General features: G+C 47.1%; 1 protein-coding gene across 1 annotated transcript; it reads left to right on the top strand.

The window, feature by feature from the left end:
• Positions 1–73,502: 73,502 nt before the first annotated feature.
• Positions 73,503–127,382, top strand: LOC147659355 (putative trypsin-6; the record flags this gene model as incomplete). Its single annotated transcript, XM_086951806.1, has 4 exons — positions 73,503–73,571; positions 84,934–85,096; positions 111,628–111,887; positions 127,246–127,382. Coding segments are annotated over exons 1-4 (600 nt in total), but the record flags the coding sequence as incomplete, so codon positions are not given.
• Between the last annotated feature and the right edge of the window lie 10,475 nt (positions 127,383–137,857).

Here is a 137,857-nt window from a genome sequence, read left to right as displayed (position 1 = left end):
ATTGATTATCAACATCAAGTGCTTTAACATCAGAAACAAACACAAGAGCATTGCTCATGTCATAGGCAATTGTTTCAAAGAAAGGAATTCCTTATGATGCCACAAAAGAAAGAGATGCAATACCACCTTTACATCCCACAAAGATGAATATTTTGGATTTAGGGTAATCTTGAGTCTGATTGAATTTAAAGCTCTACAAACTAAACAAGGTTCACCGACCGGTTCTCATTTCACAAGGACGAGCTCCGCAGAAATATCTGAGCGGTAAGATTGAAAAGGGTGACAAGGAAATTGACAAGGTCCAGAGGAGATGCAGATATGGGATTAATCTCTCTCTCCACACACCAGATCACCCAGGAAGCCCAGGCGTGATTATAACTGGATTGAGTGGAAGGAGCCAGGAATCGTTGATAACTGACAATGCGTCTGACCATAAGTCCTGAGACATCCCCGGATGACCTGAAATCTTCCAGGTCACCAGATGCAAATGTCCTTTGATGATCAAATCGTGACGATGACCCTGAGGATTCAAGAGTAACTTTGGAAACGTGGGAATTATTCTTGCAAAGTCCACTGAGAGTTCTCGAAGTTGAGAACCGCGCTAGTGAGGGCCAGAAGGGCGATACTATTATTATTGTGGCCCCGTCCCTTCGACATGAATGAAAGTTTAAAGAATCATCGAAAAAGAAAGAAAGGCGTATGCTTGGAGAGAGTGCCCACTGCTCTTGCCGCTGACGCTGGTCTCCAGCTGAAGAATCGAGGAAGCTCATGGTTGAGGTAGGATGCAAATACATCTGCTTGTAGGGGGCCCCAAAGACAGAGAATCTTGTGGAAAACCTGAGCATGAGGGTGCGAATCGCTGTCTGCTAGGGATCTAGGGGCCCGATTCACAGAAGGAATTTAAGATTCAATCCTAAACTTACTACTACTTTTGGTATTCACAGAAGTTAGGATTTTGTCTTAACTTTGTTTAAAGTCTGTCTTAAGTCTGTCTTAAGTCTGTCTTAAGTTTGTCTTAAGTCTGTCTTAAGTCTGTCTTAAGTCTGTCTTAAGTTTGTCTTAAGTTCGTCTTAAGTTTGTCTTAAGTTTGTCTTAAGGATTGAGTCTTAAATTCATTCTGTGAATCGGGCCCTAGATTGCCAATCTGCCACTGAATTGGAAAGTCCTGGAATGTATCCTGCTTTGAGGGAAACTCCCTTTTCTAGGCAATAGTGCCAACAATCTTTGGCAAGATCTGCCAGGCCCTTGGACTTTACTCCGCCCAGTTTGTTTATATAACGTACCGCGGAGACATTATCCATCCGCAGAAAAATATAACAATTTACTTTTGACAGACCTAGGGGTCATACTAACAAGGGCCGGCAATAAACAACGCAAAGCGCGCTTAGCGCTTGCATGTTTATCGCCGGCTATCGCTGAGGCGATAAAAATTCCTGAGATAGTGTGGATATCGCCATTTACCATGGTGGAAAACGTTGATATCCTAGATGATAGGGTGTGTGGTTTTAGCCACAGAATCCACCCCCTGTGTTAAGTGTGCCTTAGTCAGGAATTTACCAGACGTTAAATTCCTGCGTTAAGGCATACTTAATGTGATTTAAATAATCACTACCCTTCATTGTTAATATCGCAAAGCTGCCTTCGCGATATTTTCCCTGGTTGGTTTCACAGCCACGCCTACTTTGCATCTCATTAGCGATGCAAAGTTATGCATGCTGGAAACAGGCGCTAAGTCATCAAAACATGCGATAGCATGTCTTTGCTGATAAGGCGATAATTTTATAGCGCTGCCTTGTTAATATGCCCCCTAGTCTTTTTACAGCAAAGGAACCCGAAAGCAGCTGTAAGCAATTTATGTGATATTGCATTTCCTCCTGTTACAACATTTTCGCATCGTGTCTCCAGCCTGATCTGCTGGCGTCGGATTCTAACCTGATATCTGGTGCCTGGTCAAAAATGGATCTTGCATTCCAGGCCTCCATCTGGGCAAGCCGCCACTCCCGCTCCCCCTGAGCCTCTGCGGAAAGGGAAGCTAATGCTGAGTATTGATGATACCCCAAAGCCAGCAGGTATTCGAGCGCTCGATGATGAAGAGGAGCAGGAAACATTGCTTGAATGGATGTCCAAAGAAGGCCCACCATTCTCGCCAGTCTGCGGAGTAAAGCTGGTTTACTTTTAGAACAGAACAAATCTTTCTCTTGACTACTTTGATCTTCTTTAGAGGAGGAAAGAGGGCTGGGTTCTTGGAATCTATTAAGAAACCTAAGAACTGAATTGTCTGAGGCAAAAGTAGAACAGATTTCTTTTGATGTATTACAAACCCAAGATTCTGGGGAAGAGATCCTGCCCGCAGAGTCCATGCAAGTAGTCAGTTCCCGGACTTGGCCATTCCTCATATATTATCCAGATATATAAATACTCTTACTCCATGAAGACGAAACAAAGCTACCACTGGCTTCAGGAGTTTGGAGAGACGGTTGGGGGCTGAAGGCGGGCCGAAAGGTAAAGAAAGGAAATGGAACTTGCAGCCTTGCCACATGAATTGTAGGTAACGAGAATGTAAAGGATGGATGTGAATGGATAGATCAGCATTCTTGAGATCTGTTTGGATCAACCAACCGTTCTGCTGAAGAGGGTCTCTTAGGTAATGGATCCCCCTCAATTTGAAATGCCTGTAAAAACATAACCATTCAGGAAGAGACTGCTGAGGAGTCTCTGGGAGAGGCCTGGACTTCTCGAATTGCTTTCTTGGATAACAAATCTAGAAACTTGTGAGATATTAGATCGGTTTCTGGGAACTGATTTTCATTGGACGAGGAGGAACCAGTTGGATTGGAGTGGAAAAACATTCTATCTGATACCCCTGAACTGTTTGTTAAACCCACTGATCTGAAGTCATTTGTCTTCAGTTGCTGAGAAAGCGCGCGAGTCCGCCGCCAGCTTTCTCAGGGAATCTGCAGGGATCTTCCTCTTTCCCGTTGGAAACGTCCGCTGTAGTAGATCCCTTTTGGCAGATAGTAAGGAGTATATCCTTGTTTTCCTCAGAATCCAGGTGTTTGGCCACCTCTGGGTGCATAAAGGATGGTGTGTGTGAGCTCTGTTGAGAGTCACCGGAGCAGCGAGCTCTCCCACGCCTGACACTGAGACGAGGGGATACATATACTTGAAACTGTTCACTGATTGGTGGAACGCACATGAGGGAACAGCTGGTCTAGACTGCTGACACCTTCATACTTTTGCTCATAATTTTACTTCCATGTTATGTTTGTTTCACTTTGCTACAAGAGCTACGAGGAAAGAAGCTTAAGACATCATCACGCATCTGGGGCATATTACCTACAAACAGCGATATTTATCGCTAAGTAGGGTTAGCGGCAAAATTATTATCGCCGCGCTTCACCGATTTTTATCGCTGAGATAACTTGCTATTAGCAAGGTTTATCTCAAAAGCGATAAAAATCAGGCAAATTGCGTGAATATCGCTGCGAATACAGCGATATTCACGCATTAGCGACAAAATGCTCTTAGCCATGTTATCCACCTCCCATTGGATAACATGGCTAAGAAATGGTATTTGCAGACGTTAGCTTTTTGAGATATTCGCGCTTAGCGCGAATATTTCCATTGCTTTGCCTTTGTAGGTAATAGGCAATAGCGATGTTAGCGACTGTTTTCAATCGCTAACATTTTGGCACGCCCACTCTGCATGTCATTAGCGATAATTATCGTTGACATGCAAAGCGGGCCCCAAATTGCTCGCTATCGCCTACAAGCTGTCGCTAACTGGTGTTAGAGACAGCTTGGTAATTGGGCGATGACATTTTCGCCGCTTTAGCTGGAAAAAGTCCTGCTAAAGCGGCGAAAAGGCTCTTGGTAATATGCCCCCTGGTCTTGTAATAGAGTGATAGGCTAGGGCCAATCTGCGACATTCATTCCTGCATTCAGATCCAGATAACTCAGTCAGACAACGGTCCTCGGTCAACCTCCGCGCATGCTCACACGCACACTCACAAGGGGTCAGTTACCCCCACTGCACAGAAGCTGGCCTTATTGTAAACGGTGGGCACTGGAGGTCACAGCTCAGAGCCATCTTGAGACAGCACAGGGTGTGAGTCCATCAGACTAGTCTGCACCCACAGAAGAGGCCCAAAAAAGATATCCACAAATGAAAACAAGGGTGAAAATTGTGTTAAATATCTGTCACACACCCCTGCTCAGGAGAGACCGGCTTTGCCCCAGCATCGGGTGTCTGAAATGAATTAATGAAATGAAAAGACCATTTATAAAGTGCTGTAGCTACCCTCAGGCATCCTAGCACTGCAGACATAGCGCTTATGGGTGTACAGTTGAAAGCTATTCTGGTTTGTTAAAAAGCGGGGTTTTTAGGTGTTTGCGGAAGGAAAGTAGTTTGGGCTCTGATATCAGTTGGAGGGGGAGGGAATTCCAGAGCTGAGCCGAGTTGTGGGAGAACGAGCAGCCCCCACATCTGGCTCTCTTGATCCTGGGTACCACAGCGAGGAAAGAAGATGCAGATCTGAGCTGTCTGTTTGGGTGGTAGGTGGTTATCAGAGGTTGGTTGATGATAGCGCCTGCTCCCCAAAAAGCTTAATGGGCGATGCACATTGCCTTAAATTCGACTCTTTCCCTCATTAGGAGCCAGTGGAGGTCCTTCAGCCTGGGTTTGACTGGGAGTCGGCGGGGAATCTGAAGGAGGTTTCTAGCTGCACAATTTTGAATGATCTGGAGTTTGTTCAGGGTGGCCTGGGGTGCCCTAAGTAAAGGGCGTTCCCAAAATCCAGATGAGATAGAATTAGACCCTGGACCATTATCTGTCTTGCATAAAAGGGCAGCAGGGGAAGAATTTTATGCAGAAGCCTTAGTAGGCCTCAGTTAGACAGCAGAACCAACAGGGGCTGGACGAGAGAGTCTGCTGCCTCCACCGAGACCGCAGTTTAACAGACAACAACGGTGCCTGTGGACATTCAGCAAATGATACCTAATATATATTAGCTCCCCCGTTCCGATCCGAGGCCACCGAAGTCATCTGCGGCGTACCACAAGGATCATCGCTCAGCCCCACGCTGTTCAACATCTACATGAGCCCCCTCGCGGCCATCGCACGCCAACACAACCTCAACATCATCTCCTACGCCGACGACACCCAGCTGATCCTCTCCCTCACCAACGACCCCGCCACCGCCAGGACCAACCTACACGAAGGGATGAAAGACGTAGCCGAGTGGATGATGAACAGCCGCCTAAAACTGAACTCAGATAAGACGGAATTCCTCATCCTGGGATCATCACCCTCCGCCTGGGACGACTCCTGGTGGCCTCCGGCCCTGGGCAGCGCACCCAAACCAACGGACCATGTACGCAACCTGGGCTTCATCCTGGACTCCTCCCTCTCCATGACCAGACAAGTCAACGCCGTCTCCTCGTCATGCTTCAACATCCTACGCATGCTACGTAAGATCTTCCGGTGGATCCCCACCGAAACCAGGAAGACGGTCACCCAGGCCCTCGTCACCAGCCGACTGGACTACGGTAACTCCCTCTACGCCGGAACCACAGCCAAACTTCAGAAAAGACTGCAGCGCATTCAGAACGCCTCAGCACGACTCATCCTGGACATCCCCCGACACAGCCACATCTCCGGACACCTGAGAGACCTGCACTGGCTCCCCGTCAGCAAGAGAATCATGTTCCGACTCCTCACCCACGCACACAAAGCTCTCCACAACCAAGGCCCCAGATACCTCAACGACCGCCTGACGTTCTACACTCCCACCCGCCAGCTACGATCGACCAGCCACGCCCTCGCCGCCGGTCCCCGCATCCAAAGAGCCACAACGGGAGGAAGATCCTTCTCCTACCTGGCTGCCAAGACGTGGAACTCCCTCCCCATCCACCGGCCTGACCCAAGACCACCTCACCTTCAGGAAGCAGCTCAAGACCTGGCTGTTCGAGCAGTAGCGGACCCCCCTCCCCCAAGCGCCTTGAGACCCTCCGGGTGAGTAGCGCGCTATACAAATGCTGTGATTGATTGATTGATAGCTCAATCACAATAATCAAAGGCAAAGAGACGTCTGAAAGAGAGAAGGCATATAACACAAATTTTGTACGGAAATACATTCTTTTATATAATGTGGTCACATTATTTTAAATCCAGTGCATGGTGTCCCAAGTGATTGTGAACCCTATATTTCAAGGTTGTGACTCTTTGTGACATAAAAACAAGGTTTCATCAAAAATGTATAAAAGCCACCGCAGCCTACTTATACACTAATAGTGGCTGACAAATGGTTTGCTTCACTTAGTCGACAACGTTTCGATCCACTAGACAATGTGGGGTCTCATCAGGACCTAGCAATGAAGGGACACCCAAAAAAATTATAACCATAGTATCAGTAATGGGTTGGTGGAGAAAAATAAGAGAAAAGCATCAAAAAGGTAGATGTTCAGTTGCTATTCATACAAGGGGATTGACTGTCAAAAAATGTGGTGTGCACTGTGTTAGGGTGAAAAGGAAGAAGATTACTCACATAGGCCCCGCCAGGCACTGTGGGGACCACAACCACCAATAACACCACCAATAACACCACCAATACCACCACCACCATCATTACTAATGCCACCACCAATACCACCACCAATACCACCACCACCATTACCAATCCCACCACCAATCCCACCACCACCAATACCACCACCACCAATACTACCACCAATACCATCACCACCAATACCACCACCACCACCATTACCAATGCCACCACCACCACCAATACCACAACCACCAATACCACCACCACCAATACCACCATCAATACCACCACCACCACCAATACCACCATCACCAATATCACCACCACCACCAATGCCACCACCACCAATACCACTACCAATCCCATCACCAATACCACCACCACCACCAATGCCACTACCACCACCATTGCCACCGCCACCAATACCGCCACCAATGCTACCACCACCACCACCAATACCACCACCACCAATACCACCACCACCTCCACCACCAATGCCACCACCACCACCAATACCACCACCATCACCAATACCACCAACAATACCATCACCATCACCATTACTACCACCACCACTAATGCTACCACCACCACCACCACCACCACCACCAATAACACCACCAATGCCATCACCACCATCAATACTACCACCACCAATGCCACTTCCAATACCACCACCACTTCCAATGCCACCACCACCACCACCACCAATACCACAACCACCAATGCCACTACCAATACCACCACCACCAATACCACCACCACCAATACCACCACCACCACCAATAACACCACCACCAATACCACCACCACCAATACCAACGCAATCAATAACACCACCAATACCACCACCACCAATACCACCAAAACCACCAATACCTCCAAAACCACCAATAGCACCACCACCAATACCACCAAAACCACCAATACCTCCAAAACCACCAATAACACCACCATCACCAATGCCACCACCACCAATACCACCACAACCACCAATACCACCACCAATGCCACCACCACCACCACCACCACCACCAATACAACCACCACCAACACCATCAATACCACCACCACCAATACCACCACCACTACCAATAACACCACCACCAATACCACCACCACCAATACCACCACCACCACCACCCCCACCAATACTACCACCACCACCAATACCACCACCAATGCCACCACCTCCAATACCATCACCAACACCACCACCACCAATGCCACCACCATCACCAATACCACCACCACCACCAATACAACCACCCCCAATACCACTGCCACCACCAATACCACCGCTACCACCATTACCACCACCACCAATCCAACACCACCACCACTACTACCACCAATACCAATACCACCACCACCAATGCCACCACCACCAATACTACCACCACAAATGCCACGACCAATACCACGACCAATACCACCACCACCAATACCACCAATGCCACGACCATCACCAATACCACTAAATGTTCCCCTTTGTATGCCAACCTCTTCATGGGGTGGGTAGAACACACACATGCATGGTCAGCAGCGGCCTCGGACTAGACTAGGCACATCCAGTTCTGGGGCTGTTACATAGACAACATCATCATCATCATTTGGACAGGGACTGGGCCAGAACCACGGTAGTACTTGGGCTTTCTGAATGACAATACACCCAATGTCTCCTTCACACTTGAGATGTACGCAATCTACGCACCACCACATTGGGCCTGAATACTGATAATGAGATGCTTTCTTTTTTGTGATTACCTTGTGCAATGCACCATACGTCACCAGAATCCCTTCAGAGTAAAGGGCCCGTTGGACAGCTCAGATTCTTGTGCGACAGATTTGAGTAAACAACCACCAATGATGCCACACCCCTGGGGTACTGTAACCTCACTGCCATGGTGTATACAACGTAAGGACCTATGTCACAATCTTAACCTGTTTTTCTGTATGTTTACATTCAGGTTAGATGCATAGACGGGTGCATCATAGTCCTCTTACTCTTCCGTCTTCTTTACTTGTGACTTCTGCCACACGCTCCTTTTTTGACAGTAGTTGTTAACTGAAATTTTGTATAGAATCATTTTTGAACAATTGCTTTTTATGAAAAAATAATGTATATATTGCTCTTACCTCTCCACACTCTTGTTTTTGCGTCTTTGGATCAAACCGTATGTCGCATACTTTAGCGGCAACCCTCATCCGCCTCTCCTTACCTCACATCCCTCAATTTTACAAAATTTACAAAAATCAGACTGATACAGCATTAGGGATGTTTTACTCTGCTAAAGCTCCGCAGCGTAATTTTTGTAACTTTTCACACAAATGCCACACTCTCTGGGGCATATTCTCAAGGATTTATTGCCGGATTATCTGCACTTTATCACAGCCAAAGTGGCGATAAATTTATCGCCCCATTCATAATCTGGTGCTAAAAGCCCATATCACCAGTTTACCTGCGATAGCAGCCGCAAAAAACATCTCCACAGATGAACCCAGCAACTATAAGAAATGAGATGCAGAGTAGGCGTTCCCGTGCAAAAAGCTGCAACAACACCACTCTGCAACATTCTCAACAACCAGCCAGATCAGCGATACGACCACAAAACATGCGATAAGGTACATTGGCAGCAGGGATTTAACACCGGCTCTTACCTGGTGTAAAGTCGGAGTACAACCTGCACCAGAAAAGGGAGCCCAGCCCAGAGCCACACCTGAAGAAAAACAGATACCATGGAGCCAACTATCATGCAGCTCGAAGCCCCAAGAGGGCCACAACACCCTCCCTCACCACCCCAAGAACCCCCCCCCACCCCGGTCACCCTCCACCCCACCCCACCCCAGACAAAGATATGATACATCAACTTCACGAAATCATGGAGAAAACAATGCGCCTGATGTCGAACAATTACAACAAGTAACATGCATGTGTGTTGAGAAAAAGGAGAATCACTCATTCATCTTTGAATTACCAAACATAACATTTTATTCAAATAAACTAAAACAACTAATTTGAAGAGTCATGGCAGGTCTCCTCAGCACAATATGTAGGTCACGACCAGCAAGACAAAATTCGAGATAAGAAGTTGCGTCATGCGCTCTTCAAAGGACAGAGAGAGAGAGAGAAAGAGAGAAAGAGAGGGGGAGAGAGCGAAAGAGGGAAAGCAATAGAGAGAGAAAGAGAGGGAGAGAGAAAGCAAGAAAGAGAGTAAGAGGGAGAGAGAGAGAGAGAGAGAGAGAGAGAAAGAGAGAAAGAGAGGGAGAGAGAGAAAGAGGGAACGCGAGAGAGAGTGAAAGAGAGGGAGAGAGAGAGAGTGGGAGACAGAGCAACAGTGAAAAGGAGAGAGGGAAAGGGAGAGAGAGTATCTCCACCTCGGACCCAGGCCTCACTGCTTACCTGCGCTGCCACCGGTGTGTCTCCAACCACATGCCAGTATACACTGCAGTCCACCAAGTTGCTTATCTGAAACAGAGTCCAGATTTACGGATGGAAGAGTTTATATCATTTCACACGCCATCATTGCTTGCCCGCCCCTGCGCACACATGTTGCTGCACCCCAGCCCCTCCCGCCGCCCAGCGGTGACTGCCCGCCCCTGTGCACCCAGGCCTCACCGCTCACCTTCCGCCACCGGCGTGTCTCCAAGAGGGCTCACCACGTGCCGGTGCAAGCTTGGCGCCCGCCAACACAGCACCCTATGCATCATGCAGCCCCGCACCGCGGGCCACCAGGTCGCACCCTTGACCCTGGGTCTTTTTTTTGCCATGGCAGAGATCATATCAGTGCACACGGCATCATTCTAGGCTGCACACCCGCTCAGCCCGATAGATGCCACTAACTCTGTGACCCGTGAGGCCACGCCTACAATAATAATAATAATAATAATAGGCCAGCACTACCCGCTGGCTCAGGCCTACACTGCGGTCCAGTGAGGCTCACAACAATCGTCACCAGTCCCGACTGCCAGGACGGGGCATCATCACAGGTTGCACACCCGCTCAGCACTTAAGGTGCCCCTACCACAGTGAACCAAAAGTCCCCATCCCGTGGCGGTGTGCCTGTGCCAGACGCAGTATATCTGGTGCCACCAAGTCTGTGCCCCGCAAGTCATGGACCCTCTATGATTGGGTATCGTGGTGTGGGCACCAGCAGGTCACCTCCAGCCCTGGGGAATGTGATGTTGCGGGCCCTAGGTCCTCATGCATGACTAATAACTACGCGGATACGCCCAGATAGAGAGTGGAAATGACGTCCAGCACGTGCGCCTGGCCCTTTATATTCATTAGTTATAATGGGGTTACCCAGTGACCCTCAGAACCTGGGTATTACGTAGTATGCAAAAAGTGGTTCTGTCGGATTGTATACAATTTCTTTTGATTCAACAATTACTTATGGCATAGGTTTACTCATATGCATGTTTTCATGAAAAACCATTGAAAGGAAAACGCAAAAAGCACACACCAAACAATATTTTTATGGTTCACAAAGTTGTAATTATTCAATCACTTTGCAGAACACTTGTTTTCTTTTAGTATTTTAAAAGGCGGTTGTCCATATACAATGAGAACGTGAAATAAATAAGTGCAGCAGTGAATAATTGTGATCTGTGACTTGTGGTGACTATTATGGTGATATAGTTTCGTGACAGATGCAATTTATATACACTGGTCCAACAATAACTTCAATTCACTCAAACAGTATTGCAAATCATATTTTTTCTGTTGAGACGTAGTGAGGACCAATTGGTGGATTAGCGTCGATGTTTCGACCCAGTGGTATGGTGCCAGTTTATTTGCAACTGTATCGGGTCTTCATCAGGACAAGAGGGGGACAACCTCGAGAGCGGGAGAGAGATACAGACGTTTGCTGTCATACTCCTCAAGTGATCGCGGCTGCGGCACTTCAAACCCGAATTCGTCACCGGACGGTGATAAATTCATTTCCAGAGATACCAAGATCCAATAGAAGAACAAACATCGTATAGAGGTTAAGAATAAGACACCTCCTTCTTTCAGGTTGTCCCCCTCTTGTCCTGATGAAGACCCGATACGGGTGCAAATAAACTGGCACCATACCACTGGGTCGAAACGTCGACGCTAATCCACCACTTGGTCCTCACTACGTCTCAAAAGAAAAAATATGATTTGCAATACTGTTTGAGTGAATTGAAGTTATTGTTGGACCAGTGTATATAAATTGCATCTGTCACGAAACTATATCACCATAATAGTCACCACAAGTCACAGATGTTATGTTATATGTTATGTTATGTTATAGGGGGGTTTTGTATAGCGCTCAGCTACTCCAAAGGAGTGTCCCGGCGCTTTCAGACCAACAGGTCAGCAGCTAACACATAACACAACAGGAAAAAGGACCGGCAAAAAAAGAAAACAGAAACAGATCACAATTATTCACTGCTGCACTTATTTATTTCACGTTCTCATTGTATATGGACAACCGCCTTTTAAAATACTAAAAGAAAACAAGTGTTCTGCAAAGTGATTGAATAATTACAACTTTGTGAACCAGAAAAATATTGTTTGGTGTGTGCTTTTTCCGTTTTCCTTTCAATGGTTTTTCATGAAAACATGCATATGAGTAAACCTATGCCATAAGTAATTGTTGAATCAAAAGAAATTGTATACAATCCGACAGAACCACTGGCCCTTTATATTGGCAGGGTCACATGTACTGTGACGCCTGTGCTGGATGGGTGTGGTGTGGGTGTAAACTAGCCGTGAGGGAGTGGCTGTGGCATGTTGACAACTAGTCCTGTGATCAGCAGATCACACCAGGGAAGACCTGGGACATGTAGCCTTGTCGTCCCCCTGTGAACGTAAGCGGAGTGGGCTGGCCTGGTTTATGCCAGTCCAGCTTAGGGGTGTGAACAATGACCATGGGGCTCTGGGCGTGGTATCGCGTTGGGCTGGACAAGGAAGTAACTAATGTGTGTGTCCCTGTTGTAGTGTCGGAGCCACCCGGACCGCAATCAGTAATGTGGCACCCTTTGACTCAAGTCCCATAAGATGAGCAACATGGACGTAAGGGGGAATCACTGACCCTACATTCATCCAGACCTCCACACATGAAAGACCATAGACACAACACATCTGTCTGCATTTGAATGTTTAATGCACATTCAGTGAAGTGTTGTAGCTGGAGGAGTACAAGGCTATGCAAACCCCACTTCAGATTGTTAGCCCGTGGAGGGCCAGCCAGAGTCCTTCTGGGAATGACAAGTTCATCGGAAGAGGAAGAGTTCAGTCCGCAGTCTGATTGCTGTGCCATTGGTGACCAGACAGAATATGGCAGTCCATGTCGAGGTCCAAGATGAGTGTCGCAGAGTGTATTGGGGACAGCAGTGGAAGGTGATTATGCAGAGGGCAGAACCAAGCAGAAACCGGCCATATGGCAGAGATGCATGCTATTGCGTCCTTTGAACAACGAAGGCAGATTCATCTGCATGTACGTCCTCTACTGTTTCATGTGCCTCACGTGTGGTTGGTGGTGTTCAGTTTCCAGCATGTGTGGCAGTGACACCTCAAGGGCCGAAGGTGGAATGTCTGCCTCACTCTGTAGCGCTGACACTTCAGTGGGCGGAGATGTGGATGGAGTGGTAGCAGCAGCATTCAGCAGCACCAGGCCTTGTGGCAGCAATGCCATGAGGATGGTTTGAGGTCATTGACCAACCCAGCTACCTCTCACTGGTGTGCAACCATGGCAGCAACTCTTTCCGCCTGCGTCCGCTCCATGGTCTCCATTGACCTCCTCATGTGTCCCAACTCCTGGGTGACATCGCTGGAGCCACTCTGACTAGACAGCGATGTCAGCCATGGTTCGTTAAAGAGCATGGAGTGGACTGTAGGTGTCCTTTAGGGACTGTGAGTGGTCCCTGATGGGACTTAGACACCCACGTATGGCATCTAGTTTGGCTACAATGCGGTCAAACGCCTCCCGCACTTGTTCATCTAGCTGCTCCTGGCACCCCAACACACGGCGTTGGAAGGCCCTGTGGTCTTTGTGGGAGTCCTGGTAATCAGCCGTGGTGGTGGGTGCTGCATGCTGTGTGGTCTGTGCAGGGGTTGGGTCTCCTCATAGCTGCTGGGCTGCCCTGCTCCTGGAGGTGTGTCGCGGAGGCTGTCCACGAGCAGTTGGAGGGCATCGGGGTTGAAGGTGCGGTGGTCCTCTTCGTCATCAGAGAAGAGAGGATTGGCCTGCTCTGCAAGAGGTGTTGGATTTCCCTCTGCAATGTGAAGGGGAGATGCAGTGTAACATTGTGTTCACATGTGTGTTGTCGCATTGTACATGTTTACATACAGACAGCATGACTGTGTACATCGTGGTTGTTTGGGAGGAGCTGCCTATTTGATGGGGGACAGTGGACATTTCGGCAACAGACGTGTGTGTGTTTGTACTTCTACATTATCAACTCACATTTCCCTGCAATGCCACTTGTGATTGGCCAGTGTTTACATCCAGTCAGCATCAGTTGTGTCCTGTGTTCTGTTGTGGGCGTGTTGCGGTTTGTACCATATTGTTGTCATTGTTGATGTGCTCTGCATGTTATGTGTGGGTGCTGCATTTTGGGGGAGTGGCCCCTTCAACTCTGATTTTGCTGCCACTTCTCCGTTTCATGCAGCGTGTCTTTGACTTCTGTGCTTGTACGGTGCTGAGTTGTTGCATGCTTGGGTACATTGGTCTCTTGGTGGGAGTTGGGGGTCCGGGGTATGCTTTGTCTGCAGGTGTGTTCTACTTAATTGTGCATGTGTGCCATTGTGCCCATCTCCCCTGCCCCCCCATTCCCCGGTCATTACTCACCCTGTTGCTGTTGTGTCCAGTCATGTTGAGCAGTGTCCGGTCCCCCTACTAGTGCCACCGTCTCCCCACTGATAACTGTGGACACCATTTCTTCCATCTCGTCCAGCTCCTCCCGTGGCCCTGGACTCCCACCTCCAGTCTGCATTGCTGCTTTCCAGTTGTTGGCGAGTTTCAGCTTGGTTTCACGCTTCACATCATTCCAGCGGCTCTTGACCTCTTCCATTGTCCTCTTCAGCACTCCGACTGCATTCACCTTGTCCATGATGGTCTGCCATATTCCATTTTCTGTTGCCAATGGCACAGTGGAGGTGACGAACAGTAGTTGATGCTGTTCTACCACCTCTGTTATCAGGATCCTGTTTTCCTGCGGACTGAACCGCGTCTTCCTCTTCTTCTTGTCCTTTCTCTTCCCTGACCCCAAGGTCCCAGACTGGTCCTCCGGGGGCTTGTGGGGGTCTGGTTGTCCTCTGTACTTGCTCCGGCTACCTTCATTGTGCTTCGCTGTTGTTTGGCTTTTGTTTGTATGTTTTTTTTCTACATTTATAGTGATTTTTCCCACCTGACGTGTGTGAAATGCAGGCCTGGGGAAGATTATCACTGATTTTTTTAGAGCGGTTGGGCCCATCGCAACTTTTTTAGAATTGGGGTTTACTTTTTATCGCCATGCCAGTGACTTTATCGCGGACATTTGATGCGTTATAGTGTGACTATCGCATGGTACCACCGTGTTGTGAATACAACGTTAACACGCCGTTATTTTCCCACGATAGACTGTGATGCGCAGAGTTGCATTAGCAATAATTATCACACATTCTTGAGACATGATGGAGGATCAGCCGAGAATCCACTATTCAAGCGCAACCCTATTAGAACTGGGTAAGACCCCTAATAAATCCTGTAGGCACTCCGTTGACCCTAACAAGCTCCCGCCACACTGTAATATATGTAATCACTCATTTGCCACTGTTCCGAACTGCAATGCCCCCGTGCCTAATCTAAAATGATGTTGTTAAATTGTAGATCCATGGTAAAACATAAATTGGAATTACGAGAACTACTGCAGAGACGAGACTTCGATGTGCTGTTTCTTACTGAAACATGGTTAGAGGAATCCTCATCCCCCGATATATTAGATACAGTACCTTTGAATTACAGCCTACTAAGAATCGACAGACCCAAACAACGCGGTGGTGGACTTGCACTGATTTTCAAAGAGGAATTGGAATGCACCATCACTAATAAAGCCATCATTAATAGTGAATGCGGAACATTTTCTATAAAACTGACTCCGTCGATAACCATCACTGGTCTCCTTATTTATCGCCCCCCTGGCAATGCAACCCCTTTTTGCAACCAGCTCATAGAAACAGCTACTCAATTAGCTATAAAACATAACAACTTTATGATTTTAGGTGACCTGAATCTTCACTTCGAAGACATTAATGCTAAAGAAGCTCAATTACTCAAGACAGCTTTACATGCGCTGGGAATAACATTGCTCTCGACCTTCCCCACACATCAACATGGTCACCTTCTCGACCCTGTTTTTGCCACCTGGGAAGGAATCGAAATGCCTCCCCCAGTCCCAATAATCTGGTCTGACCACCACATAATTACTTTCAACATACCTACTAATAAGACTAAGACTGTTGTTAACAAACCTCTGTATACTAAGCGTCGTAATTGGAAAAATTACACCCCTGAACGCTTGATCAGCGAATTAAAGAAACACCCTCCGCCCATAGGACAGTCCTTACAAGACACTTGGAAGAATTATGAACTATGGTTGAGTAAGGCATTAGACAAAATCGCCCGTGGACCTCCAAGCCCCCAGTCAGGAGAACAAAATCTGAACCTTGGTGCTCAGAAAAACTAAAAATTGCTAAGGCTCGCTGCAAAGCGATAGAACGCAAGTGGAGAAAAAACTGTTCTACTGAACTTAAGGAAACCTATAAACTGGAACTAAAATCATACCAGAAAATGATAAGAGAGGAAAAAAGTTCCTTCTATCAGATCAGAATTGAAGAAGCAACCAATCCTACGAAAGAACTATTCCGTATCTATAAGGAACTTACAGATACTACAAGTTTAGATACCCAAGACACATATTCAAACGACATATGCGAACAAATAGCTGATTTCTTTGTCGAAAAAGTTGAGAAAATTCACGCTACTTTTCCCAACCCCTCTACATCAGGAAAGGAAACGTTCCCCACTCAAAAAACCACCTTCACACAATTTACCATACCCGACAAAGAAAACCTGACCAGCATTATTAACAGTATCCACTCAGGTTCCCCTAATGATGTGTGTCCTCTAGTAAAAAGTAAAGACATCATGGAATATGCTCTTATGGATCAAATAAGACATATGATAACCCTCTCTTTTAAAGAATGCTATGTTCCAGAGGCTTGGAAAATAGCAAAAGTCATCCCTCTCAAAAAAAAAACCAACATTCCGGTCACCCAATTTCAAAACCTCAGGCCTATCTCCCTCTTGCCACAATGTGCCAAGATAATAGAAAAAATAGTCAACAAACAACTTATGGCTTTTTTAGAAACAGAAAACGTACTTCACCCCACACAATCAGGTTTTAGACCTAATTATTCCACGGAATCAGCTGTTCTATATTCCACGGAATGCATCCGCAAGAGGGTGGACGAAGGTGAGACAGCAGCGTTGGTCATGCTAGACTTAAGCGCAGCTTTTGATACTGTGCTACATGCCACGCTGCTGTCCCGACTTTCAGATATTGGAGTGAAGGACCATGCACTGGCGTGGTTCAAGTCTTTTCTCACCAAAAGATCATTCCAGATACATTGCCCACCCTTTAAATCATCTTCTCGTGACGTGAGCTATGGGGTTCCACAGGGCTCTAGTTTGAGCCCCACATTGTTCAATATCTATATGGAGCCCCTGGCTCAAGTCGTAGAGAACTTTGGGGTGGGCATTGTTAGCTACGCTGACGACACCCAGCTCATGTTTAAGCTCACTCCAGATAGCGAGAAATCTGCCTCCAATTTCTCTGACTGCATGACTGCTGTCGCCACGTGGATGGATAACAACTGCCTCCGTTTAAATGGAGATAAAACAGAGGTGTTGGTGGTAGGGAATAAAACCTCAATATGGTCCCAGGCTTGGTGGCCTACAACACTGGGCGATTTCCCTCGCCCTGTAGAAAAGGTCAAAAATCTAGGGATTATGATTGACTCAGATCTTTCAGGAAAATCCCAAGTCAACAAAATAATAGGCAAATGCATCGGCACGCTAAAAACTCTACGAAAAATCATCGATCTCATCCCTACTAAAGCCAGAAAAACCATTGTACATGCGCTCATAACACCCCATTTGGACTACGGAAATGTTCTCCTATTAGGTTTGAACCAAAAACAGTTGCACCAGCTTCAATGCATTCAAAATGCTGCCGCTCGCATGGTACTGGGTCTTCCTAGAAGAACATCTTCCAAAGCGGCCTTGTCCAAATTGCATTGGCTCCCTGTTAGGGAAAGAATCAGATTTAAAATCCTTTGCTACGCCCACAAGATTGCCCATAACAAAGGACCCACCTATCTAAGAAATCTTCTGACTATCCATCGCCCGACCAGAGACCTTAGATCCTCGGGAATGACACAATTCAAACTTCCCCGTGTCCACAGAGCGAAAATAGGCGGCCGCTCTTTTCGCTACCTTGGAGTAAAACACTGGAATGCCCTCCCTGTTCATTTAAGAATGGAACCTACGGAGACTCTTTTTAGAGCCAAACTAAAAACCCACCTCTTCCCCAAATAATTCTTGCTGATCTTTTACCGTTCTTTTTCCGCTGTGAGTTTTGTTGGCAGTCAGCGCGGGGATACACAGTTGTGCAGCCATGCGCTTTATAAATGTTCTATTATTATTATTATTATTATCCCCCTCTGTTTTCTACTTAGTGGGTTTACCACCACTCTCCTCTTAATTCCCAAATGATTTTACTGTAATGGGTAATGCTTGGTGAGGGAGTCCCCTTTAACATTACTAAAAGTTTCCATGTCACCTGTATTTTGCATTTCTCTGCACCTTTCTGCGAATATATTTAACGCTGTGACACCCCTTTTTCTGAACGTTTGTACGTAACTATACTCTGCCATTCAGATGCTTTAATTGTGATCTCATTAGTGCCTGATTCTCACTTTATTGGAGTAAGTTTCATTAGCGAATAATACTGGTGACTTTTACACCGCTGGGGTGAGTTCTGTTAGTTTGTTATCTCCACACTGCCTGAGAGGTCCTCTGAGCTGGGGCTCGCCCCCTGATTCAGTGGCTAGCCCCTCATCGCACTAGCTACCTTTAGGGAATTTAATTTGGCAAATTGACTCTACGGCATCGCTCAGAGATATTCTTTTCAAATTTATGAATTCTTCCCTACTGCACAGTCTGCATGGGATAATGGCTCTTGGCTGGGCAGGACACTGCATATTTACCTGGTTTGAGCTTCTCTAAATGAAAACATAGAGGCGTTTTGGCTTCCATTAGGGCTAGCACGTTTCTTTTCCTACTGCATAGTTTGCCTGCGTTAATGGCATTTGACAAGTTAATACTCATATACTTTTTTTTGTAATGTAATGTGATGTAATGTAAACAGAATTTCTAAAACGCACCATCACCCCATGGGTATCCTGGCACTGACTGACAGTGATTCCTCTACATGCACTTATTTACCGGCTGGCTGAAAAGAACCCACCCTACCTCCTAGGGAAAAGAAAAGTTTTAAGTTTGTTCCTGAACTGAAAGTATTCTTCTACCTGTCTGATATCGGGCGGGGGATTATTCCAGAGGTGGGCAGTCGCCCAGCTGAAGGCTCTCCCCCCGAACCTGGAGGGTCTTATTCTGGTGGTACCAAGCAGGTGAGCCGTGGAAGAGCGAAGATTAAGTGATGGAGCGTGCCAGGAAAACTTTTCCGGCAATGGCAGAGGGCCTGATCCGTGTAGGGCCTTAAAAACAATACACAGTGATTTAAACTGGATTCTCTGAGCTAGAGGGAGCCCGTGCAGATCAATACGGGCCGCAGATGCAGAGTCGCCTCAGGTCGTCTTTAATGCCAGCTGGCAGCGATAGTCTGTATTCTTTGTAATTTCAGAATAAGGAAATAGGAAGTTGGCTGAACCGAGGAGCAGGGCGTTGCAGTAATCCAACGGCTTAAATAAAACTTCTGACAACAAGTCCTTAGCTGACAAAGGAACCTTTGCGACTAGATTCCTTCTTCACTGATCTCGGCGGTCATACAATTAGTTTCACATTATCCTCCTTGGAACGAGTAATATTGTTTTATTAGTCATATATTTCTTTTACTCTGCCTTTAAGTACTTGCCTGATTACACTGGAGGCTTAACGATTCCTTTAAGACCTCTCTCTTCGCCATCGTAGACGACGTCCATTCTGATTGGACTGAGTACACTTGGGTTCTCATCAGTGATTTTAGGTTTGCTCTACTTATTTTTCTCATCCACAATGTGGGTGACGTTGGATATGGTTTATTACCCCTCTCAGCCTGTACCACATATTTGATTCTTGGGACCACATTCTTTTTTAATGAGGTCAGCAGTGTGGATATTAGTTCTTGATAAACAACATTCTCTTTTTGTATCTAGGCCTCGTGTGGAAACAACATCCACTAAACTGGGACATTCGCAATAACATCTACTGATGATTGTACAATCGGATACATGACTCTGGCCACCTTACCTTTGGTAAGCGGTTGTCCTTGAGTCTTCTCATTCCCCTTTTTTTCACTTAAGGTGTTTACACAAGTTTGGGGGTCCACGTTTACAGATTCTTTAGGCTCGGTCTTTCCTAATTCTCTCCGACGCGAAGGTCACTTATTGGTTTTTAACTTGCTTGCTTTTACTTCATGACCTTTTGTTGACTTTCGGGAATCACAATCACAATGGTCGCTGTCTTGACCTTTGCTCCCTGCTTTTGGATTTTGTCTGTCCGGACCTACCATTCTTCTTCTTTTTTCTCAAAGGAATTTGTCTTTTTTACTAAACAGACTATCTTATTAGGTAGTGGTTCTAAATATTTCCTATATTGTATGATTTCACAGCCCTGAAGAAGCCCTTGTGTAGGGTGAAATGCGTTGGCTGTTTACTACATGTGTACAAAGGACTATCTGAAAATAAACATTTACAACTAAACTCACAACGTCTGCGGAATGAACTTTGGTTTGGGTGCACTGTAACTTACTGATTGTATGTGTTGCCTCTCATTAATCCTTCTCACCACCATTAACCCTATCACCAATACCACAATCATTTCCACCACCAATACCACCGATACCACAATCATTTCCACCACCAATACTACCAATACCACAATCATTTCCACCACCAATACCACCGATACCACAATCATTTCCACCACCAATACCACCAATAACACAATCATTTCCACCACCAATACCACCAATACCACAATCATTTCCACCACCAATACAACCAATACCACAATCATTTCCACGACAAATACCACCAATATCACAATCATTTCCACCACCAATACCACAATCATTTCAAACACCAATACCACAATCATTTCCGCCACCAATACCACAACCATTTCCTCCACTAATACAACCAATACCACAATCATTTCCACCACCAATACTACCAATACAACAATCATTTCCACCACCAATACAACCAATACCACAATCATTTCCACCACCAATACCACCACTACCACAATCATTTCCACCACCAATACTGCCAATACCACAATCATTTCCACGACAAATACCACCAATATCACAATCATTTCCACCACCAATACCACAATCATTTCCACCACCAATACCACAATCATTTCCGCCACCAATACCACAACCATTTCCTCCACTAATACAACCAATACCACAATCATTTCCACCACCAATACTGCCAATACAACAATCATTTCCACCACCAATACAACCAATACCACAATCATTTCCACCACCAATACTACCAATACAACAATCATTTCCACCGCCAATACTACCAATACAACAAACATTTCCACCACCAATACAACCAATACCACAATCATTTCCACCACCAATACCACCAGTACCACAATAATTTCCACCACCAATACTGCCAATACCACAATCATTTCCACCACCAATACTACCAATACAACAATCATTTCCACCACCAATACAACTAATACCACAATCATTCCCACCACCAATACCACCACTACCACAATCATTTCCACCACCAATACTGCCAATACCACAATCATTTCCACCACAAATACCACCAATATCACAATCATTTCCACCACCAATACTACCAATCCCACAATCATTTCCACCACCGATACCACCAGTACCACAATCATTTCCACCACCAATACCACCAATACCACAATCATTTCCACCACCAATACCACCGATACCACAATCATTTCCACCACCAATACCACCAATAACACAATCATTTCCACCACCAATACCACCAATACCACAATCATTTCCACCACCAATACCACAATCATTTCCGCCACCAATACCACAACCATTTCCACCACTAATACAACCAATACCACAATCATTTCCACCACCAATACTACCAATACAACAATCATTTCCACCACCAATACAACCAATACCACAATCATTTCCACCACCAATACCACCACTACCACAATCATTTCCACCACCAATACCGCCAATTCCACAATCATTTCCACCACAAATACCACCAATATCACAATCATTTCCACCACCAATACCACCAATACCACAATCATTTCTACCACCAATACCACAATCATTTCCACCACCAATACCACCATCACCAATACCACCAATACCACAATAATTTCCACCACCACCAATACCACCAATACCACAATAATTTCCACCACCAATACCACCCAACACCACAATCATTTCCACCACCAAATCCACCACCATCACCAATACCACCACCACGAAACACCACCACCCCAATACCAATGTCATTACCGATCCCACTACCACCACCATTCCTAAATATATAATCATTTAAAGAGCATGTTGTTTTGACACTGTGTCAGGTCCCAAACTAAAGGGTCTACTAACAAGAAGAAATTCCAACAATATCAAACAGCAATGGTGGTTGCCGTATTGTCCAGGTTGATAAAGCAGCCTGGAGTACGGAATCGGATCCAACATGGCGGCGGAGGATTCCATAAGAATAAACGAGTCAGCGCTCTAGTCAAAGCGGCAGCGCTGATTGAAGCAGGTGGAACGCACAGAGAACTGCGCACTTCACCTGAACCATGAGAGGAGCCGGAGGTGTTTCCAAGCGTCGCGTTAGTTTAGGGCCAAGAACTTACGCGTCGCGAGTTCGGAGGAGAAGTACCCGAGTCCGGAGTTCATAGCAAAACCAGTAAGACCGTTCCTTGTTATTTGTTTTGAAATAGAGTTTCCGTGATATAGCTCTGCGCATGCTCGCTGAAAACACTTATTCAGAGCGTGTGCGCAGTGCCTCAGACAACCGTTTAAACTAGAGCCAGCACAAGTAATTAATGAAAATTCCGAATGCAGTTGAAGTAAGCACTACAGCGTCTAATGTGTTCAAGTCACTAAAAACAATTACACGGCAGTGAAGTAACTGTAGGGTAATTAGCTCCCAGTTCCAGAATAAAATAAAAGACAACAGTGAAGTAACTGTAAAACCAACGAGAAGATTTCAGGTGAAGAAGAAGATTCATATTTACTGAGGCTTCAGTTTTCTATTTCTGTAAGTGGGTAACAATAAGAAAAACATAGATAAAATCTTAAGTAGAGAAGGAATAGTTGGTAATATAAATTCCTTACATTCCAGTGCATCTGTAATGATTGAAAGCAGCGCAAGAATCGCATGCGCCACTAACCTTAATGCAATGCCCAGCAGGAACGATGTGATGACTGTCCTTGCCACCTCCCACTGCACGTCACCCAACAATGGGACAGACACCGCTGTTAGAGCACGCACAGCCGGAGGCCGCAAGGGGAAAATGACAAGGTGGAGGAATGTGGGAGTCTCTGGTCTCTTCAGTTCAATTTCTAGGGTCAGCGGCTTTACTGGGAAGACCTCCCTGGAGGTGGGTGAGAAGAGAGAGAGAGAGAATAATGTGACTCTGTCCTGCTTGAACCACCCCACTTCCCCTGTGTTCCGGGACTTACCACTGGTAAGAATGGATACTCCGTGGATGAAGGCTACCGCTTCTACGGAAGTCTTTGTAGCTGTCAACAGGTTGCGAAGAGTTAACTCACTCTCCGCTCCAGAATCACTCACGGAAAAGACTTTCCCCAATAATATTCTTGACAAGGTGCTGCTAGAAGGACCCCAAAATACTCCTTTTGGGTGATAGTCTCGCAGCAACAGCTCTGCAGTCGCAATGCTGCCTGATATCCAAGGACTCCAACGTTACAACAAAAAAGAACGATGCAATCTGCAATCTTCCACTAGGGTTAAACAGATAACTAGAAGAAAACACAAAGGTAACGGAAGAGAGCGAGCCCGCTCTCCTCGATCTGTACAACAAGCGCGGTTCTGTTAAACTCACAGGGATGCGCTGGGTCTCCGTCGATCTGACCTCGCTGGCACTTCGTCGTCGCGGCGGGTGTTTGATCACTGGCCTCGCTGGCACTTCGTCGTCGCGGCGGGTGTTGACACAAAGAAAGAAATGGCTTGAACATGAATCTCTACGGTAGAACTCTAGATGTACTAACAAACAGGGAACGAACCAGGAACAGGATTGACAAGCCCCGTTCTGCTCAAGGGGTGGAGCTTAAATAAGGTCTTCCCATTTTGCCTGATCCCGGCGTCGCTTGGCCTTCTGAGACTGGTAGTTTTTCCTGAGATGACTTACATGACGCTGTCTGCAGCAACCTGCCGTTCTGCCTAGGGTGATCGCTACAGAACCCCCTCTCGAGGACTGCCGTCCCGGCGGTCATCCTGGCTTCCCAGGGTAACGTTCGTGAAAAAGGGCCACCAAATCGGGACAATGTAAGTGATCTGTAGGTTCCCAGGAGCGATCTTCGGGCCGTAGCCTTTCCATTCGACTAGATACTGAACCCGACCCCGTACTAAACGGGAGTCCAGGATGGCTCCTACTTCATACTCCTCTTGCCCTTCCACTTCCACAGGGCCAGGGCGCTCTGGCAACCGGACACTAGGTAGACAAGGCCGTAGAAGTGATACATGGAAGACTGGATGTATGGACCAAGACACAGGCAAAGAGAGTTTCATGGCCACAGTGTTGATCACCTCACAGATACCATACGGACCGACATATTTGGGTTTCAATTTGTTCGCACCTTTCAAGTGCAGGTTACAAGTAGAGAGCCAAACCTTGTCGCCCACCTTATACTCGGGCTCCTGAGACCTTCGTTTGTCTGCGAATGTTTTCTGGGCATTCTGAGCCGTTCTCTAACTGGTCCTGGCCTCTATCAAGATCGCTCGAAGATGAGCATGGTGTTCCTGAATTGCGGGTACGAGGGAATGAACCGGCCATTCAAAGGGAAGCATGTTCGGATGGTATCCGTGCAGACAGAAGAAAGGAGAACATCCCAAGGTGGAGTGGACTGCATTATTGTATGCGAATTCCGCCAACCATAGAAGAGTGGTCCAATCAGTGGTATTTTGTAGGGTGAAACAGCGAAGATATTGTTCTAGGGTTTGGTTCAACCGCTCCGTCTTACCATCCGTTTGCGGATGATAACTGGAAGATAGGCGTGCGTCTATCTGCAGGGTGTTACAAAGAGCTTTCCAGAAATGTGAGGTGAATTGTGTACCGCGATCTGTTATCACTACACTTGGTAGTCCATGTAAACGTACAATGTTCTGCAAGAATACCTTCGCTAACTCTCCGGAGGTAGGCAAACCGGGTAGGGAGATGAAGTGTCCCATTTTTGTGAGATGATCGACCACCACTAAAATGACGGTTTGTTTCTCACAGGGAGGCATTTCTACTATAAAATCCATGGACAAAGTATGCCAGGGTTTGGGCAGAATAGGTAAGGGGTGTAACAATCCTACTGGTTTAGCATGGCTAGATTTTCCTTGCGCACAAACCGCACAGTTCTTTACATAATCCTTCACATCCTTTCGGAGACTGGGCCACCAAAAGGAGCGTTCCACGTTAGCGATCATTTTGTACTCACCCATGTGTCCTCCCAATACTGAGTCATGGGCCCATTCCATCACTGTCTTTTGCAACTCAAGTCGAGGAACGAATAATGCATGGTGATGATACGCCAATTGTTCCTTTTCACAACGATGATCGGGCTCTTCAAGGACCCATGTGGGGATGTCAAGATCAGTGAGGGCTATTTTGACGTCCTCCAAAAAGTCATCAGAGGTGATCAAAGCAATGGATGCCTCGGCGTTCTCAATGCCTTGGAGGATGGAAGGGGTTTCCACGGGTCGCACGGTCTCTTCCTCCCCCAATCGGGAGAGAGCATCTGCCTTGCCATTCCGCGTTCCAGGTCTATAACGGATGACAAAGTCGAAGTCAGAAAAGAAAAGGGTACACCTCAACTGCCGAGGTGTCAAGGCCTTTGCTGTTTTTAAGAACACGGCCCCCAGGAGGTAATGTCTCCACTCCTCACAAGCTCTTTTAATGGCCAGGAGCTCCTTATCAGTGATGGTATAGTTTATTTCACAAGGTGTGAGTTTCGTTGAATAGAACGCCACTGGATGAAGCTGCCCGGTGGTAGGGTGGCGTTGTGACAGTATTCCACCTAGTGCATATTGGGAGGCATCCGTTTCGAGAATGAAAGGCAGCTGTGGGTCAGGATGCCGAAGGATAGGAGCTTGCGTGAACTTCTCCTTGAGGGTTTGAAAAGCCTTGTCCGCTTCTTCCCCCCATTGGAACAAAACGTTTTTCCGCAACAAGGATGTGATCGGATGTATGATTTTGGAAAAATCCTGAACAAAGCGCCGGTAATAATTGGCAAAGCCAAGAAAGCTCTGTACGGATTTGACATTCTGTGGTGTTTTCCAAGTGAGAATAGCCTCAACCTTTTTCATGTCCATCTGAAATCCTTGAGCATCAATCACATAGCCCAGAAACGCCACTTGTCGGACATGGAAAAGGCATTTCTCTAGCTTTGCATATAAAGAATTGCGTTGCAGCCTCTCCAATACTTCCTTGACATGGGTGATGTGCTCTGGGAGAGTGGCAGAGTAAACCAGAATGTCATCGATGTAGACTATGCAAAAGGTTTCCAAACACCCCCGCAACACCTCATCCATAAAAAATTGGAAGGCGGCAGGGGCGTTGCATAGTCCAAACGGCATCACCCTATATTCATATAGGCCGAATTTGGTTCTAAATGCCGTGTTCCACTCATCCCCGGTTTTTACTCGCACTAGATGGTAGGCACCCCGAAGGTCAAGTTTGGTGAAGTACTGAGCTCCCTTAAGCTGGTCCATTAAAACGGGAATCAAGGGCAAAGGATAACGATTTTTAATTGTCACCCTGTTGATAGCTCGATAATCGATACATGGACGCAACTCTTCGCAATCCTTCTTGGGAATAAAAAACATAGGAGAGGACACGGGGGAAGTGGAATGTCTGATGAACCCAGTGGCCAAGTTGTCGTCGATATAGGTTTTTAGGTATTGCGTCTCCTTTTCGGTTAAGGCATATACTCTGCTGCAGGGGAGATCTGCCCCTGGAACAAGGTCCACACGGCAATCATATGCCCTATGTGGAGGCAAATGAGTAGCTTTTTTCTTGTCAAACAAGGAAGCGAATTCTTGGTACTCAGATGGTAAGGTCGTGGCACAGCAAAACTTGTCAACGGAGCAGGCCCCAGCTATGTAAGAAGCCGGCGAGGGTTCGAAGGAACTGAGGAGAAGGTCCGGGTTTTGACAATGTTCGTGACAGTATGTGGACGTCATCCTTACCGTACGAGTCGACCAGCATACTGAGGGGTCATGTAGGGTAAGCCAAGGCATACCTAGAATGAGCCGGAATTGAGGTGCGTCAATCAGGTCGAATTGGATGTATTCGTAATGGTTGGCTCCGTATTCCATTAGCAATGCCAGGGTATGCTGAGTTACAGGTCCTGATGACAGGACTGATCCGTCTACTGCCTTGACCGTCTCGGGCGTTGTTTTCATCTCGCAGGGGATACCCATTTGCAATGCATAGGCTTGATCAATATAGTTCCCTGTGGCCCCCGAATCCAACAAGGCATCGACCTGAAAAGGTTTCCGATTTATCACCCGTAAAGACACATTGATATTCATGTGCGCAACCGCAGGGTGAAGGGTGTTCGCTACATAAGGAGAGACCGGAGGGGACGGGAGTCTTGGATAAGTGGTCTCCATCTGATCCAAGACCATCAGTTTTCCGACGGCTCTTCCATCCTCGCGGTGGCCTGGACTCTAGGAAAGGTGGTCTTACCGGATGTAGAAGCCCGAGCTCGACATTCATTAATAAAGTGTCCGCTTTTGCCACAGTACATACATAATTTAAGTCGTCTTCTCCGGTCCTTCTCTTCCTTTGTAAGGGGGCCCAGAATCCCTCCAATCTGCATGGGTTCTGGTCCTTCTTGTGGCTTGGTTTTTTCTTCACCCGTTTGTCGAGGTCTGAACAGAGGATATGAATACCGAGCGTCCCCTCTGCTCCGATCCCCTCTCCGTTCCAACAAACGGTGGTCCAGTTGTACGGTTAAATCAATAAGCTCTTCACATGTCGTCGGTAGCTGCACCACCTGTGCTAACACATCCTTCAATTCCCCCCGAAGGCCCTGATAGAACAGGGAGATACGTTTCTGTGCTGGCCAGTCTGTCTCTACTATGAGACGATTAAAGGTGGTGATGTAGGATAGGAGATCCTGTGATCCTTGGCGTAAGGTCATTAACTCCCGATCTAATGACAGCATGTGGGACTTTCTGTCAAACAGTTTTCGTAATTCAAGACAGAAGTCGGCAAAATTGTGTAACACGGGATCATTTCTCTCTAATAAGGGAATAGTCCAGCTGGAAGCGTTTCCTCCCATGTAGGACATTACGAAGGCGGTCTTGGATGATTCATCTTGAAAGATTTGGGGTTTACAGAGGAAATGCAGACGACATTGGTTTAGGAAGGTCTCGAACTTACGGGGGTCTCCGAAAAACCTTTCAGGAGGAGCGAGAGGAATGCCATGGGTCTGTAAGATGTGCACCGTGGGTGCGGCATCTGTGGGTGTGGAAGGGGCTGCAAATGCTCCTCCAGGTTGAAAGGACGGAGGTGGGGGCAGGGTTGCAGGCCGAAGCAAAGGTTTAGGGCTCGACTCCTTCTGGGCGAGATCTGACACATCTCTGCGCAAGTCTGACACTTCCTTATACAATGCTTGATTCTCGGCACGAGATGTTTGGACCTCGTTTTGTAACTCCGTGAAACTCTCCAACAAAGAGGTAAGGACGGCATTGGTATCCATCGTCCGGGCTGGTTAGCGTTCTTAAGCTTGTCAATCTGTAATGATTAAAAGCAGCGCAAGAATCGCATGCTCCACTAACCTTAATGCAATGCCCAGCAGGAACGATGGGATGACTGTCCTTGCCACCTCCCACTGCACGTCACCCAACAATGGGACAGACACCGCTGTTAGAGCACGCACAGCCGGAGGCCGCAAGGGGAAAATGACAAGGTGGAGGAATGTGGGAGTCTCTGGTCTCTTCAGTTCAATTTCTAGGGTCAGCGGCTTTACTGGGAAGACCTCCCTGGAGGTGGGTGAGAAGAGAGAGAGAGAGAATAATGTGACTCTGTCCTGCTTGAACCACCCCACTTCCCCTGTGTTCCGGGACTTACCACTGGTAAGAATGGATACTCCGTGGATGAAGGCTACCGCTTCTACGGAAGTCTTTGTAGCTGTCAACAGGTTGCGAAGAGTTAACTCACTCTCCGCTCCAGAATCACTCACGGAAAAGACTTTCCCCAATAATATTCTTGACAAGGTGCTGCTAGAAGGACCCCAAAATACTCATTTTGGGTGATAGTCTCGCAGCAACAGCTCTGCAGTCGCAATGCTGCCTGATATCCAAGGACTCCAACGTTACAACAAAAAAGAACGATGCAATCTGCAATCTTCCACTAGGGTTAAACGGATAACTAGAAGAAAACACAAAGGTAACGGAAGAGAGCGAGCCCGCTCTCCTCGATCTGTACAACAAGCGCGGTTCTGTTAAACTCACAGGGATGCGCTGGGTCTCCGTCGATCTGACCTCGCTGGCACTTCGTCGTCGCGGCGGGTGTTTGATCACTGGCCTCGCTGGCACTTCGTTGTCGCGGCGGGTGTTGACACAAAGAAAGAAATGGCTTGAACATGAATCTCCACGGTAGAACTCTAGATGTACTAACAAACAGGGAACGAACCAGGAACAGGATTGACAAGCCCCGTTCTGCTCAAGGGGTGGAGCTTAAATAAGGTCTTCCCATTTTGCCTGATCCCGGCGTCGCTTGGCCTTCTGGGACTGGTAGTTTTTCCTGAGATGACTTACATGACGCTGTCTGCAGCAACCTGCCGTTCTGCCTAGGGTGATCGCTACAGCATCATTTTAAAAGAGTAGAAGAACCTGAAGCATAAGAAGAGAAAGTAAAGGCGCACAGCTACTGAGTAAGTTTAGAGTATTATATGAAAGTATAGTGCAACTGAGTAGAGAGTTAAGAGAGAGTTATATGCATGTACTTATTTGTTTCAGCACGTCACAACAGTAGCACAGAAGAAAAAGAAGCTCGTTAAGAAGCTGAAGAAAAAGCAGATTACATTGTGTGCATTCTCTTCTCTGTCCAATTCCCCTTTCTCTGTTGGGTCTCTGCTGGCTACGCATTGTATATATATATTGTGCGTGACCGGGGGAGTTCTAGCGAGGAATTGGGAGCTTGCGTCGTTCTGCTCCTGTGTCATTTAGCCAGCGAGAGAGAAGAGCTGGTTCTGACAGAGTGAAGTGCCCAAGAGATATTGGCACCCGAGCAGAATGGCGGAAGGTTTGGATTTAAAGAGATTGGGAGACATTTTAGACGAGATACAAAGAGAATTGATTACAGTTAGAGATGAAAATAGAGAACTAAAGAAGGACACCACAGAATTGGCGCAAAAAATAGGAAGTTTGGTTTCTGGGGAGGGTTTTAAGATATCATCTCCAGTTTTGAGTTCCTTGGGGGATTCCGCTTCATCTCAGTCAAAAGTAAACACACAAGTGATACATTCCTTATCCCCAGTTATTCCCCTAGCACCTCCCGAGCGATTTAGTGGTGATCCACAGAAGGCTCAACAACCAACCAACGCACACCATGACCGAACAACCACCCCCCACCACCACCCTCCACGCCTGGACCCCGATCAGCACCGAAGACACCATCCGCACGATGAACTCCATCCACTCCGGATCACCGACCGACCCCTGCCCTCACCACGTCTTCAACAAGGCCGACGCTGTCATCGCATCCCACCTGCGAGACATCATCAACACATCCTTCGACACCGCCACCTTCCCTGAGAGCTGGAAGCACGCCGAACTCAGCGCTCTACTCAAGAAACCAACAGCGGACCCCACCGAGCTCAAGAACTACCGCCCCATCTCGCTCCTCCCGTTTCCAGCCAAAGTCATCGAGAAGACCGTCAACAAGCAGATGGCCGCCTTCCTCGAGACGAATGGATCCCTCGACCCCTCACAGTCCGGCTTCCGAGCCAATCACAGCACCGAGACCGCCCTCATCGCCGCCACCGATGACATCCGAGCCCTGATGGACAACGGAGAAACAGCGGCCCTCATCCTCCTAGACCTCTCCGCGGCATTCGACACTGTCTGCCACCGTACCCTAGTACAGCGCCTCAGCAACGTCAGAATCCAGGACAAGGCGCTGGAATGGATCATCTCCTTCCTCGACGGAAGAACACAGAGAGTCCGCCTACCACCGTACAAGTCAGAGGCCTCCGAAGTCATCTGCGGCGTCCCTCAAGGATCCTCTCTGAGCCCCACCCTCTTCAACGTCTACATGAGCCCCCTCGCGGCCATCGCACGCCAACACAACCTCAGCATAATCTCCTACGCTGACGACACCCAGCTGATCCTCTCCCTGACCAACGACCCCGCCACTGCCAGAGCCAAACTGCACGAAGGGATGAAAGAGGTAGCCGAGTGGATGACGACCAGCCGCCTGAAACTGAACTCTGACAAGACGGAGGTCCTCATCCTGGGCTCTTCACCCTCCGCCTGGGACGACTCCTGGTGGCCTCCCGCCCTGGGCACCGCACCCAAACCGACAGACCATGCACGCAACCTGGGCTTCATCCTGGACTCCTCCCTCTCCATGACCAGGCAAGTCAACAACGTCTCCTCGGCGTGCTTCAACATCCTACGCATGCTACGGAAGATCTTCTGGTGGATCCCCACTGAGACCAGGAAGACCGTCACCCAGGCCCTCGTCACTAGCCGACTGGACTACGGCAACGCCCTCTACGCCGGCACCACCGCCAAGCTCCAGAAGAGACTCCAGCGGATCCAGAACGCCTCAGCCAGACTCATCCTCGACATCCCACGAACCAGCCACATCTCCGGACATCTGAGAGACCTTCACTGGCTCCCCGTCAACAAAAGAATCACCTTCCGCCTCCTCACCCACGCACACAAAGCCCTACACGACCAAGGCCCGAGCTACCTCAACAGCCGGATCAACTTCTACGCTCCTAAACGCCACCTCCGATCAGCCAACCACGCCCTCGCCGCCGTCCCCCGCATCCGAAGAGCGACTACAGGAGAAAGGTCCTTCTCCTACCTGGCCGCCAAGACCTGGAACTCCCTCCCGACCGACCTGCGCCTGACCCAAGACCACCTCTCCTTCAGGAAGAAGCTGAAGACCTGGCTGTTCGAGCAGTAGCGGCACCCCCCCTCCCCCAGCGCCTTGAGACCCTACGGGTATGTAGCGCGCTCTATAAGTGTCATTGATTGATTGATTGGTCTTCTTAACACAATATTCCTTGCACTTTATGTGCAGACCTGCATTATTTCCAGATGCGCAGTCTCGTGTGGCATTCATCCTATCTTACTTAAGTGGGGATGCTGCAGCTTGGTCTATGCCTTTGGTCACCAGAAACGATCCTGTGCTATTTAATTTAGACAATTTCAAGAAGGAATTCATGCGAATTTTTGATCACAGAAAGGTGTCGCAAGCTACAGATAACAAACTTCTGGAGATCCGCCAAGGAAATAGAGAGTTAGTGGCATACCTGGCACAATTCAACAAGTTGGTGTTAGAGACGGAATGGCCAGAAAACAAACGAGCTGCAGTGTTTTATCGGGGATTAAAAGATGAATTAAAAAATGCATTAGCGCAAGTTCCCAATCGCCCCAAGGAAATTTCCGCTTTGGTGGATCTAGTTTTGGAAATAGATTTTCGTCAGAGTGAGAGAAGAGGTGAAAAGAAAAGGGATTATCGACCTAGTGTACCACGTTTTGACAGTGCCAGATATGAATCAAATAAAGAATCAGATGCAAATCGTGGAACTGAACCCATGCAAATAGGAACCATCCGTGGTCCTCTTACTAAAGAGGAAAAAGAAAAAAGGTGAAATAATAGATTGTGTCTCTATTGTGGAGGAAGTGGGCATTTTGTTCGGGATTGCCCCAAGAAGCCCAAAACACCGTCGGCGGAAAACGCCCAGCGCCACCAGTAGAGGGAGTTGGACTGGTGGATGCAGAAATAAATTCAGCTCCCAAGAATCATGCTTTGGCAAATACCCTAAAATCAGCTGCCCCTCATTTGGTGATATCAGTAACTATGAGCTATCGGGAAACTAGATGGGAACGCATAACAGTCATGATAGACTCTGGAGCTACAGGAAATTTCTGTGATTTGCAGTTTGCTAAGAGAATTGGATTACAAGCCATTCGGAAGGAGAAGAGTGAGCCAGTTAGGGCTGTAGATGGAACCAATCTGTCATCTGGCCCCATCGTGAGTCACACGGAACCAGTGCAATTACAAACTACAGAAGGGCATCGCAAAGTTTTACAATTCAATTTAATTGATGCCCCTCAATTTCAATTGATCTTAGGGTTACCCTGGCTCACGGAGCACAACCCCACCATAGATTGGGCAGCAAGAACAATAACTTTGAACTCTAAATACTGTACAGAAAATTGTTTCCAGCACAAGAATATTGAGGAAAATAAGTCTCCTGCTTATCATTTGAGTGAAAATGAAAATTTGGTCTGCGTCATAAATACTGTGACCTTGCCAGAAAAGTATCAAGACTATCAGGATGTCTTCAATGAGCTTGAAGCAAAGAAATTACCTCCACATAGGGAGTATGATTGTAAAATCGACCTCGAACCAGGAGTGAATCTTCCCTGCAGTAGAATTTATGCATTGACCGAACAGGAAGATAAACATTTGAAGGAGTATCTGGCTGAATACTTTGAGAATGGGTTCATTTGACCTTCGCAGTCTCCAGTTTTATCCCCGTTGTTTTTTATTCCAAAGAAGAGTGGTGAGCTGCGTACGTGCATTGACTACAGAGCAATAAACCGAATAACCATCAAGAACCGCTATCCGTTACCTCTGATTTCCACTCTGCTGGACCAAGTGAAGGAAGCAAAAATTTATACAAAACTAGACTTGCGAGGAGCTTACCACTTGGTTCGGATCAGAGAGGGAGATGAGTGGAAGACAGCATTTAGAACCAAACAAGGTTTATTCGAATATCAAGTAATGCCGTATGGATTATGTAATGCCCCAGCAGCATTCCAGCACTTTATAAATGATGTACTGAAGGATTGCATCGATCAGATAGCAATTGTGTATATCGATGATATATTGATTTACTCTTCTGAAGTAGAAAAACATGAAGAACATGTCAAGAAGGTGCTACAAAGACTTTGAGAGAATGGACTATTCGTCAAATTGGAAAAATGTGCCTTTGATGTCACCAAAGTCGAGTTTTTGGGATTTGTACTTGCTCCTGGAGGTATTACCATGGACGAAAATAAGATAAAAGCTGTGATTGAGTGGAGATCTCCTACTTCAGTGAAGGAGATCCAAAGTTTCATAGGATTTGCCAACTTTTATAGAAGGTTTATTCAGGATTTCTCGAAGAAGCTAATTCCAATCACACGTTTATTGAAAAAAGGAACTCCTTTCCAGTGGAATGCAGAGGCTGAGGCAGCATTTGTGCAGTTAAAAAAGGATTTTACAACAGCGCCCATGTTGTTACATCCAGATCCTGCGGAACCATTCTTTGTAGAAACCGACGCATCAAATCTAGCTTTGGGAGGTGTGTTATCACAAAGACACAAGACTACGGGTCAACTCCACCCTGTGGCCTTCCGCTCTCGCAAGTTAACACCCCCAGAAGTGAATTATACTATCACAGAAAAAGAGCTACTAGCAATCAAGGATGCTTTTAAAGAATGGAGGCACTATCTAATGGGAGCTCGGCACGTTGTAACAGTATATACTGATCATCGAAATCTAAAATTTTTAAAATCAGCCAGAACCTTGACTCCCAGACAGCTACGTTGGTCCTTGTATTTCTCAGAATATGATTTTGTTATCACTTACCGACCTGGAACCCAGAATGGAAAGGCAGACGCCTTGTCCAGACTGGAAACAGATGGAGTAAAGGAAGAGATTGTGGATCAGGCTATCATACCAGCGGAAAAGGTGATTAATGCTGTGTTACAAGAAACTGCGGAGAATTATGAGAAAACGGATGTCTTGAATTGCGAAGAAGTGATGAGTTGGTTGAAAGAAGATTCCAGAAGAGAAATTCGAGAAGGTCTACCTTATCACAATGGAGCATTATATTTGCCCACGTCTGAGATGCAATTAAAGGCCTTAAAGGAATGTCATGATAGTATCCTGGCAGGGCACAAAGGCATCAACAAGACTAAGGAATTGGTGCGCAGACGATTCTGATGGCCAAACGTGATCAAGGACATACATCAGTATGAAGCAACATGTGAGATTTGTGCAAAAGGAAAATCAGAAAGGAAACGTCCACAAGGCCTATTACACCCCTTACCCACCCCTCCTTTTCCTTGGCACACTGTAACCTTAGATCTAGTGGTAGACTTACCCTCAAGTCATGGTTATGATACCATACTAGTGTGTGTGGACGCTTTTACAAAGATGGCACATTTTGTACCTCTAAAAGGGGTGCCTACTGCCAAAGAGTTAGCAGAAGCTTTCAGTCAGCATGTAGTTCGTGCACACGGCATACCAAAGGTTTTGGTGTCAGATAGGGGCTCTCAGTTTCTGTCTCATTTTTGGAAGGCGTTCACTAAGCGTTTGAACATTGAGAACAGGTACTCCACAAGTTTCCATCCAGAGTCTGACGGTCAAACAGAACGCACCAATCAGGAGTTGGAACAGTATCTAAGAATGTGTCTTTTAGAGCAGGAAGGAGATTGGCCAGATTATCTTTGGGCAGCAGAGTTTGCACACAATAACACTGTAAATGTTTCCACCGGTTACACCCCGTTCTATATGAATGCAGGTAGACACCCACAACATTCTTTAAACTTTCAAGAGGTAGATGTTCCAGCAGTATCAGACTCAGTAGAACATCTGACACAAGTTCATAGTAGAGCCATCCAAAATGTAACTGTAGCAAAGGCCAATTATAAGCACTACGCAGACAGGAAAAGAAGAAAAGAACCAGAGTTGGTTGAGGGAGACAAGGTTTGGTTAAGTACAACAAATCTCAGACTAAAAGGGGTTAGAAAATTCCAACCACGATTTATAGGTCCTTATCCTATAGAGAAGAAGTTAAGCACACTGAATTACCAATTAACATTACCCAAAAAGTTACGTATACACCCAGTTTTTCATGTTTCCTTACTTAAAAAGGCAGACCCAGAAGTCAGGTTAAGTAAAACCCCGAGACCAATCAGAAAGGAGAGGAATTTTAAGTACAACAAATTCTAGATGCTAAACTGCAGAAAGGGAAGATATATTACTTGTTAGACTGGAAAGGTTATGGTCCAGAGGAGAGATCTTGGGAGCCAGAATCTGAAGTAAATGCTCCACGATTAATAGCAGAGTTTCACAAAAGATTCCCTAACAAGGTTATGAGGAAAGGAAGATCTTTGAGGGAGGGTACTGTCAGGTCCCAAACTAAAGGGTCTACTAACAAGAAGAAATTCCAACAATATCAAACAGCAATGGTGGTTGCCGTATTTTCCAGGTTGATAAAGCAGCCTGGAGTACGGAATCGGATCCAACATGGCGGCGGAGGGTTCCATAAGAATAAACGAGTCAGCGCTCTAGTCAAAGCGGCAGCGCTGATTGAAGCAGGTGGAATGCACAGAGAACTGCGCACTTCACCTGAACCGTGAGAGGAGCCGGAGGTGTTTCCAAGCGTCGCGTTAGTTTAGGGCCAAGAACGTACGCGTCGCGAGTTCGGAGGAGAAGTACCCGAGTCCGGAGTTGATAGCAAAACCAGTAAGACCGTTCCTTGTTATTTGTTTTGAAATAGAGTTTCCGTGATATAGCTCTGCGCATGCTCGCTGAAAACACTTATTCAGAGCGTGTGCGCAGTGCCTCAGAAAACCGTTTAAACTAGAGCCAGCACAAGTAATTAATGAAAATTCTGAATGCAGGTGAAGTAAGCACTACAGCGTCTATGGTGTTCAAGTCACTAAAAACAATTACACGGCAGTAAAGTAACTGTAGGGTAATTAGCTCCCAGTTCCAGAATAAAATAAAAGACAACAGTGAAGTAACTGTAAAACCAACAAGAAGATTTCAGGTGAAGAAGAAGATTTATATTTACTGAGGCTTCAGCTTTCTATTTCTGTAAGTGGGTAACAATAAGAAAAACATAGATAAAATCTGAAGTAGAGAAGGAATAGTTGGTAATATAAATTCCTTACATTCCAGTGCATCATTTTAAAAGAGTAGAAGAACCTGAAGCATAAGAAGAGAAAGTAAAGGCACACAGCTACTGAGTAAGTTAGAGTGTTATATGAAAGTATAGTTCAAACTGAGTGGAGAGTTAAGAGAGAGTTATATGCATGTACTTATTTGTTTCAGCACGTCACAACAGTAGCACAGAAGAAAAAGAAGCTCGTTAAGAAGCTGAAGAAAAAGCAGATTACATTGTGTGCATTCTCTTCTCTGTCCAATTCCCTTTGCCCTGTTGGGTCTCTGCTGGCTACGCATTTTATATATATTGTGCGTGACCGGGGGAGTTCTAGCGAGGAATTGGGAGCTTGCGTCGTTCTGCTCCTGTGTCATTTAGCCAGCGAGAGAGAAGAGCTGGTTCTGACACACTGTCAGTTACAGTTTCACTCTAACTAAGCAAAACCACTCTAGAAGGGCTACCTTATTACTTTATTTCGCTGAACACATTTGCCCACACAATGGTGCAGCAAAGTATGTAGAGCTGATATGCACCTAACGCTTTCTCTTGTATCACCACATAAAATAAGAACACGAATTAGGAGGTATAAATATGTATTTTCACTAAGTGGCACAGCATGCAAGTAGTGTGTTTTATGTGATTAATCATACAGGATTGGTACCAAGGAACTAGGTTCCCATCGTCCTGAAGAAGAGCCGTAGGGGTACAGCTCGAAACATGTTGACCTCTAGGACCGAAGACAAATTACCACCCTTGCTTTCCTAGACAACCCCTAAGTTTTTTAATCATAACGACTAGAGGTGGGAATAAAATAGCTGTACCTACTAGCCCGGTGTTTTTAAATTCTCCACTCCCTCCCCCTTTTTACCTATATACATCTGGCCCGATTCACAGAACTAACTTAAGAAAAATCCTAAACTTACTACCATTTTGGTATTCACAGAAGGCACTTACTTATTTTGGTATTCACAGAAGGCACTTACTCATTTCGGTATTCACAGAAGTTAGGAGTCCTAACTTTAGGACTCCTAAATGCCCTCTGTGAATACCGAAAGTCTTAAAGTTAGGATTTTTCTCAATTTAGTAGTAGTAAAGTTAGGACTCCTAACTTTAGGTCTCCTAAATGCCTTCTGTGAATACCGAAAATATTGAAATTAGGATTTTTCTCATTTTTACTACCACAAACTGAGAAAAATCCTAATTTTAAGACTTTCGGTAATTACAGAAGGCATTTAGGAGTCCTAAAGTTAGGAGTCCTAACTTTCCTACTACTAAATTGAAAAAAATCCTAATTTTTAAGACTTTCTGTATTCACAGAAGGCATTTAGGAGTCCTAAAGTTAGGAGTCCTAACTTTACTACTCCTAAACTGAGAAAAAACCTAACTTTAGGACTTTCGGTATTCACAGAAGGCATTTAGGAGTCCTAAAGTTAGGAGTCCTAACTTCTGTGAATACCGAAATGAGTAAGTGTCTTCTATAAATACCAAAATGAGTAAGTGCCTTCTGTGAATACGAAAATGGTAGTAAGTTTAGGATTTTGTCTTAAGTTATTTCTGTGAATCGGGCTCATCTTCTTTATATTTATATAAATACCAACAAGAGCTCACACGTAGTTAGTTGGTCGCAGAACCTCACGATCTGCAGCAGATCCGGATGGATCCGATGATGAAGCATGCCACCAAGGGGTAACTGGTGGGTGAGGATTTTAGAAGAAACACATTGTTTTTTCTGGCACAAGAGATTTATTGAGTATATATTTACTGGGTTCTCTGTTTTGATTTAATACTCTGTGCTAATGACCTCATGGCACCGATATAATTCCCCCTGGGGTCTGCGGGTGTAAGAATGATCTCATGGAGAAGGTATAACTTCCCCCGGGGTCTGTGAGTGGTCTACGACCACATGATACAGGTATATCTGTGCTCCAGGGACGGCTGGTGGAATAATGACTTCAAAGTACAGGTATAAGTCTGCCCCAGAGTCTGTGGGTGTTAGAATGACCTTATGGTACAGGTATAACTCCACCCATGGTCTGAGGTTTTTATAATGACCTCATGGAAAACAAGTTTACCTCTGTCCCAGGTGCTGCGGATGGAATAAACATTTCAAGAGATAAGCGTAACTTCGCCCCAGGGTCTGTGGGTGTAATAATAACCTGATGGTACAAGTATACCTCCACCCTTGTTTCTGAGAATGTTATCGGTATAAATTGGCCCTAGGATCTTCAGGTATAACAGTGACATCAATTACAGGTATAACTCCACCTCAGAGACTGCAGGAGTAGTAATACATTCAAAGTGTAGGTTTACCTCTGGCCCTGGGCCTGCGGGTGTAATAGTGACCTCAAGGTAGAGGAATAATTCCACACCAGGTGCTTCGGGTGCAATCATAAACTCAAGATATAAGTGTAAGTTCACCCCTCGGTCTGTGGTTCTAATAATGGCCTCTTGGTACAGGAATAAATCCGCCCAAGGGTCTTCTGTTATAATAGTGACCTTATGGTATAGGTATAACTCAGCTCAGGGGTATGTGGTTGTAATGATGACCTCAAGGTACAGGTGTAACTCATCCCAGGGGTCTGTGGGTGTGATAATGACCTCAAGGTATAATTCTGCCCCTGGGTCTATGGGTACAATAATTACTTCACGGAACAGGTATAACTCCGCCCTATGGTCTGTGGGTGTGATAATAACCTCAAAGTATACGTTTAACTTCACTCCAGGGTTAATGGATGTAATAATGACCTCAAGGTATAAGTACATCTTTGCCCAAGGATTGGTGGGTGTAAGAATGACCTCATAGTGCACTTATAACTCAGTATCAGGGCCTGAAGCGTGATACTGACATCATGCAACAGGTAGAACTCTGCTCCATGGTCTGTGGGTGTGATAATGACCTCTAAGTACAGGTATACCTTCGCCCCAGGGACTTCGGTGTAATAATGTCCTTAGTGTACAGCTATATCATTCTCGACCCCAGGGTGTGTTGGGGTAATGATGCCCTCTTAGTACAAGTATAAATCTGCCCTTGGGGCTCTGGGTGTAATAATGACCTCATGGTACAGGTATACGCCACACCCAGGACTGTGGCTGTTATAATTACATTATGGTACAAGTATACTCCACCCCGGGTACTGCAGGTGTAATAATGACCTCATGTTACGAGTATAGGTCTGCCCATGAAGACTGCAGGTGTAATAATTGTAGGAAGGTGGAATTTGACTGCATGGTTACCCCCATTTTTTTCCTGGTGTTTTGCTGGTTTTCGACTTAGTCTGACTGGGATCCTGCTAATCAGGACCCCAGCGTACCTGCTTTCTCCCTAAATTGGTTGTCTATGTACTTTAGGTACACTTCAGATTGGATTGTGGGGTACCCTTATAAGTCCCTAGTATATGGTACACTAGGTACCCAGGGCATAGGTACCCTTGGGGCCTCCCAGGGGCTGCAGCATGTATTATGCCACCCCTGGGAGACCACTCATACTGACACCACAGGTCTGCTACTGCAGCCCATGTAAGGAGGTGCATGCACCCCTTACTTAGTTAGGTTCACTATATCTATCCATATCACTGCACATATAAACCTATCAGTCACCCCTATGGCAGGCCTTATCAATCCTGAAGGCAGGGTGCTGGGTTTTGTGTGAGAGGGTGCCCATGCATGAGTAGAGCCCCTCTGCAGCTTTCAGAACCTATATTCCAGGGTTGTTTGTGATGCAGCCAAACATATATACTTAAGTGCAATATAACCTTGTGGTAAATGCTAACTTTAAAACGGCTGCATGGAAACATGTCGTGTTTGGTATCAAACACCTTGGAATCATACCCTCCACCAGTAACTGGTGGGGGGAGGTATGATTCCACCCTCCTAGAGGGTGAAATATGACTACACCGGTACTCCCTGTACCAGCTTTACAGAACCCTGGCATTACAAAATGGATGCTGCCAGCCATAGACACGAGTCTGCCCTCCTGATTCTGTACAAAACTCCAGCAGGGGAGGCCTGGACAACAAGTTTCCTGTCACAGGGAGGTGTGTCCACCTCCCAGACAGGCTTTAGTGCATTGGGGCTGGGTGGGAGCACTCCAAGAGTACTTTGAAGTCTGCACTGGGGGCACATTTGGTGTCCCTGTGCATAGCCCAGTTCAAACCGGTTGCAGGAGGTTTCTGCTCCTGCTCTGGTGCGAAAGGGGACAAAGGATATGGGTGTAGCCACCCCGCTGTCCTGACCCTCCCATAGGTGGGTCCACAGAGTTTGTCCCAGCCCTTCCTTGGGTATAAGATAGGAAGCCCTGGCTACAGGACTTGAGATATACCTGGATAAAACCCTGTTACCGAAACCAAGTACCTTCGATGATCTGCACTGCGTTAGATGACTGAAGAATCTCCCTTGGAATAAAGGAGTTACTCCCCTGCAAGGAGGCCCCTACACGCATCTGACCGGTTTGCAACTCCCGAGCTCCTGAGGACTCGGAAGATTTCTGCAACACAGGAGGTGGGTTTCCATGTTCCCCCGAGGTCGACTGGTGCTCTTAGCAAACTGGAGACCTGTGTCCCTCGTGGGGACTGTGCAACCAGTATCCCTGTGCACTATGTCCATTTGCAGAAGCATATGCTTTTTGGCGATCTCTAAGGCTGTGCTTTGGGCTACTCCCGAGCAGTATTCCACCAAAGATTTTCTGGCCTACACTCCACAAGTGTTCCGTGGGCTGGTATTTTGTGATTCAGCTCTAAGTCCCTTTGGGATCCCTGATCCGTTGGCCTGTGGGTCCCTGTGAAGGGAACTTTAACTTTCCGTGGGCTGCACTGTTTGCTCCAGACATTCCCTGACTCTCCATTGCTTGGAGAGACCCCAGGACCTTGCTGGTCCTCACCAAAGCATCTTTCCTCTGCCTGCATGGGTTGCAGTTGCCAAGGCTTATTGGTGTTCAATCCGGACACTGACCCCCCCAGCACTCGACATCCTTCATGGGACAGCTCATCTCTAGACTTTGGTTGTCGCTGACGTCTCCTGGTCCCCGTGGCTGCAGTGTCAAGCATCACCTCTTCTCACCTGAATCACCCGATATTGGTGGGCATTTGTCTATCGTGTCCCTGGACACTGGCAAGTGACCCAGACTCTGTTCCCTACTGCTTTGAGGTTCTTCTCAGCTCTGATCCAGGCTTGGATTCCACTGGACACTTTTCATCTTCCCGGCAGCAGCACTTCTTTGCATCATGCCATTGAAATCAACGAGTGTTTCTGACACCACTTGACCCCTATGCACCCGGCTCCTCTGGGATAGGTAACACGGGTACCTCGGTACTCACAAGGGTGCTGGCCTTAGAACCTTCTATGTTCCGAAGGGTTTTCTTGAAATCCTCCCCAAAGTGTCCTTAATCTTTAAAATTCCTACTGCGACTTTCCCGTAGGATTGTACGGAGCTCGCGTCTGTGTTCTCACACTGCACGCATCCCCCGTGGGTCCTCTGTGTCACTACCTTAGGTGGTTCCTAGTGGCCCCAGCGGTTCTACGTGCTCTAGACACTGTGTCTAGTCAAGTTGTGGGTGTTATACCACTTTCCTAGTATATGCTTTGGTCTCCCCCTGGAGCCCGCTGTGTATTGTGCTATTTACTGTCGTTCTAGTGATTTTGAAATTGTGTATCTTGTGCTCTAATCTCATAAAGAGATTAGTAGAGAGTGTTTAGTAATAAATACATATTTTTATAATAACACTGGTGTGGTTCTCCTTTCATTTTGTCATGCACGAGATTATAAACTGGTAAAACAAGCTGCTTTTCATTCCCTCGAGATTTAGCCTGAAGGCTGCTCTCCACAGCTACCACTAGGATAGCTTTCAAATGAAGGTTGTCTTTAAACTAATCATCAATAACGTCATTTGGACTGGTGCAAGGTGCCCCCCTTAATTAGTGGACAGCATATACCAGGCCAAATTCTCTCAATAATGACCTCATGTTAGGAGTCAAAGCCAGTCAAAAATCTTTATTTCGGCCACTAGGACCATAAAAGCACATAAAAAGAATGATAAAATATATACAGTTTCTGGTAACATGCTTTAGGATAGCTAAAAAAATAATCAACACAATTTAATTTACTGGCCTAACAAAGATCGGAAGGTGGAAAGGTGCATCTCTTCGAAGAAATCCCAAACTTGATCCTAATTTATATGCATATTCCTAAAGATGCTAATTGTCCCACTTTTGCGGAGCAATAAAAACCACGCGTGGGATCGAGTGGTCAGTTTTAACCATAATATTGTTTGAAACAAATAAAAAAAAATCTTAAGAAAAAAAAAAGGCACATACATAGTGCACATAAATAAGAAAAGGTGGCCAAGAACAGTATTGATTTCCACTCTTGCTGGAAAATAAAGTGCCTGTGCTGTGTCAGGCAGTTAATTTTTGCCAGCAATTAATTAATTCGAAGAGGGTGTCTTACAGGGATACAAGCATAGTACACTTAGTTAGCAGGGAGATCACCAGGTGCTATTTTTTGTGGGCAAACATATATTGCGCCGGATAGCTGGCAGGTGACAGACAATAGTATCAGATAAAACATGGGGTTCATACTAAGATGATCCTATAAAAGCTAATTATGTAAATACAAAAAAGGAATCAAGGCGGCCTTAACGGGGAAACGCGCCTGACCTCAAAAATCATTGGTAACTAGTAAAGGGCATTAGAATAGCCTATAAACTCATTAACTCATTTTTCATGATAGCACCACGAATATGCCACATAAAGTACAGAAAACATGAGATGGAAAACACAAAGAGCATTTGGGTATCGTACTTTAGTATTCTAAGAGTCTCAGAACAAGGTCTGAGGCCCATGTTCCTACACAGATGGACCAGCCAGCGGGACCTTGGCCTCCTATAAGCATGGCAAAAGAAAAGTACATGCACTTCGGTCCCCTCCACGTTCAGACACACGGGACAATCCCGACTGCGGTCGCCCAACCCGTTAGTGGTGAACGATCGGAGTGGAAGTGTCCTGTGTCTGAACTGAATGTATAACTTCTTTGCGAGTAGTGGTTGGATATCATCTAGTGCCAATTGAAGGCGATATTCCAGTTTTGTTTCCATAAACCTTTGTGATAGGTGCCCTGGGGAACTCCTCCATAGCTGGGTCTGTTTTAACTCTCTATAATTCTCAGTTAGTGTCTTTCTGGGAGTCACAGTGCGAGAATCTTCGGCTGAACTCCACAGATTTGTCCTCCCCAGGCCTGGCATGCGTTCCTTATGTACACCAGACAGGAACATTTTCCCTCACTGTGCAAACTCATAACCTCCCTTAGTTCGTCTCTGTAAGGGGCAAGCTCTGGGGTGCTCCATAGACGACGCCAGAATAAAAGTGGTCTTAAAGCTGTTTCATCTGCTATGGGGCTAATCCCAAGATCTAGCCTAAGGGGGATTAGAGGGGAGCTAACAGGAAGTCGTAAGAGCTGCCTGGTGAAAGATTTCTCTGTTGACGATAAAAGGGTGCTGGGGCAGTGACCCCATAATTCTGCCCCATAAAGAGTAGCTCCCCTAGCCTGAACCTTATAAAGTTCAACCGCAGGACCTATTACTTTGTGGGAGCATTTATTGTAGACCTTTAGAATGCCCCCCCCCCCCCGATGCCTGGGCCAGTTTTAGGTTAGCTTTTTTATTTGGGCCCCTCAGTCCATTTTTTCAGTTAGAGTGATCCCGAGATATTCGAAGATCGACATCCTCTCTAGGGCCATTCCGTCTAAACAGGGGTCCGGGCGAGTGTGATTTTTCGCATTGAAAACCATGTTTTTGGTTTTCTGTAAGTTGATCTCCAAACCCCTGTTTTTACAGAAGGTGCTAAATGCATCAAGGACCCTTCGCATACCCTTGGGGGATTTTGAGAGTAAGAGGGTGTCGTCTGCGAACATCAGGGCAGGTATCTTACGGTTTGCTAGCCGGGGTGCATCAATATCTTTTCCTGCCATAAGGAACTCCATTAACCCGTTTATAAAAAGGGAGAAGAGAGTTGGGGCCAGGACGCAACCTTGGTGTCTGCCTTTTTCGACTGGGAAGGGACCTGAGAGCTCTCCCCTTTTGTTATATCTTAGTCGAGCATAGTTGCCTTGATGGAAGCGTTTTATCTCGTGGCAAAGGTAATCTGAAGCACCTAATTCCATTAATATCTTCCACAATGTATCCCTCGGAACTAAATCAAAAGCGGATTTAAGGTCCACAAAAACGAGATAGAAGCTGCCACCCTCTATGGTCACACTTTTCCAAAAACAAGAGCTGTAGCCTAAAAATGTGATCGATGGTGGAGATCTTGACCCTAAATCCAGCTTGGAGGGGTGTGAGTACCTTATGTTCTTGTATCCACGCCTGTAATCAACCCAGGAGGGTATTTGCATAGATATGCTGGCTTACGTCAATTAGGCAAATGGGGCGGTAGTTTGCTGGGCTCAGCGGGAGCCCTTTTTGTAAATAGGAATGATTACTGCCCCGGCCCCGGTTGAGAGAATGCCATACCCTGAAGGATGGCGTTAAACAAAGTTCACAAGTAAGGGGTCCAGACGGAGGATTCAGATCAAAAGAAGTCGCCGGGATCTTGTCCAACCCTGGCAACTTAGCTGGAAGGATCTTGCCCAGAGCTTCCGCAATCTCCATAAGATTAAACAGGGGGTATCTCTTTTTGATGGTTCTGGGTGGCAGGGGGTCACTAACACCGGCCCAACTTCCTTCTTAGTCATTTCATATAGGGATCTCTTGTGGGCTCCCCAAACCTTCTCCCCTATGTTTGCTGATATCGCTGGTTTACCCTCAGTCGTTCCGGTGTTAATCAGGTTTCAAACTGCCCACATATCTTGGCCTTCCAGCGCGGTTCTTAGATTGACTCATTTTTCACACTCTCAGTTGCTTCTAGCTTTGGACATAGTTAGTTTATAAATTGCCCTGGTTTCCTTGATTTGTAATCTATTATTTGCCTTAACGGCAGCTGGAAGCTCTGACTTAGCCGTTCTACAGTGATTGTTGTACCATGGATGCTGTGAATTCATGTTTGATCTAGCCTTTCTACTAGTAGCAAAGAATGGAGCCATCGTAGATAGCATGTCTTGATGGTTATTGGAAACTATAGTCCGGGAGGTTGTAATACCAGTGGTTTCTGAGTGGAGGTGTGCTGCAGTGAGTAGGGGGAAGATTTTTTGGTATAAAGAGGCAAGCTTAGTCTGTGATTGCAAATGTTCCTCTCAGCGAATCCTCCTGCTTCCATTAGCCTGTGTAGGTCCAAGGATGGATTGCGTACCTCCGCCTAGAGCGCTTCTGTCACATGGAGGAGTTACATCTAGTTTGAGGGCGTTGTGGTCGCTGTCATGACGGGGTGTGATCTTAAAATCTAGACCCTATGCCACGATTTAATGTCCCCTAGGATGTAGTCTATGATTGATTCATGCCCTGGTCTGTTATATGTGGGCTTCCCTGGGCTGTCCGATGTTAGACGGCCGTTGCATGCCCTGAGTGAGTGACTTAATGTAAGTGCGTGCATCTGTAAAGACCACGGGTCCAAGCCCGTATGGCGGGATATTGGACTCTGGAATAGCCCAAACTGAATCCTCCTCACTTGAGATACTGTTGGGGAGACCGTTCAAGGGTTCGAATTGACAATTGAAGTCCCCTCCTATGCTTATCCAATAGCTGTCCGCTATTTTTTTTAAGGAAAGTGGACAGTATGTCAAGAGTGTTTGAGGTTTGGCCATAGCTGACCGGGCGTGAATTGACAGTAATCCAAGCAATTTTGATTTTTGAGGTGAAAGTTAGAGAAATACAGAGGATATCACGAGACTAGGTTTTTATCTGTTTGACCTCACAGCCAAGGTACCCACCAACCCAGATGGTTAGACCCCCGAAGGGCCAACCCCTCTCCCCCTATCAGCTAGAACGCTATAGGACGCATATCCCACTCTATGTGTTGCCTCTATAGCCCAGGTTTCCTGGAACTTGCATAGCCCATGTTTGTCAATGAATACCCCCCAATCTTGTAGATCCAGTTTTGAGGTGAGTCCTGCTATGTTCCAGAATAATAGTTGCAAACCTGCCAAATCCATCTTGTTTGCTACATGGGTTGGGGCCGGTGAACTGGGACTTAAATGCGCCCGTTGTAGATTGTTTGTCCCCATCTTGTCCCGCACCCCCTGATCATAGCCTGAGTCGCTAATACTTGTTGCTGTCAAGGGATGCTTTGCAATGGGGAGTACTGTAGGATTGTTTGTCTTCAGGTTGTATTGGGGTCGGTCGGGGTTGGGTGACCCATGTGAATTAATTTCAAAGTTGGACTTGTTGGGTCCCTCACTTTCCCCCCACGTCCCTTCTCTAGTTCTCCCATGTGCTTCCTAGATCCTTCCTGGTGTAATAAAGCATCTGCGTGCAATTTTTTTTAGTTTATACTCTACTTGGCAGCTAGAACTTTGGAATAGGGGCCCAGTAAGAGCGAGTCAATCAATTGAGTCTAGGGGGATAGATCTGTTTGCAACAGGGATGTTATACAGGGGCGGTCAGTAAAGATCCCAATTCTGTTTAAGCGGTGGCCTATCTTCAGTCCTCGCGGCCCTGTCATTAGCATTCCCTTCTCATAATGTGAGGGTTTAATCCTGGGGGGTAAAAATATCTTAGGGGAGGGAGGCTATGCTGCCTGTCTCTGTCCGATGTCCCCACTCTCGAATAGATTTCACAGTCTGCGGGTTTCTAAAATGTATCACTGTGCAGTCCCTAGGGACATCTTTTGGTCTTTAACCCACTCAACTGACCCTGCGGGTGAAAATTAATTAATTTGCGTCTTTATATGAGAATTGTCCATGTTTAACCAGCCAAAAGATACATTTGTTTTTAAGTTCATGATAGGACTCCCTACATCCCATTCTCAGGTCTGGTAGTCCTACTCGAATAACAACATATGGAGTTGAGGCCGGGGAGAGATTAATCTGTGGATAGGCAAGATCTTCTATTGTGGCTTTTTCAGAGGTTGATAGCTGTTCCCTTATCCCAGAGGTAGAACCCGGCTGCAAGAGAGCTGGTCCAATTCTCCCAGCCAAGTGTGGCCTGGATGTGCTCTCTGAAGTGTTCCCTTGGGGGGCCGCCTACATATGGTTTCTTGTAGCTAAGTTCTGGCAAAAAGGTTTTCTCCCTGGGGGATCTACTACATTCAAGTTTATTGCTTTGGACCTGATGGGGCCAATCTCTTGGTTTCGGTCTAGGGAGGCCATTTTGGTGTCAAGAGGTGGAATTTGCAAGACTAAAGATTCCACCTCCTTGAGGATTAGCTCTACTTTGCCCACCCAATTCAACCAATAATGACAGATTGTCGACCCGGTCCGTTAGAGTCTTAAGTTCCTCTTTCATGTTAGTCTTCAACTGAGAATGGAGGTCCATCACCAAATGTTTCACCCAGGATGGTTGTTCATGGTTAGCCTGCGGTGTATCCCCTGTTCCTTCTGCCCCTGGTATGCTGTTCTTTGCTCTGTTCACAGTTATTTTTTTCTGCTTTTGGCCAGATGTGATCCCTTTTCCTTTGGGATGCTCGCCAAGGGTGACTCACTGTTGGGTGCTGCACAGACCTTTGCGCGTGTCCTTGGGCGTTCAGGTGTTAATTCTAATGTTGGCGGTATGAGCGGAGACAAACTACCATGTTGCTTAGAGGTAGAGCATGGGGCTATAACTGGAGTTAGTGCCCAACCCGACACCCCCACAGCACGCACTCACCTCCGGGATTCCATGAGCGCCATGGCGCGGACTCAGAGGCCTCCCACGGCAGGCGGAGCAGCATGTATCCTCTCTCCTTCCTCTGCAAACTGCCAGGCCTTGCCGCACTGGTAAGGGTCCTCCAACGGCTCCTCCAGCGGCCCCCAAACAAGAAGGCTCCATCTACTGTGCACCAGTCACTGTATCCTGCGCTGGCCGCAGCCGCGGGGACTCCTCTCCCAACTCGGCCGCAAGGATGGGGTCTTGGCCCTGCAGTGGCACTGGCACCGCCCATGTCCCTCTCAAGCCGCTGTGAAGAATCTGCTGCCAGCTATCTGCACCCGCTCCTGGGAACACTGAGGGCTCCACCAGGCATTCCACCTTGGGCTTTCTTTGCGGCGGTGCGGTCGTTGCTGTAGTGGGGGAGCCGCCGCCTCTCGATGAAGCGGCACCGCTCCAGGTAAATCTTCCGCCATGTTAGGAGTATAACCCTGCCCATGAGGACTGCGGGGGTAATAATGACCTCATATTACAGCTATACTCCACCCCAGGGAATGCAGGTGTAATAATGACCTCATGGTACGTGTATTGTGCCAGTTTTTTTGTTAAATCCTGTTGCCTTACTGTGCTCCTTAATTTTGACTGTTGCCTTATTGTGCCATTCTTGTTGTTATTGTACCTCTCTGTTTCTGCCTTGTTGGGCCATTCTTGGTGTTTATATGCGCTCTGCCTGTTTTTTGCTGCTTCTCTCTCCTGCTGCTGCAGCCCTCACTTACCCTCCCCGCTACCACTTCTGCTTCCCAGCTGTGCCCCCCTCCTCATTTAATGACGGCTGGGCGCAGCACGCGCACTGCAGGCGTGCCTAAGGCAAACACGTCTGCGACCCAACCGCAACCAGCACCAGAACCCCTGAATCTCTGACCATGCACCTCTACAACCCTGCTGCCCTCCTCGCACGCCACCCGGGGAGGAACAACAACTGCCAGCCGTCCACTCCCAACACCAGTTGTCCTGCTGCTGCTGCTGCTGCCGCCAGACCTTCCTCTCCGACTATGCCCCCACGGTCACCACCCGCATCGAACGCCAACACCTCATTAGCCCTAAACTGCATCCTCCTCAATATGCGCTCCCTGCACAGGCACGCGTAGAGATCTGGAACCTCCTTGACACCCTCTCACCAGATGTCGCCTTCTTTACAGAAACCTGGACCAACATCTACTCCGCCTCCGACATCGCGCCGCCATCCGTGACAGACACAAGATCCAGAGGAAGGACCGTGCCAACCGCCCAGGATGAGGACTCACATTCGAACACAAGAGCTTCCTCTGACTCTCCACCTCCACAACAAGCAACTCCTTCTCCACGACGAACACCTTCACTTCCAGGTCGAGACCAGCTCAAGATCCACACTTCGTGGCACCCTTGCCTACAGACCCCCGGGACACCGCGCTTCGTTCGCCAGCACCATCGCCGACCTCATCGCACCCCAGGCCATCGCCTCCATGCACTACATACTCATCGGAGACCTGAACTTCCACCTCAACAACCCAAACTACACCAACTCCATCACCCTCCTGGATAACCCCACCAACATCGGAGTGAAACAACTCGTTGCGTACACTTCCACGTCAACAAACCCCACCCAAACCTGCGCAACACTCTCCATGAAGGAACTGGAGCAAATTCACTGAGGAGCACTCAACTCCACCCTCAACCACGACACCCCCACCACCTCGACCGACTCCAGCCTCACAACCAAAGAACTGCACAGATTGATCTCCAACTGCTCAGACAAGCTCGCACCCCTAGGGAACCCCGACAAAAAATGCCCCAGGAAGGTCTCCTGGTTCACCGCCGACCTCCAAGAATCCAGATGCACCAGCAGCCATCTCGAGAAGAACTGGAGAAACAGCAAAACGTCAAAAGACCGCACCAACTACAAGAATGGCATGATGGAATACCACCAACGCATCAGATCCACCAAAAGGGCCTTCATCCAAAATAAGATCCTTGCCAACTCTAGCAACTCCAAGGAACTCTTCAGCGTCATTCAGGAATTCACCATGCCCCCCCAGCGAAACCACAGACATCACCCCATCCCAGGACCTCTGCAACAAGCTCAGCTCCTACTTCCACATGAAAATCAAAGACCTCTATGACAACTTCAATGGCCAGCCACCCCACCATCTCCTCCTGTACCCCACTCACCACCGAAGACACCACTTCAACCATGAAAGGCATCCACTTAAGGGCCCCCACGGACCCCTGCCCATCACACATTTTCCACAGAGCCATCACCACCATTGCCCCAGAAGTACGATGCACAATCAAAACCGGCATCTTCCGGATGACTGGAAATGCACAGAAGTCAGACCCATGCCCAAGAAGCCCACATCAGATCCCTCCTATCTCAAGAACTACCGTCCCATCTCCCTCCTCCCCTTCGCGGATAAAGTCACAGAGAAGACCGTAAATGCACAACTAAGAAAATTAATTGAAAAAAAACCTCACCCTCAACCCCTCTCAATCCAGATTCCCCAGCAACCTCAGCACCGAGTCTGTGCTACTCGCTGCCACAAACGACAACTGCACCCTCGGCGACCAACGACACACCGCAGCCCTGATCCTACTTGACTTCTCCGCGACCTTCGTTACCATCTCCCACTGCACACTCACTGCCAGACTCCACGACGCCGGCATACAAGGGACCACCCTGGACTGGATCTGCTTATTCCTCACCGGCAGAACCCAAAGATGGCCCCCATTTCTGAATACCAAGTTTTTGTTTTTTTCATTGATTTCAAAGAATATAAACTAGATTCCAAATAAAAAATATTGTAAAATGTTGCCGGCTACTTTTCAAAAGAAGGAGCTTCCTGTTGCAACCACAGCGATGTTACACACAACCTGGCTGGCGCCACTGCTACAAATATCAGGTATCTAAAAGGATAACACTCTTGCCCCAGTTTGAGGGATTCCCCAATTCCTGTCAGCATTATGTCCATCATTATCTGTACATTAACCCCCGTAATCTCTGATAGAAACCCCTCAATGTGTTTCTTTCATATATTTAGTTGCCCACACCCAAAAATTATATGGATAATATAAGCCCTCTCCATCGCACACCGAAAACATCTCCCATCATTTGTGGCTCCCCGTTTCATCAATTTTAAAGATGTGCGATACAGATTAAATAGTGTCTTAAAGTGTTGAGCTTTCAAATTAGCTGACAGTAAAAGTTTCCCTGCAACACCTATTGATTCCTGCATATAGAATCCATCTTGATGTAACCGGGAGCCCCAATACCTATCGAGCGTTTCCATATCATCTTGATGTTCATCCATCAATATTTGATACAGTGCCCCAATTCTAGCCGCCCTCTAATTGCCTCGATAAGTGGGCAGCTTTTCATCCCTATTTGTTCTTTCGGCTTAAAAAAATTATCTCTTATTTGCAAATATTTGAAGAACTCATTTTTTTGTCACGCAAATCTATCTGATACCATTTTGAATTTTACAAATACCTCATCCTCAAAAAGTCACCTGGTTGCCTAATCCCGTTTGCTCTCCATTTCTCCATTCTAAAATCCCAAAATACAGGGGGCGGCATTGTAGTGGTGTTTGTAGGAGAATTATAATAAATCCCTATCACCCCTATTCTCTTTCTAAATAGCTTCCAAGCTTTATATGCCTCTATTACCATCTTGAATTGCGTTCTCTTGTAATAACGTAACTCCAAAAATGTAAACCAACAATTTCTTGCCTCTGATCCCATCAGCAACTGATATATTGACAGTATTTCTGCCAATGTTCCCACTTCCTCCCCTGTTAACATAACCCTCATATTTTGAAAGAGACAACCATAATAATAAAAAAGCGATGTTGGGTACAGCCCAGCCCAGCCACCTCGATCTCGTGCTAGCATCATATGTTTAAAAGCCCTCCTGGCTTTTTTTTTCCCCACAAAAACCTACCAGCAAAAGCTTGTGCTTTTCGAAGTTGTGTTCGAGTTAGCTCGAATGGCCCTGCTCTAAAATAATACATGCGCTTGGGTCATATACACATCTCGAGGACATTGCATCTTCTCACTAATGTCAAATGAAGGCATTCTAACTGGTCCAACATCTGCTGAACCCCTGCAACTATACTTCCCCAATTAACATCTATTAGCTGCTGTAAATCCATCCTAATTTTTATACCCGAAATGTAGCCTCCATCACCACCCGGGGATCCCCGGACACCCCCCCTCTGTAGAGAGAATCTGAGTCTTTGCCAGATTTAATTTATATCCGGACACTTCCTCAAATCCTTGGGCAAACTTTTCTATCTCCTCAATCGCCACCGCAATATCATCTGCGTAGGCTAATACTCGAACTGAATATTGTCCACAGGTCAGAGATCTGATCCTATTGCTATTCTCAAGCATACATAAGAATGGGTTGATATATAATGCAAATAAAAACGGGGAGCAGGGGCATCCCTGCCTTGTTATAAACACCGGCTCCGAATCTTTACCCATTACACATATCCTAGCGTTAGGTGATACATTCATAATTACCCTCACCAACCTTGTTGCCAAAATTTGGGCATATATTTTGCCATCCGAGTTTAGCATAGAAATGGGCCTGAGAGACCCAGGTTATTTCTTTGTAAATACCACTATCTTGGCCTCGTATCATGATGGCGGCGACTTCCCAACCTCTGCTTCTTGCATGACAGCCGACCGATCCTCCTTTAACACCTGAAACAGCACTCGATACAACTTGAGTGGTCATTTATCCGGCCCTGCTCCTTTTCCTCAGGCCAGCCAGACCACTGCCTCCTCTAGCTCTTCCATTGTTTTCAAAGTGTCGAGTATTTTCTGCTCCTCTAATCCTAGTTTTAATAGATCTACTTTCTGCAAGAAAGCCACAAAGCCTGCTCACTCCTTTCCTCGTGAGAATATAGTTCTTTATAAAAAGCATGAACAATTCCCAATATAACCCCCACACTCTCTACCATATTCCCAGCTGAGTCCTTCAATGCGCTTATTTTCTGCTGAGAGTGCTTGGACTGCAGTCTCTGCGCCAGATACCGACCTGTGGCTTCCCCAAATGCATATCTCTCCTCTTTATATATGCCTTATTTTTATTTATTTTATTTTAAAGGTTTTATATAGCGCTGGCTAGACCCGGAGGTATCAGAGCGCTTTACATGAGTATCAGACCATAGTTGCAGGTTACACAGTTATTAGAGCCTGGCAACATAGTGACAAGTAAGGTCGAGATAGACAATTAGGACATATACGTAAGGGAAGAAGCAGGTAAGGGGAGAGATTCAGGGGAGGGGGTAGGAGCAGGGGAAGGAGACAGGTAATGAAGGTGGGAAAGAGGAGGGGAGGGTGAGAGCCACAGCATGGAAAGGGGGGGAGGGGGACGGGGGCACAAACCGGTAGACGAGTCAAAGCTGCGTCCAAAGTCCAGTAAGCTGTGATCCCAGGGGAAGTGGTATCTTTTCCCCATCTCTGTTGTGAGAGGTTCCCTTTAAGCAGTGGGCTCTCTCAGGGGTCTGTGAGACTCCAAGGCCTACAAACTGGATCCTTCCCCAAGAAGGGGGGAGGGAGTGCTTTGGCAAGGGGTGCCATACAGAGATAAAGGGAAGTATCCCAGACCTCCGTGAAGTCAAGAATCTCTTAACACTATGAACTCTATGAGGCGTAACTGAGATTCCAGGACAGGAATGCTAGGATCCTTCCCCAACAAGGGGAGAGGGAGTGCTTTGGCAAGGGGCACATTCAAGGAGGCCAATCAAGGCCTATCTCCTTTATGTGTGAGATCCCTAACACGGTGGACTCTCTCAGAGGCAACTCTGAGACTCCGAGGCAATTATCCTGGAACCCTCCCCAACAAGGGGAGAGAGAGTGCTTTCACAAGGGGCACAATCATGGAGGCCGATAATGCACAGTTGGGCGGTGGAGGTAGGGGGGAGGGGGCGGGGGTGCTATACAGAAGGTTCAACATAAATAACAAAATTACATCAGTTACACGATTACATCAAATACTAGGAGAACATTTCAAGAGATTAGAAGATGAAATGAAAGGATCGAGAAGGGTAAGAGAGTATAGATAAATATATGCGACACATTGAAGAATGAGAAGGGGAGAGAAATAGAGCGGATAGAGGCAAAGGGGGATTGAGAAGGGAGAGGAAGAGAGGGTAGACGGTATGAAGAGATGAAGGGAAAATCTGATCAATGGTCGACTGGGTAGGTGACGGTCGAGGAGGGAATCACAGCCAGTCTCCCCTTTAGCTCACAGGGTAGCTCCATCGGGCATCAGTCAGATGGCTAGGACTCTAGGTTAAATCAGGTACGGGTTACATTTATTTATAAAGTTTTATATAGCGCAAACTTGATCCCGAAGGATATCAGAGCGCTTTGCAAATTGAGGGAATGAGGTAACATCAGTACGAGAGTCAAATAGGGAATATACATAGAAAATGCAAAAATTGTGCACAGGAAAGGACCAATATAGGCCTTGGCTAGGCATATAATGTGCTAGGCACTGACCATCGCTCTTCCTATGAAGGTAGGAATTTGTTCATGAGGAATCTTTTTGCTTCCAGTTTGAAAGCAACCTTGGAGGAGATTCTCTAGATTTCCGGTGGAAGAGAAATGAAATGAAATGAAATTTGATTTATAGAGCGCATGGCTGCCCGAAAGCGTCCCAGCGCTTGCTTAGGGAACCCGTCCTGGTATTCCCCTGCGAGATAACCCATTACTGGGCATCCCCAAGGTGAAAGCCAGGCATCCCGCTGCGAGGGGCCGTTGTGGAGATTAAGCAAGCTATTGTCCAGAGTTACAGAGTGGGACTCCATGATTGGAATAGGCACCGAGGCGAGAATTGTCAGGTCCGGGGAAATTTGAGCCCAAGACCCGCCGAGGCGGGGAATTGAACCCTGGTCCGGGCCAGACCTCTGCATCAGGTCTGCTGCTCCAACCACTTGAGCCACACTTCTCCCAGATTTTCCAGAGAGTTCCAAATTTTTGGAGCAGATCCCGAGAACGCTAGTTGACAAGTTCTCTTTTTGCAGAAGATCTGGGGTTTCAGGAGGAAGGAATTAGCACTCCTTGATGGTCTCCCCCTCTGGATAGTTTTAACTTTTGCACCAGGTAATTGGGGGTTTTGAAGTGGAGGGCTTTATGCGATAAGCATGCAATCTTTAGTTGAATTCTAGGTTGTTTGACACATTTAGCTAGCAAATAAGACAAGATTAATGGCGCGAGGGAGAGTAAGGGTAAAAGGGGAACGAGGAGTGAGATACGGCGGGAGGCCGAAGGAAATTGACTGTCAAATGTCCAGGGGGGTAGGTGACGGTTGAGGAGGAGGTCCATAGTCCATCTCCTCTGCATTAATTGAGTTAGCTCCATCCACCAAAGTGCTTGGTCTCCACTATCAGTGGCAAGTTCACATATTAAGTGGGGGCCCGAGCACAGCCTTGGTGTCAGGGTTTTTGATGAACAGCGCACAGTAGGGGCAGGCGCAGCGCTGAGAGGATTCGGGTCAAGGGGTCCGGATGTAGGATTATCCTCTCGGCGGTAGAGGCTCGATTGCCAAGCGTTCCAGAGTGGTTTATCGGGGGCCCGCTCCAGAGCTCGCCCTCTCAGTCACCAAGCACCATCTTGAGGCGCGATCACCAGGGGATAACAAAGCCGATAACATGGCAATGCAGAAGCCGGGTGCGACGGCGGCCACAGGGGCAGACGCGGCAGGATACATTTGTTTCCTGCAAAACATACAATACCAGGATTCATTACCCGCAGATCAGCTGCAATCTGTAATCTTTTACTTTTGTTGTTGAGACCACGAACAGACCCAGAATCTCTCATTTTATCCACCATCTCCTATACAGTATCCTAACAGTATATACATCATAAATTTAACCTCAATAGAGCTACTCACAAATGTCATGTTTTTATCATCATGGAATGGATTTTTCTCCCCCATACCCTCCCCACATTCCCTGTGTCCCAATCCTGACCCCCCCACTCAATACCACCCCGTGTACCAAAGATCCCCCTTCCTCCACCCTCTCCCCAAAAAATAGGCAACAGGGCCAATGGCCCTTGTGATGGAAAGTGAGTTTGCGACCCTGTGATCCCCTACCCTTCTAACATATTCCGGGCTAAACTATAATCTAAACCAAACATTTGCAACATCACAAGAAGACATCAATTACTTTCTTAACATATGTTACAGCAATCTAATACAATCTTCATATGTCCGCATTTATCATTGCTTCAAAGCCAGAAAAAAAAAACTCATTACATAGCCCCTTTGTCCTCTTAAATTGACATCAGATACTCTTTGGCATGCACCTCTGAGGTGAAGAAACTCGTTTGGCACTTAAAAATTGCTTAAAATGCTGCAGGTTGTAACTGAAAAGTTTGTACCCCCCTTTCCCTGAAAGGGAATGATTAACTGAAGCAGCTGCCACCTTTTCTCCACCGTATGATGACAATAATCGGGTCTTACAAAAAATTGCGTCCCCTTCCCCTCCCTCTTTCTATCAAGCCGTGAAAGATCATAGATGGCCTGGGTGCCAAAAAATTGTTCAAGCAGATCAGAATCGCCCGAGGTCTTAGATCAGATTGCCCAGCTTTCACTGCCTGCTATTTAAATGGGAATCGATATGCCCTCTGCACTTCATCAGCCCAGTTCCAACCTGTCAGTTCAAGAAAAGCCTCTACAAATAACTCTACCACAAACTTAAGGACATCCTGTCCCTCAGGCCCCTCAGGCACCCCTAAAATCCTAAGAATATTCCTCTTAAGTCTGTTCTCCAAGTCCACAAGCTTATTTTGTATGTCATCTCTGTGTAGCCTTATATCTCCTATAGCCGCCTTCGGTACCACCATTTCATCCTCCAGTGTAGAGATTCTTGCCTCGGCCTCGTTCATTCTCTCTGTAAATTTATTGCACGTTTTGGCAATCCTTCTGACTGTATTTTGATGTTTGCGGCATGCCGTATGAGTATTTGCATTCTCAGTGCGAGTCTCCACTCTGTGATCTGAAATGCATTGATAGATTGATTCCAGGGATATTTCTGCTGGGCCAGCTGCTTTTAGGAAAGCAGATTTAACAGCTTCCGGGGTCATTTCTCCTAAGGAGGATAAATCCCAAAGTAGATACTTAGTTGCTTCAGACCAATCCCCTCTTCTCCTTATTTAAAACTCGCCTGAGCACCATGGTTGCCTCCAAATTTTCATCTTCCAGATTTGAGCTATTCAAGTCACAGCCAATGCTCATTACTGATCCCTCCAATGATCCGGATTTGAGCTTCACTTCACCATCATCGTTCGACAAATCCGAAGGGTCTAATAGGGAAAAAAAACTTTGTCCCTGAATCACTCTCTCTACTCGTGGCTTCAGCAGTTAGTCCAGCCTCAACTTCCAAAGGCCTGCTATCCACTTGCAGCCCCATTGTCACTAGGTTTAATTCAGTCACTGCCCCTGGCATTTCCAGAACTGATCCAGTATCAGTGACACTTTGTTTAGACTCAATTTGTAGCTCTAGGCTCTCCTTTTCCATCAATTCCATTTGTTCTGTATCTGTTGCAGCCTTAGACACATGCAGGGTTAGTTGTTTTTTCTTGTTTTCTGCTAAGAATATCTGGGGGACTTTTTGGCTTGCTTCCTCTCATTCACTTCCTTGCAGCAAGTTCTCCATAACCCCTTCTGTTATCACCAGTGCCCCCGAAGCTTTGCGACCTGCAAATGCTGCTCTTATGCCTGCCATTGCTTTAGTAATACTGGTGATTTTCCACCCATGGGCCATTTTGGGAGGGAATTTTAGCGCACATTCAAATTGTTATTTAAAACTGGACCCCCACAGCCAAATTGCTAGCTTTCTCTTTTATTAAAGCCCGAGGTAAGCCCCCACCCAGCCGCTCTCACTGATTTTCACCTTCACTGGTCCGTCCGTTTTCCGACTCCAATGCCGGTTTTAGTGCCTTCTCTGCTCCACAAGCATATACAGCGTTTTCCCCTAAACAGCCCAGACGCCACCGCCATTTACACCAAACTAGCCAGACCCCCAGCCTTACAACTTAGTGCTTACAGTTTCCAGCTTCCAGATCCTCGCTGCCTCTTCTGCACATCTGCGCTACCGTCCAACAGCCCAGCTCCCGCCGCTGGCTCTCCCAGCTTCCACAGGTATGTACAGCAGCTGATCATGCCCTGGCGGGGAAAGCCTTCACAGGGCATTTCTGCTTAATTACTTTTTCTGCTTTCAATGCCTTGATTTTCTTGAGCAATAACTTCCAAATTATTTTTTGGGGGGCTTCCTGTGTGTGCACCTTTTATGTATTTTTATCCTCCGTTTATTCTGCACCGTTCACACGGTTTTTCCTTGACCTCAAAAATCAAGGGTGGGGGAAAACGACCGAGAGCTCCTCTCCCACACGTCCATCCAGTGGACACCATATTGCCCCACCAATGTGGGATTTAATGAAAAATGCACACAAAAGGCATCTTCAAGATGCCCCTGAAAAATAACCCACCACTAGTGTCAAGGCTGAGTGGCTGCATTCAACTGCCACCACCAGACATGTTTCTGGACCACTGGATCAAGAGACTGCTGCTCTCTGGGGCCTGAACAAAACACATCCGGGGGGGGGGGCGTGGCTAACAGCAGAGTAAGATGGCTGCTTAGTTGAGGGGCTCCGGGGATAAAGCGGCCCTTCTGACTATCGGAGCAATAATCCGACATACTACTGACCTCCAGGGGCTGGAACTGAGGTCCGAGGCCGGGCGGCAACAGCTGGTGAAACTCTGGTGTCAATCTGGGGCTGGAAAGTGGTGACAACGACGAATGCCCAGGAGTGGCCGACCTGTGAGACGGAGACCGGGGATTAAAGTTTGGGAAGGTGCCGCCCCTGAGCGCAAGTGAGCCGGAATCCGCGGAACGGCGTGCCCGAGGTGAATGCCGCCAGCAGCGAAGCTCAGGGACGGAATCTACAGTAGAGAAGCAGCGGTGAGGACGAGCCAAGTCAGCACACCCACAGCAGCCAACACTGTATTAACAACTTTACTGCAGGTCGGGATCGTACGGACCGAATGTGAGACTCGCATCGGAGGGGCATGAACCTGTGCGCAGAGCCGATCCCATCCGGAGACAGGAAGCGGGGATAAACAGTATATTGGCACCCCTGGGAGACGGAACGAGCACTCCGGTGAAGAGATAGTGGACCCTTGGTGACGAGGTATGGGCGCCACAAAGACGGACCATCAGTGGTAGAATCGGCAGCAACTGTTGTGGTGGGGCTGTGCCTGACGCTGGTGACGCCCCATTGAGACCCGGTAACGGCGCCATTGTTCTTAATGCCTGCTGTGGCAGCAAAGCAAACGCACGGGTAGGGCCAGAGGCACAGGCAGCTCGCCAGCTAACACAGCGTTCAGATTGCCTAGTGAATAGCACAGTTTAATGGCCGGATACACCCAGCTGGCACAATATGCTCAAACCTACAGTGGACTGTAAATTGTAACTAAACCCCTGATGCCCGATAATCTGCCCTCCACCTAAACTCCATTTGAAGAGTCACAGCAGACACTTCACTTTGGTGGCGGACTCGCAGACGGAGAAGCGGCAAGAGGCAGGAAGTCACAATACAGAACAACCAGAGGCAGGAAGCCGTATTTTGCGAATCCGCTAGAGTAGAAGGAAAGCTGCAGTGTAGGACACTTGATAACCACACCTACACTGGGGAAAACAAAGACAGACCCACGGTCACCTTTCCACGCTACAGTGTCAGGCGGCTGACTCACGCTGCACAGGCAGTCGTTCACTCCACACAGAAGGAGCCATGGCAGAATGGGGTCCTAGGAACAGTGCCACGCAGGCCAAACTGGACAAATTTGCTTTTGAAAAAAGCTCGATATCGCAGTCAGAAGGACGCACACCTCCAGGAAAAAGCCCAGAAGGAGACGGGGTGAAAAAAATTACTCTTGAAGATATCATGAAGGCACTATCTAACGTTCAAACCACAGTGGGCTCCATTTCCACCGACGTCTCCTTATAACGTGCAGATCTCCACAAAATGACTGTCAGAGTGAAAGAAGTGGCGATAGTAATGAAATCACTAGTAACGGACACATCTGAACTACAAACAGCCGTCTCACAGCTTCAAAAAGATAACAAATTGCTTGCGGAGAAACTCGATGACCAGGAAGGGCGTGCAAGACGGAATAATGTACGTATACTTGGCATTCCGGAGACAGAAGGGAAGCAAGCAATGGACCTCTATGTGGAAGACATGGTGAAAACCAGACTACAACCCAAAGGACTCTCCAACTTCTTCTCAGTGGAACGAGCACACAGGGTACCCGGCGGCAGACCAAAACCAGGAACCCCCCCCCCCCCCCCCCCCCCGAGACCGGTACTCGCAAAGTTATTTAATTACAGAGACAGGGACACAATCCTGCAAACCGCAAGGATCTCTTCACCCATACGAGTGCAAAACTCCACAATAACTTTCTTTCCAGACTACACGGCAGCAGTATCCAGATGCAGGAGAAGTTTCCTAGAGGTTAAAAAATTGTTGAGGGCCCAGGAATTGCCCTATTCTATGCTCTTTCCTGCAAAACTTAGAGTAGTCGCAGATGGACGGACATGGTTTTTCGTGACACCGGAAGCGGCGCAGGATTGGATCGAAGGATGGCGAACTGCGGGGAACCCAAATTGCGGGAACAGACATCACCGCCGACGAGAAGGAGGGGAAGACCTGGGAACACAAGGATCGAGACACTCAGAATCGGAACAGACTCCGAGTCAGGAAGAGGAATAGACATATGGACGATGCCATCATCACTTAAAAGATTGCCAGCGGACGACACAAACATGTAGCTCGACCACGGCTGGGCCGGCCAAGGTAGCGGACCGAGGCAGGCCTTGGAGGGCAAGAGGTGCTGTGACTTCCACTGGACCTCTTTCCCCGGACAAGCAAGTACTATGTTTTTGGGAGGGGAGGAGCACTCTGCTAAGTTGGGGTGGCAGGTAGTTGCAGAACCGCTAAGCAGGGAGGCAGGGAGGGAGGGGAGGGCTAGGGGGGAAAGTTACTAGTTTTTATAGTTTACTGGCAATTGTTAAAGGCAATGATAACAGAGAATTACAGCGATCACAAGAGAGGCTTTTAGCTCAAATGACGCAACATGCGCTAGAGACACTGCTTTACCACACACATGACGAGAGGTATCTGAACGCTTCCGCATGCTCCGACCTTGCCTGCCCGGCGGGTCCATTAATTGATACCCAGGGACTGGGGTCCCTCTTGCTCCCACATATTACTTATGGCATCGGCCTCAATATCTAGTGGCCCGGGCACTACAAAACAAGCGACATCGGTAAACCCCCTTAAAATTTTAACATGGAACGTAAGAGGGCTGGGTGACAAAATAAAGAGGGGATTGGTACTGCACGCGCTGAGGTGTCACGGCCCGGCGCTGGCGCTCTTGCCAGAGACACATCTCATGGGAACGGCATGCAAAGCACCGGATAGATGGGGGTATAAAATGGCTGCACACTCCAATTTCTCCTCAGAATCTAGAGGAACAGGTATACTGATTAAGAAAACTTCGTCATTTATGATCTTGCAGACTAAGGTGGATGATCAAGGGAGATTCGCAGCAATACAGGGCCAGTGGGAGGGCAAACTCTTGAACATAGTGTCTGTCTACATACCACCGGCACTCCACTCTGTGGCTCTACCGGCGCTCAGCGAATTCCTACTTACACAGCAGAGGGGGACCTTATCATAGGAGGGGACTTTAACTCCACAATAGACTCAGCTCTAGACAGATACCCCACTCGATTGCAACCACCTGGACTTTCGCAATTCCAGGGGTTTATAGAAGCTATGGGTATAGTAGATATCTGGAGACACACACACCCTAATACTTGTCAATACACATATCATTCCATGGTACACCATAGCCTTTCCTGGATAGATTATTTTCTGATGCTGGGCACCAGGCTCCAGAATATCGAGGAGGTAGACAGAAGACCCAAAGGGATTTCAGATCATTCCCCGATACTACTGACTCTCTCATGTCAAGAAAAAGTACGCCGGCGATTGTAACCCATTTATCCAGGTTACCTTAAGGTCCCTGCCATCAAGAAAGAACTCTGCAAAACCACCAAACACTACTTTGAAGAAAACACGAGATCGGTGGACTCGGCCGCGATAGTGTGGGAAGCTTACAAAATGGTGTTCAGGGGGCAAGCGATCGCATCCATCACCGGACACAAACGGTCCCAACAAAAGGAACTGGCGGATTTAGATTTGGCCCTATCAGAGGCGGATAAAGCATACACCTTAGATCCCAGGCCCGACACAGCACATACCCTGAATATCCGTCAACTGCAATATAGAGACTACCTCAAAGAACGAACCATGAATGGTATCGCGACGGTCAAAAACAAAATATATGATGTAGGAGACAAAGCCGGTAGAATGCTAGCATGGCTGGATAGGAAGGGAGATGGCACAAAGAGAATACAACAGCTGCGCTCGAGGGAGGGAATGCTACACTCACACCCGGAGGATATAGTACACGCACTAGCAGACCATTTCCGAGAGGTATATACCCCAACTGTAACACTGACAGAGGAGGTACGAGACTCCCTGAGACATATTGAGATGCCAATTCTCACACTGGAGATGTCCGTGGAGTTAGAGGCGGAATTAACTCTTGAAGAATTACAAACTGCAATTACTGCGGTTCAATCAGGCAAAGCACTGGGACCCAATGGGATACCTATAGAATGGTTTAAGCTGATGCCGGAAACAATAGGCCCGCCCCTGTTGGCGATGTACAATGAGTTTGGCGCAGGCCGAGCTCCAATTGGACCAGCGTATCGCCACGATAGTGGCGATCCCGAAAACCCGGAAAACCACTGACGGAGTGTGCGTCCTACTGCCCGATATCATTATTAAATGCAGAAGCAGAAATTTTAGCAAAACTATTAGCAAACAGATTGATGGCCCATCTCCCGCAGTTGATACACCCAGACCAGTCCGGCTTCCTGTCTCACAGGAACACAGCACTTAATCTCAGACGCGTGCAAGGGGTGTTAGCAAAAGCCTCATTGCTCACAGAACCGGCGGTGATATTGTCCTTGGATGCAAGAATGGCATTCCATATGGTAGAATGGCAATATTTATTTGGAGTGCTAACACGTTTCGGTTTTGGCCCTAAATTCTGTACATGGATACAACTCCTGTACACAAAACCCGTGGCCCGAGTGACTGCTAATAGCCACATATCAGACGAGATACCACTGGCACGGGGAACACGCCAGGGATGTCCCCTGTCGCTGCTGTTGTTTGTATTAGTACTAGAACCCCTTGCGACACTGATTAGGGCGACCCCGTTACTGAAAGGAATTAGTTGGCGGGAGGGGTGGGAAGACCGTCTCTCACTTTACGCGATTGACATGCTAGTATATCTTACAAAACCAGAGAGCTGCATACCGGAACTTCGTAATATTTGCAACACCCACGGTAGACTGTCAGGATACACAATAAACTGGTCTAAATCGATCATCTTCATTTAAAAGGGGCTGATACCAGCACTTTCCACGGAGTACCCATTAATGATTGTAGAGGACTCATTTAAATACTTAGGGATACACATCACCAGAAACGCAACAGATTTCTTCACTAAGAATTTGACACCGCCACTGGAAAGACTGAAACGCGATGTGACACACTGGGCGTCGCTGCCCCTCACACTGCCCGGGAGAGCTGCACTGTACAAAATGAAGGCCCTCCCTATATTCCTCTATATCCTGGAAAATGCACCAGATCCGATCCCATCCCGCAATTTTAAACAAGTAGCGGCACAAGTATCTCTCCTTCTTTGGGGCAACCGCCCAGCCCGTATCGCTCAAGCGAAACTGCACAAAAGCTGATAGGATGGGGGGATTACACTTCCGAATCTCCAATTGTACTATTGGGCGGCGCAACTCAAAACCGTAAACCAATGGATCCATGTACCCCAAGAACGAATAACATGTTAGCAGTGCTTTGTTACAAAGTCTCTGTCTCGAAATTAGTAGAACCTACTAAACACACTGCCCAGGTTTGGCATGCGGCGCATGCTCGGCTGGGCTGCAGAGGGGTGATAACCAGGCTGACCCCACTGTGGGATGTCAAGGTGTTAGGACATTTGTGCCGAAGTAAGGGCTTCACACAATGGAATAACATAGGCATCTCCACAGTGGGGGATTTATGGGACAAGGGTACAGTAATATGATTTCCCCAGCTCCAACTCCAATATAATCTGGGCCCGAATGAGAAATTTAGGTACATGCAAATACGACACGCATTACTAACAGCGATCCCACTGGACACTGAGATCCCGGAGGCATCCCCGCTGGAAGACCGGTTACTTACAGATCACATGCAAATACGTGCCACATCATTTACATACAGGAAACTACTTAATAACCTCCCCGACCCACAGGTATACTGAGAGAAAAATGGGTGACAGACATAGGAGAAATGGCCGATCAGGAATGGCAGGAGGCCCTAGCTTCACACAAAGAGGTGGGAATTTCGACCAGGCTTAGATTAGTGCAACTTAAAATTCTACACCGCATACATTACACTGGGACCACCTTACACAAATTGCAGAGAACACCACACCCATTCTGCCGAAGAGACTGCGGAGAGGAAGGGACCTTTTTCCACACCTTATGGGACTGCCCAGTACTCATGGGTTATTGGCGGCAGGTACTACGCACCATTTCTCAGGCAACAAAGGTGTCACTCTTGCCTGAACCGAGAAGATGTCTACTAAACGTGTGGGAGCCTAACGACCTCTCCTGTCACGGACAAATCTGGACTACACTGGGTCTTTTAATTGCAAAAAGAGATATTGCGCAGAAATGGGGGGCAGCAGAGGTGCCGTCGCTATCAGCATGGTGCAGAAACATGGACCTGACAATGGTCACTGAACGCTCAGTGTATGTAACCAGGGGGGGTCCAAGGAATTGGAATAAGATATGGGCGGCGTGGAATACTGTCCGAGGGGATATCTGTGAACCATTGCCGGAATTTGATGTAGCTAGTTCAGACGAAGAGGGAGAGGGAGGGTAGGGAGTGAGTTTGGGTTGAAGTGGGGCGGAACCGATAGGAGTAATAATGTCTGTATTATGTTTAACGCAGAATGATCTACAATGTGAATCGCGATCTATATGAGCGAGTAACACCTCGGATATATATTTTTGTCTGCATTGCCAATTTCTGTTTGTTTTCATAAAAACAGTTAAAAAAAACACATCCCGGGACGAGGTGCCAGGCCTCTTCCCTCAGGATGGGCAGGGTTTACGAAGGGGAAGCTTCAAAAGCTTGCCTCCCCTGGCCAATTGCTGCTCCCAGCAACTGGTCCCCACTGGTTCTGACCCCCACTTTGGGCGGGAGAACCAACGGAAAAACAAGTGAGGAAGGGAGGTGTGTCCACCTCTGCCAACTCCACCCCTCAGGTGGAGGGAGGCGAGGTGAAGCACAAGTCTCAGTCCACACCATCTTGAAGATGGGGGAACTCAGCCAACCAGGGACAGGCACATGCCCCCCTCCCTCTGGAGGGTGGCATGATAGGGGGTGTACCCACCCCAGGGAAGGGATCCATTGGTCCCTGCCTTTAACCTACCTGTAACTCCCCTAAATCTAGTTTTTAGGGGCATTCCCCAGAACCTTGCTTCCACAGATCCAGACAAGAAACAAGAAGAAAAGAAGAAGAAGGACCGAAAAGCCGTGCAGTTAGCTAAGAGGAAGATGCCCACTGACTTGGCCCCAGCCCCACCGGCCTGTCTCTCCCTCAAACCTGCTCCTGCGAAATCCTGGTGTGTCCTGCAGCCAGCAACCTCAAAACTCCGGAGGACCTGCCTGCCTTCACTTCCAAAGTCTGCTTCTCCCACGAACAACAGATTTTTTCAATTGCAACCTCTGGCAGCAACCGCAGACCGTGAATCCGCCCCACTCTGCACCTGCCGTCCATGACCCGAGCACGAGTGGGTAAACACCACAAGGAGGTCACCCCGGCGACCCTGAACCGAGGTCTGGTGACCCCTGACCTTCCTCATGCCTCCAGTCGATGCCTGCAGTCTAAATCAAGAAGGCCCTCCTAACCACAGCCCGGAGCTGGTAAGAAGATCCGACCCCAAAAGACACCCCTCCACCCGACGCCCCACGGCCTTGTGTACCCAAACCAACAGTGCCTAACCTACCACTAACTTCCCAATGTACCTATCGAAGTGGTGGTCACACCCAGAAGTCCTTCGTCTCCCTGCCTGCAGTGCGTTTGCAAACCGGAGGTTCCCAGTTGAAAACAACAGGGCATCTGACATCAAAACAGCACTGTGCAACCGGCTGCCCTAGTGCCACTTAGGGTCCACCTTTTGGGATACTTTATTTCCCCATGTGCCCTGACCACAACCCAGTGGCCTGCTCGCCAGCAGCCACCAACCCGAGGCCACCTATCCCCAATTGGATAACATTGGGCCTCAACACTCTGCGCCCTTGTGCCACTGAGGGTATAACAAGAGTGCATCACTGACCCTTGTGGACCCCTGGGTCTACCCCCAGAAACTCAACTCCCACTACCGAATACTTACCTCAAAACTGATAGCCATATTTTCCTCCATAGGATAACATTGACTGTTTTTCCTGAAAAGGTTTCGCAGTGTGGAGTTTTGAAACCTAAAGAAATTCTTTAAAATTGTATGATTTAACAAATACGCTTTTACTCGCCTGTTTACAGAAAATGTCCCAGTGCTGCATCCAGGCATACAGCACCGAGTAAGAAAAGTAGTCCAGAAGTTACTTACCTGCTATTTTACTGAAAATCCAGTTGAAGTCCATGTACTGTATTTACAAGTGATTGCATTTCTCTGAAACAATACTGTAAGTCAAACCATAGTACACTTACAATTGTAATTGAACTGTTTTACAATCAGCATTTACTACTGTAAAGTATGTATTGCTTACCTGTGCCAGGCTTGCTTGGCTCTAAAGATAAAATAACTAAAAAAATATTTTTATACAAAAACACTTGGACTGAAGTTCAGTTCTTTAGTGTGTTAATTAATTCGCTGCCTGAGTGTGTACAACAAATGCTTAACACTGTCCTCTGATAAAGCCTTACTGCTCGACCACGCTACCACAAATAGAGAGTGAGGTGCTATCTAACTTTACCTCTGCCTACCTTTGGGTTCCACTGGACTCTGTGCACACTATACCTCACTTTGGTATAGTATACACAGAGACAGCTTCGTACAAGAGGTCCTCATCCTCAGACCCACCCCCCTCTGCATGGGACAACACCAGGTGGCCCACCGCCCTCAGCAGCCCCCCACCCACGGACCACACCCGGAACCTCAGCATCATACTCGACTCCTCCCTCTCCATGACCCGACAGATCAACGCCGTCGCCTCAGAAACACCTTCAAATGGACCCCCCCCAAATGAAGAAAGACCACCACCAACCTGCTCATAACCAGCAGACTCGACTACGGAAACGCTCTCTATGCCGGGATCAACAAAACTCTGCTCCTAAGCTTCAGACCATAAAGAACCCTTCAGCCGGGCTCGTACTCGGCATCACCTGACAAGACCACATCACCCAACACCTGCATCACCCATCACCCAACCTCCACTGGCTCCCCATTGAGAGGAGAGTTACTTTCAAGATACTCATCCACGCCTACAAATGCATCCACAACACTGGACCCCAATACCTCAGCGACAAAATCTCCTTCCACCTACCCAAGAGAAACCTCCGATCCTCCGACCTCACCCTGGCCGAAACCCCATGCACCCGCAGAGCCAGAACAGGTGGAAGAACCTTCTCCTACATTGCAATCAAGACCTGGAAACAATCTCCCGATCGACAGCGGATGTGCCCCCTCCTAGAACATCTTCAGTAAGTGAAGGAAATGACCCGATTTGGGACACCCGGGCCAATCCCGACCTCCTCTAGCCTTGCAAGAATGAAGAGTCAATAACACAGGAGAGAACATAAACAATCTAGGGGCATATTATCAAGGCAGGCGAAATTAAATTATTGCTGCTTTTGTGGCAGTTTTCGGCCGCTAGGTGGCGATAATTTCAACGCCCTATTAGCAAGCTGTCGCTAACATCAGTTAGCGACAGCTTTCAGGTGATAGCGAGCGGTTTGTCGCTAAGCAAAGTGGGCACACCCAACCAGTTAGCGACTGAAAGCAGTCGCTAACATCGCTATCGCCTATTAGCAAGTCAGACGTAGCGATAAAAGAATTCTCACTAAGCGTGAATATCGCTGAAAACTAACACCTGCTCAGACCAGTTCTTAACCTGTATATCCAATGGGAGGTGGATATTCAGGTTAAAACCCTATTGTCGTTAATGCGTGAATATCGCTGGTTTTCCAGTGATGTTCACAAATTTCGCTGCTATCGCTGGATATTTTATCGCATTGGAGATAAACGTTGCTAATAGCACATTATCTCTGCGAAAAAATCCGGCGATGCGCGGCGATAAAAAAAATTTCGCTAAGCTTCTTTAGCTATAAATATCGCTAGTTGTTGATAATATGCCCCCTAGTTTATTCACTGTAGTGGAGTCCACTCAGCCAAACCTCCTTTAATGGCTGACGAGGGGACTGACTGTTTGAAGCATAAGGTTACATTATGTATGCTGCAAAGCCTACAAAGACCCGCCTACCACGGAAAAATACTGGTAGGTGTTGTAACAAAATGGGGGTACTGAACATATGTCTTGATCCTGCAGCCTGTTACAAGTATCTACATTTCTAGGGTGTCGGGCCGATCCTCCCCTCTAGATAGGTGGGGGAAGGCACGCGCTAACGAGCTAACATGGGCATTGAAGAATCCAAACTTACCAAGAACCCTTTCTCATAAACGAGCAAACTACAGTTTTGAGTACGCAAGTAACAGTTTTGATTCCCTCGGAACATGGCGTACAGCTAAAAAAAATGGCGGCACAGATGTCAACATTTACTGGCGCAACATTTGTATCAACTCATTATATCTTACACACAACACGGAAATATCATGTATTCAGCTACATAAATGCAACATAATATGGAGTAAAATACGAGTAAGAGATAAAACTGTTTCAGTTCGATGAGAAGAGCCTCAAGACCTGGCGCTCGGATGGAATGGAGATGCTCACCCTCCCCCAGCGCCTTGAGACCCTCACGGATGAGTACTGCGCTTGCAATCCCCCTGATTGATTGCTTAATTGATTGATTGATTGATTGATTGATTGACTGATTGATTGACTGATTGATTGATTGATTGATTGATTGATTGATTGATTGATTGATTGATTGATACTCCACCCCAGGGACTGCGGCTGTAATAATGTTTATCATGAGGACATTTGAGCACATTTCAGGTATGCAGGGAGACCCTCCTGGTTTAGGCAGAAGGTTCACACTTTTGTAAGTTACACATAAAACAGTGTTGCCTTTTGTCAGAGTGAAGCTTCCTCGACCCATAGAGCTTTAGAAGAAAAAAAAGTGATATTTCAATGATTACAGCGCCTCCTGGGCGGGTGGGGGGAGAAGCGCTGATATAAATGGTATTTGCTTTGTATAAATGCTGGGAAACACCAACACAGCTGATATTCTTAGAGCTGCATATCCTGTTAACAGAGACTGAACACGTGGGAAGCTGCCTCTCCTAAGTATGTGTGAAGCGCTAACAAGGTACGAGCCTTTGCTTCTCCTCTGCTGCATTTGCATCAGGTGTGAGGCTCCGGACTGCTCCCAGGCAGGAAACTCCAACAAAAGGCAGCTTGAGGACCCCTCAGACTCGGACTGTGTGAAGAGGCAGCTGGAGTTAGAAAGAAGAGAGCCCGTCCCCGCTGCACGTTTGTTGACGATGGGAAGCAAATAACAACGCTCAGGCGCTGCTTAAAGTATCCCGGTGTTTGCAAATGACACCGGGACGAGTTCAGCATCTTCATCAGCGGGGCCCGACTTCATGGCAGGGTGGACGGCGTTCATCCTGTGAAAGAAGTGGGGGGACGCCGTCCACTCGCGTGTATATTAAGGATTAAGGGAAATGCCCCGAACAAGGCGACCCTGCAAATAGAAGTGGGGGCTCTTAGTGGCCCCAGGGGCGACCCAAGGCAGGGAGTCCTTCAGCGGTTTCACTATGGAGAGGGACGGAGCTTGTTACGTCATCTGGAGGTGCCTCCATGCTGCATGGTACCTATAAGGCACCCCGAGGACAAGGGTCACCCTCTTTTCTCTCCACCTCGCACCCTGTCCATGTGCCTCAGCGACCAACCACCCATCGCTGAATCCATCACTGCCACCCGCCCACCCACCCATCGCTGACACCCATCCATCGCTGCCAAATTGCTGTCACCCACCCACCCATCCATCACTGCCACACACCCATCCATCCATCACTGCCACCCACCCATCGTTGCCACCCACCCACCCATCCATTGCTGCCAAATCGCTGCCACCCACCCACCCATCCATCACTTCCACCCACCCACCCATCCATCGCTGCCAAATCGCTGCCACCCACCCATTGATCCATCACTGCCACCCACCCACCTATCCATCACGCCACCCATCCATCGCTGCCACCCACCCACCCATCACTGCCACCCATCCACCCACCCATCGCTGTCACCCACCCATCACTGCCACCCACCCATCACTGCCACCCATCCACCCATCACTGCCACCCACCCTTAGCTTCCACCCATCACTGCCACCCAGATACCCACCCACTGCTGGAGGAGGGAAGGAGGCATGGACAAGATTCCTTGAGGCAGAAAAAGGGGGATCACCCGACATAAGGACTGACTAACTGAACTTGGGGCGGGCACTGGCATACATGCCAACATTTTAGGACATGGACGTGGGAGTTTTAAAGTAAAAAGTCGGGAGAATGAAAATTCCCCATTGACTTTTATTGTAGAAAATGCAATTTCAGGCGGGAGACAGCTGAAAGAAAGCCATTTTCGGTTTGAAAATCGGCAGTCTCCCGCCTGAAGTGGGTCTATTGGCATGTATGCCCTGGCAGGCCGGAGGGGGCTGACCCGCGGGGGTCCTGGGCCCTCTTTCCCTCCCCCGGGGTTGCCTGGAGATGAACCAGTTGGGGGGTTCACCTGGTGGCAGGTACCCCCGGCAGGGCGGGGCCCTGGGGTGTGTGGAGCTGGGCATTGCCCCTCCCTCGGAGGGAGGGGGGGAGGGTGCCACTAACTCATGCCCCGGATGCCCGTGGTTGAGGGCGTGGGTGTTGGATGTGGAAGAGGGGCCTGCTGGCCCCTTTGCATTGCACGTGTTGTGCTGTGGCGGATGGAGACAGCCCTGGTGCCCCTGCACACTCCGAGCTGGTTTGCTGATCTTACGTCCTGTGTTTCCATATCAGTGTCTCTGGCTGAGCTGCACTTGTGGGCTCAGCCCAGTGGTGTCCGCCTAACCCTGGTCCCCTTCCCCGCTGATGCGCCTTGTGAGCGTGGGCAGAGGCTGCGCCCCTGGTTAGACCGCACTGGTTGCATTTCTCTGTCTCTTGAGTCTTTTCAATGGGGGGGCAGCGAGCTGCAGGTGAGAGCGCACTATTCACATGGGGCTTATTCTTATTTGTGAGGCCTTGCGTCAGTTTTTCGCTTCCGATGCATCTCTTTTTGTGACGCATCGGCGGCGTAAAACATGCCTCCTGTTGCGCACTATTAACAAAGTGATGCATTTAAGCAGATGCGTCACTTTGTAAACCCCTGCGCTACATTATACCTGTGTCAGGTATAAGGTATGTAGGGGGGCGTTCCTCCGCAAGAAAGGGTGATAGGAGTGGCGCAGCGTAATCTATCACACTTTGCTGCGCCACTTCTAGGACGCCGATGCGTCAAAACCTTGCGCATGCCTCATGGCAGGCGTGAGGGTCACGCAGGCCCTTTCACATGGGGCATGCATTCCAGATTCTTGGAGCAGACCGATGGAAGCACGGTTGTATGATTTTTCTTCTTGAATCGTGGAGGTTTCAAAAGAAGGGTGGGCGCACTTCTGAGGGTCCGGCTGGCGCCGATAGCTCAGGTTTATTTGCAAGGTCGTCTGGGGTATGGTGGTGAATGGCTTCATGCGTCAGACAAGCCACCTTTAGTCGTGTTCTCTCTTCAATAGATAAACAATTTAGCTGCAGCAAGTCAGGTGAAAAGCATCACCTTTAGAAGAAGGCAAGTGGTGACCTCACAGCGCCTAGAGGCGTCCCTTCAAGGCACTACCTGCGACTTTTGAATTGTATGTTTGCTTCACGCTCGGCCCCTTCACGGCCTTGTTTCGCCAGCTGTGGGCCCCGCCCCAGACTCCCAGGGGCCACAATCTGGGACTTCCTAAAATACTGCCCTTGGGTGGGAAGCGGGCAGCTGGCCAAGCCGGGGGCCGGTCCTCCGGGTGGGAAGCGGGCAGCTGGCCAAGCCAGTGGGGGGGGGGGGGGGGGGGGGGGCGCTATCAGCCCAGACCACCGGCCCCAGATAAGCCCCGGAGATGGGGTGTATATACAGGGGTGCAGGGAGGCGGACTCCATCCCCTCTACTCTCAGCAAGATGGAGCTGCTCCTGGTTCTCTCGCTCCTGGGAGCTGCAGGTAAGACCTGAGCTGTAGCTGGGTTCTCAGACACCCCGAGCTGTAGCTTGGTTCACAGACACCCCGAGCTGTAGCTTGGTTCACAGACACCCCGAGCTGTAGCTGGGTTCTCAGACACCCCGAGCTGTAGCTTGGATATCAGACATGCTGCTGAGCTGTAGCTGGGTTCTCAGAAACCCCTGAGCTGTAGCTGGGTTCTCAGACACCCCGAGCTGTAGCTGGGTTCTCAGACACCCCGAGCTGTAGCTGGGTTCTCAGACACCCCGAGCTGTAGCTGGGTTCTCAGACACCCCGAGCTGTAGCTGGGTTCTCAGAAACCCCGAGCTGTAGCTTGGTTCTCAGACATGCTGAGCTGTAGCTTGGTTCTCAGACACCCCGAGCTGTAGCTTGGTTCTCAGACATGCTGAGCTGTAGCTGGGTTCTCAGAAACCCCGAGCTGTAGCTGGGTTCTCAGACACCCCGAGCTGTAGCTGGGTTCTCAGACACCCCGAGCTGTAGCTGGGTTCTCAGTCATGCTGAGCTGTAGCTGGGTTCTCAGACATGCTGAGCTGTAGCTGGGTTCTCAGAAACCCCGAGCTGTAGCTGGGTTCTCAGAAACCCCGAGCTGTAGCTTGGTTCTCAGACATGCTGAGCTGTAGCTGGGTTCTCAGAAACCCCGAGCTGTAGCTGGGTTCTCAGACACCCCGAGCTGTAGCTGGGTTCTCAGTCATGCTGAGCTGTAGCTGGGTTCTCAGACACCCCGAGCTGTAGCTGGGTTCTCAGACACCCCGAGCTGTAGCTGGGTTCTCAGTCATGCTGAGCTGTAGCTTGGTTCTCAGACATGCTGAGCTGTAGCTGGGTTCTCAGAAACCCCGAGCTGTAGCTGGGTTCTCAGAAACCCCGAGCTGTAGCTGGGTTCTCAGTCATGCTGAGCTGTAGCTTGGTTCTCAGACACCCGAGCTGTAGCTGGGTTCTCAGTCATGCTGAGCTGTAGCTTGGTTCTCAGACATGCTGAGCTGTAGCTGGGTTCTCAGAAACCCCGAGCTGTAGCTGGGTTCTCAGACACCCCGAGCTGTAGCTTGGTTCTCAGCCATGCTGAGCTGTAGCTTCGTTCTCAGACATGCTGAGCTGTAGCTGGGTTCTCAGAAACCCCGAGCTGTAGCTGGAATCTCAGTCATGCTGAGCTGTAGCTTGGTTCTCAGACACCCCGAGCTGTAGCTTGGTTCTCAGCCATGCTGAGCTGTGGTGGGTATTGAGACATACTGAGGTGTAGGTGGCTTCTCAGACACCCGGAGGTATAGGGGGGTTGATGGGTTATTAGATAGTGGGAGGAATAGTGAAAAATTGAAATCAGCAACCACCCAGACGCCGTCAAAACAAGTCATGTAGAGTCATGGGTGGTGGTGTAGAGTCACGGGTGGTGGTGTCGAGTCATGGGTGGTGGTGTAGAGTCACGGGTGGTGGTGTCGAGTCATGGGTGGTGGTGTAGAGTCATGGGTGGTGGTGTTGAGTCATGGGTGGTGGTGTAGAGTCACAGGTGGTGGTGTCGAGTCATGGGTGGTGGTATAGAGTCACGGGTGGTGGTGTCGAATCATGGGTGGTGGTGTAGAGTCAATGGGTGGTAGTGTAGAGTCATGGGTGGTGGTGTAGAGTCATGAGTGGTGGTGTAGAGTCATGGGGGGTGGTGTAGAGTCAATGCGTGGTAGTGTAGAGTCATGGGTGGTGGTGTACAGTCATGAGTGGTGGTGTAGAGTCACGGGTGGTGGTGTAGAGTCACAGGGTGGTGGTGTAGAGTCATGGGTGGTGGTGTAGAGTCATGGGTGGTGGTGTAGAGTCACAGGGTGGTGGTGTAGAGTCACTGGGTGGTGGTGTAGCGTCACGGGTGGTGGTGTAGAGTCACAGGGTGGTGGTGTAGAGTCACTGGGTAGTGGTGTACAGTCATGAGTGGTGGTGTAGAGTCACGGGTGGTGGTGTAGAGTCACTGGGTGGTGGTGTACAGTCATGAGTGGTGGTGTAGAGTCACGGGTGGTGGTGTAGAGTCACTGGGTGGTGGTGTACAGTCATGAGTGGTGGTGTAGAGTCACGGGTGGTGGTGTAGAGTCACTGGGTGGTGATGTACAGTCATGAGTGGTGCTGTAGAGTCATGGGTGGTGGTGTAGAGTCACGGGTGGTGGTGTAGAGTCACTGGGTGGTGGTGTAGAGTCATGAGTGGTGGTGTAGAGTCACAGGGTGGTGGTGTTGAGTCATGGGTGGTGGTGTAGAGTCATGGGTGGTGGTGTAGAGTCATGGGTGGTGGTGTAGAGTCACAGGGTGGTGGCGTAGAGTCACTGGGTGGTGGTGTAGAGTCACGGGTGGTGGTGTAGAGTCACGGGTGTTGTTGTAGAGTCACAGGGTGGTGGTGTAGAGTCCCTGTGTGGTGGTGTAGAGTCACTGGGTGTTGTTATAGAGTCACTGGGTTGTGGTGTAGAGTCAAGGGTGGTGGTGTAGAGTCACGGGTGTTGTTATAGAGTCACTTGGTGTTGATGTAGAGTCCCTGTGTGGTGGTGTAGTGTCATGAGTGGTGGTCTAGAGTCGTGGTTCTTATACCACTTTATTGATATATGGTTTGGTTCGCCCCTTGGGCCTTACATATATTGTGCTAATTTACTGTGTGTTATTAAGTGTAACCTATGTGCTTTGACCTCTGGCCTCATAAGGAGACTAGTAGGGTGTGTTTAGAATAAATACATTACTTACGGGCCGTCGCCGGTAGGTAGTTATAGTTAGGTCCTAGTTTCCATAGGAAAGCGTTTTTTCTTTTCCCAATAACTTTGGCGTCGACTGACGAATCTTCGCGAAAATGTCAAAACTCGTCGGGCGCACCGGTAAGCTCCTATCCTGAAAGTTTCAGGTGATTCAGCAAGCGGGGGTCGAGTAAAAAGTGGTCATCCCAAAACGTGTTTTCTCCATGCCAATTTCCATGGGAAACTTTAGACACAGCTACAGCCCGAACTGCGGAACGGAATTACACCAAATTTGACAAAAAGGTAGCCCTTGGTTCAGAAAGAGACCTTTTTCTTAAATCGTTTAAATCTGTTTAGTAGTCGCTGAGAAAATCAAAAAATAAAAGTTTTGATATATAGAGGCGCTGTGGACCCGCGAACCCTCCCGACCACAAGCTTTATTCTAATTGGCTGTCAGCACTCCAAACCAGGAAGTGTTGGCAGCCATCTTTTGAATCGGTAGAACCGAGTCACAAGAAAACAGAAAAAGAAACGCGAAAAAAAAAAAAGAAAACGGGGCAGGGTAGAAACACCCTGACCCCATAGGCCTTCTCAGGGGGTCCCACAAGGAGCCCCAGGGCCCAAAAAAACATTAAAATAAATAAAAATCGGTCTAATTTGCGCTGAGTGTGCAAATCCGGCCAAGAAAATTAAAAAAAACAAAGCCAGCGCTTCGTTATTATTTAGCCCCTGGGTGGGCCAAGTCCTGGGGGCATGGTGAAATGCAAGCCCCGGGGGACAGCCACCCCCAGGGCTTTTCTTAAAAATGTGTGGGTACACACTGCCCCCCCGCAGCCCCGGGGACTGCCACCCCAGGGCCTTGTTTTTTAATGTTTGAGGGGTCTCTTGGTTTGGATTTTGGAAGAGAGAGCAGGGAAACTTGCTCTCTCTTCCAAATACCAAAGCAGATTCCTTTTCCACATGGGGAGCCGGTTGGGACCATGAGGGCATTGGGCCTCCCCCATGGTCTCCACTGAAAGGCCAGACCCTGGGGGATGGGATCCTCGGGGCAAGGAGTGGCCCGGGAGGGAGACCACGTGTCCCCCCTTCCCCATAATATATGTTTTTAATTTAAAAGAAAAGACAAAGAGGCTGGCCCCGGGAGATGGGGTCCCCAGGGCCGAATATGGCCTGAGAAGGGGGCCACGCAGCCCCCCTCCAAATATATATTAAAAAAATAAACACTGGCCATGCCCCGGGGGGTGGCTGGGGTCCCTGGGGCTGAATATGGCCTCAGGAAGGGGGGGGCACGTGGCCCCCTTCCATTTAAAATGTTTTTAAAAATAGGGGTCAGGCCCTGGGGGATTGGTTCCCCAGGGCCCATAAAATAGGAAAGGAAGTGGGGCCAGACAGTTCCCCTTCGTAAAAATAAAAATTAAAAAAACGGCATCGCCGACGCCCCGCCCCTTCCCAGCAACACTCTGCAAACGCGTCCTGTGGCGGGTTTTAAGTCGAAGAATTAAATCCTCTTCAATCCTGAGGGTCCCTGTGTGCCAACTAGCCCACCAGGTACCTCCAGTAAGCACCACATGGCTGCATTGCAGAGAGGTGGTCCAGGCCACGCTCCTTTTTAGGTCTCGCCTGTCGATGCGCATGCGCATCGAGCTTGCGAGTCTATGGTGGCTTATCCACTCTTTATCCAACTTGCAAGGAATCGTGGCGATTCCTTGCAGTGCACGAGAAATTTAAGCTCAATGCGCATGCGCATTGAACTTAAATGCGCGTGCACATGCCCCCAGCCACGGCCGCTAGGCCGTGCCTCCCCTACTCTCCTCCTCCTACTCTCCTCCCCTCGCCGTCTGTTCCCGCACTCCTCCCACACCCCCGCTCCGCCCCCTCCCCTGCCCGCCGTGTCGCATTTCTCCTCCCCCCTCCCCACAGCAATGCCCTCCGCCGGCCGTACTTTCACTTTGACGGCCGCAGGCCGTCTCTCGTGTTTCTCCTCCCCCCTCCCAGTGTACTTTTTTTTTTCTTAAACTTGTTTTCTTTTACAATTATAAAACACAGTCTTTAATTTTCAAAGCGCAACATGCCGAACTTTCACTTAAACAATTGTGGCTGCGTGCCTTTTCTGTATCCGCGGCTCTATGTGTTCACTTTTAAAAAACATCAGGTCTTTATTAAAAGTTCCACTTTCACTTTAGGCATGCCTTTATTTTTCATAATTGGTGCCCCTTGCAGAGCTGATCACTGCTCGTTAACACGCCTTTACTTCTGCACGATATAGTGCAACTCCTCCCTTGTTAACTGCTTCCCATTCCGAGCAGCTGCTCTTCGCTCCCTCTCCTCGGCCACAACTGCCTCCTCCCTATGCTTCTCCTGTGCCATTGGAGCTTCAAAAGGATGTGACGAGAAAGCTGGTAATTATTTTTTTATCAAGTTTAAAGGCACATTCCTGTCACAATGACAACATGCCATACTTCCGTTTCAAAGGTGGAGCGTGTAGCAGGCCAATGTCCGCAACGTAAATTTATCGAAGCGTCTCGAACAATCAGCGCCCTATTGACTCATAATTAAATGCACCCTATACAGAAAGCGCAGCTGAAACGAGTACTGGTAAAACATTTAATTAGCACATGTAAATCAGCTGCACCCTTACGAGGCTCTGCCATGCTACTGGATTGGACTAATGAACCAAATAACAGTAATTTGTAATAAAAGGCCAGACTCGAGACCTGGAATCCAGATAACAATCCCTCCCCTTCTCTCTCTTCCCTCCGCATTTCTCCTCCCCCCTTCCCTTATCTGCCTTCCCTCCGTCTGTTCCCTCTCCCCGCTCCGCCCCCTCCCCTGCCCGCCGTGTCGCATTTCTCCTCCCCCCTCCCCTTCTCTCTCTTCCCTCCTTTCCCCCACCCTACAGCCATTAACACGGTTTCGTCTTTTTAGTAATTACAATCCTTGCATACTGCAAAAACTGTCCAGCCCACTCTAAACGTCTCGCAGGCCTCCTGAGGTGTTAGGAATTCCCCCAACCCACCTCCTCTCCAGGTAGACGTCTTTCAGTATCATGTATCCCCTTCCCTCCACCACCAGCCGATCACCAACATGCCCTCCACGATGTGTTGCACGCCATGAAAGTGCTTGCTTTTACCAGCTGTCGCCCTTGTGTACTTCTCTCCAGTTGCTCTGTCATCCATGTGCTTCTCCCGGCCCCTTTCCATGTTGCGCTCTCCCTCGTGCACTTCCCTGGTTCTATCTCGTCTGTGTCATTCTCCCAACTCGCTCTATGTTGTTTTCTCCCCTATTGCTTCTCTTCTCCACCCGCACCACCCCTTCGCGCCCATTGGCATCGCCAGTGCTTGTTTAATAAGGGATAGCAGGAGTTTGAGCGCAATGTCGCAGGAAACTGACTTGCAGGAGGACATCTACAGGAAGCCATGAAAGACAACATTCCTTGTAGCAGGACGTTTTCTCAGGTAGACCTCCGGTATGTGAGCATGGGTGTATGTATACCTGCCTTAAGTAGGGTTTAGAATCTCTGCGTTTGTCTGCTTTACGTTTGCGATTAATTGACTTTCTTTTTAAAATGTATAAAGGCTTAATTAGACTTATTTCCTTTGTCGCTTCCTTTTTTTAAATTTTATTTAAATGTGTAGTTCTTAGATTTCATAGACCAGACCAGTGTGTGCAGGTTCCTTGCTGTAGGCCAAGTACACCCGCCGCCCCTCCCACACAAGCGCCTTCAAATTAATTCGGGGTGAAAACCCATCAGACGACACACTGGCGAACTGTTTCGCATTCAGCCTTGCAGACATGTCGGATATTGTTCGGCGCCTAAATGAGTGTTGCCATGGACTCGGCCGTGCTGCTTATTAATCCAGACGGTGCCCTTTGACTCTGGGGCCCAGCTGACGTCAGCCCGATGTCACCCTCACTCACCCTCAACCCCTCACCCTCAACCCCTCACCCTCAACCCCTCACCCTCACTCACCCTCACCCTCACTCACCCTCAACCCCTCACCCTCAACCCCTCACCCTCACTCACCCTCAACCCCTCACCCTCACTCACTCACCCTCAACCCCTCACCCACCCACCCTCAACCCCTCACCCTCACCCACTCACCCTCAACCCCTCACCCTCACTCACTCACCCTCACTCACCCTCAACCCCTCCCCCTCGACCCCTCCCCCTCAACCCCTCACCCTCACCCTCACTCACCCTCACTCACCCTCAACCCCTCACCCTCAAACCCTCACTCATCCTCAACCCCTCACCCTCAACCCCTCACTCACCCTCACTCTCACTCATCCTCACTCACCCTCAACCCCTCACCCTCACTCACCCTCAACCCCTCACCCTCACTCACTCACCCTCAACCCCTCACCCTCAACCCCTCACTCACCCTCACTCTCACTCACCCTCACTCAGCCTCAACTACTCCCCCTCACCCTCACTCACCCAAAACCCCTCACCCTCACTCACCCTCAACACCTCACTCACCCTCACTCACCCTCACCCTCACTCACCCTCAACACCTCACCCTCAACCTCACTCACCCTCACTCACCCTCACCCTCACTCACCCTCACTCTCACTCACCCTCAACCCCTCACCCTCAACCCCTCACCCTCACTCACCCTCACTCACCCTCACTCACCCTCACCCACCCTCACCCTCACTCACCCTCACCCTCACACAGTGCAATAGTTCTCAGACCATTTCAGTTAGAGCTTTTAGAAATGTTTATGGCTTTTTTTATTTGTAATACTTTAGCATTGGCTACAGGAAACAAAAATGCTAAACATTTACAAGAAAAACCCATAAACAATTCTAAAAGCACTAACTCTAATGGTGCGAGACCTATTGCATTTCCAATGCTTGTTAATCCTTTGCAGCGCAGCTCTGATCGCTTACTGGAGGTACCTAGTGGGCTGGTTGGACCCAGGGACCCTCAGGATTCAAGGGGACTTTATCCCCCAACTTACAGCGCGCCAGGGGGCGCGTTTGCAAAGTGGTGGAGAAATGGGGCGTGGCCTTAGTCTACCTCTAACCAATTCCACTGTGTGGGGCTTACTGGAGGTGAAAGGTGGGCTAGTTGGCCCCTAAAGGACCCCCAGCAGTGAAGGGAACCTCAATCCCCATACAAGAGCGTGCCAGGGAGCGCGTTTGTAGAGTGGTGGGCAAAGTGGGCATTGCCTGGTACGAATATTTACCAATGCTTCTGTGTGGGACTGACTGGAGGTAATAGTTCGGGAAGTTGGCCCCCAAGGATGTCCTTGGGGGCCATCTGCCCCTCCTGTTACCTCCAGTAAGTCCCACACAGTGGGATTGCTAAGACGTCTTCGGAGGCCATGGCCCCCTTTCTCTACCACTCTGCAAATGTGCCTCGTGGCAGACTACGCGATGGGGGATGAAGTCCAATTTATTCCCAAGGGAGTTTGGGGGCCAAGAATCCCTCCTGGTACCTCCTGTAAGTCCTACGCAGTGGCATTCCGGAGCCTTGGTTGGAGGCCCAGCACCTTTTATCCACCATTCTGCAAACGCCACTGCTACTTCAAGTAGCGCATTTCTGCTCCTCTGGTTTAGAGGTCGTTTTAATCCCCCGGCCCTATCATGTACTAGGGCCTTACAGAGGAGGTCATGCTAATCACAGGGGGACCCCAACGCATTGTGTTCCCTAGTGTATGCATGTGTTTTCACTGTATTCTAAGTGTCTTTTAGCGTAGCACCGGCTCTAGGCCTGGTCAGTCAGAGTCAGTTACCACCAGTACACGTCTGAAAAAGTTGAGGGCACAGGATGATTTTGCAACACGGCCTCTTTCTGCTCCTCTGTTGGTTCTTTCTGCACATGTCTTGCTTCTTCCTTCACGTTTCTTTGTCTTTGTGGATTTCTTTTGCTTCTTTCTGTGCTTTCTTTTCTTCTTTCTTTACATGTCCTACCTCTGTAGGCGTAGTTAGAAACTAGCATTTAAAATACCTTAGAAATTCACTGAAAAAAACATAGGTTTTAGGGAAAGTTATAGTTAGTTGGACATTTCACTGATACAAAACCAGTGAAATTCCCCGTTTATAGTTAATTCAGCTAACTTCAACTCACGCTCCTGCAATGTACTGCTGATGACATCACATATTACATCACTCATGACATGGTCAGTGACATCACTGATGACATCTCAAATGACATCACTGATGACACCATCCATGTGATAATTTGATGCATCTTCTCCCACCCTAATATAACCTTTGATACACCCACTCTAAATTACAGACTGTCATTTTAAAAACCATAGACACTCCAACACCAATAACTACATACCCACTCACTGATTCTTAAGGCTACACACACATCCACTCACTCACCCCTACAATCACTCATACTTACGGTCACTCAGTACAGGACTATCATATGCACTCATACACCTATGTAGACACTCACACACCGTCACTCTTACATAGAGTGACTCACACACCTAGTAAGTCATGCAAATAATTATTCACACTCCCATTTACTCACCTATACAGTTATACACACACCAGCTCAATCACTCATACAAATACTAGCACATTCTTATGCTCATATCCAATCACTGATACAAGCACACACTCATCCTTACAGCCACTCTCAGAATCACACACTCTCAGTTATAGCCATATATACTCCAACACACATATATACTGCCTTTCACATATGTGGTTACTCACACATGTACCACTGAGATATACATTTACTCACTAACACACCCATACACAGACTCACCAACCCATACAGCCCATCACAGATGCACTCTTGAAACCATGCACCCAGTGAATCACCCATTCATACATCTATGTTTAGAGTCACACACCTCCCGCCCACAAGGACACTCAGGCACCCATACAGATACTCACTCATGTAGCTATTCGCAACCCCATGCAGCTATTTACACACCAACAGACAGACGGATACAGACATTCACACAATTTACTCACTAACCCATGCATTCATTGAGATACGTTTCATCACTCACTTATAGAGTCAGTCACGCACCTACTAAATCATCCATTCAGACACTTATACACCCACTCATTCTTCAATAGTCTTTTCCTAGACATATTAAACATATTTAAACTTTACAAAAACACACAGTCACTGGATGATGTCATCAGTGATGTTATTTGAGATGACATCACTGATGTCATCCGTGATGTCACTGACCATTTCATGAGTGATGTCATTTGTTATGTCATCAGCAGAGCATTGCTGAGGCGCGAGTTATAGTTAGCTGAACTAACTATAATGGGGGAATTTCTCTGGTTTTGTACGAGTGAAATGTCCAACTAACTAGAACTTTCCCTAAAACCTATGTTTTTTTCTGTAAATTTCTAAGGTTTGTTAAATGCTAATTTCTAACTATAACGTGCCTGAAACCTGTGTTTGTTTCAGTGAATACATTTTCTATATATACCGGTTGTGGTTCTCCCTCCATTTAGCCATTCACGAGGTTATAGACTGGTAAAACAAGCTGCTTTACATTCCTTCAAGACTTAGCTTCAAGGCTTCTCTCCACAGCTACCACTAGGATATCTTTCAAATAAGGTTGTCTTTAACCTATCACCTCTAAGGGGTTGTTTGGACCGGTGCAAGGGGCCCACTATAACCAGTGGACAGCATATGCCAGGCCAACTTCTCACAGACACCTTGAGCTGTAGGTGATTATTCACACTCCTGAGGTACAGATGGTTTCTCAGAAAAATCGAACTGTATTTGGCCTTTCAGACGCGCAGAGCTGTAAGTAGGTTCCCTCACTCCCCAAGCTGTAAGTGGGGTTTATACACTCCTGAGCTGTGGGTGGGTTGTCCGACACCCCGAGCTGCAGGTGGGTTTTCAGACACCCCTAGCTGCAGGTGGGTTTTCAGACACCCCGAGCTGCAGGTGGGTTCTCAGACACCCCGCGTTGTATGTAGGTTCTCGGACACCTCGAGTTGTAGGTGGGTTCTCAGACACCCTGAGATGTATGTGGGTTCTCAGACACACAGAGCTGTAGGTGGCTTGTAAGACACCCCAAGCTGTATGTTGGTTCTCAGACACCCGAGCTGTAGGTGGGTTCTCAGAAACAGAGAGCTGTAAGTGAGGTTTCAGGCACGTCAAGCTATAGGTGAGTTCTCAGAACCACAGAACTATACATGGGTTCTCATACACACAGAGATGTATGTGGGTTCCCAGGCACACAGAGATGTATGTGGGTTCTCAGACAACCCGAGCTGTAGGGAGGTTCTCCGATATCATTGGCTGCAGTGGGGTTCTCAGGCACCCCAAGCTGTAGGTGGGTTCTCAGACACACAGAACTGTAGGTGGTTTTTCACACACCTGAGGTACACGTGGGTTCTCAGAAACCTCAACTTGTATTCAGGTTCTCAGACACCTTGACCTGTATTTGGATACCCAGATATCCCAAGCTGTAGGGGTCTTCTCAGACACCCTGAGAAGTATGTAGGTTCTCAGACACCTTGAGCTGTAGGTGGGTTCCCAGACTCTCCAAGCTGTAGGGGGGGGGGTTCTCTGGCACCCCAAGCTGTCGAGGGGGTTCGTAGACAGCTGAAGGTGGGCTCTCGGACTGCAGGGTCCCAGACACCCTGTGCCTCTCTACCCTGTGATACTCATCCTGTTATCTCAGACACTAACCAGTGCTTTCTTCTTGCAGCGGCCGCACCATTGGAAGACGATGATAAGATTATTGGGGGCTACGAATGCAAACCCCACTCCCAGCCCTGGCAGGTCTACTTCACCACCAGTGGGAACCGCTGGTGTGGGGGGTCTCTCATCAGCGAGTACTGGATCATATCTGCAGCTCATTGCTACGCACCGTAAGTAAATCCCTCCCTAGTTCAATCCAAGAGGGGTGAAGACATAAAGATAAGAAGGGCCTGAGGACATAAAGACAAGAGGGGGCTGAGGACATACAGCCAGGAGGGGGCTGAGGACATAAAGTCTAGCAGGAGCGAGGACATAAATCCAAGTGGGAACTGAAGACATAAAGCCCAGAGGGGGCTGAGGACATAAAGCCAAGTGGGAGCTGAGGACATAAAGTCAAGTGGGGCTGAGGACATAAAGGCAAGAGGGGGCTGAGGACATAAAGCCAAGAGGGGGCTGAGTACATAAAGTCAAGAGGGACTGAGGACATAAAGTCAAGAGGGGGGCTGAGGACATAAAGCCAAGTGGGAGCCAATGACATAAAGTCAAGTGGGGTCTGAGGACATAAAGCCAAGAGGGGGCTGAGGACATAAATGCAAGAGGGGGCTGAGGACATAAAGCCAAGAGGGGGCTGAGGACATAAAGTCAAGTGGGGGCTGAGGACTTAAAGGCAAGAGGGGGCTGAGGACATAAAGCCAAGTGGGAGCTCAGGACATAAAGTCAAGAGGGGGCTGGGGCTGAGGACATAAAGGCAAGAGGGGGCTGAGGACATGAAGCCAAGAGCGGGCAGAGGACATAAAGCTAAGTGGGAGCTGTGGACATAAAGGCAAGAGGGGGCTGAGGACATAAAGCCCAGAGGGGGCTGGGGACATAAAGCCAAGTGGGAGCTGAGGACATAAAGCCAAGTGGGAGCTGATGACATAAAGTCAATTGGGGTCTGAGGACATAAAGGCAAGAGGGGGTTAAGGACATAAAGCCCAGAGGGTGCTGAGGAAATAAAGCCAAGTGGGAGCTGGGGACATAAAGTCAAGTGGGGGCTGAGGACATAAAGGAAAGAGGGGGCTGAGGACATAAAGACCAGGGGGTCTGAGGACATAAAGCCAAGTGGGAGCCAAGGACATAAAGTCAAGAGGGACTGATGACATAAAGACAAGAGGGGGCTGAGGACATAAAGCCAAAAGGGAGCTGAGGACATAAAGTCAAGAGGGACTGAGGACATAAAGTGAAGTGGGGGCTGAGGACTATAAAGCCAAGAGGGGGCCGAGGACATAAAGTCAAGTGGGGTCTGAGGACATAAAGCCAAGAGGTGGCGGAGGACATAAAGCCAAGTGGGAGCCGAGAACATAAAGTCAAGTAGGGTCTGAGGACATAAAGCCAAGAGGGGACTGAGGACATAAAGCTAAGTGGGAGCTGAGGACATAAAGTCAAGTGGGGGCTGAGGACATAAAGTTAAGAGGGACTGAGGACATAAAGACAAGAGAGACTGAGGACATAAAGACAAGAGAAACTGAGGGCATAAAGACAAGAGAGACTGAGGACATAAAGACAAGAGATACTGAGGATATAAAGACAAGAGGGTAGCTGAGGACATAACGCCAAGAGGGGGCTGAGGACATAAAGCCAAGAGAGAGAGAGAGCATAAAGCCAAGAGGGAGCTGAGGACATAAAGTCAAGAGGGAGCTGAGGACATTAAGCCAATAGGGAGCTGAGGACATAAAGAAAAGAGGGAGCGAAGACATAAAGCCAAGAGGGAGCGAGCACATAAAGCCAGGATGGGTCTGAGGACATACAGACAAGAGGGGGCTGAGGACATAAAGACAAGCGGGGTCTGAGGACATAAAGCCAAGAGGGGTCTGAGGACATAAAGTCAAGCGGGGGATGAGGACATAAAGCCAAGAGGGGCCTGAGGACATAAAGTCAAGCGGGGGCTGAGGACATAAAGGCAAGCGGGGCTGCAGACATAAAGCCAGGAGGGGGCTTAGGAAATAAAGTCAAGAGGAGGCTGAGGACATAAAGTCAAGTGGGGGCTGAGGACATAAAACCAAGCGGGGGCTGAGGACATAAAGCCAGGAGGGGTCTGAGGACATAAAGACAAGAGAGACTAAGGACATAAAGCTAAGAGGCGATGGTGATCTCTGTAGGTTCAGGCACCCGGAGATGTTGTCAGGAACGCTCACTGCGGAACAGAACCCTTGTTGTGAGATGCACAATGAATTTAGGAAGAATGTGAGTTGTACCAGACCTTCTCTTTGCCCCCACACCAGTGGTTAGATTCGGAATGGTGGACTTCAGGTGAGTAATGTGTTGTTTCTGAAAATCTTTCTGGAAAGCTTCCATCCATGACGTACTCATCTTGTTTGTCAAGACATGTGATCTCTGCCTTGTAAAGGCGAGTAACAGTAAAAAATGCCTTACCCGTTCCTTCTGAGAAGGGTATGGGTCTTGTAACTGGAGGCTTGATCAAATTACGCGTGTGGAGCATGGTATTCGGTCAAAATATTGAGTTTTTAATATCAGAAAACAGATTGTGATATAAAAATGTCTTGATGCAGAAATGTTGTTGTCAAGAGTATCTTTTCGTTAGAAAAGTAATATTGTTGTCAAGTATATTATTATTTTTAATATTTTTATCAATAATCAAGTTGTTTGAAATATAGTTTTTAAATTATTTTTTGTGTACTATGATATATTAATTTAATGCGTTGCTTGTATAAATGTTTACATTTTTTAAAATTAAGTTTGTAATTGTTAGTGACAGATTTTTTAATTTAATTGATAAAAGTAATTTATAGTGTTGTAGCAGGTTATTGGGTCTGTAGGGGGAATAAGGTGGGAATTTAGCTAAGTAATAATTAATTATGAAGTCATTGATAACTTGCATTTGTGATTGATATCAATTTTGCACATTATGTCATATTGATAGGTTTGTAAGGCTATAGAGTGAAAAGTTTAATAAGAAATAGTTAACTTTCAATTAATAATTAATTAATTATTTCATGTATTATTAATTATGTAATTATGTAAATCGTGTTAATATGGACGTGTTTTAGTAATATTTTAGGTGTGTGCTGCTGGGTTTGTCGTGGTATAGGGTATGAACTTAATTAATAATTAAATGATAATTATTTCTGTTGTTAAATAATTATGTAATTTCTTTAATTATGTTTTACTTTTTTAATATATATGTGTATGTAAATTAATATTGTTTATATTAAGATTTTTTAAAACAAATTATTAGGGTTATTCAACTATCTCTGTGTTTAACACAGACTGGAGTGGGAAGAGTAACTCTTAACCCTCTGAAGTCAAGCCCTTTCCATACTGTTGCACAGACTAAAGGGGGGAATAGTATCTTTTACCTCCACACAGTCCTTAGTTAAGATCCCATTGGGTCATTAGTGCGCCAATATTTTTGTGGCGCTGGTGGCGCAATGGCCGTGTCCATATTTACGCCCTGCGTGAGTTTCCATGGCATTGTAACTATGGGTCCCTTTCACACATTAACCTTTGCTTTTGTGCAGGAAGGTCTCCCTTCCTGCACAGTAACAATCATACCTGCAGTGCAGGCACCCTTGTAAAATGACGCAAGGCTGCCTGTGCTGGCGCACAGCTGCCATGGTGCGCCAGTGTCGGGGAAAGCACAGGAATGGGTTGTATTAATCTTAATACAACTCACTCTATGCTTTGAAAATGATGCAGCACGGCGCTGCAAAACAGCTTGCAGTGACACGCTGCATTATTTTCTTGCAGATAGGGCACCAACTCTTTTCTTACTGACACATAGACTCGAGTAGGAATAGTAAATTTAAAACCTCTGAAATCCAACGATTTCCCTGCTGTTGCACAGACTGGAGTGATAATAGTAAATGTAATATTTACGAAGTCCAGCACTTTCTCTTCTTTATTAGTATTTTTAGTAAATGTGCTTTCTGGGGATTTAAAAAAACAATCTTTAATGTATTGTCTCAGTTGAATATCTTATTTATTTGTTTATATTATTATGGATATTTGTGTATATATATATATATATATATATATATATATATATATATATTACCTACTGGCGGTCGCCAGTAGGTAGTTATAGTTAGGACCTAGTTTCCATAGGAAAAGCATTTTTTGTTTTCCACCAGAAGAACTTAAGACTTTGGGGATTGGGACTCTCTTTCTGTAAAGAGACACATTTTAATTACACCAAAACTAGGATAGACCTCTACCATTTCACTCAAAAATTAAAACTAAACAAGTATTTTATCAACCAAAAAGAAAAAACTTTAGATCTACAAGAAAAACAAACTAATTCAATTGCTCTTAATATAGAGGATCTGGATTTCCTGAGAGACATGACAGAGGTAGAACTAAACCTAGCAGAAGGAGTTTTGAGCAATACACAATCACATATGTAAATCTATCACTTTATGCATCAGAACCCTCCCCTTTCAGACCAAAATCTATCTCCTATCCTCCCATGCCTAAGGACAACATTGATGTTTTTGCAGAAAGGGTGATCAAAGATCTTAAAAACCTAGCGTTGGAGAGCAGTACAACTTTCAATCAAAAGACTAACAACCAACGAGTGAAATACGAAAAAGTAATGGACAAATAAAAAAAAGTCAAGACATCGTAATCCGGTGCGCATACAAAGGTGGGAATCTAGTCCTATGGCCACTAGACATGTATAACCATGAAGCTATGCAACAATTACAAGATAGACAATGTTATAAAAGAATCAACAGCTCCAACCTTGCCAACATCAAGGAGAGATACCACATGAGCCTGGATGACTGGAGAAGCAAAGGCCTCTTAACCAAGCCAGAATTCAACTTCCTAAAAAACAACCATCCAATAACCCCCCAATTGTACCTACTACCAAAGATCCATAAAAACATTGACTGTGCCCCTGGCAGACCAATCATCTCGGCTATAGGAAGTCTCTTTGAGAATACTAGTAAATTCATAGACTTTTTCTTACAACCGCTGGTACAGGCATTACCAACTTTTCTGAGAGACTCTGGGGACTTTCTGTGTAAAATTGATGACTTTGCATGGCAATCAGATTTTATTTTTGTTACATTGGATGTTCAGAGTCTCTACACAAGCATTAGACACAGAGATGGTTTAAATGCTATGAAACACTTTCTAGGAAGGCGCAACATCACACTACACCAACACACTATGATCTTAGTACAGATGGCTGAATGGTGCCTGGTCAACAACACCTTCACATACAACATACTCCTATACCAACAGATCCAGGGCATGGCCATGGGTACTTGCTTTGCCCCCAGCTATGCAAATTTACATATGGGATGGTGGGAGAAGCAAGTACTCATGGCCCAACACCACCACACATACCTCAACCACATTGTCCTATATAAGAGATATATAGATGACATCTTTATGGTGTGGCAGGGAATGGAGGAAAGTGCCCATGCTTTTGTGCAAACCATAAATGACAACAGCCTGAACCTTAAATTTACCTGTACCAAAGGCAGGAGCAAAATCACATTTCTAGAGCTAGAGGTATTTCAGAAAGAGGGAAGAATAGAATCCAGAACATATAGGAAGGAAACAGCCGGCAATACAATCCTGCATGCTACGAGCTTCCACCCAGTTAATTTGAAGGACAGCATACTATATGCGGAATGCCTCCGTATGAAAAGAAATTGTAGCCTGGAATCAGATTTGAAAGGAAATACAGAAAGCCTCTTTACAAGGCTAAGAGAAAGAGGATACAAAGAAAATACACTAGACAAAGCTAAGGAAAAAAGGGGCAAACTATCTAGACAACTGACCTTAGTGAAAGAAAACCTTTTACTCCTAGAATGATCACGGGTTACAGCAAACACCATAAAGACCTTCGCAGAATGATGTATAGACATTGGCCACGCATGAAAATGGACCCCACCATTGGACATGTGTGTGCCAAACAACCCCAAATAACCTTTCGGAGAGCGATCTCCATGAGACAAGAATTGGTTACCTATGCACCCATCATAAACTAAAACCCGAACATGAATACGTCCTGGTTACAAGCCCAAAAAGGTCTTGTTAAGTGTTCAAAGTGCAAAGCCTGCCTACATGGAGTTAACACCAAAATAGTCGAGTTCCCGTTCAGGAAAACTCCTTACACAATTAGAGAACACTTTACCTGTAACACTGACCACGCAGTCTATGTGCTCAGCTGTACCTGCAAGAAACTATATGTGGGTAGTACGATCCACCCGGTCCATGTCAGGATCTTGCAGCACTTGCGCGCCATCAGCAATGATGACCCTACATACCCCTTTGCAAGACATATCAATGCACATCACAATGGGAACAAGGAGGACCTATCGTACTATGTAATTGACAACGTGGCACCCAAAACAAGAGGAGGGACCACACTACAAACACTCAGACGTTTAGAGTCAAAATACATCATTCAGTTAAACTCCAAGATACCCAATGGCCACAATTCTGATGAAGCCCTTAATGTACATCTGTAATCTGTGCATTATCCAAAGACATACATTATCCAGTAGCACTTCCTCGTGCCTAAATACCTAGGCCCATTAAGCTGCGTAATATCTAGCTTCACCATCTTTAATATATTTTAACCCACAAGCACAATTCACAGCCACTTGTAAATATCCACTCACATTTTTTCAATGAACGACTTTGGAACTACTTTTAAGACAGGCCTTCCCGTTTTTGTCCACTTTTGACACTTAGCACATAGCCTTCCTTCCATCCTACCCGTCTTGATCTCCATTTCACTAATTACATTTACCTATGCTTGTTGGAAACATTACGTACTGTGAGATGTCATGCGGGGTTAATTAGGGAAGCCGCAAATATACACCAATGTTCATAACAGGCATCAAATGGCAGAACTTATACCTAGTTGTACACTGCCCACTTGGGCAACACAACGCATTAGCTATTCCATCATATGATTTAGGGCATTACTTATCCCACCACGTATTGCACCATGCTAAAACTATCTTCCTATGCGCTCAGTTACAAAACGTCCTTTCAAACACAAAATTGTTGGTGCTTGTAATAGTCCTGCCTTATACTCGTTTTCAACAACTTTATTGCCACAGCGGCTTCCTGATTTCCCGCATTCGGCATATATGCCCTTAACTTCTCACTGATGCCCGCTTTTGTCTGTAACAAACACCCCCTTTCCCAAACAATTACAGGGTAAACTGAATGCGCAGCGCCTTCGGAACCAGGATGATTTCGTCTGCCCGTTAATTATTTTCCAAAATGTACAGACAAACATCCATGATGGGAAAAAGCCATTACTCACGGTTTTACCCGCCGCCGCATTCATGAGGCTGAAGTGGTGAACTGGTTGGAAAGTTACAGAATAGGGAGGCTCAGATAGGATTTAAGGAAAGCGCAACCTTTCTTCTATGTCCATAAACAACACATCTAAACATTGTACATCGTAAAGAATGCATTTACATTGTATTCATCTCTAACCTAAGAGGGGCCTAACACCTGTGAGGATTTACAGAGCTACAAATGTAAAACTGCTCAATTTGCAATGAGTCATTAATGCTTTATTTTTACATTTTTTTACACAATTGTTTGAAATCCATGCATTTTTTTATCCTCAATGTCTATGATTTTGTCACATGTTACTCCTGTCGTTTTTCACTGAACCAATGGGTTTCTCTGTACCACTATAAATATGTCTTACTGTGTTGGTGAAACCAGATGTAGTGAGCAAGGCGGACTTGTCCACCGAAACGCGTCTGGTCGTCTTTCTTGTTAATAAATACCTTTGATTATCAATCCTACGGAGTCGGTGCCTGCTTTCTGAAAGACTTTTGAACACAGGAATGGGTTCATATATATATATATTCACTGAAAAAACCATAGGTTAGAGACCATATATAGTTAGCTGGACATTTTATTGACATAAAACCAATGAAATTCCATATATAGTTAGTTGCACTAACTATATATCGCGCACCCGCAATCCACTGCTGATGATGTCACATATTACATCATTCATGACATGGTCAGTGACATCACTGATGACATCACTGATGACATCTCAAATGACATCACTGATGACATCACTGATGACATCTCAAATGACATCACTGATGACATCATCTAGTGTCTGTGTGTTTTTGTAAAGTTTAAATATGTTTTACATATTGAAGAATGAGTGGATGTATGGAAGACTGAGTGTGTGTGTGGCTGGCTGGGAGGTGTGTGACTCTGTGCATATCAATGTGTACTTGTATCAGTGATTGTATAAGAGAGTAAGTATGTGTTAGTATATGTGTGAAAAGTATGGTGTTCTGTGTTTAACTGTATAGATGAGGAAATCGAAGTGTGATTGATTCTTCACAGGACTGACTAGGTGTATGAGTGCATATGATAGTGTTGTAATAATGAGTGACTGTATGTATGAGTGATTGTATGGGTGAATGAGTGAATGTGTGTGTAGACGTAGGAATCAGTGAGTGCGTATGTAGTAACTGGTATTGGTGTGTCATGATGTCATCAGTGATGTCATTTGAGATGTCATCAGTGATGTCATTTGAGATGTCATCAGTGATGTCATCAGTGATGTCACTGAAGTATGGTGTTCTGTGTTTAACTGTATAGATGAGGAAATGGAAGTGTGATTGATTCTTTACAGGACTGACTAGGTGTGTGAGTAACTCCATGGATGAGTGGCAGTGTGTGAGTGTCTGCATAGGTGTATGAGTGCATATGATAGTGTTGTAATAATGAGTGACTGTATGTATGAGTGATTGTATGGGTGAATGAGTGAATGTGTGTGTAGACGTAGGAATCAGTGAGTGCGTATGTAGTAACTGGTATTGGTGTGTCATGATGTCATCACTGATGTCATTTGAGATGTCATCAGTGATGTCATCAGTGATGTCATTTGAGATGTCATCAGTGATGTCATCAGTGATGTCACTGACCATGTCATGAATGATGTAATATGTGACATCATCAGCAGTGGATTGCGGGTGCGCGATATATAGTTAGTGCAACTAACTATATATGGAATTTCATTGGTTTTATGTCAATAAAATGTCCAGCTAACTATATATGGTCTCTAACCTATGGTTTTTTCAGTGAATTTTCAAGGTTTTGTAAATGCAAATTCCTAACTATATATGGTCTATAACCTATGGTTTTTTCAGTGAATTTCATTGGTTTTTTAAAAGCTAATATCTATAGCTGTAAAATATATTCTTTATTATGTGACGTATCACGTTGCCACGTGAGACGCCTCATGACGCGTCGCATAACCGTGACGTATCGGTTCTGCAGCGCAAACAAAACCCGTAACGTAAGCGTGCCGGAGCACGCTTACAGATATATATATTTTTTTTAACCTTAATTAGACAAAATCCACACGTGCACATATCTTGAGGCCTTGCAAAGGCACATCAAACAAACAGTCCCTACAATTTTGCCAAGTTTGCTGGAAATCTATTCCCTTAATTTTTTTTTACTGTTTCTCTTGGTTTTCCCCTTGTTACGCTTACCGGGACACTACCCGGTACGCGAACCGGACGCTCCAAAAACACAAGATGGCGGACTCCCGTTACGCTGCCGGTTAGCTGCCCGGTTCACGTACCGGGAAGCGCCTCTACCGCGAAAAATCGCGGGGGACTTTAATATCCCCCTCATCAATCCTAGGGGGTCAGGAGGGGTTTACCTTGCCCCCTTTCCTTCATTTCCCCCTTCTTTTTTCACCACATCTTGTCTCTCGAACCTACCGAGAGACAAGATGGCGGCCGCTCCGGACTGTTTACAATGTTGACAGCTACTCTGCCGGTTAGCTGCCCGGTTAGCTGCCCGGTGAGCTGCCCGGTTCGCGTACCGGGACGCGCCTCTACGGCGTAAAATCGCAAAATTTTTTGCCCCGCGGGGCACTTTAATATCCCCCTCATCAATCCTAGGGGGTCAGGAGTGGTCTACCTTGCCCCCTTTCCTTCATTTCCCCCTTCGTTTTTCACCACATCTTGTCTCTCGATCGTACCGAGAGACAAGATGGCGGCCGCTCCGGTTTGTTTAGAATGTTGACAGACACCGGAGAGCCAATCAGATTCGCTTCGCGAAGTTCCGTTACGCGTCAGGTACGCGAACCGGGGCACTAACCGGAGCGCTGTCACAGATATATATATTTTTTTAAATGTTAATTTCTCAAAATCCACTGGAGCACATATATTGAGACATAGCAAAGGCATGTCGGGCAAACCATATCTACAATTTTGCCAAGTTTCATGTAAATCTATTCAGCCGTTCGAGCTAAAAGTGAGTCCAACCGCCCTATGGAAAAATGAATGGGAAAAACGTGTTTTGGGACCCCCCTTTGTTCTCGGCCTCCCCTTGACGAAACCCCACCAAATTTACAGGGGCTGCTCAGAAAAAAAATGTGCCATTTTCCTGAAAATTTCAGCCAATTCCGTCCACAAACGCCAAAGTTATTAGACATAGAATTTTCAGAAATCCCATAGAGAAAAAATCCTAACTATATATACCCACTGGCTATCGCCAGTAGGTAATATACATATATAAACATATGTAATCTGCATATCTATATAAATATAAATGCATGCATACATATACATATATGCATACATATGCATGTTATTTACATGAAAGTTTTAAAAACACTAATAAAAGCAAAGCTAAAAAGCCACCTCATTAGAAACAGAATGGCTTTAACTTAAACGAGGGCGAGATCTATTGCATTTTCAATGCTTGTTTACTTTGGTTCTATCAAGAAGGCATTCAGATGTGTCACACATTTGCCATAAATTCTGAATGTTAGCACTCTAGTTGCTCATTAGATCACTGTAGTACAGCTAGTGCTCACCAGGGAAGTCTGCTGCTAATCATGGTTTGCAGCCATTTTCCCGCATTTTTTATCCCGCAGACTTTCAGTCCGCATACCATTATCCCGCAAGGTCATTGAGCTCGCATACCATTATCCCGCATTTTTTCAAAACGCATGTGCATTTATCGCGCATGCCTTTACAAAGAATTACGTTTTAAAGGCATGTATGGTAAATGCATTTGCTTTGTGAAAACCACGATGACGAGAGAGGTAAGTGGGTTTGTGTACATTTTTTCGTGGGTTAGTGATTGTGTAGTGTAGTGTAGTGTTGTGTAGTGTAGTGTTGTGTTAGTGTAGTGTAGAGTTGTGGTGGTTGTTTAGTGTAGGGTCATGCTGGGGGTAGTGTTTTAGGGTTTAGGGTTGTGTTGTAGTGTTTGCGTAGTGTAGGGTCATGCTGGGGGTAGTGTTTTAGGGTTCAGGGTAGTGTTGTAGTGTTTGTGTAGTGTAGGGTCATGCTGGGGGTAGTGTTTTAGGGTTTAGGGTTGTGTTGTAGTGTTTGCGTAGTGTAGGGTCATGCTGGGGCTAGTGTTTTAGGGTTTAGGGTAGTGTTGTAGTGTTTGCGTAGTGTAGGGTCATGCTGGGCGTAGTGTTTTAGGGTTTTGGGTAGTGTTGTAGTGTTTGCGTAGTGTAGGGTCATGCTGGGGGTAGTGTTTTAGGGTTTAGGGTAGTGTTGCAGTGTTTGCGTAGTGTAGGGTCATGCTGGGGTGTAGTGTTTTAGGGTTTTGGGTAGTGTTGTAGTGTTTGCGTAGTGTAGGGTCATGCTGGGGGTAGTGTTTTAGGGTTTTGGGTAGTGTTGTAATGTTTGCGTAGTGTAGGGTCATGCTGGGGGTAGTGTTTTAGGGTTTTGGGTAGTGTTGTAGTGTTTGCGTAGTGTAGGATCATGCTGGGGGGTAGTGTTTTAGGGTTTTGGGTTGTGTTGTAGTGTTTGCCTAGTGTAGGGTCATGCTGGGGGTAGTGTTTTAGGGTTTAGGGTAGTGTTGTAGTGTTTGCGTAGTGCAGGGTCATGCTGGGGGTAGTGTTTTAGGGTTTAGGGTAGTGTTGTAGTGTTTGCGTAGTGTAGGGTCATGCTGGGGGTAGTGTTTTAGGGTTTAGGGTAGTGTTGTAGTGTTTGCGTAGTGCAGGGTCATGCTGGGGTGTAGTGTTTTAGGGTTTTGGGTAGTGTTGTAGTGTTTGCGTAGTGTAGGGTCATGCTGGGGGTAGTGTTTTAGGGTTTAGGGTAGTGTTGTAGTGTTTGCGTAGTGTAGGGTCATGCTGGGGTGTAGTGTTTTAGGGTTTTGGGTAGTGTTGTAGTGTTTGCGTAGTGTAGGGTCATGCTGGGGGTAGTGTTTTAGGATTTAGGGTAGTGTTGTAGTGTTTGCGTAGTGTAGGGTCATGCTGGGGGTAGTGTTTTAGGGTTTTGGGTAGTGTTGTAGTGTTTGCGTATTGTAGGGTCATGCTGGGGGGTAGTATTTTAGGGTTTTGGGTAGTGTTGTAGTGTTTGCGTAGTGTAGGGTCATGCTGGGGGTAGTGTTTTAGGGTTTTGGGTAGTGTTGTAGTGTTTGCGTAGTGTAGGGTCATGCTGAGGGTAGTGTTTTAGGGTTTATGGTAGTGTTGTAGTGTTTGCGTAGTGTAGGGTCATGCTGGGGGTAGTGTTTTAGGGTTTAGGGTAGTGTTGTAGTGTTTGCGTAGTGTAGGGTCATGCTGGGGGTAGTGTTTTAGGGTTTAGGGTAGTGTTGTAGTGTTTGCGTAGTGTAGGGTCATGCTGGGGGTAGTGTTTTAGGGTTTAGGGTAGTGTTGTAGTGTTTGCGTAGTGTAGGGTCATGCTGGGGGTAGTGTTTTAGGGTTTAGGGTAGTGTTGTAGTGTTTGCGTAGTGTAGGGTCATGCTGGGGTGTAGTGTTTTAGGGTTTTGGGTAGTGTTGTAGTGTTTGCGTAGTGTAGGGTCATGCTGGGGGTAGTGTTTTAGGATTTAGGTTAGTGTTGTAGTGTTTGCGTAGTGTAGGGTCATGCTGGGGGTAGTGTTTTAGGGTTTAGGGTTGTGTTGTAGTGTTTGCGTAGTGTAGGGTCATGCTGGGGGTAGTGTTTTAGGGTTTAGGGTTGTGTTTTAGTGTTTGTGTAGTGTAGGGTCATGCTGGGGGTAGTGTTTTAGGGTTTAGGGTAGTGTTGTAGTATTTGCGTAGTGTAGGGTCATGCTGGGGTGTAGTGTTTCAGGGTTTTGGGTAGTGTTGTAGTGTTTGCGTAGTGTAGGGTCATGCTGGGGGTAGTGTTTTAGGGTTTAGGGTAGTGTTGTAGTGTTTGTGTAGTGTAGGGTCATGCTGGGGGTAGTGTTTTAGGGTTTAGGGTAGTGTTGTAGTGTTTGTGTAGTGTAGGGTCATGCTGGGGGTAGTGTTTTAGGGTTTAGGGTAGTGTTGTAGTGTTTGTGTAGTGTAGGGTCATGCTGGGGGTAGTGTTTTAGGGTTTAGGGTAGTGTTGTAGTGTTTGTGTAGTGTAGGGTCATGCTGGGGGTAGTGTTTTAGGGTTTAGGGTAGTTTAGTTGTTTAGTGTATGCTAAAGGCATATTCGTTCTAAAAGTTTTCGTTATTTTAATTTGCGGCCTAATAGTACATGCGGGATTTTTTTTGCGGACTGATGGTATGCGGGATTTCGTCATATATTCGCTAATCATACTTTCTATGGCAAAATGAACCCCCTCATTTTGTTCCTTTTTAAATTAAATGTTTTAAGAGTTACCACTTTATTCCAATCAAGATGGCTTCAGGTGTGCCATACCTTTGTAATAAGTAGGACTGTTAGCACTCTAGTTGTTCTTTAGAACACTCTGGGACAATCTGTCATTGGGCTATAGTTGGGCTACATCTGGCTGATATTTGGGCTACATTTGGTGTTTTTTGTCTCTGGTGGCCATCTTTGGGCTACATTGGGCTACATTGGGCTTCATTTGGGCTCCAACATATATATAGCCCAATGTAGCCCAATATATATTTTTTAAAGTTAATTTTCGTAAAAACCACTGGAGCCTATATCTTGAGACATAGCAAAGGCACATCGGGCTACCAGTCCCTACAATTTTGCCAAGTTTGGTGTAAATCCATTCAGCCGTTCAGGCTAAAAGTGAGGCCAACCGCCCTATGGAAAATTGCATGGGAAAAACACGTTTTGGGACCCCCCTTTTTTCTCGGCCCCCCCTTGACGAAACCCCCCCAAATTTTCAGGGGCTGCTCAGAAACAAAATGTTCCATTTTCCTGAAAATTTCAGCCAATTCTGTCCTCATAAGCCAAAGTTATTCGACATAGAATTTTCAAAAATCCCATAGGAAAAAAATCCTAACTATATATACCTACTGGCTATCGCCAGTAGGTAATATATATATATATATATATATATATATATATATATATATATATATATATATATACAACAATCCTCAGCAACCTCTCGCCCGGAGCCCAGTGAAGGAACCGCTGCGCAGGAAAGAAGACGGAGACCTCAGGTGCAGTGAGCAATTTTCTTTATTGTACCCTCAAGGAAGCGGCACACAGCATGACGTTTCGGCCTTCACAGAGGCCTTGATCACATATATATATATATTCACTGAAAAAACCATAGGTTATAGACCATATATAGTTAGGAATTCGCATTTACAAAACCTTATTTTACTCACACAAAACCATTGAAATTCCATATATAGTTAGTTGCACTAACTTTATATCGCGCACCCGCAATCCACTGCTGATGATGTCACATATTACATCATTCATGACATGGTCAGTGACATCACTGATGACATCACTGATGACATCTCAAATGACATCACTGATGACATCTCAAATGACATCACTGATGACATCACTGATGACATCTCATTTGACATTACTGATCACATCACTGATGATATCATTCATGTGATAATACGATGAACCTCTTCAGACTCTAATATAACCTTAGATACAATCAGTGTAAACAGACACTCACAGACTGTCACTCATCCATGGAGTTACTCACACACCTAGTCAGTCATGCAAAGAATCAATCACACCTCCATTTCCTCAACTATACAGTTATACAAACTTTACTTATTCAAACATATACTAACACATATTTACTCTCTTATACAATCCCTGATACAAGTTCACAATGATCCATACAGCCACTCACACATTCACTGGCTCTTATGCACAGTTATTTATATATGTCAACTCTCACATGTACTGTGTTTTACATATGTACTTACTTTGACATGTAGCACTGAGATATCCATTCACTCACCAATACACTCATGCACACAGTCAACCGCCCATACAGCTGTTTCCACATGCACTTTTGAAACCATACATCTAGTGAATCAACTGCTCACACATCTATGCACAGAGTCATACACCTCCCAGCCACCCACACACACACTCAGTCTCCCATACAAATACTTGGGCAACCAATCAATAACCCATATAGTTACTCATATAGCTACTTATCAACACATGCAACAGTTTACAGAACAACAGACATAATGATGCACAAATTAAGACAGTTTAGTCACTAACCCATGCACTCAGTGAGACACATTTAATCACTCACTCATACAGTCAGTCATGCACCTACTAAATCCTTCATCCAGACACTTATACATCCACTCATTCTTCAGTATGTAAGACATATTTTAACTTTACAGAAACATACAGTCACTGGATGTTGTCATCAGTGATGTCATCAGTGATGTCATTTGAGATGTCATCAGTGATGTCATCAGTGATGTCACTGACCATGTCATGAATGATGTAATATGTGACATCATCAGCAGTGGATTGCGGGTGCCCGATATATAGTTAGTGCAACTAACTATATATGGAATTTCAATGGTTTTGTGTGAGTAAAATAAGGTTTTGTAAATGCGAATTCCTAACTATATATGGTCTATAACCTATGGCTTTTTCAGTGAATTTTCAAGGTTTTGTAAATGCTAATTCCTAACTATATATGGTCTATAACCTATGGTTTTTTCAGTGAATTTTCAAGGTTTTGTAAATGCTAATTCCTAACTATATATGGTCTATAACCTATGGTTTTTTCAGTGAATATATATATATATATACATACATATATAAACATATATCATATGTATATCTATATAAATACAAACATAAATGCATGCATACATATACTTATATGCATACAGATGCATGTTATTTACATGAAAGTTGAAAAAACACTAATAAAAGCAAAGCTAAAAAGCCACCTCATTACAAACAGAATGGCTTTAACTTAAACGAGGGCGAGATCTATTGCATTTTCAATGCTTGTTTTCTTTGGTTCCATCAAGAAGGCATTCAGATGTGTCACACATTTGCCATAAATTCTGAATGTTAGCACTCTAGTTGCACATTAGATCACTGTAGTAAAGCTACTGCTCACCAGGGACGTCTGCTGCTGGTACTCAAAGTGCATGTTTCAGTCTGCATGTCAAATTTTTTTAATGAAATAGAAGAGGATTTGAGAAGTCACTCAAAATGATCCCTAATTTTTCTTTCTGAAGCACTAATCATACTTTCTATGGCAAAATTAACCCCTCATGTTGTTCCTTTTTAAATTGAGTGTTTTCAGACTTACCACTTCATTCCAATCAAGATGGCTTCTGGTGTGCCATACTTTTGTCATAAGTAAGACTGTTAGCGCTCTAGTTGTTCTTTAGAACACTCTGGGACATTCTGTCATTGGGCTATACTTGGGGTACATCTGGGTGATATTTGGGCTACATTTAGGCTCTTTTGTCTCTGGTGGCCACCTTGGGAGACTGTATGTCAGAATTTTTTAATGAAATTGAAGAGGGTTTGAGAAGTCACTCAAAATGTGCCCTAATTTTTCTTTCTGCAGCACTAATCATAATTCATATGGCAAAATATACCCCCTCATTTTGTTCCTTTTTAAATTAAATGTTTTAAGAGTTACCACTTTATTCCAATCAAGATGGCTTCAGGTGTGCCATACCTTTGTAATAAGTAGGACTGTTAGCGCTCTAGTTGTTCTTTAGAACACTCTGGGACATTCTGTCATTGGGCTATACTTGGGCTACATCTGGGTGATATTTGGGCTACATTTGGGCTCTTTTGTCTCTGGTGGCCATTTTGGGAGACTGCATGTCAGAATTTTTTAATGAAATAGAAGAGGATTTGAAAAGTCACTCAAAATGTGCCCTTATTTTTTCTTTCTGCAGCACTAATAATACCTTCTATTGCATAATATACCCCCTCATTTTGTTCCTTTTTAAATGAAATGTTTTAAGAGTTACCACTTTATTCCCATCACGATGGCTCCAGGTGTGCTATACCTTTGTAATAAGTAGGACTGTTAGCGCTCTAGTTGTTCTTTAGAACACTCTGGGACATTCTGTCATTGGGCTATACTTGGGCTACATCTGGGTGATATTTGGGCTACATTTGGGCTCTTTTGTCTCTGGTGGCCATTTTGGGAGACTGCATGTCAGAATGTTTTAATGAAATAGAAAAGGATTTGAGAAGTCACTCAAAATGTGCCCTAATTTTTCATTCTGCAGCACTAATCATACTTTCTATGGCAAAATATACCCCCTCATGTTGTTTCTTTTTAAATTAAATGTTTTAATAGTTACCACTTTATTCCAATCAAGATGGCTTCAGGTGTGCCATACCTTTGTAATACGTAGGACTGTTAGCGCTCTAGTTGTTCTTTAGAACACTCTAGGGGGCTGCAGTAGAACACAAAGGAATCAACTGACAGTCTCTGTCCTTGTTGGATGTACATGTTTTACTGAGAATGTCAGACTTCATTTTCACATGACTGAGAAAGATAATGTGAATTTACAGAAAATATGCTTTCAGTTTAGCTTATAGATCCCCTTCCAAACCACTGTGGGAAAATCATGAGATATTAGTTTTCTTTCAAACAATATTCATGATATCACAGCAGAAGGTTTTTTCACATGGTAAAATCACCTTAGAACCCACCACAATTCCTAAAACGAGTATGGTACCATCAACAAATGATTTATAATCTAACTAAAGTCTTAAAACCCTCTATTAACTACAATGCTTTTTAATGAGGTGCTATCATGTATATTGGTCCCAAGATGGCTGCCAACACTTCTTGGATGAAGTGCTGACAGCCAATCAGATCAGATGTGTGGTTAGGCTCCGCCCAGATATATATCTTTTTTTGAACCTAAATTACTCAAAATCCACTGGAGCACATATATTGAGACCTAGCAAAGGCACATCGGGCTAACAGTCCCTACAATTTTGCCAAGTTTCGTGCAAATCCATTCAGCCGTTCGAGCTAAAAGTGAGGCCAACCGCCCTATGGAAATTACCATGGGAAAAACGCGTTTTGGGACCCCCCTTTTTTCTCGCCCCCCCCTTGATGAAACCCTCCCAAATTGTCAGGGGCTGCTCAGAAACAAAATGTTCCATTTTCCTGAAAATTTCAGCCAATTCCGTCTACAAACGCCAAAGTTATTAGACATAGAATTTTCAAAAATCCCATAGAGAAAAAATCCTAACTATATATACCTACTGGCGACCGCCAGTAGGTAATATATATATATATATATATATATATATATATATATATATTGATATATATATACATATATATTCACTGAAAAAACCATAGGTTTCACACCAGTTATAGTTAGGAATTAGCATTTAAAAAACCTATTATATTCACTGTAAAAACCATAGGTTTCACACCAGTTATAGTTAGCTGGAAATTTTACTGACATAAAACCATTGAAATTCCCACATTATAGTTAGTAGGACTCACTATAACTTGCGCGCCTGCAATGCACTGCTGATGACGTCACATATTACATCAATCATGACATGGTCAGTGACATCACTCATGACATTACTGATGACGCCATCCAGTGAATGTGTCTTTCTGAAAAATAAATATGTTTTATATATGTATATGTAAAGGTCGATGGAAGAATAAATGTTTAAATAAGTGTCTAAATGGATGTTTAAAAAAAAAATTGATTGGTTAACTGGCTTATTAAGTGTATCTTAGTGAATACATATATTAACGAGTAATGTTTAAATATTTAAATATATGTATCAGTGTTTCGCTTTGTGTATAAGTGGCTGCATGGGTTGGTGAGTACCTACATGTGTGTGTATATGGGTTATTAAATGTTTTTTTTAGTATCAGTATGAGTGTCTGTATGGTTTGGTGGGGTATTACTTAGCACATAGATGCATCAATGACTGACTCACTGTTTGTATGTGTTTTGAAGACAGCATATGTGCAGGACTGTATGGGTGGATGAGTGTGTATATGTGTGTGTTAGTGAGTGAATGACTGTCTCACTAGTGTCTTTATCAGTAACTACATATGTTTTAATCTAGTATATGTGAGTATTGATGTATATGAGTGAGTATATGTGAGAGTGAGAGATTGAAAGAGTTCTTGTTTAAATAAGTATGTGTTTCTATAAGTGATTGTTTAAGAGAGTAAGTATGTGTAAGTTTCCTTAGAAGTAAGGTGGTAGTGTGTGTTTAGCTGTATATGCAAATAAATGGATGTTCAATAGTTTATTTGCATGTGTGATTATGTGTGTGAGTAACTTTTAAATGACTGTCGGTGTGTAACAGGATGTATAGGTGTATCACTACATATGATGAGTGAGTATATGTATGAGTGACTATATAAAACTGTTGGTGAATGAGTGGATGTGTATATAGATGGTGGTGTTACTGAATTGGTTGTTGTAACTGGTATGGGTATCTCCATTTTTATGAAAATGTTAGTTTCTATTTTTGAATATGTGTTTCAAGGGTTACATTACACTGAAAGGAGGTCTGTCACTCTGTCACAAGGATGGTGTCATCAGTGATGTCATGAGTGATGTCACTGACCATGTCATGAGTGATGTAATATGTGACGTCATCAGCAGTGCATTGCAGGCGCGCAAGTTATAGTGAGTCCGACTAACTATAACGTGGGAATTTCAATGGTTTTATGTCAGTAAAATTTCCAGCTAAGTATAACTGGTGTGAAACCTATGGTTTTTTCAGTGAATTTAATAGGTTTTTTTAAATGCTAATTCCTAACTATAAGTGGTGTGAAACCTATGGTTTTTTCAGTGAATTTCATAGGTTTTTTAAATGCTAATTCCTAACTATAACTGGTGTGAAACCTATGGTTTTTTCAGTGAATTTCAAAGGTTTTTTTAATGCTAATTCCTAACTATATAAGACCTGAAAGCCCACCAGGAATCTCCAGTATGCGCCAGGGGACTGCATTGCAGAGAGGGGTAATGAAGCCACGACCCTTTTTACACCTCTCTGCAACGCAGCCCCCGTGCATGTTTGAAGAGGGGGAACTAATTCCCCTTGCATACTGGGGGCCCCTGGGGGCCAACTAGCCCACCTGGAACCTCCAGTATGCGCCAAGGGGCTGCATTGCAGAGAGGTGTAATGAGGCCACACCCCTTTTACACCTCTCTGCAATGCAGGCCACTGGCGCGTTTGCAGAGGGGGGACTAATTCCCCTTGCATACTGGGGGTCCCTGGGTCATATCTGCCCAAACACCGATATTTCGAACGATTGAAAATGAGTTTTCTTGAAAAACATTTGGATTTGGATTATCATGTCCTATACTTTGGAATTTTTGAAAGACTGACTTTAAGGATGCTATAAATTACTCAAGTCTGCCCGAATTGTGTGGGTAAAATTGATACCTAGTCACTTTGAATAAGAATGTACTTACATCTCGTCTAACATTTGGAAGAAATATCTAGTTATATGACAACAGGATACCGACATAACTTGAAGGAAATAAGAACGCCCTGAAGAAGTTCTGTTGTACAGAACGAAACGTTTCGGCTGGCTGTGGTACATAAACTTAAGGAAAATAAAAACATTTGAATATACACCAAAATTCAGCGCTTCAATAAGGACTCTAAGTGATATGATTTGATTAGACTCATTGTGCAAGTGGTGCTGTGCCAAACTTTGGAATATTCTCCACTACTCTCTTCTACTTACTCTCTCCTACTCCACTACTCTCAAATACTCACTCTCTACTACTCATTCTCTACTACTCTACTACTCTCTCTCTACTACTCACTCCCTACTACTCGCTACTCACTACTCCCTACTACTCACTATCTACTACTCTCTACTACTCACTCTCTACTACTCTCTCTCTACTACTCACTCTTTACTACTCACTACTACTCTCTACTACTCACTCTCTACTTCTCACTCTCTACTACTCTCTACTACTCACTCTCTACTACTCTCTCTCTACTACTCACTCTCTACTACTCACTTTACTACTCACTCTCTACTACTCTCTACTACTGACTCTCTACTACTCTCTCTCTACTACTCTCTCTCTACTACTCTCTCTCTACTAGTCTCTACTACTCACTCTACTACTCACTCTCTACTACTCTCTACTATTCTCTCTGCTACTCACTCTCTAGTACTCTCTACTACTCACTCTCTACTACTCACTCTCTACTACTCTCTACTACTCACTCTTTACTACTCTCTACTACTCACTCTCTACTGCTCTCTACTACTCACTCTACTACTTACCCTCTACTACTCACTCTCTACTACTCTCTACTACTCACTCTACTATTCACTCTACTACTCTGGACTACTCACTCTCTGCTACTTCTCTACTGCTCTCTACTACTCTCTACTACTCACTCTCTACTCTCTATTACTCACTCTCTACTCTCTACTCTCTACCTCTCTGTACTTCTCTCTCTACTAGTCTCTACCTCTCTACCTCTACCTCTCTACCTCTACACCTCTACCTCTCTCTACACGCACACATATACACATATATGCATATATATGCATATGCATTTATATATATGTATGTGTATGCATATATATATATAAAAAAACAACAAAAATATATTTTTTTTAAACAGCTACTTTTTTTAAAAACTGTCATTCTTTTTCCCCATGGTACGCTCCCCGGTACGCTCCCCGGTGCGCGTACCGGGCGCTCCCTCCGCGAAAATCAAAAAAATTGGGTTTTTTTGCCCTGCGGGGCCCTTTTATGACCCCCACATCAAACCTCGGGGGTCAAGGGGGGGTCTACTCTGCCCCATTATGGTCAATTCCCCCTTTGTTTTAGCCACCTCTTGTGTCTCGATCCTACCGAGACACAAGATGGCGGCCGCTCCGGACTGTTTGGAATGTTTACAGACACCCGAGAGCCAATCAGCTTTCCGCAAACAGGTCACGTAGTGCGCCCGGTACGCGCCCCGGTGCGCGTACCGGGCTGCTGCCATAGATATATATTTTTTTTTAACCTAAATTACTCAAAAACCACTGGAGCACATATCTTGAGACATAGCAAAGGCACATCGGGCTACCAGTCCCTACAATTTTGCCAAGTTTGGTGGAAATCCATTCAGCCGTTCGGGCTAAAAGTGAGTTTGACCGCCCTATGGAAATTAACTTGGGCAAAACACGTTTTGGGACCCCCCTTTTATCTTGGCCCCCACTTCATGAATCCCCCCCAAACTTTCAAGGAAGGACCGGAGCTCCGCAGGGCAAATTTGAGGAAATTTTCAGGCAGATTCGTCAACTGGCGCCAACGTTATTCCAAATAGACTTTTGAGATTTTGCATTGAAAAAAATCCTAACTATAACTACCTACTGGCGACCGCCAGTAGGTAGTTATAGTTAGGACTTAGTTTCCATAGGAAAAGCATTTTTTGTTTTCCCAATAACTTTGGGGCCGGTAGACGAATGTTCGTGAAATTTTTTCACTCCTTGTGGGGTCTCTGATAAGCTCCTGTCTTGAACGTTTTGGGGTGGTTCATCAAGCAGGGGCTGAGAAAAAAGGGGGGTCCCAAAACCCGTTTTCCCCAATGTTATTTTCCATAGGAAACTTTAGACATGGCTACAGCCTGAACTGCTGAACAGAATTACTCCAAATTTGGCAAAAAGGTAGCCCTTGGTTCATAAAGAGTCCTTTTTGTTAAATGGTGTAAATCCGTTCAGTAGTTCCTGAAATATTTGAAAAATAAAAGTTTCAACATCTATGGCAGAGGTGGGTTTGCGAACCTTCCCGAGCGCGAGCTTGACTGTGATTGGCTGCCAACATTTCAAACCAGGAAGCGTTGGCGGCACTCTTGTGAACCGAGTCACAAGAAAACAGTGAAAAAACTGTTTAAAAATAAGAAAAGGGAGCAGGGTAGAAACACACTGACCCCCTAGGCCCGCCCAGGAGGTCCCACACGGACCACCAGGACCCCAAAAATATTTTTTTTAAATAAATTCGGCAGAAATCATGTTGGGGTCACGAATCCCGCCGAAATTATAAAAAATGAAGTGCGGGATCCCGCGCTGCATTTATATTAGGCCCCCGGGTGGGCCAGGTCCTGGAGGCATTGCCAAATCAATAATAGCAGGGGCTGATGGGGGCCCCTGCAGCTCCGGAGAATGCCACCTCTGTGAAAAAATGGGTGGGGGGGCCCTGTGGCACGTTTTAAGTTGAGGGATTAAGTTCCCTTGAATCCTGAGGGTCCCTGGGTGCCAACTAGCCTACCTGGTACCTCCAGTTAGCGCCACAGAGTTGCGTTGCAGAGAGGTGTAAAAAAGGGGCTTGGCCTCAGGCACCTCTCTGCAACGTAGCCCTGTGGTGCTTACTGAAGGTTCCTGGTTGGCTAGTTGGCCCCCAGGGACCCTCAGGATTCAAGGGGACTTAATCCCTAAACTTAAAACATGTCACAGGGCGCATTTGCACACTTATCACATCAGGCCCTGCTCCCTCCCTGCACCACTGTGCAAACGGGCCCTTTGGCATGATGTAAGTTGGCAGATTAAGTTCCCTTGAATCGTGAGGGTCCCTTGGGTCCAACTAGCCCACCAGGTACCTCCAGTAAGCACCCATGAGCTGCGTTGTGGAGAGGTTTAAAAAGGGTCTTTGCCTTGGACCATCTCTCTGCAAAGCAGCTCTGTGCCGCTTCTTGGAGGTACCTGGTGGGCTAGTTGGCCCCCAGGGACCCTCGGGATTCAAGGGGACTTAATCTTCCAACTTACAATGTGCTAGGGGGCACCTTTGCACAGTGGTGCAGGGAGTGGGCTGGGCCTGATATAAGAAGTTAGCAATCCTGCTGTGTGGGACTTACTGGTGATAATAAAAGGGATAGTTGGCCCCCAAGGTTGACGTTGGGGCTAACTACTCCTCCTGTTACCTCCAGTAAATATCACACAGTGGGATTGCTAAGAGGTGTTTCGGAGGCCACGCTCACCTTTCTCCACCACTCTGGAAACGCAACTGTTATGTTATAGTTAGAAATTAGCATGTAAAAAACCTTTGAAATTCACTGAAAAAACCATAGCTTTCAGGCACGTTATAGTTAGAAATGACCATTTAAAAAACATTTGAAATTCTCCGAAAAAAACATAGATTTCAGGCATGTTATAGTTAGAAAATAGCATTTTAAAAACCTTAGAAATTCACTGAAAAAAACATAGGTTTCAGGGACCTTGTAGTTAGTTGGACATTTCTCTTGAAAAAACCCATAGAAAATTCCTCGTTATAGTTAGTTCAGCTAACTATAACTTGTGCACCCACAATGCACTGCTGATGACGTCACCTATTACATCAATTATGACATGGTCAGTGACATATATATATATATATATATATATTCACTGAATAAAGCAAATGTCACAGGGATGGTATAGATAGGAATCAAAATTTAGAAAACTTGAAAATGCATTAAAAAAACATAGGTTACAGGGATGGTATAGTTAGGCTGAGATTTCACTTATATAAAACCTTGAAATTTTAGCCGTTATAGTTAGGTGAGCTAATTACAACTGAAGCCCCCGCAACGCGCTGCTTATGACCTTACCTATTACATCACTCATTACATCACTCATGACATGGTCAGTGACATCATTGATTACATCACTGATGACATCTCAAAATACATCACTGATTACATCATATAGTGATTAAGAGCATTTTCTAAATGTTTCTGAGTGTTAAAGGTATGTACTAAGATACTACAAAAATTAAATAAGTATGATTTGTGTACTACTAATGAGTGAAACTATTTTTAACACATATTATGTAAGTGGCTGTGTAACTGAGAGGCCGATTCACAGAACTAACTTAAGACAAAATCCTAAACTTACTACTTTTGGTATTCACAGAAGGCATTTAGTAGTAATAAAGTTAGGATTTTGTCTTAAGTTTGTCTTAAGACAAACTTAAGACAAACTTAAGACAGACTTAATACACAACTAAGACAGACTTAAGACAGACTTAAGACAAACTTAAGACAGACTTAAGACAGACTTAAGATGGACTTAAGACGGACCTAAAACAAACTTAAGACAAAATCCTAACTTAAGTCTGTCTTAAGTGTGTCTTAAGTCTGTCTTACGTTTGTCTTAAGTCTGTCCTAAGTCTGTCTTAGGTCTGTCTTAAGTTTGTCTTAAGTTTGACTTAAGTCAAACTTAAGACAAAATCCTAACTTTACTACTACTAAATGCCCTCTGTGAATACCAAAAGTAGTAAGTTTGGGATTTTGTCTTAAATTAGTTCTGTGAATCAGGCCCTATGTGTATCTATGTAGGAGTGGGTGTAAGTGGCTCTCTCATGTGTGAGTGGTTGTATGGGAGAGTGAGTGGCTCTATTGGTGTACGAGTAGCTGTATGGGTGGGTGAGTACTGTTTTTGTGGCTGTGAGGGATGAGTGAGTGGGTGTGTGAGATGCTATATATGTGAGTGATTGGGTATGTAAGTGGCTTTATGGGTGAGTGAGTGGGTACATAAGTGGTTTATGGGTGAATGAGTGGGTGTGTGAGTGACTGCATTGGTGAGTGAGTGAATGTGAGAGTGGCTGTATTGGTGTGTGTGTGTGTGTGCTTGTGCCAGTGACTGTGTAGGTGAGTGAGTACATGTGTCAGTATCTGTATGAGTAAGTGAGTGGGTATGTGAGTAACTGTATGGGTGAGTGAGTGACTCCCTGAGTGAATGTATAGGTGAGTGAGTAGCTGTATGGGGGACTGACTCAGTGTGTGAGTGGCTGCATGACTGTATGAGTGGGTGTGTAAGTGTATGTATGCTAAGCCTTGAGACGTCAGTCCTTCATCAGACTTTCCTAGGTGTTTGGTGTAATAGGCTTAACTGAGCGCCTCTCCCTGTGCCAAACATTTCTAAATCTCATTGGGCTCACTCTTGGGAGTTCAGACCTTTACTGGACTGGGAGTTGAGTCTTTTATCTGGTTCACTCTTGGGAGTTCAGTCCTTCACTGGACTGTGTGTTGATACCTTCATTGGGTTGACTCTTAGAAGTGCAGGCCTTAATCAGACTGTGAGGTGACTCCTTCCTCGGGTTCAGTCTTGGGAGTTCAGTCCTTCATGGGACTGTGAGTTGACTCCTTCATCGGGTTCAGTCTTGGGAGTTCAGTCCTTCATCGGACTGTGAGTTGACTCCTTCATCGGGTTCAGTCTTGGGAGTTCAGTCCTTCATGGGACTGTGAGTTGACTCCTTCATCGGGTTCAGTCTTGGGAGTTCAGTCCTTCATGGGACTGTGAGTTGAGTCCTTCATTGGGTTGACTCTTGGGAGTTCAGTCCTTCATCGGACTGTGAGTTGACTCTTTCATCGGGTTCAGTCTTGGGAGTTCAGTCTTTCATGGGACTGTGAGTTGAGTCCTTCATTGGGTTGACTCTTGGGAGTTCAGTCCTTCATCGGACTGTGAGTTGATTCCTTCATCGGGTTCAGTCTTGAAGGTTCAGTCCTACGGTGTACTGTCTAAGGTGTTTGGTGTAAGAGACTGAACTGACTGCCTTATCCTGTGCCTCACGTTTCTATACCTTTCTCTTCTTCAGAGCAGAGACGCTGGTGGCCCACCTGGGTGAACACGACACTGCATACGCAGAAGATACCGAGCAGCACCTCCAGGTAGCCAAGGTCATCATGCACCCCGACTACAACAAAGTCAAAACCGACAATGACTTCATGCTGGTCAAACTAGCAACCCGTGCAAAGTTCAACTCATACGTGAAGCCCATCATGATGGCCACCAGCTGCCCCACTGCGGGAAGCCGATGCCTGGTCTCAGGCTGGGGCAACGTTCTCACCTCTGGAGGTAAGACACAAGCCAGTCCCTGAGCAGCGGCAGAGGTGGCTAGAAACACTCTCTTGCAAAGGGCAAAAATAATCCTAAATGAGGAAACATACAGAAGGTGCCAGAACTGTAACAACATGTACAAGTGACCAGGCCAGGTGACATCCCCATTAAACCTCGTGATCCCCACACCTTGTAAGGAGGTGATCTGGGGTCCAGAAAAGGATGGTCAGTTTGCATCAGTAGTTTCAGACAATTCTCAAGTGCATCTTCATGTGCAATACATCTGACTCACTGGTTGGAGTGCTGGGGGATGGGGTTAGGGTGCTCGTACGATGTATTTGGGGTGGTTGTGTGATAGAAGTGGGGTGCTGGTGTGATGGGGTTAGGGCGCTCATGCAATGGGGTTTGGGTGCTCCTGTGATGTGTTTAGGTGCTGTAGTGATGTGTTAAGGCACTTGTGTGATGGGGTTAAGGTGCACGTACAATGGTATTGGGGTGCTGACGTGTTGTGGATAGTCTGCTGGTGGGGTGCGTTTCGGGTTATGGTGTGATGGGGTTAGGATGCTGAAGTGATGGGGTTATAGTGATGGTGAGATGGGTTTTAGGTGCGCGAGGGATGAGGTTAGGATGCTGCTGTGATGGTGTTAGTCTGCTGGTGGGATGATGTTAGGGTGCTGCTGTGATGGTGTTAGTCTGCTGGTGGGATGATGTTAGGGTGCTGCTGTGATGGTGTTAGTCTTCTGGAGGGATGGATTGCTGATGTGATGGGGTTAGGGTGCTTGCGCAATGGGGTTAGGGTGCTGGTGGGATGATGTTAGGGTGCTGCTGTGATGGTGTTAGTCTGCTGGTGGGATGATGTTAGGATGCTGCTGTGATGGTGTTAGTCTGCTGGTGGGATGATGTTAGGGTGCTGCTGTGATGGGGTTAGTCTGCTGGTGGGATGATGTTAGGGTGCTGCTGTGATGGTGTTAGTCTTCTGGAGGGATGGATTGCTGATGTGATGGGGTTAGGGTGCTTGCGCAATGGGGTTAGGGTGCTGGTGGGATGATGTTAGGGTGCTGCTGTGATGGGGTTAGTCTGCTGGTGGGATGAGGTTAGGATGCTGCTGTGATGGTGTTAGTCTGCTGGTGGGATGATGTTAGGATGCTGCTGTGATGGTGTTAGTCTGCTGGTGGGATGATGTTAGGGTGCTGCTGTGTTGGGGTTAGTCTTCTGGAGGGATGGATTGCTGATGTGATGGGGTTAGGGTGCTTGCGCAATGGGGTTAGGGTGCTGGTGGGATGATGTTAGGGTGCTGCTGTGATGGTGTTAGTCTGCTGGTGGGATGAGGTTAGGGTGCTGCTGTGATGGGGTTAGTCTTCTGGAGGGATGGATTGCTGATGTGATGGTGTTAGTCTGCTGGTGGGATGATGTTAGGGTGCTGCTGTGATGGTGTTAGTCTGCTGGTGGGATGATGTTAGGGTGCTGCTGTGATGGTGTTAGTCTGCTGGTGGGATGATGTTAGGGTGCTGCTGTGATGGGGTTAGTCTTCTGGAGGGATGGATTGCTGATGTGATGGGGTTAGGGTGCTTGCGCAATGGGGTTAGGGTGCTGGTGGGAAAGGATTAGGTTAGTATCCTCATGTGATGGGTTTTCTCTGGTAGTGGGATGGGGTTGGGGTGCTGATGTGATGGGGTCAGGGTGCTTGTTGGGAGAAGGTGGGTTGGTATATGCTGTTCACTAATTAAAGTGGACACCTTGTACCAGTCCACACGACCCTTATGATGTCTGAGGTCAAAGATAACCTTATTGAAAGCAATCCTAGTGGTAGCTATGGAGAGCAGCCTTCAGGCTTAATCTTCAAGGAATCTGTTTTACCAGAATATCACCTCCTAAATGATTAAATGAAAGTAGAACCACAAAGTGTTTATATAAATATATTTATTTATTAATAAAACGCTCTCTAGTAGTCTCCATGTGAGACTAGGGCCCAAAGCACACAATATTTAATCAATAGAACATTCGTAATTGCGAAATACACAGCGGGCTCCAGGGGGAAACCGAACCATATACTAACAAAATGGTATAACAACAACGGCTTCAATAGACACAGTGCCTAGAGCACGTAGAATTGCTGGCATCCCAAGGAACCACCCAGAGGAGTGACACAGGGAGCCCACGGAGGACGGGTGCAGTGTGGTAACACAGACTCGTGCTCCGTACAACTCTATGGGAAAGTCGCGGTCGGAAATTTACTGGTTAAGGACACTTCTAAGAGGACTTCAAGCAAACCCTTTGGAACTTAGTAGGTTCTAAGGCCGATCCACCAGTGAGTACCGAAATACCCGTGTTACCTATCCCAGAGGAGTCGGGTGCATTGGGCTCAAGTGGTGTCGGAAACCTTTGTCGTTTTCAATGGAGAGCTGCAAAGAAGTCCTGCTGCCAGGAGGGCAAAGAATGTCTGATGGAATCCAAGCCTGGATTCGAGGTGAGAAGTACATGAAAGCAGAGAGGACAGAGTCTGGGTCACTTCAGATGACCAGGGGCTCGGTAGACGAATGCCCACCAATGTCATGCGCTTCAGGTGAGTTGACACAATGCTTGACTCTGCATCCACGGAGACGTCGACGATGACCAAAGTCCGGAGGTGACCTGTCCCACGAAGGATGTCGAGAGCTGAGGGGTCGATGTCCTGCTGGAGCACCAACAAGCCTTGGCAACTGCAACCCTTTTTGTCAGAGGAAACAGGTTAAGGTGTGGACCAGCGAGGTCCAGGGGGACTCTCCAAGCAATGCAGAGCCAGGGCACATCTGGAGAAACCAGGTAAGCCCAAGAATTAACAAGGTGACCCTCGCCAGGACCCACAGGCCAACGGACCAGGGATCGGGAGGAGACCTCAAGCAAGCTTGCAAAGGACCAGCCCACAGGAAATTCGTGGAGTGGAGGCGGAAAATTTTCTGTGCAAATACTGCTCGGGGCTGGGACTACACGGAGTCCAAAGCACAGGCTCAGGAATTGTCACTAAGCATATGCAACTGCAAAAGTACGCGGTGCACAGGGGTTCGGGTTGCACGGTCGCCACAAGGGATACTGGTCTCAGAATAGCTGAGAGGGCAGATCGACCTCAGAGACGCCTCCTGTGTTGCTGAAATACTTTGAGTCCTCAGTCACTCGGGAGAAGCAAACCAGTCAGATGCGTTTAGGTGCCTGTTGTGAGAAGTTAGCCTGGCATATGATGTCCACTAGTTCTAGTGGGCACCTTGCACCAGTCTAATCAACCCTTATTGATGGTGGTTGTAAAGTCAACCTTATAGACAAGCTATCCTAGTGGAAGCATGGGCCAGCAGTCAATAGGCTAAGACTTCAGAGAGCATGCGAAGCAAGCTGTTTTACCAATTATAGTCCCTTGAATACCAAATAAAAGGACACCACACAAGGTATATATCAAATATATATGTATTTATTCTAAACACAGACCCTCTGCACTCTTTATGAGGTCAGAGGTAAAAGCACAATACAAGTTACTTAATTAGCATACGATAAGTTGCACAAATACAGTTATGCACTAGGGGCCGCACAAACCATATACTAAAATAGTGGTATAAGAACCACACCAGAAATAGAAAGTAGGCCGAGGGCCTAGGGAATCGCTGGGGCTACTCTGAACAAACCAGTGGAGTGGTGTGGCTCACTGGTTAGAGGCGGCAGACCTGTAAGCAGAGGACGGCCCAGGACCAGGGTTCGATTCCCGACGCGGCAGGGTCGGGGACCAGGGTCAGCGGGCTTGATAATTCTCGCCTCGGTGCCTACTCCAGTCAGGGACCACACTCGGCAACTCTGGGCATTAGCTTGCCTCATCTTCACAACGGCCCCCCCAGACCGCCGGGGATGCTTGGTCGCACCTTAGAGATACCCATTAGGGATCATCTCTCAGGGTGAGCCAGGACGGGTTCCCCAGAGGTCGAAGCGCGGAGATACTCCTCCGGGAGTCGATTCTAGCGCTATATATAAACCCGCAATTAAAGTAGGACGCATGCGGTGTCTAAACACAGTCGCGAGTTACCATTGACTTTCTATGAGAAACGTAAAAGTTACAAAGTTACTGTTTAAGGGCACTTCCGGTTGGACTACTACAAAACCACTTTAGACTAGGATACTTCGAGAGTCAAGACCCATGGGAGCACCGGAGTACTCGTGTTACCTCACCCAGGAAAGCCGGGTACTTATGTGCCTTTTGGTGTCGGGTTTCGTCCCTGTTTTCTATGGAGATCTGCAAAGAAGTGCTGCAGGCGACCAGAGGAAAAGTGTCCGGGTGGATCCAAGGGTGGATTGAAGATGTGAAGAACCTGAAAGCAGAGGGGACAGAGTCTGGGTCACTAGCCAGTGACCAGGAAGGAACCAGGAGGGGACCAGGCGATGTCGCAATAATCTCAGGTGAAGAGGTGAAGCTTGTCTCTGCAGCCACAAGGTCCAGGAGGTGTTGACGATAACCAGGAGCTGGATTCGAGCTGTCCCACAAATGATCTAGTTGACTGCGGTGTCGGTATCCGGATTGGACCCAACATGCCTTGGCAAATGCAATCCACGCAGGAAGTGAAGATTGGCTTTGGTGCAGACCAACAAGGTCTGTGGTGCTTCTCCTTTACAGGGAAGCTGGAGCAAGCCTGGAGCAACTAAGAAAGCAGTTTAAGTTCTAAGGAAAGGCCTCAGGGGGCTCACTAGCCAACAGACTAGGAACCGGGAAGATGCATCAAGCTGAAATACAAGAGCAGGCCCCACGTGGCACTCATGGAGTGTGGAGGGCTGAGCTTCGGTGCAAATGGTGGTCGGGTCTGGGGCTTCTTGTACCCCAATGCACAACTGCGAGTTACCTCAGGAGTCGATGGTTAGCAAAATGCAGGATGTCCAGGAGTTCCGGTCCCACGTCTCTCGTGTCCGCCACAGGTCTCAGCTTTGCTGTGAGTGTGGGTCGGAGTCAGCGATGTCTGGAAGTCCATGCCCTGTGTCGCTGAGTCTTTGGGTTCCGGCAGGAGCGTCGACAAAGCAGACTGGCAAGTTACTGGTGGTGCCTGTTTGCACAGGGTGGTCACTCCTTGACCACAAGGGCAATGTCTTCCGTCTTCCAGTCAGGATGGAACGTCGAAGGTCCAAGAGTTCTGTATCAAAGTTTCGTTCCAGGATAATCTAAAGTCCTAGGGACACAGCTCCTATACTTATACCAAGTTAAGGGGTTGGATTACCTGCTAGGTCTCTCTTATGGGTGGACCTGGGAAGGGGGTGGTTACACCCCTTTCCCTTTGTCCAGTTTCATGCCAGAGCGGGGCTGGAGTGGCCCAGCAACTGGTTTGAACCGAGCTATGCATAGAGCACCTTGTGTGCCCCAGGCAGTGTCTGGAAAAGCATCTGCTGATGCAGCCCTCCCTGCCCCAATACACATCAGCATGTCTGGGGAGGTTCTGGCACCTCCCTGGACAGGAAACCTATTGTCCAGGCCTCCCTTGCTGGAGTTTCATCCGGCAGCAGGAGGTCAGACTTGTGTCTGTGGCAGCAGCATCCATTTTGTGATGCTGAGGCTCTGTTTCACTTTAACCAGGGTTAGCAGTAACTACATGTCTTCTCCCTCTAGAAGGGTGGAATGCTACTCCTGCCACAAGAACTGGTGGGGGGGGGGGGGTAGTATTCCAAAGTATTTGACACCTTACACGACATGTTTTGATAAAGCCAAACCAAAGTTAGCATTAACCGCAAGGATTATAGTGCACTTAAGAGTATATGGTATGGCTATATCATAGAACAGCTATAAGGAGATGGTTACGAAAGCTGAAGTGGGGCTCGGCTCATGCTAGGGCACCCTCTCACATAAAAGCAAGCACTAGGAGTGACTTATAGGTTACTATGTGTCTATATATAAGGTAGATATAGGTATACTATATCTAAGTATGGGGTGATTACATCACCTTACCCAGGCTGGGTGAACAGCCTGTGGTGTCAGTCTGGAGGGCCAGCCAGGGGTGGCATAATACATGCTGCCGCCCGTGGTAGGCCTTGGACGCACCTATGCCCTGGGTACTTATGGTACACTACACAGGGGCTCACAGAGGTGACCCAATACCAATCTGGTAGGTACCTAAAGTACATGAAGTCCATTTTATAGTGAGAGCAGATAGCCTGGGGCCCTGAATAGCAGGATCCCAGGCCAACTAAGTCGAAAACCAGCAAAACACTAGGCAAAACGTTGGGGTAACCATACAGTCAGATATCCACCTTCCTACACCTGTTGCTGCAGGGGAGTAACTCCTTTACTCCAAGGGAGATTCTTCAGTCATCCAGCTTCGTGCAGGCAGTCGAAGTACTTGGTTTCTTCTTAGCAGAATCTTGTCTAGGTAAAATCGAACGTCCTGTAATCAGGCTACCCAGTTTATACCCCTGGGAAGGGGTTGGAAAGATTCTGTGGACCCTCCTAGAGGAGGGGCAGGACAGAGGGGTGACTACACCCATGCCCTTTGTCCAGTTTTACACAAGAGCAGGAGCAAATGGCTCCTGGAACTGGTTAGAGCTGGACTATGCACAGGGACACCAAATGTGCCCCCAGTGCAGACTATCTCGCACTCTAAGAGTGCACCCAGCCAGCCCCAATACACCAAATCCTGTCTGGGAGGTGGTTACACCTTCCTGTGACAGGATGCCTATTGTTATGCCTTCCTCGGCGCGAGCTTGGCTCATCAACAGGAGAGCAGAATTGTGTCTGTGGCTGGCAGCATCCATTTTGTGCTGCCCAGGTCGAAAAGCTGGTACTGGGTGTACCAGTGACCCACATATTTCCCTTTAGAAGGGTGGAATCATATCTCCCCCGCAGTATGATTCCAAGGTGTTTGACACCAAACACAACATGTTTGTGAGCAGCCATTTTAAAGTTAGCATTTACCGAGAGGTTATAATGCACTTAAAGATATATGTCTGGCTGCATCACAGACAACACCGAAGAATGGTCTCCGAAGACTGCAGAGGGGCTCTGTTCATTCAGGGACACCCTCTCACACAAAACCAGGCACCCTGCCTTCAGGATTGAATAGGCCTGCCATAGGGCTGACTGATAGGTATTTAAGTGTAATGATTTAAATAGATGTAGGGAACCTATCTCTTAAGTAAGTGTTGCAAGCACCAGCTTACACAGTCTGCTGTTGCAGGCTGGATGTGTCAATTTGGATGGCCTCTCAGGGGTGGCATTAAACATGCTTCAGCCCTTGGGAGGCCTCTGGGGTACCTATGTCCTGGGTACAGGTGGACCATATACTAGGGAGTGATAAGGGTACTCCAGAATCCAATCTGGAGTGTACCTAAAGTACATACATATCAGTTTACAAGGAGAAAGCAGATAGACTGGGGTCCTGGATAGCAGGATCCCAGTCAGTCTAAGTCATAAACAGCGTGACATCAGCAAAATCTGGGGGGAACCATAAGAAGCAGATACTACTTTACTACACTTGTGCGATGGGGTTAGAGTGCTTGTGTGATGAGGTTAGGGTGCTGAAGTGACTGGGTAATAGTGTTGGTGGGATGGGTTTAGTGTGCTGGTGGGATGAGGTTAGGGTGCTGGTGGGATGAGATTAGAGTGCTGGTGAAATGGGTTGAGGGTGATGGTGGGAAAGGATTAGGTCAGCGTGTGCATGTGATGGTTTATGGTGCTAGCGGGATGGGGTTAGGGTGCTGGTTGGATGTGCTTCAAGTCCTTTTGTGATGATGCTAGAGTGCCTCTGTGATCAGTTTAGGGTGCTGGTGGGATAGGGGTAGGTTGCAAGTTGGGTGGGATTGAATGCTCGTGGAATGGCCCTGTGGTTCTGGTTGGGGTGGTGTTATACAGCTGTTGGGATGGTTTAAGCTGCTGATGGGTTGAGACTGCGCTGCTGGTAGGATGGGTTACACTGCTGGTAGGATGGGTTGCGACTGCACTGCTGGTAGGATGGGTTATGCTTCTGGTAGGATGGGTTACGCTGCTGGTAGGATGGGTTACGCTGCTGTGAGGATGGGTTACGATTCTGGTAGGATGGGTTGAGACTGCACTGCTGGTAGTATAGGTTACGCTGATGGTAGGATGGGTCACACTGCTATTAGTATGGGTTACGCTGCTGGTAGGATGAGTTATGCTGCTGGTAGGATGGGTTGAGACTAAGCTGCTGGTAGGATGGGTTACGCTGCTGGTAGGATGGGTTGAGACTGCACTGCTGGTAGTATAGGTTACGCTGATGGTAGGATGGGTCACACTGCTAGTAGTATGGGTTACGCTGCTGGTAGGATGAGTTATGCTGCTGGTAGGATGGGTTGAGACTTAGCTGCTGGTAGGATGGGTTATGCTGCTGGTAGGATGGGTTACGCTGCTGGTAGGATGGGTTACGCTGCTGGTTGGATGGGTTATGCTGCTGGTAGGATGGGTTGAGACTGCGCTGCTGGTAGGATGGGTTATGCTGCTGGTAGGATGGGTTGAGACTGCGCTGCTGGTAGGATGGGTTATGCTGCTGGTAAGATGGGTTACGCTGCTGGTAGGATGGGTTACGCTGCTGGTTGGATGGGTTATGCTGCTGGTAGGATGGGTTGAGACTAAGCTGCTGGTTGGATGGGTTATGCTGCTGGTAGGATGGGTTGAGACTAAGCTGCTGGTAGGATGGGTTATGCTGCTGGTAGGATGGGTTGAGACTGCGCTGCTGGTAGGATGGGTTATGCTGCTGGTAAGATGGGTTACGCTGCTGGTAGGATGGGTTACGGTGCTGGTTGGATGGGTTATGCTCCTGGTAGGATGGGTTACGCTGCTAGTAGCATCAGTTACCCCAATGGTGGAATGGATTTTGCTGCCAGTGCTGTGAGCTACGGTACTAGTGGGATGTGGTCATGCTGCTGGTGAGATGGGCTCAGATGCTGAAGGTATGGGTTACCCATGGTGGTATGGGAAATGCTGCTATTGGTATGGGTTACACTAGCAGGAGAAAGGGGTTCGGCTGCTAATGGTGTGATTTTCCCTGTTGCTGGTATGCATGGCGCTGCTGATGGGATGTGTTAAATTGCTGCTGCTAAAATAGGTTAGGATTCTGCTGGAATGGATTAAGATGCTGCTGGGATGGAGAAGAATGCTGGTGGGATGGATTAAGCTGCTGCCGGGATGGAGTAGGGTGCTGCCGGGATGGAGTAGGATGCTGCTGGGATGGAGTGGGGTGCTGCTGGGATGGAGTAGGATGCTGCTGGGATGGAGAAGAGTGCTGGTGGGATGGATTAAGCTGCTGCCCGGGATGGAGTAGGATGCTGCCGGGATGGAGTAGGATGCTGCCGGGATGGAGTAGGATGCTGCTGGGATGGAGTAGGATGCTGCTGGGATGGAGTAGGGTGCTGCTGGGATGGATTAGGATGCTACTGGGATGCTTGTGCGATAACACTTGATACATCTGAGGCCCACGAGCCAGTCTTCAGCATGACTCTTCTTTGCCCTCTAGATCAGTGGTCTTCAAAGTTGTCAATGCCCCACCCCTCCATGTAAAAAAATCAGCACCATCCTACTCCATCCCAGCCGCATCCTACTCAGAAAATCAAATCAAATCAGGTGTTTGTTAAGCGTGACTACTCACCCGTAAGGGTGTCAAGGTGCTGGGGGTGTGGGGGTGGGGGTTCGCAGGTTCCAGTCCATCAAGGAGGGGGTCTGTCGAAGAGCCAGGTTTTGAGGTTTCTTGTGAAGATGGGAAGCAATGTTATCTGTCTGAGGTGAAGCGGAAGGTCGTTCTAGGCACTGGACGCGCGGAAGTAGAAGGAGCGGCCTCCCGATCTGGTTTTTCTGGTGCGGGGGACCTCGGCGTAGAAGAGTTGGACTGATCGTAGGATCCTTTGGGGTGTGTGGCATTTGAGCCGGGTGTTCAGGTATGCTGGTCCGGTGTTGTGGAGGGCCTTGTGAGTGTGGATGAGCATCTTGAAGGTTCGATGGGGAGCCAGTGGAGTGTGCGCAGGTGCTGGGAGATGTGGCTGTGCCTTGGCAGGTTGAGGACCAGTCTTGCGGGGGTGTTTTGGATGTTCTGTAGCTTGCATGTGAGGTTCTAGTTTATTCCAGCATAGAGTGCGTTGCAGTTGGTGCAGTTGGTGGTAAAGACTGAGTGAGCTCGCTTCTCTCCTGCAGTTGGTGGTAAACTCTGAGTGAGCTCGCTTCTTTCCTGCAGTTGGACATAAACTCTGAGTGAGCTTGCTTCCCTCTAACAGGTGGTGGCAAACCCTGACTGAGATCGCTTCCCTCTTGCAGTTTGTGGTACACTCTGAGTTAGCTCGCTTCTCTCTTGCAGTTGAGGTAAACCCTGAGTTCGCTCGCTTCCCTCGTGTAGTTGGTGGTAAAACCTGAGTGAGCTTGCTTCCCTCTTGCAGTTGGTGGTAAACCCAGAGCTCGCTCATTTCCCTCGTGCAGTTGGTGGTAAACCCTGAGCTCGCTTCCCTCGTTCAGTTGATGGTAAACCCTGAGTGAGCTCGCTTCCCTCTTGCAGTTGGTGGTAAACCCTGAGTGAGCTCGCTTCCCTCTTGTAGTTGGTGGTAAACCCTGAGTGAGCTCGCTTCCCTCTTGCAGTTGGTGGTAAACCCTGAGTGAGCTTGCTTCCCTCTTGCATTTGGAAGTATACCCTGAGCTCACTTCCCTCTTGCAGTTGGTCGTAAACCCTGAGTGAGCTTGCTTCCCTCTTGCAGTTGGGGTAAACCCTGAGTGAGCTCTCTTCCCTCGTGTAGTTGGTGGTAAACTCTGAGTGAGCTCGCTTCCCTCGTGTAGTTGGTGGTAAACCCTGAGTGAGCTTGCTTCCCTCTTGCAGTTGGTGGTAAACCCTGAGTGAGCTCGCTTCCCTCTTGCAGTTGGTGGTAAACTCTGAGTGAGCTTGCTTCCCTCTTGCAGTTGATAGTATGCCCTGAGCTCGCTTCCCTCTTGCAGTTGGGGTAAACCCTGAGTGAGCTCGCTTCCCTCGTGTAGTTGGTGGTAAACTCTGAGTGAGCTTGGTTCCCTCTTGCAGTTGGGGTAAACCCTGAGTGAGCTTGCTTCCCTCGTGTAGTCGGTGGTAATCTCTGAGTGAGCTTGCTTCCCTCTTGCAGTTGGGGTAAACCCTGAGTGAGCTTGCTTCCCTCATGTAGTTGGTGGTAAACCCTGAGCTCGCTTCCCTCTTGTAGTTGGTGGCAAACTCTGAGTGAGCTTGCTTCCCTCTTGCAGCTGGTGGTAAACCCTGTGTGAGCTCACTTCCCTCTTGCAGTTGGGGTAAACCCTGAGTGAGCTTGCTTCCCTCGTGTAGTTGGTGGTAAACTCTGAGTGAGCTTGCTTCCCTCTTGCAGTTGGTGGTAAACCCTGAGCTCGCTTCCCTCTTGCAGTTGGTGGTAAACCCTGAGTGAGCTCGCTTCCCTCTTGCAGTTGGTGGTAAACCCTGAGTGAGCTCGCTTCCCTCTTGCAGTTGGTGGTAAACTTTGAGTGAGCTCGCTTCCCTCTTGCAGTTGCTTGTAAACTCTGAGTTAGCTCGCTTCTCTCTTACAGTTGGTGGTAAACTCTGAGTGAGCTTGCTTCTCTCTTACAATTGGTGGTAACTCTGAGTGAGCTCGCTTCCCTTTTGCAGTTGGTGGTAAACCCTGAGTAAGCTCGCTTCCCTCGTGTAGTTGGTGGTAAACCCTGAGTGAGCTCGCTTCCCTCTTGCAGTTGGTGGTAAACCCTGAGTGAGCTCGCTTCCCTCTTGCAGTTGGTGGTAAACCCTGAGTGAGCTCGCTTCCCTCTTGCAGTTGGTGGTAAACTTTGAGTGAGCTCGCTTCCCTCTTGCAGTTGCTTGTAAACTCTGAGTTAGCTCGCTTCTCTCTTACAGTTGGTGGTAAACTCTGAGTGAGCTTGCTTCTCTCTTACAATTGGTGGTAACTCTGAGTGAGCTTGCTTCCCTTTTGCAGTTGGTGGTAAACCCTGAGTAAGCTCGCTTCCCTCGTGTAGTTGGTGGTAAACCCTGAGTGAGCTCGCTTCCCTCTTGCAGTTGGAGGTAAACCCTGAGTAAGCTCGCTTCCCTCGTGTAGTTGGTGGTAAACCCTGAGTGAGCTTGCTTCTCTCTTACAGTTGGTGGTAAACCCTGAGTAAGCTCGCTTCCCTCGTGTAGTTGGTGGTAAACCCTGAGTGAGCTCGCTTCCCTCTTGCAGTTGGTGGTAAACCCTGAGTGAGCTTGCTTCCCTCTTGCAGTTGGTGGTAAACCCTGAGTAAGCTCGCTTCCCTCGTGTAGTTGGTGGTAAACCCTGAGTGAGCTCGCTTCCCTCTTGCAGTTGGAGGTAAACCCTGAGTGAGCTCGCTTCCCTCTTGCAGTTGGTGGTAAACCCTGAGTAAGCTCGCTTCCCTTTTGCAGTTGGTGGTAAACTCTGAGTGAGCTCGCTTCCCTCTTGCAGTTGGTGGTAAACTCTGAGTAAGCTCGCTTCCCTCGTGTAGTTGGTGGTAAACCCTGAGTGAGCTCGCTTCCCTCTTGCAGTTGGAGGTAAACCCTGAGTGAGCTCGCTTCCCTCTTGCAGTTGGTGGTAAACCCTGAGTAAGCTCGCTTCCCTTTTGCAGTTGGTGGTAAACCCTGAGTGAGCTTGCTTCCCTCTTGCAGTTGGTGGTAAACCCTGAGCTCGCTTCCCTCGTGTAGTTGGTGGTAAACCCTGAGTGAGCTTGCTTCTCTCTTACAGTTGGAGGTAAACCCTGAGTAAGCTCGCTTCCCTCGTGTAGTTGGTGGTAAACCCTGAGTGAGCTTGCTTCTCTCTTACAGTTGGAGGTAAACCCTGAGTAAGCTCGCTTCCCTCGTGTAGTTGGTGGTAAACCCTGAGTGAGCTTGCTTCTCTCTTACAGTTGGAGGTAAACCCTGAGTAAGCTCGCTTCCCTCGTGTAGTTGGTGGTAAACCCTGAGTGAGCTCGCTTCCCTCTTGCAGTTGGTGGTAAACCCTGAGTGAGCTCGCTTCCCTCTTGCAGTTGGTGGTAAACCCTGAGTGAGCTCGCTTCCCTCTTGCAGTTGGTGGTAAACTCTGAGTGAGCTCGCTTCCCTCTTGCAGTTGGTGGTAAACTCTGAGTGAGCTCGCTTCCCTCTTGCAGTTGGTGGTAAACCCTGAGTGAGCTCGCTTCCCTCTTGCAGTTGGTGGTAAACCCTGAGTGAGCTTGCTTCCCTCTTGCAGTTGGTGGTAAACCCTGAGTGAGCTCGCTTCCCTCTTGCAGTTGGTGGTAAACCCTGAGTGAGCTCGCTTCCCTCTTGCAGTTGGTGGTAAACCCTGAGTGAGCTCGCTTCCCTCTTGCAGTTGGTGGTAAACCCTGAGTGAGCTCGCTTCCCTCTTGCAGTTGGTGGTAAACCCTGAGTGAGCTCGCTTCCCTCTTGCAGTTGGTGGTAAACCCTGAGTGAGCTCGCTTCCCTCTTGCAGTTGGTGGTAAACCCTGAGTGAGCTCGCTTCCCTCTTGCAGTTGGTGGTAAACTCTGAGTGAGCTCGCTTCCCTCGTGTAGTTGGTGGTAAACCCTGAGTGAGCTCGCTTCCCTCGTGTAGTTGGTGGTAAACCCTGAGTGAGCTTGCTTCTCTCTTACAGTTGGTGGTAAACCCTGAGTGAGCTCGCTTCCCTCGTGTAGTTGGTGGTAAACCCTGAGTGAGCTCGCTTCCCTCTTGCAGTTGGTGGTAAACCCTGAGTGAGCTCGCTTCCCTCTTGCAGTTGACGGTAAACGCTGAGTGAGCTCGCTTCCCTCTTGTAGTTGGTGGTAAACCCTGAGTGAGCTTGCTTCTCTCTTACAGTTGGTGGTAAACTCTGAGTGAGCTCGTTTCCCTCGTGTAGTTGGTGGTAAACTCTGAGTGAGCTCGCTTCTCTCTTACAGTTGGTGGTAAACTCTGAGTGAGCTTGCTTCCCTCTTGCAGTTGGTGGTAAACTCTGAGTGAGCTCGCTTCCCTCTTGCAGTTGGTGGTAAACTCTGAGTGAGCTTGCTTCCCTCTTGCAGTTGGTGGTAAACTCTGAGTGAGCTCGCTTCCCTCTTGCAGTTGGTGGTAAACCCTGAGTGAGCTTGCTTCTCTCTTACAGTTGGTGGTAAACTCTGAGTGAGCTCGTTTCCCTCGTGTAGTTGGTGGTAAACTCTGAGTGAGCTCGCTTCTCTCTTACAGTTGGTGGTAAACTCTGAGTGAGCTCGCTTCCCTCGTGTAGTTGGTGGTAAACCCTGAGTGAGCTTGCTTCTCTCTTACAGTTGGTGGTAAACTCTGAGTGAGCTTGCTTCTCTCTTACAGTTGGTGGTAAACTCTGAGTGAGCTTGCTTCCCTCTTGCAGTTGGTGGTAAACTCTGAGTGAGCTCGCTTCCCTCTTGCAGTTGGTGGTAAACTCTGAGTGAGCTTGCTTCCCTCTTGCAGTTGGTGGTAAACTCTGAGTGAGCTCGCTTCCCTCTTGCAGTTGGTGGTAAACCCTGAGTGAGCTTGCTTCTCTCTTACAGTTGGTGGTAAACTCTGAGTGAGCTCGTTTCCCTCGTGTAGTTGGTGGTAAACTCTGAGTGAGCTCGCTTCTCTCTTACAGTTGGTGGTAAACTCTGAGTGAACTCGCTTCCCTCGTGTAGTTGGTGGTAAACCCTGAGTGAGCTCGCTTCTCTCTTACAGTTGGTGGTAAACTCTGAGTGAGCTCGCTTCCCTCGTGTAGTTGGTGGTAAACCCTGAGTGAGCTTGCTTCTCTCTTACAGTTGGTGGTAAACTCTGAGTGAGCTTGCTTCTCTCTTACAGTTGGTGGTAAACTCTGAGTGAGCTCGCTTCCCTCGTGTAGTTGGTGGTAAACCCTGAGTGAGCTTGCTTCTCTCTTACAGTTGGTGGTAAACTCTGAGTGAGCTTGCTTCTCTCTTACAGTTGGAGGTAAACCCTGAGTAAGCTCGCTTCCCTCGTGTAGTTGGTGGTAAACCCTGAGTGAGCTTGCTTCTCTCTTACAGTTGGTGGTAAACCCTGAGTAAGCTCGCTTCCCTCGTGTAGTTGGTGGTAAACCCTGAGTGAGCTCGCTTCCCTCTTGCAGTTGGTGGTAAACCCTGAGTAAGCTCGCTTCCCTCGTGTAGTTGGTGGTAAACCCTGAGTGAGCTCGCTTCCCTCTTGCAGTTGGAGGTAAACCCTGAGTGAGCTCGCTTCCCTCTTGCAGTTGGTGGTAAACCCTGAGTGAGCTCGCTTCCCTCTTACAGTTGGTGGTAAACCCTGAGTGAGCTCGCTTCCCTCTTGCAGTTGGTGGTAAACTCTGAGTGAGCTCGCTTCCCTCTTGCAGTTGGTGGTAAACTCTGAGTGAGCTCGCTTCCCTCTTACAGTTGGTGGTAAACTCTGAGTGAGCTTGCTTCCCTCTTGCAGTTGACGGTAAACCCTGAGTGAGCTCGCTTCCCTCTTGCAGTTGACGGTAAACGCTCAGCAGCCTTTCTTCTCTTTGCAGTCGGCTACCCTGTCCTGCTGCAGTGTCTGGCTGTCCCAGTTCTGTCCAGAACCACCTGCACCAACGCCTACCCTGGCAGGATCACCAAGAACATGTTCTGCGCCGGGTACATGGAAGGCGGGAAAGACTCCTGCAAGGTAAGGCCGCTCGCTACTTTCTGGACCAGGTCAGGCCTAGTATTCCATATTTGGGAGCTCACGTTCCATTCCTGGCTCCCATACCGGTCAGAATCTGTGATCCTGGGCAAGTATTGAGTACTCTGTCTTCTGTTTATGACTTAAATGTGTATGAATGTAAGAATAGTATGTGTTTATCCTTCGGAAACAATGGCGGGTGCGCACCATCGGGCTCTATTTAAGGGCACTGCAGTGCCCAAAAGATAGCCTAAGCCTCACTCAAATTTGCTATTTCCAACAAGCATCGGCAAAACCAATGGAACAATAGTCTCTCATGTTTTTTAATTGTTTGATTGTTTTATTCATTTAATTTATAAAGCACCTGAATCACCTCCGAACGGGTGTCTATGCGCTATGGGAAACATAGCAGTCTGTACAGAGCAGAGGACATGGACTCAGAAGAGCTCTGTTTTAAGACGTTTTCTAAAAAGAAGATATTCTGAGCATTTTTGAAGATGGACTAGGAGTTGATCCCAATAAAAGAAGGCTTTGCCACCTGTAAGGCTCTTCTATAACGGGGAGTCACAGGCCGGTATCTTTTTCCTGATCATAGGCATCTGTTTGGCTGGTTTGAGGCCGGGACTCCGGGACTCGGCCATTCAACGCTTCGTGCACTCTGCAGCAGATCTTGAATGTGACTCTCTTGCCTATCAGTGGCCAATGAAGTTGTCATAAAAGGGGAAGGGAGGCTGTTCTGGCTGGTAGGCTCCTGACATGGCGGGCAGCCGTATTCTGCACCACCTGGAGTCTATTTAAAAACATTTTTATAGAGTTTTATATAGCACAAACTTAACCCAAGGGTATTGGGTATCAGAGCACCAGTTGCGTTACATGAGGACACACATTCATTTTTGTTAGGCATGGGGAGATTAAGTGATTTGCTCAGAATCTCAGGATGTTCCGCATCATTGCCGAGACTCGAACCCAGATCCTCAGATTCGGCGTCGACGACCTTGCCGTTAGGCCAACTCCTCTGCCCAAGTGAGGAATCGCTTGCCGCAATGAGAAGGCCATTACAGTCATCCAGGCCGCTCATCCCTAGTGCCTGGACGAGCGTTTTCGCACACAGACAGTAAGGAAAGGACAAACTCTCCGCAGAAGGCTCAACATATGAAAGTAGGAACCAGCGGTGGCCACCACTTGATCTTTCATAGTAAGTTTCTGGTCTAAACGAACGCCCAAGCTCTTAACTACTGTCATAGGGGCGGGGCAATGCCCAACGCAGGCGGCCACTATTCTGGAGACCAAAGCGAAAGGGCGTCCCCGAAGAGCATGGTCTGTTTTCCCAGCATTCAGCTGGAGAAAATTCTTCGTCATCCAGGAAGCGATTGCTGTCATACCGTCTGAGAAACGAGACTGGGTGTTCGAGGTATAGCTGTCAAATGAAAGTAGGAGGTGAGCCTCATCGGCATGTGAGAGCAGGATGAAGCCGAATTCTACGAGTATTTTAGCCTCATGGCCTTCATCACCTCCAGCATCTTCATTGACTCCCTGTCATCAAGAGGATTCAGTTTAAGGCTCTCACCTCGGCTTCCAGAGCCTTCATTGACAAAGCTCCCCTTTCTCTCAGGTCGAGATCGAACCCATTTTCCTTCGGCTGGAATGAGCTGAAACTGCTCCAAGCCCCTCCCATTTACGAAACCCAAAGAGGTGGGGGTTCTTTTTCACATCCCGCCCCCAGACCCTGGAATGCGCCACCTCTGAGCTTGCGGGGCAGCTCTTCTGAAACCTGCTTCAGACAAAGTGTTAGGCCCCTCCATTTTAGGTCTCGCCTGGCGTTGCAGCGCAAAGCGCTACATGCTTGCTCGGCGAGAGATATTGTGGATAATGGGTTTTCAGAAAGGGACTCGAAGCCCCGCCCCTCATTTTCATTGCCTTGCATCACCGGTTATGCTAAACGTTGGCCAGCCATTGTAAATGAGGTATTTTTGTTGCCGCCCTTTCGCCTTTTCGTGCGGCCCATCCGGACTGGCTTGTCTGCTTTGCAGCTGTCACAAAGCAATTTCTTATCTTTATTAGGGGGCCATCTGTTTAGAATCGCGCTTTCGCTGCAAGCGCTTGTTCTACTCGTTGCTATATTTGATTGACTAGTATAGTAGTTTGTGGAAAATATATTGTGTTCTGGCACCACCTAGCGGCTATCTTGTTTACAGTCAGATACGTATTGTTTCCTAATGTGTGACCCTTCCTGGTCAACTGCTGTAAGTAAATTAGCGTTTGAAAGGGTTTTTGCTGAGGGGCACAGTGCCATGAACACGGGCATAAGATGAGATATTTTCAATTTTGCATTGCGTAGCTCCTCTAACTCAAAACGCATCTAGTTTATGTGCAACTACTATATATATGCGTAAATGGAATACAAACACCAGTTGAAAGTTTTATCTGCTCTCAGGGTTTTCAAAATACTTCTCAACCTGGAAGATATCACACACTTGCGATGGGCCTTAGGTACATTAGTACAGCATTTTTTTTTCTATTTTTGTTTTGTGGAATTTTTTTGTCCCAATGTTGTATATATTTCACTGTTCGAACAGTTTCATGCTTTAGTTGTGGCTGGGGTTTTTGTGTTTGAGAAGAGGGCGGCGAGAGAAAAGGGTTGAAACCTGAGTGTTGTGGTGGGAGATATGGCTAGTGGGGACTGGTGTGATCATCGAGGCTGTTTTTGTTCCACTAGCGGGACACATCACAACAACCTAACACAAATGCTATAGTGTGTGTGCTAAAGTCTGGACTGCATTGCAGATCTTCGATCAGACTGGTGCCTTCTGTGGACACATCGGGTGGGGGAGGGTGGGCGGTCCACAGAAGCGGGCAAATCATAGGCCCCGCCTCTGGTAAGTAACATGAACTTGTGAATATTGCCATCAAAAGATCCCACTTTGTGAGGGCACTTCTGTTGGCGCTATTGTATTTTCAGTCCGCATTCAAGCATGCTGGGACTTTTAGCCCCACACCGAAAAGGTAACCTAAAATCTAGCCAATTAACTTTACAGATGCTGTCCTGGTTTCTAAATTCCGTGTATAACTCGCTGCTCCAGTTTTTGATTTTTCTTTGCATTCTGGGACTCGTAGTCCCGGGATGCTGAGGTCTAACCCACGTAGAGGCCAAACTCGGCCTTCAGACTGTCGGCCTGAGAAGGGCCGCCAGAATACTACAGATCTAAATCTAAACCTAGACGGTCTGTGGTGCAAGATCTAAGCGCATATTGGGCTAATGGTGTGGGGTTTAATCTTTACTTCACAACCCAGACGCGCACCTAGGCCACACCCCAGTAGCAGGACAGTATTCTCCATTCTGTTGCTCATAACAAGCGAGGGGTCGCAAGTAGGGTGGGGTCCGGACAACAGCTGTATGTGTTGACCTTTCTTCAAAAATAAAACTCTGTCCATCAAAGGAGTAACGTTAAAGAATTAGCATGTCAGCCAAAAGCGCGTCAACGCCTCGCCTGGGGTTGTACGCGCTATATAAATGCAATTACAATACAATACAAGGTGGCAGCAGTTCTCGACGTCGCTGTATGAAAGAGCAGCGACTCCCTTTTCCAAGACACTTGTTTTCCACTGAGCAATGCTGGTACTCAGAGTACTGGTTCTCTGCACCTGCCCAATTGCCTCAAGTGCTCTCTGGGACCCCTTCACAAAGGCAAAAGCTGTGTGTGAGTGCGCGTGTGTGTGGGGGGGGTTATAGGTATAGAGTTGATGGATAAAGCATCTCTTACATTTTGCCCCCAGGAGCAGTCATGTTACGTTGCCTCCAGCGGCTTGCGCATGCGTAGTGCCTGGTACTGAGTGACCAGGATTACAGACCGTGGGGGCGTTAATGGTTGCCTGTTTCCACGTCTCGAGCATGTGCATCCAAACCCCTCTCACGTTTGCCAGCGGCACCGTGGGGCGTTTTCACAGAATTGTTTCCTTTATAGGTCTCGTCTATGCAGCGCGCATGCGCTACATAGTAGACCTTTAGCCGTCGCTCTGCTCTTTTTGGAAGCACATGCTCGTGCTTGTGGAGGCATCCAACTTGACGGAGCGAGCAGGGGCATGCCACAAGCACGAGTATGTGATTCCAAAAAGAGCAGACTGCTCCCCCCAGCGCACGTGCACCACTCGCGGGCTCACCTCTTGCTCCTCCTCTCTCTCACAATTAACTTTCATGGCCGCGGGGCCGCGCTTGTGTTTCAGTGCTTGTTTCAATTACGGCAGAATATCGATGATTTGAAATAGACAAATGGCTCAGATCAGACTGAAGTCACGGAAATAATGGACTTCAACACCATTGTAGCGTAAGCCCAATAACCAAGACAACCATCCTTTAAGAGACTGCTTCGCCGAACCTGTGTTAACTGCGTTTCTCGCGCAGCGTGTTCTTGAATGTTCTAGCGTTCGGATTCATTTGCTCTTCCCTCCCCAGTGTTGCACCTCCGGCTCATTCTCTGGACCCCTTGGCATGTCCTTCTGAGGTTCGCCTGTTTACTCCCGGGCTCTCTGTGGTGAAGCACCATTTAGATATGGCGGCTGAGTTACTTAGTGCTTCACGTCCCTCCTCCTTCTGCCCTCTTTTCCGGTCAGCAGAGGCAGTGGCCAGATGTGGATGGGATTCCAAGATGGCGAATACCCCGTACGTTACTGATGAGAATGGTGACTTAGTTTTCCATCCCTTTTTAGAGCCTGGTCCATTAACCCTAGAGTCTGACCTTTCCTGTCCAGTGCCCGATCCAGCTTGCAGCTCACATCTGGATCCCATCTGTTCACCTCCTAGTACCAACCTTAAATTCAGCTTCGCTCTCACTCAACCCAGCTCCTGGTCTCAATGTCTCCCCGTTCCTCATGCCTTGGTATCTGTCCGTCCTATATCCTGGCCATTGTTGAGGTTTCCGCCTTATTACCTCCTATCTGGCAGAGGTTCAGTTTTACTTTGAGCAAATGTATAATCAGTATGAGCTCAATGGAGTTGAGGCAAGTGCTACACCTTGAAGAACTTGATGGCAAACAAGTTAGTATGAGCAGGCAAGCCTATTAGACTTTTCGGGACTTATGTTTTTTCGTCCTTTCTATTCAATTTACTTTACATTTAGCAAATGTCCATTTGTTCAGTTGGGGTTGACTGAACTCACAAAGAGGTACATTTTCATGTGTCCCTGTGCAGTATTTCATGAGTTCCTCATGTGTTCCTATGCGGTATTAAGCAATGTAGTTAATCTGGCGTGATTCTGCGTGTCAGCATTGCATGTAATTCCCCTTCGCGCCTCATTGTCTGTTTTCTATGTTGATGAGCAGTGTCACATAAGTCATTACGCGCCCCTTGCCCGATGAACAAGTATGCTGTGGAGAAGTGTGGCTCACTGGTTAGAGGAGGCAGTCCTGGAAGCAGAGATCAGCCCGGGACCAGGGTTCAATTCCCGGCTCGGCGGGGTCTTGAGTCCTAAAAATGTCCATGGACTCGACAATTCTCGCTCTGGTGCCTACTCGATTCATGGGTTCACACTCTGCGACTCTGGGCAATAGCTTGCTTAATCTCCACAACGGCCCCTCGCGGCGGGATGCCTGGCTTTCACCTTGTGGATACCCTGCTGGGGTTATCTCACAGGGGAATACCAGGACGGGTTCCCTAAGCAAGCGCTTAGAAACCGCTCGGTGATTTGCGCTATATAAATTCCTGTACATTTACATTTACATTTACATGTCGTTCCTTCAGCTTGCTCGCTGCCAAGCTCTGGAACAGCCTTCCGGAAAATATTCGTGGCATTCAGGATCTGTTGGCTTTTAGAAAAGCCATCAAAACCCATCTTTTTCAGTAACTGTATCTTTTCTCTTCTGGTATTCCCCTTCTGTTTTTAGTTTCGCTCGCAGCGCCGGGACGCCCCTTTGCTGGGGCAGCCGAGCGCTATATAAGTTCCCAATACAATACAATACAATACATGCTCCTACTACTCTGTATGTGGAATGACCCGGATTTTCGCTTTCAAACACTATTCACCCGAAATAAACGCTAAGGACTTGACCTCGGCTTTCCTGCGTACATGAGGTCCTCTCTGTGCTCATCAGCAATGTACACTTTGGTGTCTTCTGCGTGACTTATAACACCTGCATTGAAAGCTCGCAGCCCTTTTTGAGCTCTTTGCCCACTCTTCTTATGACCCCCAGTTAAGGCCGAGCTTCATCTACCCCTTTATCTAAGCCACTTGTACCAAGCTCCCCTTCTTAGTGCCTGACTTACTCTTCTTAGTAGCCCACTTTCCTAAAATATACCTATGCCAGTTATCACTGTCCTTGATATGTACTGCCCCCTTTATAGGTCGGGCCTGGGCAGCGCTTTCACTACTCTTCAAGGCATGCTGTATTCGAATAAGGACTTTAAGCTCCGCCCACATTTTTCATTGGTCGGTGTCATTGTCCTTTATTAATGCTGGCTTCTGATTCGTTAATAGGCGTGTTAGTTTCTCCTTAGTACCGCCTCATCTTCATTTGTTACATCCCATGAGGACTGGCCCTTTTACTTCTGTTATACGGCATGTCTTATTTTAGTCTGTAAGCACTATTTTCTTTAATGAGTTTCTCCTGCTGCAGGCCCGACATGCTATCCTGCAACACTCGGCGCGCCATGCGCGCTTTCACTTCCCAAGCAGCCCGGGACAATGGCGGCCGCTTGTTTGAAATGCAATAGGTCTCTCATTTACAAGAGTTTGAGCTATTGGCGTTGTACTTGACACTGCCTTTTATTTATGTGTTAATTATGAACACAGATAAATGAAAGGCATTGTCATTTACATTTAGCTCAGGCAAAGGGCGTCCGTCGGGTGGGCTACAAATCTAGATAAAAACTGCCCTCAATTGGATGGTCACTCCACATACTGGAGACTCCCTCGATTTATTACATCTGACCATCAAACGACAAGGCAAGGGTTTGGCACTTGAGGTGTTTAATGTCTATGCCAGAGGGTCACCTGGTGCCCAAACTTCTCCTGTTATTTCCACCCTCGAGAGAAGCTTGGAATTCATAATGCCACCAACAAACATAATCGTAGCTGGGGACTTTAATGTCACCTTTGAACCTTTGAGTTCGGGTGACTAAACAGGTATCACCGAAGAGGATGGTAAATGGGCCATCCCACCCCTTAACCTAGAGCCAATCAAGAAATGGTCACAGCGAGCGATACAAATAACGCCCTCAGTCTGGAATATGACGTGAGAGCTGTTAACGGTAGATCGCGCTCTGACCAAAATGGAGCATTTTCCTTTAACGGATTGGGGTCCCCCTCCAGGATAGATTATATCTTCCTGGGTGTTCGGTTATGGCGGGATCTGATTGACATGGAAGTGGTGCCCACACTTGATAGTGACCATAACCCACTCTGCCTTCAGCTGAACAATATTTTGCAGCGAGGAGGGTTTAAGAGACTTAATCGCCCTGCCCTGGCAAGTAGAGAGGTAATACCATCAAACTGCAAGAGACGCCTCAAGTGGAACAATGTTTCCCATCAGGAAGGCTTATTAGCAAGCGTGAGGGATGAAGTTGTTGCCAAAAGTAGTGAGTTGATGGCACTGTATAATGGTCTGGGGGAATATTCCGACTTTAATTTTAAAAGTTTTTATCAAACGGCAATAGATATTCTGAGTTTTTTTTTATTTTGGAAGGGAAGCCCGCCAGAAAACCTAACCATCAAAAGTCTTGCAACCCCTGGTATACTAAGGATTGCAGGGATAAGGGGGGAGCCATAGCACTTAGTATTAGGTCGAAGGACCCATCTGCTGTCTGAATTGCTAGGAAAGAGTATGCTAGGGCATTGGTGGAGGCCAAAAGGGGTTGGGAGGAGGCGCACTGGCAGGAACTGAAGGTAGCTGCAGTGCAGAGAGACCCCATAGTATTCTGGGATCTAATTAATCATAAAGATAGGACATCAATGGACCCCATGCCCAACCATATTACTTGCTCACAATGGCAGAATCATTTTGCCAATTTATACACGGGGGAGGCGCTATCTGAGCCTCTCCCAATAGAATCCACTTTGGTCTCACAGGAAGCCAACGGAACATCGGATAGGTTTGACCTTCTGGAAGTGGCCAAGCAATTTATAGCATCTCTCCAGGGAAGGCAGCAGGCCCAGATGGATTGCCTGGCGACCTGCTCCTACATGACCCCATGCCTTGGGCCCAACTCATTCTCCATATCATGAATCTGATAGTGAGAGGGTTTGCCATCCCGGACTCCTGGAAAGGAGCCGAGGTGGTCCCAATATTTAAAAAGGGGAATAGAGAGGACCTTGCCAACTTCCGGCCAATCAGTCTTATAGACGTGATTCAGAAGGTTGTTGGCAGGGTCCTTCTGTTGATGATAAGAACATGGCTGGAGGATGGCAACATCCTATCACACTTCCAAGCAGGGTTCCGGCAAAAAGGTGGGAACAATGGACCAAGTCCTCAGATTCTTTATGATCTATTGGAAGTCAGTCCTTTTGGGCAAAGCGAGTCTGTATCTGGCTTTCATAGATCTGAAGACTGCTTTCGACCTGGTCCCCCGGGGCAAGCTTTGGCAGGTTCTTGGACATCTGGGTATGCCACCTTATATCTTAGATTTTATCCAAAGGATGCACATTGGCAATTATGCCAGAATCAGGTGTGGGGCCAAAGGGGAGCTAACAGAGAGGATCGCGGTAGGGAGGGGGGTACGCCAGGGCTGCGTGTTGGCCCACCTCAACAAGGAGCCATCTGACGCCCCTGTGTTGGCAGGGGAGAAGATACCCACCCTCCTCTTTGCCGACGATACTCTCCTAATCTCCAAATCCCCAGCTGACCTAAAGAAATTGTTGAAGAGCTTCGACTCTTTCTGCAAAGAGCAGGGGCTAATCATCAACACTAGTAAAACCAAGCTGATGACTATTAACCCCTCCAAACGTTTTAGGAATAACGGGGCATATTACCAAGCAATAGCGATAATTATCGCTATTGCTTGGTTAGAGACAAAAATTTACCGCAGCGCTGCGGCGATTTTTACCGCAAATAAACCTTGGTATTACCAAGGTTTAACGCAAATGCGGTAAAAATCGCCGCAAAGCATGAATATCGCTGAAAAGTCCGCGATATTCATGCATTAGCGAGCTAATGCTCTTAGCCATGTTATCCACCTCTCATTGGATAACATGGCTAAGAACTGCTCAGAGCAGGTGTTAGCTTTTGGAGATATTCCCGCTTAGTGCGAATATCTCCAAAAGTTGGTAATAGGAGATAGCGATGTTAGCGACTGTTTTCAGTCTCTAACATCTTGGCACGCCCACTTTGCATCTCATTAGTGATAAATATCACTGACATGCAAAGTGGGGCCCAAGATGGTCGCCATCTCCTACTAGCTGTTGCTAACTGGTGTTAGCGGCAGCTAGGTAATAGGGAGATAATTTTATCTCCGCTTTCTTGGCTTTTAAAGCCAAAAAAGCGGAGATAAACCCCCTTGATAATATGCCCCAACATTCCCCTAGACAAAGTTGCATTAGATATGGTCGAGTCCTTTGACTACCTGGGGATTAGAGTTTCAAGAAACATGAAGTGCTCCTTACAGCTAGATAAAATGCTTTTAAACCACCAGCGGGTGTCTGGTGCAATTGTCAGAGAACAACATCTTTCGGTTAGTAGACCGGTTGCACCTGCACTCGCAATTTATGATGGGAAAGCTCAACCCTCGGCTCTTTATGGAGCGGAGCTCTGGGGCATGGAGAACATCACCGAATTATTCTAGGTCATAAAATAGATTCTTAAGAAACCTGGTATCACTTCCCACCTCCACCCCCTTGAAGCCTCCGTTCTATGACACTGGCAGGAGACACATTCAGGACATCGCCAGACTCCGCCCTCTGCTCTTTTGGGCTCGGCTCAAGAGAACGGAGGAGCTTTCTAAGTACGCCGCGGGGTTTGATGAACTACTGGCAGCAGACAGGGGATGCAGGATAAAATGGCTGGCAGATTTGAACGCACCTTATGGGTCTCATCGGTCTAAGCGAGGCATGGGCAACCCAGACTCCGCCCCTCCAAGCCCGATTTAAAGCGGGCATATTGGGACTGGGTGTTGAAATGCGAGTTATCGTGCCAGCAGGCAGGGAAACTCACAGAGGGATTCTTCGAATTCAAAAGCATATGTAGTTTAGAGCCCTATCTCGACTTTATTCAGGTCCCTCGGGATAGGACCTTGTACATGAAGCTGAGATTCGGCACCGTGCAGGTCAATTCAGTGACATCCTCATGGAAGGGGTCGAATCCGGTTGCTGCACCTTGTCCCAGCTGTGGCCACCCCAATGAGTCCATCGCCCACTTTTTCCTGGCATGTCCTGTCTATATAAAGGCCAGAGAAAAGTGGCTTAAGCCAGTTTGTAGAGCGCTACGCTTCATGAGCTATGCGGCTGCCCTACGCATTATGAAAACAGACACCTCTTCTCTAACACTGATTTGGGGTG

Source organism: Lissotriton vulgaris, unplaced genomic scaffold (assembly GCF_964263255.1).
Source record: "Lissotriton vulgaris unplaced genomic scaffold, aLisVul1.2 SCAFFOLD_2194, whole genome shotgun sequence".
Classification (NCBI taxonomy): domain Eukaryota; kingdom Metazoa; phylum Chordata; class Amphibia; order Caudata; family Salamandridae; genus Lissotriton; species Lissotriton vulgaris.
The sequence above is the reverse complement of the archived record's forward strand: the minus strand, read 5'-3'. Positions and strand labels throughout refer to the sequence as shown.